At 42.6% G+C, this 144,179-nt stretch overlaps 3 protein-coding genes across 3 annotated transcripts; 2 read left to right on the forward strand and 1 right to left on the reverse strand.

Moving 5' to 3' along the window:
• Positions 1-13,051: 13,051 nt before the first annotated feature.
• CDS2 (CDP-diacylglycerol synthase 2) lies at positions 13,052-76,376 on the reverse strand. The gene is made up of 13 exons (XM_065893574.1): positions 76,050-76,376; positions 26,332-26,468; positions 24,952-25,048; positions 24,094-24,191; positions 21,894-22,033; positions 20,144-20,202; positions 19,418-19,500; positions 17,362-17,449; positions 16,784-16,852; positions 15,744-15,896; positions 14,142-14,261; positions 13,601-13,704; positions 13,052-13,347 (listed from the first exon to the last, which is right to left on the reverse strand). Exons 1-13 carry the CDS (start codon positions 76,104-76,106, stop codon positions 13,215-13,217), a joined length of 1,338 nt encoding a protein of 445 aa, XP_065749646.1. The 5' UTR covers positions 76,107-76,376; the 3' UTR covers positions 13,052-13,214.
• PCNA (proliferating cell nuclear antigen) lies at positions 70,055-89,495 on the forward strand. Its single transcript, XM_065893575.1, has 8 exons — positions 70,055-70,066; positions 84,138-84,141; positions 84,259-84,571; positions 85,425-85,522; positions 85,688-85,755; positions 87,311-87,505; positions 88,856-88,979; positions 89,067-89,495. Exons 3-8 carry the CDS (start codon positions 84,351-84,353, stop codon positions 89,144-89,146), a joined length of 786 nt encoding a protein of 261 aa, XP_065749647.1. The 5' UTR covers positions 70,055-70,066; positions 84,138-84,141; positions 84,259-84,350; the 3' UTR covers positions 89,147-89,495.
• Positions 89,496-91,061: 1,566 nt separating this feature from the next.
• On the forward strand, positions 91,062-98,439 carry TMEM230 (transmembrane protein 230). The gene is made up of 4 exons (XM_065892834.1): positions 91,062-91,167; positions 92,937-93,050; positions 94,607-94,729; positions 97,350-98,439. Exons 2-4 carry the CDS (start codon positions 92,952-92,954, stop codon positions 97,488-97,490), a joined length of 363 nt encoding a protein of 120 aa, XP_065748906.1. The 5' UTR covers positions 91,062-91,167; positions 92,937-92,951; the 3' UTR covers positions 97,491-98,439.
• Positions 98,440-144,179: the final 45,740 nt, after the last annotated feature.

The following is a 144,179-nucleotide window of genomic DNA, read 5'->3' on the forward strand; positions in this document are numbered from 1 at the left end:
ATGCACACTTAGGTTGTTTCCATCTCCGGGTATTCTAAATAGAGCCGCAATTAACATTTTGTTACATGACTATTTTTGAACTACGGTTTTCTAATTCTATTGATTTGAGTCTTCTCCCTTTTTTTCTTGATGAGTCTGGTTAACAGTTTATCAATTTTGTTTATCTTCTCAAAGAACCAGGTTTTGCTTTTGTTGATCTTTGCTATCGTTTCCTTCATGTCTTTTTCATTTATTTCTGATCTGATCTTTATGATTTCTTTCCTTCTGCTAACTGTGGGGTTTTTTGTTCTTCTTTCTCTAATTGCTTTAGGTGCAAGTTTAGGTTGTTTATTCGAGATGTTTCCTGTTTCTTAACGTAGTATTGTGTTGCTATAAACTTTCCTCTTAGAACTGCTTTTGCTGCATCCCATAGGTTTTGGGTCGTCGTGTCTCCATTCTCCTTTGTTTCTAGGTGTTTTTTGATTTCCTCTTTGATTTCTTCAGTGATCACTTCGTTATTAAGTAGTGTATTGTTTAGCCTCCATGTGTTTGTATTTTTTACAGATCTTTTCCTGTAATTGATATCTAGTCTCATAGCATTGTGGTAGGAAAAGGTACTTCATACAATTTCAATTTTCTTAAATTTACCAAGGCTTGATTTGTGACCCAAGATATGATCCATCTTGGAGAATGTTCCATGAGCACTTGAGAAAAATGTGTATTCTGTTGTTTTTGGATGGAATGTCCTATAAATATCAATGAAGTCCATCTTGTTTCATGTGTCATTTAAATCTTGTGTTTCCTTATTTATTTTCATTTTGGATGACCTGTCCATGGTGAAAATGAGATATTAAAGTCCTCTACTATGAATGTGTTATTGTTGATTTCCCCTTTTATGGCTGTATTTGCCTTATATATTGAGGTGCTCCTATGTTGGGTGCATAAATATTTACAATTGTTATATTTTCTTCTTGGATCGATCCCTTGATCATTATGTAGTTTCCTTCTTTGTCTCTTCTAATAGTCTTTATTTTAAAGCCTATTTTGCCTGATATGAGAATTGCTACTCCAGTTTTCTTTTGGTTTCCATTTGCATGGAATATCTTTTTCCATCCCCTCACTTTCAGTCTGTATGTGTCTCTAGGTTTGAAATGGGTCTCTTGTAGACAGCATATATATGGGTCTTGTTTTTGTATCCATTCAGCCAGTCTGTGTCTTTTGGTGGGAGCATTTAATCCATTTACATTTAAGGTAATTATCAATATGTATGTTCCTATTCCCATTTTTCTTCTCATTTTGCTTATCTTACGGTGTTTGGGGTCTCCTTTTTGCAGGCTACAGGTTCGTAGTTCCCATTGTTTTGGGTGTCTGTCTCCAGTGGCTAAGGTTGGTTCCAAGGGTTGTGTAGTCTTCCTGGTAGAGGGGACTAGTGCCTGTGTTCTGGTGGATGAGGCTGGATCTTGTCTTTCTGGTGGGCAGGTCCACATCTGGTGGTATGTTTTGGGGTGTCTGTGGACTTATTATGATTTTATGCAGCCTCTCTGCTAATGGGTGGGGTTGTGTTCCTGTCTTGCTAGTTGTTTGGCATAACATGCCCTGAACTGTAGCTTGCTGGTCATTGAGTGAAGCTGGGTGCTGGTGTTGAGACTGAGATCTCTGGGAGATTTTCACCGTTTGATATTATGTGGAGCTGGGAGGTCTCTTGTGGACCAGTGTCCTGAAGTTTGCTCTCCCACCTCAGAGGCACAGCACTGACTCCTGGCTGCAGCACCAAGAGCCTTTCATCCACATGGCTCAGAATAAAAGGGAGAAAAAGTAGAAAGAAATAAAGAGGATAAAAGAAAATAAAATAAAGTAAGGTAAAATAAAATAAAGTTTTTAAAATAAAAAAATAATTATTAAGAAAAAAAATTTTTTTTTAATGTAAACAAAAAAAAAAAAAAGAAGAAGAAACGGATGGGTAGAACCCTAGGACAAATTTTGAAAGCAATGTTATACAGACAAAATCTCACACAGAAGCATACACATACACACTCAGAAAAAGAGAAGAAGGGGAGAAAATAATAAATCTTGCTCTCAAAGTCCACCTCCAAATTTGGGATGATTCGTTGTCTATTCAGGTATTCCACAAATGCAGGGTACATTAAGTTGATTGTGGAGATTTAATCTGCTGCTCCTGAGGCTGCTGGGAGAGATTTCCCTTTCTCTTCTTTATTTGCACAACTCCCAGAGTTCAGCTTTGGATATGGCCGCGCCTCTGTGTGTTGGTCTCCGGAGGGCATCTGTTCTTCGCTCAGACGGGACGGGGTTAAAGAAGCCACTGATACGGGGGCTCTGGCTCACTCAAGCCGGGGGGAGGGAGGGGGACGGAGTGTGGGGCGAGCCTGCGGCGGCAAAGGCCAGCGTGACGTTACACCAGCCTGAGGTGCACCGTGCGTTCTACCGGGGAAGTTGTCCCTGGATCCCGGGACCCTGGCAGTGCCGGGCTGCACAGTCTTCCCGGAAGGGGGTTGTGGATAGTCACCTCTGTTTGCACACAGGCTTATTGGTGGCGGCAGCAGCAGCCTTAGCATCTCATGCCCATCTCTGGGATCCGCACTGTTAGTCGCGGCTCGCGCCCATCTCTGGAGCTCCTTTAAGCAGCGCCCTTAATCCCCTCTCCTCGTGCACCAGGAAACAAAGAGGGAAGAAAAAGTCTCTTGCCTCTTCGGCAGGTCCAGACTTTTTCCCGGACTCCCTCCCAGCTAGCCGTGGTGCACTAACTCCCTGCAGGCTGTTTTCATGTTGCCAACCCCAGTCCTCTCCCTGTGCTCCAACCGAAGCCCAAGCCTCAGCTCCCGGCCCTGCCCGCCCCGGCGGGTGAGCAGACAAGCCTCTCGGGCTGCTGAGTGCTCGTTGGCACCGATCCTCTGTGTGGGAATCTCTCTGCTTTGCCCTCTGCACCCCTGTGGCCGCGCTCTCCTCCGCAGCTCTGAAGCTCCCCGCCTCCGCCACCCGCAGTCTCCGCCCACGAAGGAGCTTCTAGTGTGTGGAAACCTTTCCTCCTTCACGGCTCCCTCCCACTGGTGCAGGTCCCGTCCCTATTCTTTTGTCTCCGTTTATTCTTTTTTCTTTCGCCCTACCCAGGTACGTGGGGAGTTCCTTGCCTTTTGGGAGGTCTGAGGTCTTCTGCCAGCGTTCAGTAGGTGTTCTGTAGGAGTTGTTCCACCTGTAGATGTATTTCTGATGTATCTGTGGGGAGGAAGGTGATGTCCACGTCTTACTCTTCTGCCCAAGATTTTTTTTTTTTAATCTGGACCTTTTTCTTTTTAAGTCCTTATTGAATTTGTTACAATATTGCTTCTGTTTTATATTTTGGTTTTTTTGGCCGCAAGGCATGTGGGATCTTATCTCCCCGATCAGGGATTGAACCTACACCCCCTGCACTGGAAGGCAAAATCTTAATCACTAGGCCATCAGGGAAGTCCCTAGACCTCAACTCTTCAGCAGTGATCTCATCCAGTATCCCGGCTCTTGCAGAATAATATCCACATTATGACCACCCCCCTGGACTAGACATCCCCAAATGGATATTTCACAGGCATGTCAGACCTACTGCGTCCAAATCAAAATCCTGATCTTCCTTCTCTGTTCCACCTCCCACCCCAATTCTGTCTTCCCACCACAGCCTTTTTCAGGTCAGAAAAACAGCAATGCCGTTCTTGCAGTTGCCAAGGCCAACAACGTCACAGCCATCCTTGACTCCTCTTCTCTCCCAGGCCACATAGAATCCTTCAACACATCCTGATGATCTGATCATTTCTCACTGCATCAACGGAGCTCAGCCACCATCCTCTCTTGCCCAGATTGCTGCTGCACCCTCCTCCCGCCCTTGCCCCCTCTGAAATCAAGTCTGAGTGCAGCAGCCAAGCGATCCTTTGAAAACAAACAGATCAAGTCACTCATTGGCTCTTAACTCTCCAACAGCTTCTCATGTTGCTCATAGTAAAAGCCAGTGGCCTTGGCCCTGCTTAATTACCTAGTCTCTTTGGGACCTCATTACCTGCCACGGCTCCCTCCCAACTCACCCTGCTTCATCCATGACTGCTGTTCCTCGAAGGCACAGGAGTCTGCACTTGCTCTGCACCTGCCTGGAACACCCTCCCCCACCTCTCTCAGGTGTGTGTCCATTTGCCCAAACATCACTGTGGTAGCAAGCCCCTCCTTGAGGGCCCTATTTACAATTGCAAGCTCTCCTCACCAGCATTCCCTGTTCCCCTCTCCTGGCTACAGTTTCTCCATCTAACATGGCTTTTTCACATGTTTGCCACCCTCTCCAAAATGAGCACCTTGAGAACAAGGGACGGTGTCAGCTTTATTTTTTGCTGCATCGCCAGTGTCCAGCCAGGGCCTAGCACAGGACAGGCACTCCACAAGTGTTTGTTGAATGCACGGAGAGGGTCAAGGCCTGAGTGCGGGGGCCCTGAGGTGGCAGAATGTCAGATGCAGACGGCTGCAGGGGTGCCCAGGGAGGTGGGTGCTGACACACTGACTGGGGAGTGAGTGGATGAACCTCACAGGCCTGGATGAGGAAAGCCTTCAGTAGATGGACTGAAGACATGGGACCCCCCTGTCTCTGGCACCACACGAGCCCGTGGGAGCAAGGCAGTAAGGGAAGACAAGTAAAGTTGGGGTTCTCATCAATCGTGGAAACTGGTGGCTTGGAGTCACATTTTGTTGGATTTAGGAAAGTAAATGCAGTATCTTTTACACTTTGAGTGTTGGGAAGCAATTCATTCCAGAAGTCCCACCATTTAGGGTCCCTATAGGTGAGAAAGGCAGAGGCTCCTACCCAAAAGGCAAGTTTATCTAGAGGTCCCACTGGCCCGAGGCATTAGCCCCTGGACTTCAGAGCCAGGGCAGCCACCACCCTCCCACCAGGGCCCACAGTCCTACCAGGAAAGCAGTCCTGGGGTGGGGAGCACATAGGTCTCCCGGGTCGGGTGCTGCTGACGGTGGGATAGTAAGATGAGCAGGAGTTAGGCAGCCGAGGTGAGCCAGGGAGGGAGAGAGGAGGAATCAGGCAGAGGAAACAGCATGTGCAAAGACTAGGAGATGAGAGCACCTGGGACAAAGAGGGGACAGCAGGAATGTGGCTGTGAGAGGGCAGGACCTGAGCGTGGGGTCAGGTCTCAGCAACAAGCCTCAACTAAGGCCACAGGAAGGCGCCAAGCAGAGAAATCTCACCCCAACTATTGTGTAAGGAATGAATGAGCGGAGGCAACGAGGCTGCATGGAGCCAACTGGCAGTCAGGATGAATCTGAAGAATATTTAGAAAGTAGAATGGGCAGGCCTTGGATACTGATGAGATCACTCCTAGTAAAGAATTGATGGTGGTGAAAGAACACTGGATTGGGGCAGGTACAGGAGGAGGGCCTGGGTCTGGCCATGCAAAGTCCACACAAAGAGGCCTCACAGGCCCATGAGAGTTAGGAATGTGGACTTGGAAACCGCAGGATTATGGTGACTGAAGCCCTGAGAGTAGGCAAGAACACCCAGGAGAGCATTCAGTGGGGAGAAGTGTCTCGAGCAGAATGCTGCCAGCTAAGGGCAGGGCCAGCAGGAGGAGAGATGCCCAGAAAGGCAACTTAGAAGGAGCAGCCAAGGCAAAATGAGGAGAGGTGGAAAGCCAGAGAGCAGGTGAAGGCCAAGGGCAGAGGATGCCTCTAGAAGAAGGGAGTGGTCGGCAGCGCCCTGGGAAGTGATGCTGGTTCCATACAGACAACCCCCCACATCTCATACCAAGTCAGCACACCCCCTATCAGATACCACAGACGATGCAGAATTTAACAGATGTTTATTTGTGTAGTAGGAAGATTCAGGTATATAAATAAGGTGAATACTTTCCAATGTACAGTATATCATGATCCGACACTTCATTGAAAAAGAATCAGTTCAATACTGATCAGACAGTGCACAGAGAAAGGTCAGCTGGGGCAAAAACACATGGATTTAGTGAAATGCCAGAGGCAGAGCCAGGACAAACTCGGGGCCAAGCTTGGCAGCACAGACACTGCAGTGGGCTACATTTGACTACCTGGCACTCCTCAGTGGGGCCAGGGAAGCCATTTCTATGTTTTGGGGAACCTTCTCACTAAACAGGTCTTCAGAGTGAACAGAACTGAGGAAGTGCCTGACTCACCGAACACCACCAGGCTTCCCAACAATCTTGAACAGAGGGGCCGCTTGTCTCTAACACTTTGGTCTTCCCCTCCTGTTTTGGAAAGTATTAAACACCAATAAAACTTAAAACTTGGTATCAGCATCGACTCCAGAAGAAAATCCACAGTGCATGAGCGTTGAATCCAGGGAGACCTGGATGGGTTTCTGAGCCCAGTTTCTGTTCCCGCACCCACAAGACACTCAGGGCTGGCCTCCACCAGCTGCAGGACTCTTGGCCTCTCCTCTGCCTGCACTCCTCCTGCTGCTGCCCCCATGGCTTCTCAACAGTCCTCTGGCCGGACGACAATAAACCAGTGTATCCTGACACTGCCTTTTGTTCTCTTGGCTCCAAGTCCTTTGGTTATGTTGGCCCTGATATCTGCTCAGCTCTTTCCCTTTGTAATCAGCTCCCAGACACCCAGCCAATGTGACATAAGGCAGCAACACAGTGGTGTGTGGCAGCCACACAGTGCTGTGTGTATGGAGGATTCAAATGCAACAGAACACAAAGGACATCCTTATAAAAACAGGTAGGTACGTTCTCAACCCCCTTTCTATTCTGGCATTCCCTGGCACAAAGCCAGCAAAACCAGCACATGAAACTAACAGAGGTAAGAAATGGGTGCTCCAGCAGCCGAGGACAGGGACTGCGCTATGGATGATGTCAGCAGAGAATCTCACCTAGGACAGTCACCAGGTGGCTAAACCCAACTAGAGACTCTGAGCACTACATAAGGGTCTCCCGAGACCTGGGAGACCACTGCAGCAGCATCTTCAGCCCAGGGTGCAGAGGGCCCTTGCCCCTGGTTTGGAGCTGTTTTCTCTACAGATAAAAAGCTGCCTGGGTCCATTAGATGCAACGATGAGGGAGGAAGTGCCCGGCCTGGCAAGCATGGGTCCAGAGGAGCGGGAGGCAGACCCAGGATCAGTCCATCACAGCAGCTGCTCACTAACCCCCCACAACTGTGCTCCTGGCTCCTGTCATAAGCAACTAACTGAAGGGGAGAGACTACCATTTAAACACATGGGCCTTGGGTCTAGTCTTCATTTCCCTCACTCAGGAAACAGCCCACAGTCAAGCCAGTGGTCCTAGGTCATTATTATTCTACTGGCTTGAGAACTTCCGGGATACCCTGTCAACACCATTCCTTCCAAGTGAAGAATGAGCCACCTCAAACACACCCTCCCCAACTCCTCTGTCTGCATTCGGAAAACTAAAAGAAATAGTTTTCATTTTTCATTAATCCGGTGCCTACTCTCCTTTCATTCATGAATCACCGCTGAGATCCTCTGCTAACCTAGAATCCAAGAGAAACACCCTCTATCTATCCCCAAGTGGTCACCTGCGTCTACCCTGTTAACACTTTTAAGATAGCAAGAAACACAAAGCCCCTAACTTATTATGTGTAAGGACATGAGCAAGAGCTTTAGGCCTTCCCTCTGTACTATCATCTACTACAGAGCAGCTTTCTCTCTCTCCCACTCCTCTTGGGCCCCGTGGTGTCCGCTCACACGGAGGACTGCTGCAGGTCCCTGAGCTGTGTGCACAGAGCACAGTTCTTGGCAGAGGGGGACATGGGGTCCACAGCAATTCACAGATCAGCCCTTACTGCCCAGGAAGTGGAGGCACCACCAGGCAAGAGGAAAGGGCCTCCTTCCCCATGGCAAGTCCAGACCAGGGGCAGCAGGAGGTGAGCAAAACCTCAGGCAAACCATTCCTACCAGGAATGGAGAATTCTGGAACTTGTCCACATCCTCTTTCCTTTCGTCAGGCTGGCTTTCTAAATGAAGTGGGAAGTACCCAGTCGCTGTAGATGGGTAAGGTCTGGACTGATTCTCTCAGAAGGAGAGTGTGGTCACTTTCTAGACTTTGAACACCCAGGCTGTGTGCAGGGAAGGGGCAGTGTAGTGGCTGAGAAACAGTCTCCAGCATCACACAACCCTGGGTTCAAATTACCAGCTGGGTTCAATAAAAACAACTACCATTTATTGAGCTTACTATGTGCCAGGCACTGACAAATATTTACACGCATTACCTCATAAAATCCTCACAACAATCCCGTAAGGGAGCTGCTATTATCAGAGACAGCTGGGTTGGAATTGTACCTAGTAACCTGCCCAAACCTAGGGCTATTTGAGCCCAAAGTCTATCTTAACCACTGCACTTTGCCTGTCATGGTACCTCATTTTCCTCATGTATAACATGGAGATAATACCTGATCAAAGGTTGTTTTCTGGATTAAAAGGGATAATGCATCCTTAGCACTGTGCCTGGCACATATTAAGCACTATTATTGCAATTATTATTAATAAACACACTGCTGGTAACTTAATGACTCGAGAATAAAAAGGAGCCTCATCAGATAGGCATTTGGTAGAAGAGGGGAAGGGGGGCAGGGTTTTCAAAGAGCCAATGGATTTGAAAGCCACTGGCAATAAAATCCTAGACTTCAGATATTCTGGCATTCTGTTCTCATAAATCATCTACATATTCTAAAATCCCAACACTTCAGCACCCAAAGTATATCTCCCAAACCACCCTCCCAGCTGAGATCTCTTTGTCTTTGAAAACATGGCATACATACAGACAGGTGAAAGCCTTGCTCTATCAAGAGGCAGCCCCAGGTAAGAACAGCAGCCTCTACCCACCTGAGAGGCCAGGTGAATAAGGTTACTGCCGGTCAATCTGAAAGGGGGGGGCAGTGATGGGAGGACAGAAAGATGGGGCCACCTTCAAATGGAAATAGGCAGTCAGCAGCTGGGACTCCATTCCTCACTGAGAACAGGCCCACCTTCTGCAGGGAATGTGGGTGAACAGAGTTCAGGACCAAGAGGAGGTAGGCCTAGAAGAGCCCTTAAATTAGCCTCATTCATCACCACTTGGTCCAAGCCCAGCACCCTATGTAGGTCGTGCCACAAGGGCCCCCATCCAACAAGGGAAAACAAGTTAGGAAGTGGGAGCGGGTAATCTCTTTAAAAAGTGAAAGCTGGGTAATTGCGAGCATGGAAGGTGATCAAGGGAAAAGGAAGTTCGTTTCACCAAGACAAGGACAGAATAACGAGGCTCTGCCCAAGAACCAGACCCTCTCTTCAGGAAGCTGATGGTTTGTTCCAGCCACTCTTTCGGAGCCCCTGCTGACAAGCACAGTGAGAGTCGGCCCATGGTTTGTTGTCTTGCAATGTGTGTGTGACAGTCACCTGGACATCCTTCTGTGGAAGAACAGCACCCTGGGCCTAAGGGAAACTTCCCACCCTGACTGTGGAAAAACAGGAACCCTGGGCCTAAGGGAAACTGCTCCCTCCCCACTCCACCCCTTCCTCAGCACATAATCACAACGCACAAGAAAGGTGGGCACAGATGAGAGTTACTCCCAAAGACAAAAGGCGATGGTGCCTAAGATATCAGTGACACAAGAAGAAGTTTCAGAGGTGCCACATCTAGTACAGTAATGCAAATCTACTTCCTTGGAAGCTGACCTTGGGCAGGCTTCTTACTGAGCAAGGCCACTGCTGTCCAGTTTTCCAAGCAATGATGCTCTTTGCCCTGAGTCAGTCACACACACCCCTGCCCCTGGCAATGTCAGGGATGCTCCTGAGCCTGCCAGGGGCTCACTGACAGTCTGAAGATGTGAACTTAAGGATCCATTCGAATCAGCCTCCAGCTAACTCAGCAACTAGCTCATTCAAATCAAAGGGCCCGTTTAGTCTCCGTTAAAATATATTTTTGGAATCTTCTTATACAATATAAGTTACAGGATAAAAAGCACAGCGGGGAAAAAATAAATACCATAAAATGATTTCAGAGTCTACCTGTGTAAGGCTAAGTTACATTTTGCCCCTTCTGAAAGAGACATTAGTTTCAAACATACATTACAGAATTGTACAACACTAGAAGGAAATACATCTTAAATACAGTTAAACTATACCTACTAAAATGCTCAGAATATGAAACAGGCAAGAAGTAATAAACATAAATAAGGCCCAGGCCGCCTTAGAAGGTTTCACTTTCAGAAGCAAAACATAAATGTGTACTTTTTCGATGCTGAGAGCAACTGAGAGGGTGGCACATGCACACAAAGGGAAAAGGTGTGGGTGTCCTGCGAGCAGTCACGAGAACTCGCCAGGGAGGACGCCCAGGCCCAGCCCCTGCAGATGCTCCCTGGTTTCTTTTTCCATCAGCTCCTTATGTCACCAGGTAGAAGCTAACAGCAACTTAAGCTCTAAACATGGCACACAGGTCGGGCCTCCTGAGCTTGCCGGAAGGAATACTGTGCTTTCCCAAAGGTGAGGAGGCCCGGGGATGATAAGTCCTTGTCCTGCTGGTGAGCACAACCACCACGTGACCCTGGGGAAGCACCCCCCGGCCCTCGGCTTCCTCATCAGCAAAGGGCTCATGCCTCTGACCTAAGGTACCTCAGAAGGCTGCTGTGAGAATGTATAGGATTCAAATTGGAAAACAAAACAAAAATCTCTAAAACAGGACTGCACAATATGTATGAACACAAAATCAAATGGGAAACATAAAACCATGCATGGGAGTTAGAAACTAAATCCACGACAAGGGAGGGCACACAATTTGTCACATTTTATTTCTCACAAAAAAAAAATGGATCTGAAGCAAGTTATGCCACTCATTAATATCTGCACAGCTGTGTGTTACAAGTCTCTAGAAATTTGTCTATTTGGTGAAAGATTTGCAATAAATGGGAGAAAGAAAAACAATGTGCTATATAGACACAAGGTGGCATCAGTCTCCTGGCTACTGACTATGAAATTCCCCTATTTCACCAGAAAGCAAGAAGGGAATCAAAAGAAAACAAAATCCCAGCTGACCCTTGGGCTTTCTTGATGGCAGCTCTGTTGAGCTTCCCAGCTGCCGTCTCCCAGGACCCCCATCAGCAGCCATGTCCACAGGAATGTGCCAGGCTCCCTGATCCCAAAGGAAGACCTATTCAAAGGTGGCTCTCTGCTGCCGAGTCCCAGCTGAGACTCCCTGCACCCAAGGATCCACCATCTGCCCACAGTAGGGCACCACGAGACAAATGTGGCGCCATTCCATCTCTGGTTTGGGGAACCAAGTTCATTCTGCAATCAGAAAACTAGATTCGTTACTAATCACCTCCACTTTTTAAGATTTATTGCTGAGGACAAGCATTTTAAGGACAAGTATTTAGAAAAGGCCTGTAAGTACTTGCTTTTTGGGTGCCCAGGACATGACTCAATACCTGCAGCAGCCTCTGGTACATGTACTTGTTCAGCCAGAATCATGGAATATGGGAATTACAAGACAGCTCAGAAAATGAGGACCCACAGAGTGATGTGTCTGTCCTACCTAGAGTCACAGCCAGCACTAAAACCCCATGCAAAAACACATTTTGTTTTTAAGGGGGCCTTGGACCTGAAAAAGAAAAGCCATGTAATGAACTGGAAATAAAAGTTCAGAAGAAAGAAGCTGTTGCACGTGGAAGGTCACACAGCGACTGTGAGCTGAGACATCAAGAGGGGTCTGGTCCGTGCTGGCCGCTTTAGTGATCTGGGCTGGCTGTGAGCATCCACGGACGCAGTGAGGCTGAGATAAACAGAAATAAAGCAAAGCAGCACCAGCCCAAGGTGCTGAAGCAAGCTGTTACACCCCCATTTGGCAATGAGAACCAATATGGCACAGAATAATGGAACACACTTGGCCACCAAGCTCTCCCCTTGCTTATTGTCCTGACAAAGAACATATATTCCAAAAGTCAACCTCACTCCTCTACTTAAAAGGAAACAATAAATAAGTCACAGTTGAAAAGAAAAACGGTCCCCCTGTAAAATATAAACTACATTTAAACTGGTCACATTATACAACAAGTGTGCATTTAATCTTCAGAAGCTTCAAACCTCTAATTGGGTTGGGTTATGCAGAGTTGTAAGCAGGACTTTGTGGTTTCAGTGAAGAAGTCATGGTACAATTGAAATCACTGTAAGAAATAAGTGATTTTTAACACACACACAGATACACACTTGCCTTAAGAGTTATACATATATATATTATATATATAATATACACACACACACACACACACACACACACAAAACACAGCAGCTACGTGGGTGGTCAGCAAGGCCAAGGGCATGGGCATGTGAAAGAGAAGCCCTCTGCTCCCTGTCAAATGGGGAAACCCCCAGAAGGGATTCAGCAGCAACAAGTCTACAGCACAAACGTGAACGACATCATCCCTGAAAAGACCCAGTTAACCGACTGCCCTATAGGAGCCACTTGAGCCTAAACTCTGTGGGAAAAGGCCCAATTACAGTATATCCTACTGCATACACTTGAAATAGTACAGTGTGGCTTTTCTCCAGACTATTATAATTTTTCATGCTTTCTGAAAAAAATAAAAACTGAAACCTTCTTTCAGTCTGTGATGAAGCGAGGTGAACCCATATCATAAAGCAGAGCTCATACTCCACAGGATTTGTGAACAGAATGCCTATCTGATTAACAAGTCTTCATCCCTCCAGCCTCAGGAGGCAGCACTCCTGTAGCTCCAAGGCAGGGATTACTGAGAAGCCCAGGAAAAGCGCTCCAGTAGTAAAGACATCCAAGCTGTGCATCTCTTCCCTGCTGGGGGTCAGCTACAAACAGAGCTTGGGGTGGGGGGGGTGGCTAAACTGGACGAACACAGATGAATGACCACTCTGATCAAGCCCAGATATGGAAGCTCCAGCTTGGGAGCTAGAAGCACCAAGCAGGTGCTTCAGAGCTGGGCAACACTGTCTTCCAGGTTGTTAAAAACTTCGGTTTTAAAAACCCAAATGGTTTTACCACCATGACTTCTTTCCAACTCAAAGCTGTAGGTTACTTACAACCCAAATCATAAGCACATAGACTGTACACACAGATTTTTTTTTTAAATCCACAAATAAAAAACACTGTAAAAAAAAAAAAAAAAGATAGTGAGTTGAAGTCTTTTCTTTGTCCAGCTGGGCTTGCCCTGGAGCCCTGCCCCTCACTCAGCCCTGTTCCTGCTCTCCTGGCCCTCGGTGGTCCCTATTCGTCCTCTGTGGCAGCTGTTAGCATCCCCTTGTCAGTCAGGTGAGATTTGAGCATGTTGAAGATGTGGAGCTGCTGATCTGGCCTCAAGGTCAGGAACTGCTGAACCAGCTTACTCGGGTTAGGGCCCCTGGAAGAGGATGAAGAAACAGCACTGAGCAAAGCAGGGGCCAAGCAACTTCGAGGGCCTGATTATTTAAGTAGCTGTTCCCTCTCTGGATTCTCTACTAATGGAGGGTAAGGGTCCTCAGGGAATCCATAACTAATAGCAACTGAAAAATGCATTCACACTTGGTTTTTTTCACTCAAACTGAGTAGCTAGAATTCTAGAATTTCACCACTTAAAAATCCACTAAGTTGGTTCAGATGGAAAGGTACTATACCTGATAAAACTGGCAATATACACATTGACAAAGGTGGCCATCAGATACTGGCAGTCAAAGCGATCCATGATGCCTCCATGGCCAGGAATGGTATTGGCAAAGTCCTGTTAGAGGAGGGGAAGGATTGATGAGCCTGGCCTCAGCCAAGTCAAAGCCTGGTTTATGGTCCCACCTCAATGTCCAGCTACTGTACTGAATAGCTGAGGGCAACATAAAGTGAAAAGTATTGATTCAAATGCTGAAGCTATAATAGTACACAAACTTATTAAATTACAAAATGTTTCTTTTGAAGAAAGAATATATTAACAAATATACTGAAAATCCAACCACTGAATTTTCTTAGAAACAATGTATCTTCCTTTAACCTACTTAAATTCCATGCATGGGTGAAGAAGAGCACACATTAATAATCAGAGTTCATAGCTTGGTATTCTGAAGGGGGTGGTGGCTGATGAAGTGGGACAGGAGGAGGAAGGCAGAAGATGGGTGAAAAGGGGCCCAGCTAGGAGACAATGAGGGGAAAAGAAAAGCGTTTTCCTACTTTGATTTTAAAGGCTCGCTTGAATCCACTAGCGAAGAACCCTCCAAAGGGGCCAATGAGTGAAGCAAAAGTGGAGAGGGCAATGCTGTGAATCTGGAAGGGGTACATCCGGACTGTTTTCTGAAAAGAATAAATGAAGTCAGTTGAGATGCCTGCAAGCCCAGGCTTATTACTTGTTAACATTAAAAAACAAACAAACAACAACAAAACCACCTCTTTATGAAACTACTTCTCTCCCCCCACCCAAAATAATTTAGGAAAAAGACTGGTTTGGGGGTTTTTGTTTGTTTTTGGTAAATCTCTAATATATGGCTTAATAGAGGACATTAAGGTACTACGCATTCAGTCTACAGCAATATGATGTTTTGGTTGAAGTGTATGAAGAAAATGTAGCCCTACAAGGATACATTGTTGAAAAAAGGAAGAGTATTTTAGCACCGTCTTTTCAGATAATTATGGGTACTCTTCTCTGATACTACACCAAAACTTGAGTGGTAGTTTTCTAAAAATTTGGTGCAAAAAAAAAAAAAAAAATTTGGTGCAATGTGGAATCTGAAAGCCTATCAATGACCATTTGAATGGATCGTTTACCCGTGCATGACTGTGTAACACCATGCACTGGCCATTTCAAAAATACTGGTTCACTGAGTTACACAGATCTTTCAAATGTAGACAAATTTTGCCATACAATGTCAAAACGTCATATGTTAAAATCACCACAGATCCCTCAGAAAAGCCTTTAAGTATTAAGAAGCTGTCAAACTTACAGTGGCAGGTATACACTTTCCAAAACTCTAATTTGTACTTGAAAGCCAAATTTTATCATTGGTAACAACTACTGTCAGTTGTTTTCTTGAAGTGACAGACTCACTTTGTTTCTTTTCAAGAAAAATGTCTGCCAAAAATCCAAATCTGAAAAATTATAGTTTGCCGGTTCTTTTCAAGTAAAAATTATGTCCCCATAAAAAAGCCGCTAGTTCAGCTCATAACTCAAGCAGGTGCACACGCAGTCTTCCTTTAGGTAAGCACTGTCCTGCAGCATTTAGCAGGAGCATTTTATGTATAATTTCAATTTCGGTAACAGAGCATTAGAAAGGTGTGTATTCAAGGGTCAAGATTTAATAAAATTAATAATTTTACTATCTCATCAAAGACATTCTTAAAGTGAGCTGGCTGAGTCTTCCTGTGAGTATGTGGCATAATGAATTCAATGACAGTCCAGTTTAGTGCCACTGCCTTCACTCATGCTAAGGTGCCAGCACTGCTTTTGCACCATCATGGCAAATGTTGACAAAGTGAAAAAGTGAAACTTTCTTCATTATGTTATGAAGAAAGTACAGACCCCCTGAGAGGACCTCAGGGTGACCCAGGATCCAAAAGCACACTTTCAGAATCCTGGTCTTAATGATTTGAAGCGGGAGGAAATGTCTCCTCCTGTCTTCACCCTGAACTGACTTGAGCAATTCTCCAACCTGGGGCTTACAAGCTTTGGGGAGGGAGGAAGCTAGTTGTTTTTGAGGGAAGGCAGTGGTGGAGAGGGGGCTCTCTCTTTGTAGTCACTATCCAGCCAAGGATCATTCGCCCCATGTGAGTGGCACATACCCAGCCAATGACCGACTGGATCACCCCAGGAATGTTGTACTCCTGCAGACGAAACAGGTCCGAGGGCTCACAGTCCACAGTGAAGCTGTTGGTATCATTGTTGTACTCCACGGGGCAGACAAAGCATCTGTACCCGGACATCACATAGGACAGCTGAGGATGAGAACAGACAGACTAAGGAGACAAGTTCCAGCCATCTTGCCTGGGCAGCACGTGCCTGGTTCAGCCAAGTCCCTCACAGTGCCTAGCACCCTAAGTGCAAGCTATGCACTAAATCAGAGGTTCATATTTCACCATATGTGTATTTTACCTGTATCTGGAAAAAAAAAAATGGAAAAGAGGCTGATGGCCCACTGAGGCTTCAATGTACTTGCTCCAACAACCAGGCCCTGAATAAATCCAGGAAAGACCTGAGGGAATTTGGGCAAAGAACTACAAGAAGTTTCACCCATTTGGAGGAGCGACGGTCCATTTTTCTCAGGATCCCTTAATTCGAAATGGCAGGTGGTGAGGGGAGTGGTATAGTGAGAGGGAGACAACCAGGAGGAGAGAAGGCTGAAGAGCAGTAAGTAGGGGTCAGCCCTGAAGGGCAGCTGGACAACTCTGAAAAGGGGAGAGACAGGCCTGAGGGTCAGAAGCAGCGAATGGTGCTCTAGAAAGGGCTGGGAGATCATTCCTCTCCAGGAAAGACACGCACAGGAGAAAATCTGGGTTAGAATGGCATATCCCACCTCACCTCTTACTCTCAGGCAAAATATCAATTGCCTGGACAAGAATGCCATCTCCTGAGTGTTGCCAGGCCTCAGACTGAGAGGAGTACAAGGTGTGCACGGCCCCCACTCCTCTACTGCTTAAAGACTGGCAGATAAAGGACAGCTGGCATTGCCCATGCCATGTTCATGCCCCGCTACAGGGCAAAGTTGCCATTCAGCAGGACAGAGTCCTTGGCCTCGGGGGACATGCTCACTAGCTGTGGATGGGCTTTGAAGGTGGGTGGGAGGCCTCTGTCCATCCCCCACCCAACTGGGAGCACCACCTACCAGAAGGCCAAATACCACAGTAGCAAAGCAGCCCCCGATGAAGCCTTCCCAGGTCTTCTTCGGGGACAGCTGTGGACAGAGAGCAAGTTCTTAAAAAAAGGCATTTTGATAACTATAGCTTTGGGAATAATGATTAACTGTTAAAAGTCTTTCTACTATTAAAAAAACTCATTCAATTAAACCACCTCACCTTCTAAAGTACCCCATACTTGGTTTCCTTGTTCCCTGTCTGATAGCCCTCAGTTTCCTTTCTGTTTCAATTGGCCAAATAATTTAATTATATTATAAAACAGCAAACTATTTAAATGATAACACTCAAATTCAGATCAAAGCCACAAAAGTGTGCCTACACCGTCTATAAAAATATTTTCCCTATTAGCTCTTTTTTTTCCTATGAGTAGTTGTCAAGTCTTCCTCTGGCTTTTCTCTTGAAGCTAATTTATTACTAGCCTTTCATCAGGATGACATAAAGATGTACACACCAGCTAGATCTCTTCTGTCTCCCAAGCTGATCTACTCATATTGAAAGCACCACCCTCCCCTCACGGTGATGGTCCATGTTAGGGTGATCCACTTACCTTGATGAGTGGGGTTCGACCAAAGAAGAAGCCAAACATATAGGCCATGATGTCATTACAGATCACACAAGAAATGGGGACAATGAACCTAGGAAATAAACCAAAGTAAGAATCAACACTACCAACATGATAATACCTCAGAAGTCCACAAAACAATGCCATTCATAAATTTCAGTACCAGAATAACCCATATAGTACTTATTAACCATTAAGGAATAAGTTTAAAAGAAATAAAATGCCACATAAGCCATACCTAGTACCCAGCACATAGCAGCATTCAAATGTTTACTGAATGACTACTGAATAAATGGAGGTGGTATCCTATAAAATGTCATTTGTTCTTTTTTCATTATAAAGTAATATAAAAATTTAAAGTGTAAAGAAAAGAAAAAATAAAAAGTTGCCTTGTTTCCCCTATCCCTATCTCCATTCTCCAAAATAACTACTTTTAAACATTTCTGACTTTTCTTCTTCTAGTAGTTACCTCCATAATCCTAAGTAATACATTTATTATCTATTTCATAATTTACCTTTTTTTTTTTTTTTTTTTTTTTACTGTTTATTACTAGCTCTAGTGAGCCCAACTTTTCCCCAGGACTACACTGAGAGCAAGACCAAGTACATATAGCCAGATTTCTTCTCTGCCTCCCTCTGCTGGTCTGGTCATCCCCACCATGAAAAAAAAGGGACAGTTTCCAAACTTGTACCATCTCTCTCTTCTCACTTTCTGTTCTCTGACAGTCACTTTTTTCAAATTTCCTCTATTACAGCTTAACATAACATACAAAAATCCTAGCCCTTCAACTACAGGCAATATTTTCTGACTTCCTGCTTGTTAAGGTAGGGATTTAGAGCACCTGTATCCACCCAACCACCCATAGTATTTACTTTGTTGAGGCTTCTAGCAACATTCTCTGCTCTACACCTATAATTAAGTCTTGAAGGTTCAGTCTAAAAACCAATAACTAGAGATTTTAATATGATTCACTCTAGAGCCAAGTGGTATGTCTAGCCCTGAAGATGAGAACTTAGCATGAGCCCCTCTTTAGAATTACTTAACAATACTCTGAAAGAGAGGGAGAGTACATCTCCTCAGGCCATTATCATTATTTTAAACATAATAATGCCATAAGGAGAACATTTAGATGAGCTAGTCTCTGTTCTAAGCACTTTACATATTTTTACTAATTTATTCCTCAGGCAGTGGGTATTACTGTACCTTCACCCTGAGAACAAGAAACAGAGGCACAGTTTGGGATCTTAATCACAGTACTTTAGCTCCTCATATACATGAGGATATGCCTTCACATTTTCACTAAAAGCATAGCTTCTTCAGTCAGCCTACTGATTTCTATCAATGGTGATAGATTTCTTGCTGAAACCATTGCATTTGTGGAATAAAATCTACTAAGTATATCATTCTTTTGACACATTGCCAGATTCCATTCGCTAATAGTTTATTTAGAATAGTATATCTATAATCATAAAAGAAATCAGTTTATCATTCTTGTTTCTCCCTCCCTATGCTTTTATCAGCTTTAATATTAAGGGGTGGATAAAACTCAGCTGCTATCATTGGTCATTTTTTCCAGGTGTGGATTCTTATGCAATTTTCAAAGTTCTTTTATAGTTACTGATCTATTCAAGTTTTCTTCTTCGTGATTTTTACTCGGTGACCTCTTGTCAGGAAATCATGATTTTTTCTTCTAGATTTTCAAATTTGTTGCCATATAGTTGCATTGCCTTTGATTCTTTAAATATCCCTACACCTGTTAGTCTAGAACAGTGGTTCTCAAAGTGTAGGTCCCAACCAGCAGCATCAGCATCACCTGGGAATGTACCAGAAATTCAAGTTCTCAGGCCCCACCCCATAGCTACTGAAGCAGAAACTCAGGAGTGGGGGTGCCCAGCAACCTGTGTTGCAACTAGGCCTGCAAGGGATTCTGATGTAGCTCAGGTGAGAACCTCTGGTTTAGACAGTTCATCAGAGTTTCTCAGCCCACCTATATGGAAACATCCACAAAATAAAAGGAAACCCCCCCCCAACATCACTCACCAGATCATTCCTTCAAACAGGTTGTGGATAACAAGATGTGACTGGGTTACAACAATCAGTAATGTTACATGGGTCCAGCCAAACTGCAAAAGAAGATAATGGATAAACTTTACCTAACAGTTTAGCTTGAAAGGAACTTCAAATAACCGTTAATACCAAATAGAAAATTGCTTAGAAACAGGTAGGAAAGATATCTGCTTCTGTACCTGCCTTACGGGAAGTGAAAAAGGTATAGAACAGGCCTCTGGGAAGAACTATGTTCCCCAGCTACAGTTGCCATCAAAAGGAGGGCCCATATGGCCCATTAGTTAGTCCTTCTATGCTCCAAAAGCCTGGGTACTTCTCATTTTCTTAGTAAGTATTTATTGAGTGCTTAGGACACTCAGAGAGGGGATGTTTTTAGGTTAAGGGAGTGATATAGCAGGCAGGATATCTATGGGCAATGCCTAAAGCTTCACCTTGAGCCTTACCTGGAGGCCACCCTCAGGTCCAGAGGGCAAAGACTACTTAGGGTGTAAATTACATAACAGCGATTGGGTCTAGGTGGATAAAGAGCCACCAAACTTCACTAGGGATGCCTCCTTCATCCTCTAGGTTCCAGATGAATAAAAACAGACTGCATTCCAGGGTTTTGATTTATCACTGAAAGGATGAGAGGCCTGTGGAGTTTCCACAGAATTTCACTTATGCCAAGAATTTGGACACTGATGCGCATATTTCCCTTACCATGTAGAACTGCAGTCGATAATGCTTCTTGACCAGACTCAGCACAAACATGCAGAATCCTAGTTTGAGGAAGAGGAGGAGAAAGGGCAAAATGAATCACATTCTGCATCTATCTTTGTCCTAGTCATTTCCTTTAGCTGTGTTAAGCAGTCCTTTGCTAATTTCCTGGCAGCAGTTAACCAACCAGGGCACAAATTCATAGCCCAAGGGAATAAAACCAGATAAGCAGTCAGAAGGAAAAAATGACTCCTTCAAGACAATTAAAGGAAGGCAATATTTTAAAATCTTACAGACTACACTCAACTTAGGACACTGTTCACCAGATAGAAATGTTTTGATCCTAGAGCAGGGGCCGACAACAGTCAGGCCAGCTGCCTGTTTTTATAAACAAACTTTTATTAGAACACAACCATACCTATTTGCTTACATATTGTCCAGGGTTCCTTTTGTGCTACAATGGCAGAAATAAGGAGCTGCAACAGAGACCCTATAGCCCCCAAAGCCTATAGTATTTATTATCTGGACCTTTTAAGAAAAAGTTTGCCAACCTCTGTCCTAAACAACAGGCAGAAGGGGGATCCACCTGGTATGGGGCCAAGGCCATCCTTGCATCTCTCTCCTACTGACCCATATGACCGAACTCTCCAGGAAGAAAAGGGATTTTACCCACAAGTGTGCTGAGTCCCTCAAAAGCAGCCCTGCCCAGAAGAGAGCACATCACTATTCAAGACCCCTGGCCTCCCTTTGTGGGGCTGCTCCCAGGCTCTGAGGCATGCTCTCTATCCTCAACACAGCAAACCTCTCAGAGTGGACTTCATATTTTAATAGCCAGGTGTCTTTCACGGAGCCGAGTATTGCCATCAAGCTGATGAACAACAGGCAAGACTGAAACTTATTAGGTCAGAACAAATTTCTCATATGCCTCAAACTGGCTTTTAGGGTAACTATGAAGAACACATTACTAGCATTACTGTACAGTCTTAACTGAGTTTAGATTGACAGAGCACTTTACTGTTTGTCAAGTTGCAATGTATCTGTTCAAATCCTCACAGTAATGCTCCTGTTTTAGCTTTAGATTACAGAAGAGCTAACTGAGATTCAAAGAGTAAGCTCCTGGCTCCTTTGAAGTCACAGGTCTTTTTAAACCCAAATCAATAAAATTTCTAATATACTGCAATGTCCCTTTTTTCAAAATTAATTTTTATTGGAGTATAGTTGATTTACAATGTGTGTTAGTTTCTGCTGTACAGCAAAGTGAATCAGTTATACACATATCCACTCTTTTTTAGATGCTATTCCCATATAGGTCATTACAGAGAACTGAATAGAGTTCCCTGTGCTATATATACAGCAGGTTCTTGTTAGTTATCTATTTTATATATAGTAGTGTATATGTCAATGCAATGTCCCTTTTTATATACAAGTTCCTGGGTGGTTTTTGTTTCAGTCACGCTGCAGAATCTCTACCAAGAGGACAGTCAGGACAAGACCATGCTATGCAGTCCTCCAACAGAGGCTGGAACACAAGGACAGGTGGCATAAACTCAGCCTCCACAACCACACAAGCCCCTTGGTCTCATTTCTCTTAGTAAAGAGCTGCTACAGCTCACGTAAGGCAGAATCCTTAGCTCTGCTCCCCTAAGTGGTCAGAGTTAATGTCATCAAAACCTTACATTGACCAAGAAATGCCCCAACTCAGCAGACATGCAAAAACAAGACATACACAACTGGTGAGCTGCTTGACTCATACCTGTTAGATAGAGAGTAAAGGAAATGAACCGGTGGTATTTACTGAGAATCCGCAAAGGTTCCTCTCTCTGGACCAGAGTGAAGAAGTAATCTGTCACTGTTTCGCCATAGAAGAAATAATTTACACACAGTAGAAAGTACCTGTAAAAGAATACAGGTCACTGCCAAGGGGAGCACATGTGGCCTCTCCTTTAAAGCGAGGCTGTTAGAAAGCTTCGAGGACCAGAGGTCCACCTGACCCCCAAGACCCCCGGGGGCAGCTCACACAGGGACAAGTAGATCACCATTCCCTGTTCTCTGGTGACACTGCAGGTGAGACGTTTATCTAGAAATTTGTGGCTTTCATTCACTCTCCATTTATCATAAACTTGGGACTCAAGTTTTTGCCCCTTCTGTAGCATTACCAGGCCTAACTTAACACTCAAACTGTAAGACAACCCTCTGAAAGGCACCTCATCCTGCCTCCGCAGCCTTACATCCACTCTTCCTGACACAAATCTTGCACATCTATCAAAATGGACTTCTCTGGCTTTGCCACCTGCCTGCTTGGAACATCTTTTCCCTGCCTGGAACATCCTCTTCACTTACCCAGTTTACCACTCGTTGCTCAAATACCATTTTCTTCATAAAAACCTTGCATGACCTAACATGATATCTGCCTCCCCTGCATTTATTTCTATAGTACAAAGTATTTGCTCCTTCCACTAAGCAATTAATTATGCTTCAGACTGTCTTCCTCTCTGATGCCTGGCTTTGACACACAAACCTTTCACTAGCACTAACTCTTCATCTGTTTATAACCTCTCTCCTCTACTGGAAGGAGCTCTGAGGAGGGAGAAGACATGGCTCATATACCTTTGCGGCCTCACTGGTGTTTCTGAGTATGGGAACCAGCAGCCCCACTCTAAACACTCAACAAGGATCCAGACAAAGAAGAGAGGGGAGAGCTTCTCTCTTCCATTTTTTCTTTTTTTTTTTTTTTTTAATTGTGGAAGTTCAAGAACTCCCATACTGGGTTTGTTTTCTGTTATGTGAAAAACACTTCCTTTGTACAGTGACCACAGTCAGGGGTTAGACATCCTGAGTATGTTAACAAAATTCATAACATTGCTTTCCAGCTATAGAAGACCCACAAGAGAGACCTACGTCTTAACCCAGGTGGCAAGCACAGGCCCTGTGGAGACTGCGAGGCAGCTTGTGCTGCTGGATGACGAGGAAGCATCTCTCAGAGGATGTGTCCAGGCCAAGTCCGAGCACATCAACTCCCTTGGCCATAACCAAGTTGCCGGGGCCCAAAACACTACTCTCTGGCCTGGTAAGTAATGAAATCAATGCCCGAGACCCAGCACAGCAGGGTGAGAAGAATCTGTATTTGCCCGAAGTCTTCTCAGGACTACACAGTACTCTGCTCACATGTCACCACCTGAGAAGAGTGTGGTCAATACAGCAGCGAGTTTCAGATCAGGAAGGGGTCTCGGACATCATCTGTACTATAGGTTTTGATCCTGTTTTTGCTTCAAGACAGCCAAGCCCGGAATTCCCTGGTGGTCCAGCGGTTAGGACTCTGCCGAGGGCCCAGGTTCAATCCCTGGTCAGGGAACTAAGATCTTGCATGTAGCATGGCATGGCCAAAAAAAAATAAAAGCCAAGCCCCTTCCTAGGAGGAGAAAGCAGAGTTCCTCTGAGGAGCCCCGATCCCCTGCACTCAGTCTCACTCCTGCTCACTGGCACCCAAGGAGCCTCCGAGGAACTAGGGCTCCAAAACCACAGTTTGAAAAGCACTGACTAGGTCTCAACCATCTGTTTTAAGGATGAGGAAGTCAACTTCCAGAGATAGCAACACCAGCACTGACAACTCCCAGATGATTCTTGTGGGATGCTGAGATACTAGAGCATGAAAAATGTACTGATATAGAAAAGGGGGGCCATTGTGCAGAGTCTAAGGAATCCAAATACTGATGCAAACACAGTCACAGATGCAGCTGGTCTGGTTTCTTCTGAGGAAGAGTCCAGACTCTGGGTAACTACTCAAACGCTCCTCACAGGCCAACCATACAGTCAGGCCTATGCAATACTTGGGTCTCAAAGGCACTGTGAAGGTCCATGGCCATCACAGCCTCCCTCCCACCATGATTGTAAATACCTACCACAAAACACTTGTCCAAATCTGTTAAGGGTTTCTGTGGGGCTAAAGAGCTTACCAGCTGAGGGTTCTGAACCAGGGCAGGTCATAGGAGTGGTAGACATTGTAGCCAATAGTGATAATCTCATGGAAACACTTAATCTGAACACACATCACCTGCAGGACACAAAAGAATTAGAACACTTGTCAACTCCCCAATTCTTATGATCTTTGGAAACAGAAACCAACAGGTCATGGGCCTTCAAGAAAAACCACTATATTTAAGAACAATGTCGGTCCTTCAGTGATTCCACTCTCCTCCTTTCTCTCTCACACCACCCCACAGGGTAGTGAGGCCCTTTAAGTCACACAGAGTAGATGCAATTTCTCACAATAAATATATGCTTCTGAAACTTCAATTAACTTTTTATTGTAGAACACCCCCCCCCCCACCTCGGGACTCAATATCTTCCATTCTTGACTTTGAATAGAAATACATACTTGAAAAGTCCCAACTGCTCTGCTCAGCACTCATCTGTTAGTCATTTGACCCTGTCCATGACAGTGGGAAGACTAACAGCAAAGTACTGTGGACTGGGATTTCTTAACAAAAAAGTCCTAAAACCTAGGAGGGAGACTCCAGGAAAACAAGAAACAAAACCAAGAGTCACACAGAATCGTAGCCAGGGTCCCAGTTTGATCAAAGAGCTGAAGTAATAAAATCAAATTTTAAAGTGATCCTTAATTCACACACAAATGGCCCTCCAGTTGGCCGCTGGAAGGTGAGAAATCACAGCTATTCTAAGGCAGATGTGGTCTGAAGAGCCTGGACCCCAAGTGATTCCCAGAACCAACTCAACACCTGGCACTTAAAATGACCAGTCCTGTAGGGAAAAGTGAAGGCAAAACTATAAAACAGCATATAAATGGCACTTACAATCATCATTAAAACCATTGGTCCCAGGTAAATGATGATGAAGAAAAATGCAATCATGGCCAAAGTCAAGATGCCTCTCACCCACCAGTTCTTCCATCTAAGTTAGAGAGGAGGGGAAGGAGAAAACATGTCAGGGGCCCAGAAAGAACTGAGGCACAAACCCAAGGGGGATGGTTCTTCCTGGGTTGAGAGGGCCCTGAGGTCAATCCTTTCCAGGAGTATGTCCTTCACCTTGACAGAGGCAGTAGCCCAGTAGCCACATGCTGGGAGGAGCAGAGCCGCCAGAGCCATCACATCATCCACGCTAAACTCAGCAAGTCCTCCAAGGTCCACAGAAAAACACACCCAGCTTGTGTCTTAACGAAGGAATCAGGCAAAAAACCCGAGGGAACAATGCCCTCTACTTCTGTATCTACTTGGACAGCTTCTATGGGCTTCTCTATCTGAGTAAAAAACTATGAACATTTTTCCTGCAGCAGAATCCTACATTGCTCTGACCCTGCATTGCTATGGCGATAACAGTATCAAACACAGTGGTAATAATAGCTATCATATGTATGTACCTGGCACTTCTATAAGGACTTTACATGTATTAATTGATTCAACCCTCAACACTACTAGCTTTTACAACAGATGAAGAAAGGGATGCACAGTTCATACACCTGTGAAGTGTTTAAGCTGAGATTTGAATCCTGGGAGTCTGGCTCCAGAACCCATGCCCTTAACCACTGCACAATACAGCCTTTCAAAGGGACAAATGTGTGGGAGGCATGCCCAGGAACACTCTTAGATAATGTTTTGGGGTCTTATAGTTTGCCTTTTTAATCTGCCCATGCAGCTGGTATCGGAAGGACTAGAATCTCAAGGGACCAAAATTTTAACCCTGAATTCACCCAAGTTGAGATGTTTCTCAATTCTTATAGGAAAATTCAAGGAATGTCCACAATGTATGTGTGTGAGAGAGGGAAAACTGAACTCTTAACTAGAAACTTGGGCTCCTCAGTGTAAAGCAACCTGCCCATTAGTCACAAATTCCAAGGATCATTCATCTTCACATGCTGTGTCAGTGACCACCCCCATGTCCACTCGCTCCTCCTCCTTAAACAGCACCTCCCAGACAGCCTAGAGCACCCTTCAAGGCCAGATCCACCCAGGTGGCGCTCGTAGTCACTGTTAAACACTAGATGATACTCAATGGAGCCCTAGGCAAAGGCAGGGGAGACTGTGGCCAATGAAAGCGGGCAGGTCTGCAACCTCACATTCTAATAGATGTGGGCTCCTGCTACAACACTGTGGGCTCTCTACGGGCTTCGGGTCTTCCATGGCACTTGGAGACAGTGCAAGACCCCAGCAAGCACTTGCATCATTAAGCCAAGCTACCTTGAAGACAAGTTGGAAAGGGCCCTGTTGAGGACCTCTGGGGTATCGTCTACAGAGGTTGGTAGGGTGACAGCTTCCACTCGGCTCTCACTGTCCGATGCAGTCTCTCCATCTGCCTTTGCTTCTGCCTCCAACTCCTACATAGCAGAAAAACAGAAGAGGAAAAGGTCACAAGCGCTGAGTAGGATACTGGGTGTAGACATCCAAAAAGACCCATCCACCTTTGAGAACCCCTCTCCATCAACACCTATGTCACACAGGGAGCAGCCCCTGCTCTGCCACAAGCTATGGATGCTCAGAACCACCAAGACAGCCCAGACTCTCTCGGGGAAAGCTGCGTGTTCAGGCTATTGCCCCCCGCAACAGGGCTCCCCAAAGTCCATGGTGTTACTTCCAGACTTCACAAGAACACCCCATAAGGAGGCCAGCCCCACTCAGTGTGAAAGCCCTATGGGACCACTAACTCGAGTCACTGCTTCACCAGGACTGGTGTGTACCACTGCCCTCTCCCAGCCACCAGGCCTGGGCATCAGCAGACACTTTGATGTCACTCACAGAGTTGCCACCAGACCCCAGCCACATAAGGAAATGCTCACAGGAACTCACCCTGCTCCCCAGCCTGTGTGAAGGGACCAGAGCCATGCCAACAACAGGTTCTCCATCCAGAGTACCATGGAGCAGGCTACTCTACATCCTAGGGACCATCCTTCTACTCAGAGCTTTTATTTCTTAGGAGAATTTAGAATAGCTGCTGTGAGAAGAGGTGCAGGAGAAATCAAATCACTTGGAATCAGAGTAACAATACTACACAGTATTTGAATAGCCCTTCACAGTTTTGAGAGCATCTCCCACACCTGTGAACATCTGAGCAGCTCTGGAAGGAAGGGAAGGAAGACGGAAAGATCCCTGTTTACAAATGAAGAAACAGGGGCTCTGAGAAATTCGATGGCTGGCCCCAAATCTCCTACTAACCAGGTCTCTGACTTCAGTGTGTTCATCCCACTAGATTTCCTTTTATGTAAGCATCTCGGAATCCGTTTTATTCTTCAGTAAGAGATTCAGAATAAAGTAAACTGAAAATGGCAAAAGGTTGTTTCACCAAAGTGTCAAAGATTTCATTACATACATGTGCAAACAAAAAGACAGTTATATCTTTCTTCAAATTGGACAATTTGAATTTCCCTGATGACTAATAAATATATGAAACTGAGGATCCCTTCACATGTTTCTTGGCCATTTGGATATCGTCTTCTGTGAAGTGTCTGTCAAGTCATTGGCCAGTTTTCTACTGACTTTTCTTGCTTTCCTTTTTATTGATTTGTAGGAGTTTTTAAAAATATGTTCCAGATTTAAGTACTTTGTGTCACTAACCTGTTCCTCCAGCCTTCTCTAACCCCCACACCCCACCTCAGTCCTTCCCTTTCCTACAGTCAGACCTTCTCCCTCTGGCTCAGCACTGGCCACAACGGGGACTTGGTGGGAGATTTTATAACTGTCTTCTGCCCCAACTGACCATAAGGTCCCTAAAGACAAGGATTATAACAACTTTTTCTCAGGATATCCTCATGCCCGGCACAAAGATACTTACATAAAATACTTACAAATATATGTAAGGATGGTGGGAGGAAGAGAGGAATTAATTCCAGGTGTGGTAAAGCTGCCCCTGCCCTCATAGAGACAGCTGTTTCTAAATTAACTCACAACTGTGATAACACCACAAAACAGAGGCTTTAGTGCAGAACTGCTGATACACAGACAGCAGGCTTTGGTAAAGAACTTATGGAGGCACTTTGCTGTACAGCAGAAATTAACACAACATTGTAAATCAACTATACTTCAATTTAAAAAAGAAAGAACTTATGGAGGTGGCCTCCTCCGTAGGATCTGAGGGGGAAAGCCACAATTTCCGATGATGGGGGTGAGTGCTCCTTCCTCCGCCATGCTTAGCCAGTGGCTCTGGACAAGTCACCCAAGTGACTTGTACTGTGCTTCCTCACCTAATAAAAGAAGCCCAGAAAGGACCCTCCTTATCTGGTAGGGGTTCCCTAGAAAGATTTAACCAAACCCCCACCCAGAGCTGTGCCTATTCCACTGCCCCACAAGGTTCTGAAATGCATGGATAATGTGGGATTATCCCTCTCTGATGAGACTGCGTGAAGACTCAGGCATTTGGAACAGCTTTCCATTCTTCATGTTAACATTATCATCCTCTCCCCATCAGCTACCATCAGGAATATGAGGTAACGATGTTGTGGGATTATCTAGATCTGACCCCTCAGCCAAGGGGCTTCAAAATGCAAGTACCAGAGCCCCACCAAGGCTTCCCACAGATGTTCTCCAGGAGTATCTAGAAGCCACAGGGGCTGAGGTGAGCACAGCAGGCGAGAGGACACAGGCATGCATGCGTGCACACACACAAGCCCTAACACAGTTTATTTTTAACTTATCCATCCTGTTGTCAAGGAAACTCACAAAGGCTGCTGGTTCCCCAGGCTAGGAAGGGCAGGAAGGAACCCAGGCAGAGCCCCTGCAAGGCAGGGGCAGGGACCTCCGGCTCGGTACTAAGTCTATGGACTTTGCAGGCCCTTTTACGAACGTTAGCCCAGATATCGCCATATCCGACTCCTCTCCTTCCTTGCTAGGAGGAAGTGCAGTGAAGAGAGGTATCCTGAAGCAGAAAGTAGTAAAAGGACAGAGAGAAATGTTACAAAGACGCTGTGACTGTTGTTACTGTCAAGACATCAGGGGGCCTGGGATGAACAACTAAGAAATGAAGTAAACGCCCTAAAGAAACAAGCCTGAAGGAGATTAACTTTCCAGGTGTCACCTGCCTGTAAGCAAGTAGCTCACTCCAGGCTCCTGAATAAGCACCCTCAGAGCCCTTACCTGGAGGTCTCCTCAGAGCAGGAGACAAACACCTACACAGGCAGCCACTCTCCCACAAGCTGAAACACAGCCCAAAAAGGCAGAAGGGCAAATTCCTGTGTGGGAGGATAGAGCACAGCCTGGGAAGACATGGATCAGGGTGGGGCAAATCGGCCAGCTCTCTGGGCTCCAGGTGGAGATGTCTAGAAAGCAGGGCAATGAACAGAAACCTTGGAGAACCTGGAATCCTGCAGCGTTCTGGCTCCTCCCTATGCACGGGCAGGGCCTTCCACTTGGGCTGCTCATGCCCGAGTGAGGAGGCAAATGCTGGCGGCAGCTTCCATAGTGGGCCCAGAAGGAGGCAGAAACCTGGAGCCCAAGTTTTCACCCAGCAGAAAGTGGCACACGCAGGACCAAGAGTCAGAGATGTCAAGCACTTCACTGGTTTGCTCCTCCAGCGGATGGTGAGACAGGCAGACGCCACGGAAGACTTTCTGCAGGAGGTGGCGGCGGCAGCCAGTCAAATCCCAGCCCTGGTGCTCATGACACTCAGCACAGGCCTCCAGTCTCTGGTCTTACCACTGGGGAAAGGACCCCCCCCCCCCACCTCAGACGGTTGTTGGGATGATCAAATGCAACATCAGTGAAAGTCTATTAAAACTATAAAGGGACTGAATAGCAACAGGCACCTGCTGCACCCACACCCACACCCACCCCCCCAGTAGGCTGACCATGGCACACACGACAGGAGCCCAAGAACCCTAAACACCTACCCCAGGCAACCTGGGCACCCTTCCCAAGGAGGGTAGAGTGGTGAAAGAATGGTGGTTATCAGGCTTTGCTGGGGCCCTGGGCTAATCAATTCTGTGAGCTCAGCATCTGCCTGCCTTGCTTCCTGTTTCCTGTTTTCCATTCATCCAACAGGCGGCCCCAACTCAAAAATGATCCACTCCTCAAAGCTCCCATGAAAGGTGGAGGTCTGAGACACAGGCAGCAGTACATGGCAGTGCTCCCTGATGTGGGATGTATATAGCACAGTCCACTGAGGTGTGGGAGGAAATATTAGGACTTATTTCTATTTAGCTCATTCAGCTTTCCTTTCTTGTGCATGCTTTATAAGGGACCTATCAGCACAGGTATATAACTGAGTGAGTCTGTGCAAGCTGGGGCACATGGTAAAAGCATCACATATATGTTGGACACAGTGGTGTGTCAGTGACTGTGGTCTTCTTGATTCCCACGCACTGAGCAGTGCCTGGAACGTAGCAGGCGCCCAAAGATTTGTTGGACTAATGAGCTAATTAATTCTACTTAAACTACCATGGACCAAAGTGTCTGTTTGCACTGAGCATATGACAGAACCCACTTGGATTTCCAGCTCGTGTGGCCCTTGCAGCAGAGCCAGACTAGTGCCCACTCTCATCCCCTCTCCCTGCTGACTGGTGGGTCTGAGGACTCAGCTCAGTAGCTCTGGGGCCAGAACACAGTGGCAGGGAAAGGCTGCCTTGCTGCTTCAAGCTGTCTCAGCACGGCTCCCAGGCATCCCCTCCTCCTTCCTTTCTTTCTTTTCAACCCAAGGGCCCAGATCAGAGGCTGAGTAGGGCAGACCCTTGTCTCTCAGATTCTCTCTCAGTCACCGCCCATCCTCCAAAAGTCCAGCAGCCATTTCTCATGGGGGTTGTGGTGCTGGTGTAAACAGGAAACAAGAGCATTGCTTTAAAAAGAAAAAAAAAAAGTTATCTCTAAGGCCTCCTTCCTTCTGGTTCACTAAGACTCTATAGGGAAAGGCAGAAGCACTTCAGGTGAGGGACACATGGAGAGTCTTGGGTACCAAGGGCTCAGACCTGTCAACATTCTTAGAGAAACTCATGCCTGAAAGGCTTCCCCTACCAGCCTACCAGGGTTCCTCAACCTCCTACAGCTGCCCAGGCACCAATGAACTAGGGCTCAAAACAGCACAGAAGGCTTCCTTCAACACAAGCAAGAGAAGGCAGCGAGGCAGGGCCAGAAGGAGCTGTAATGGTGGGGAGAGGGGAGGTCCCTGTGGTCAAGGTCTGGCTTCCTGGCCTGAGAAGGGACCTGGCTTGGTCCGGAACAGCATCCGTAGGACTCATTTTCACTGTTATAATCTACTTAGAAAACCCTAGAGAGAACCCAAGCAGTTTAGAGAATACTAAGCTGCATTAAAACTCATAAGTTTCATTTAATGAGTGACTTCACAACTTACACAAACTATTTTTTGTACTGCTTTAGATGCAAATTACAAACCTTGTCCTGGAGGAAAATCATTCAGGCTGAGCCTAACCTTTCCACTAAGTATCATACCTGCCATCTTCTTAAACAAGCCCTGTCGCCAGATGCCAGCAAAATCGACTCCCCCACGTGTAAGCAAAGAAATTACCAGAGACAGGTTTATCCTTAATATGAGTGTAAGGGACCTATGTGTCCTTCTTACTGAAAAAGCCAAGTAGACTTTCATCTGAGTTCCTACTGGGGGAAAAAAAAGTGTGAGTGTGTGTGTGTGTGTGTGTGTGTGTGTGTGTGTGTGTGTGTTTAGTGTTTGGAACAGCAAAGAAAATATTTCTAGCTTTTTCTAACGCTAACCTCATTTGACAAGTTCAATTGTCTGAACAAAGGATCAAAGGGGAAAAGCCTGGCTCTGAAAGTTTAGAACCATCCCTGGCATGGCCATATCCTGCCTTCAAAAGCCTCATATCAGTAACGTGATCCACAGAAAATGCATTCAACTACTCCAGATGGACTGCTTCCTTAAAGTACCTCCACACCAAAGAGCTCTCCAGAGGACATGGAAAGACACACGTGCGGGAGGTTCAGCTTTTTGAAACCTAACTGGCTCTGAACCGTTTCACCCACAGACAATACTATTTACAATGAGCCACAGGGGTCTTTACAGAGAACACACCACCGCCAGCCTTGGGCCCAGATAGGGCTCCTGTGGGAGGACAACTGTTCCCAGGACACCAGCACTGGAGCCTCCCACGTGCTGCCATCCCCTTTCCTCCCCCTCCTCTGAGACCTTGCTCCACTGATCTCCCCTCCCTCCCCTCTGTCCTCCCGCCTCCCCCTCACCCCTGGCCCTCATTTACACCATTCAAACAGGCTCATCCAAGGAAAGCACCCTCTTCCCCTTTGGGGAAGGATGAACCTTTGGGAAGAGCTTTGAACATCCCAACCCCTCCCTTGACTGACCTTTACCCTTGACGGGCTTTCATTCCTCCCTCAACCGACCTTCATTCCTCAAGCCACACCAAGCCACCTTCATTCCCGGGCATTCCCAGTCCTCCACCACCGGCACAGCCTTGCAGCGGCTTCTGATGCTATTATCGAGACACACTCTTCCTTTGGCTTCCAAGCAGCACATCCTCCTGGTTTCCCACCTGCCTCTCTAGCCAGGCCTTCTTTAGCCAGCTCCTCCTTGGCAGCTTCCTCTTCTTCAGCCTGTCCCTTAATTGAGGGACTCCACGAGGTTCTGTGCTGGGCACTCCTCCTGTTCTACTGCCCACTCTCCCTGAGTAATCTCATTCACTCTGATGCCTCTAACTGCCTCTTCTTGAGCTTCAGACTCACATATCCAAACATACTGGATGTCCCCACCTTGGATGTCCCAAAGACACCTAAAATTTTCTGTGTGTTCAAAACCAAATTCATTCCCTTTCCCCTGAATTGGCAAGTGAGAAAGGTGGCCATCATCCTTGGTGCTTCCTGCCTTGGCTCCTATCACCAGGTCTGGGATCACTACCTCCAAAACAGCTTTTAGCTCCATCTATTCATTCCCCTTGCCTCTAGACCACCCTTAACTCAAGCCAACATTGTCCGCCCTGGATAACTGTGACAGCCCAACCAGCTACCTCATCTCTGGCCTTAGTCTATTCCTACCTCCACTCTACTCTTCACACTGCACCAAGAAGGACCTTCCAAAAAGAAAATCTGACCATGTCAACTCCCTGTGCAATACTCCTCCTGGAGCTCTCTGGGCTAAACTGAGGTGATTTTTCCACCTCTAGCAGTCTAAAGGATAGACTAAACTACAGGACAGATCTAAACTTTTTTTTAATGGTCTACAAGCCCCTTTGGGATCATGGTCTTGTATACCCTTCCAGCCTCGTCTCTCTCAGCCATTCTGAACTACAGTCAGTTCCTAGAACAGGCTGTACTTTCTTACCTTAGGCCTTTTGCTCATTCTGTTCCTACCTAGAACAGTCTCTGCAAATCACCCTCTTCAGAAACTCATCTCTCTTCTGGCCAACTATTATTTACTTCAGATCTCAGCTAAGAGATACCTTTCTCTCCAAACCTTCTGCCATGTGTCCCAGTGGCCCCCATCCTCCCTCAAGAATGCACCCCACACTGTATGGTCTCCTCCTGTAGACCACAATCTGGGTGGGGGCAAGGGGGAAATGTTGACTTCCTCACCACAGTACCCCCTACATCTGGCATGGTGCCTACAGGGAAGACAGTAAGTCTCACCACATCTGCCTAAGCAGCCACAGACAATCATTTGGAGAGGACCCAGGGTTTACTAGATTGGCAGATAGCCGAGAAACATACAGCAATTCAACATTTTCCACGCTCTTAAAAACACTATATGAGGCATTATAGGGTTGCAACCCATTGTCCCACTGTTCATCTCCTCTTCTTTCTTAGAACAGAAGCCTTGATTTTTAGCTGGGCTTAGAACCAAGACTGCATTTTCCAGTTCTGGTCAATGAGATGTTAGCAGAAGCACTGTGTGCAATTCTACCATTTTTCCTTTATGCTGACTGGAATGTGGAAAGGCTAGTTGGAGCTCCGGCAACCATCTTGGCCCATGATGTGAAAGCCACCTATTACCAATGACTAAGCAACAAGATAAAAGGAGGAGACCATCAAGGACAACTATGTAGCACGACAAAAATGGTATGGGTCCTGGACTGCTTATTACATGAGAAAGAAGGGCACTTCTATCTTGGTAAGCTAGTGATATTCTGAGCTTTCTGTCATTTGTGGCCAAATACATAAGTGATAGAGGGGACTCAAAGAAGCACAGGATTTGTGATAGAGGTATGTCTGAGAAGGAGTTCAGAAAAGGAAGACGCAGCCTGCTTGAATACAAGGTTTTCTAATTCAGACAGACACTGCTGGATTAGGTCCCAACCTCCTCAAAACTGCTCTCTCGGGCCTCCCTGGTGGCGCAGTCGTTGGGAGTCCGCCTGCCGATGCAGGGGACATGGGTTCGTGCCCCGGTCCGGGAGGATCCCACATGCCGCGGAGCGGCTGGGCCCGTGAGCCATGGCCGCTGAGCCTGCGCGTCCAGAGCCTGTGCTCCGCTACGGGAGAGGCCACAACAGTGAGAGGCCCGCATACCACAAAAAAAAAAAAAAAAAAAAAAACTGCTCTCGCATACATTAAACCGAGAGTTTGGATGACATAGGATAATTCCTGTTTGTTCTTTCTCCCAACACTCTCCTACCTCCCCCCATTAAAGCCTCCGTCTGGAGTAAATGTATTTGTTTACTAAAAGAACAAGCATACAACTCTAACCTAGTACCAATCTTCATCAAAAGACATTACTTAATTCAGGATAGAGACTACCAGAGCTGGAAAAATCACCTCTGTCTCCTGGGAGGCTCTGCCCACAGTTCTGTTCTAATGATACCACTTATTTTCCACTGTCCTCCAGAGTCAAAGCAAGACACCAAAAATTAGAAGCCCCGCTGGAGTCCAATAGGTCCTCTTATCATCAGTTACCTAGTCAGGCATCTCTATTAGTATTTAAGAAAAAATGAGTCCATCCTGGGGGAGAAAGTAATTTTTTTAAAGTTTCCTCTTTATTAGGATAAGGCTCTTGCAAAGAAGAAAGTTTATCAAATATTACCAAAAGATCTAATAAGATGGGAAAGAAAAATATATTTGCAATCTCAAAATTGGGCTCAAGTGTACTCCCTAGACCTCAGCCAGAAAATGAAACCAGGACCAGCTGCTGGATTCCACATCTGACGAACCCCTAAACTATAAACCGACATCCAGTACCCACCTCAGTGTCATGCATCTCCAACAGTTCTTACTACAAAGATTACTAGACAAGGTAAGTGGACATGAGAGCTAATGTCCCCAGTATCTCATGCCTCAAGCTCCCCTGCCCCTGTGGGTAGGCAAGCACCCTGAGCTGTTTACAGTATTGGAATAGTATAGTGTCACTTTATTTTAGTGTCACTATTCCTGATTCATAGCCAACAGTCATAGAAACAAGTGCCAATCAAATATACTGAGGACAAAAAATGAACAGTGTTCTCATCCCAAAATTTCCATATTAGTTGTAGAAGAAATTATGAGAGCAACAATGCAAAATAGTTTTTGATAAATGACTAAGATCCCTGGGAAAAGGTGAAATAGGAAAATGAGAAAGCCATTTAAGAAATATAATACTCCTAATGATCAAAGATGAGACAATTGGAGCATTAAAATAAATAATAAACCAAAAGTGATATAAACACAAAAATATGAAAATCTGAGTTCATAATGATAACTGTGCAAAGCCACAGAGACCACCTTTGAAGGTTGCTGGGACACCAGATCATCTTTTGAAAACCAATCATTAAAAGGAAAAGTGTGTTTATCGCACCCCTTCTGTACAATGGGTACAAAGAAATTGATTAAACTATTCTCTTTTGTCTTTGAAAAGTTCCTTTAATACAAAGGTTAAAAAAAAGAGTGCCTGGTCAGTTCAACTGCATATGACTTTCAGATATCCAGTACCTCAGCAGAGAAAAACCAATGTGCCCTCAAGTGTGATGTCCCAGACTCTGGGGACTAAAAATGAGTCTAAAATTTCTAACACATGAAGTAAATAAAACAACCTCAAAGATGCCAAATCGAATGGACATTCCAGTCTTCATCTTATGCAGGTCTTCTTCACCTCTTGGCAATATTACATCTAGCTGACCACTTCTCTCAGCTTCCACGATACATACTTTCCAGGTTCTCATTCTACCTGACTGGCTGCTCTCAGTCTCCTGTGCTATTTTCCCTCTACCTGTCCTCTAAATGTTGATTTGGACCTGGGCTCAATTCTGGACCCACAACACTCTCTCCCTTAAGTATTACCATCCAGCCCCTTGCCTTTAATTACCAATACCACGCCAACAACTCTGATGATTGTATCACCAACCCCAACCTCTCCTCCAGCGCCAGACCCAACTACTATATTTCCAACTACTTACTGACATCTCCACTAGAAAGTTCTCACAGGCATCTCAAACATATCTGAAAAGAACTGCTGACATTACCCACGAAACTGTTGATCCTTAAGTGCCTAGCTAGCCAGTTGATGGCGCCACAATCTATATCCTGCCTAAGCCAGAAACCCGGGAGTCATGCTTAATTCCTCTCTCCTCATTTTTCCCCAGGTAACTGGACACTGCAGCCGACTCCCTCCTAAAATCCATTCTACTCCCCTTGCATGGTGTGTAGTAGCCTGTGCAAAATAATCATTTTAATCCCATGCCCTTTTCCACAGCGACAGGTTCACGAACAGGCATTTAACCCCAGCATAACCCAATGGGGAACATGACTGTTCTGGAGTAGGCACTTGGCCTAAGATAGTATAATCAAATTAGAACTCTAGAATCAGTTAGATGACTGTGGGGAGAGACACTTGAGCTCTCTTTCCCCCACCAGCCTGAGAAAAAGGGGAACAGGTGGAGAGGCAGAGCCCCAGGTGCTACCAGCACTAGCCTGCATCTTCATGGGGGTCTTCAGATGATGCCAACACCTGAAAGCCACAGTGGAGTGAGGACCAAGAATGGCTTAAGCCAATGAATTGCATGATCTGCATGATCTATCATCTGCAACTGAAAAACAATTCAAGTTCTGTTGGTTCTACAGCCAAAATATATATTGAACATATCCTTTCTATCTCCTCGGTCACTAGGCTCATCCCAGCCCCCATTATCTCTCACCTGCAACAGTCTCCTAATTGCTCCTTCCACCCTCCACTCTCCTCACAAATAGCCAATGATCTTCCCAAAATACCTACCAGTGCATGCGTCTCCCCCATTTAAAACCCCTTTAATGACCTCTCACTATCTTGGCTTAACTTACCAGATCCCAACCTACCTCTCCTAGCCCTTCCCTGCACCAGTGATCTCCAGGGAGGATGGACCCACAGCCACAGTGGCCTTTCTGCTGTCTCTCAATACACTGACCTAACTCCTGACTCAGAGCCTTCACCCCGACTCTGGAATGTTCTCACTGCTCAATCAGCCACCTCACTCAGTCTCCATTCAGACAGTCCCTCCTCAAAGAGGGCTTTTCTGACCACCCTACTCATAAAAGAATGGCTCAACTCCACCTCCATCATTTTCTATCTCCTTACAATGCTTTCTTTTCTTTATAGCACTTACTAATGCCTGAAATTTATTATCAATAAATTTGAAGGCACTAGGGAATGCACACCGCTTCAACCCTTATCTGGTCTTGATAAACATTTTTCTTAAAGTAATACATATTCCTTAAAGATAACTGGGATATGCATCTTTAGAACCTCCAAATTATCCAAAATAATTAACGTTCTGATGTATTTCATGCTAGTCTTTTTATACGTACACATGTTTTTGGGGGGATAATAGCTGTAATCACACTGCACACCCAAGTCCTGTTTGCTTCCTAGTCACCTCTGTCATCAATGACTTAGGTGAAACCACTGATGGCAGACTGATAAAACATGCAGGCAACACAAAGCTCAGAAAGATAGACAAACACTTAAAAATATCAATGTGCTAGAAAGACGGGCCAATTATACAAATATAAAATTAGACTGCAATTAACAGAAGACTTCAACCACCAGTTCAGAAGCACAAATTGAGGGAGATATAGCTTAACAGTAACATATACACCCGAAGACTTAAGGACTTTGTTTGACAATCACAGATTAGTTTGAATAACAAAAACAAAAACGGATCCAATCTGTTCAAAACAAGACAACAGGCCCAAAATGGAGTTAAGTTCCCATCACCAAACCGAGACAACCTACAGCTTTGGCTCTCCTAGAAATGGAATCTTAAACCAGTCAGTCAGGAGTTACCTAATCAGCACTATTTTGGGTAATGTGCCCAAAATCCCTGCCATATCCTAAAGAAACGTAACTTTGCAGTAACTAATCTACTTTTTTGCCTAGTGTTAAGTCCCTTGTTCCCACTCTCTCCTGCCTATAAGTCTTTCATTCTGTACTGGCTCTGGGAGTTCATTTCTGTCTGCTACACTGGATGCTGCCTGATTCATGATCATTGAATGAAGCCAATAATATCTTCAAATTTTACTCAGTTGAACTTTGTTATTTTAAAAAAACAAACCTGGGCTTCCCTGGTGGTGCAGTGGTTGAGAGTCCACCTGCCAATGCAGGGGACACGGGTTCGTGCCCCGGTCTGGGAGGATCCCACATGCTGCGGAGCGGCTAGGCCCGTGAGCCATGGCCGCTGAGCCTGCGCGTCCGGAGCCTGTGCTCCGCAACGGGAGAGGCCACAACAGTGAGAGGCCCGCGTACCGAAAAAAAAAAAAAACCTTACGTTGTATTAACACAGGCATGGTCCTGCTCTACTTAGCGTTGGTCAGCCCTTGCCTAGGGGCAAATATGTCCAGTACAAAGGTTAAAACAGTAAGGAGATACAAAAGGAACAAGACTGTAATAGAAATAGATGAAGAAACCAGAGAGGCTGAGCCTGGGGACCACTGAGAAATGAACATGGCATCACTGCATTGATAAAAAAGCAAAAACAGGTTTTATGTCCCTTGCCAAGGAAAATTACTAGGTAAATTATGGTAAACCAACTTTCTGTGCAGCTATTAACAATACAACTATAAACACCATGCAGCAACACGAAAAAGGCAGAATGCAAAATTATGTCTATATGGGGTTTTAACTACATAAAGCTTGAAAACAGTTGACATATGTATCAGTTATCAATCTATTACCTCTCAGACTGGATCTTTGGTGATACTGCTGGGCTTGGATCAATCCTGGTATACTGCACATGTAGTGTTTTAATACCCAGCTTTGGTTCTCCCTTTTGTGATAACAGTTCTTTAATTTTGTTTTGGGGTAATCCTCTCTCCACCCCCACCCAGTGTAAGCAGGTAATTTATAACTAATTAGAGCACTGTGCTCCCTAGACCACAACCACTGGGTCAGAGGTAAACACATGACCCAATCATAGCAATTCCTTGTACTTCTTCTGGAGCCCCGAAAAAGAAGTCATAACCTTGTCAATGGGACCTTCCACCTGCTGGAAAATCCTGTAACCATGTGAAACCTAGAAATGAAGCCAACGTGAAGGAGAGCCAAGAGATGGAGGCAGACTGGGGCTTGATGACATTGAGGCACTAGAGTAAACTAGGCCTGAAGCTAGAACCTCCTTGGTCTTTAAATTACATGAGCTAATAGAGTCCTTTTTCCCTTTTAATCAAGTTTGAGAAGCTTCTTGCATTTATAACTGAAACAGTCTTATTTTATTCCTCTCCTCACACTTCTGTTCTTCTTCCCCACACTTCCTAAATGCCAGTGTTCCCCAAGCTTGTATTTCTGTAGTGCAGTGTACTGCACCCTTAGTACCATCAGTCTCTCTTCTATGGACCTACCTTCCGTAACACTAGATATATCCTCTCTCCCAAGCTACAGCACTACATTTCAACCCGTCAACAAGACACCTCTATGTCCAACCAGCACCTCAAAACTCAACAGGTCCAAAACGAACCACCTCCTTTACCACCCACACTAGCTCTTCCTCCTGTTTCTATCAGAATCGAATCTACCTGAGATGTGCTCCATAGGGAACAGTGACCTCATCACCACCTCCAAATCCCCCTCCCTATACCCCATCTTGTCCTCAAACTGTGTGATCCTAACACTCCAGGGTTTCTCTTTATTCCCACTCTCACCCCTAGTATGCTTGCTAAAGTTTGCATGTCAGCCCTTCTCTACTACACTGGCCTCCCAATTGATTTCTCCACTAATTCCTCCCTTCTCTAACTTATTCTCCACACACTCCCAAATCAATCTTCATAAAGCACAGCTCTGATTACACGCCTCATCCACTCATTTTTGCCTAGTGAACTAATGACAAATGGCCTCTCACCTCAGGTCCTCCAAGATCCGTCCACTACACCCAGCACAAGCCACATGCTCCAACCAAGCACAGCTACTCATTGAACCTGATTACCTCCCACCCTGTTCTCTTCTCCAGCTTTGTTCCCAGCCTTTTTTCCTCCTTGCTCATCCTTCAGGTCCCATCTTAGGAGTACTAAGACTCCTCAAAGAACGTCTTCCCTGATTTCCACCTACAGTAAACAGGAAAAAAAAAAAAAACACCCCTCCCCAAAATAAATTGACTTCCTAGAAATCTGTGAATATTACATTACATGGCAAAAGAGTAAATATTACCTTATATGGCAAAAGGTGTGCTAATTAAGTTAAGGATCTTGAACAGAGGTGCTTATCCTGATTATCCAGTTGGGCCCTAATGGAATCACATGTATCCTTATAAGAGAGAGGCAGAGGGAGATCTGATGCAGAAACAAAGGAGAAGACAATGTGAAGAAAGACCAGAAAGAGAGAGTGAGAGAGAGAGAGAGATGTGGCCACAAGCCAAGGGATGCCAAGATGTCACCAGAAGCTGGAAAGGGGCCTGGCATGGATTCGCCCCTAGAGCCTCTGAAAGGAGTATGGTCCTGCCAATACTTTGATTTCAGGCTTCCAGCCTCCAAAACTTGTGAGAGAATAATTTCCTATTGTTTTAAGCCACCGGGTTTGTGGCAATTTGTTAGAACAGCTCCAGGAAACTAATACTCGACCCTGCTCACCAGTTTCCTCTTTTAATAAAGTTCCCACAGCATATTATGTGTCCTTCCTCCCACTAATTTTTGCACTCTGTAGTCATGTTCAGAGGGCATAATCTTAACATAATCTAATTTAGATTTCAAGCTCATCAAAAGTAAGGACTGGGCTTCCCTGGTGGCGCAGTGGTTGAGAATCCACCTGCCGATGCAGGGGACACGGGTTCATGCCCCGGTCCGGAAAGATCCCACATGCCGCAGAGCGGCTGGGCCCGTGAGCCATGGCCGCTGAGCCTGCGCGTCCGGAGCCTGTGCTCCGCAACGGGAGAGGCCACATCAGTGAGAGGCCCGCGTACCGCAAAAAAAAAAAAGTAAGGACTGCCCTATTCATCTTTCTTTACCTTGAGTGCTCCTGGCCTAGAAGCTGGTTAAAGCTCAATGAGTGTTTTTTTAAACTCACTGAATTTTAATCAAATTCATCAACCTTTATCTACAAAACCTAGAATAATGGCTGCCACCATTTGGGTAGGAAAGACAACTTTAGAGCTACAGTTACACAGTTACAACTAATGACTAAGAGGACTAAATTTTCAGCCCTTCCCAAAGATTAAAATTATTTGGGGAGGGACACCCATAAAACCCAGGTGATAATGAGCTGTATTTCTGGACAGCAACTAATGTGTTGTCAGGAATAAAGAATAAGTTGGCAGAGTGAAACCTTTTAAGCCCAAAATGGTTCAATGCTGCAAGAACATATAGGTACACTCATTTCCCTTGAATAATGGGAAATACTCCAGGCAGAATCAGAACACATCTGTCGTTTAAGCCAACTGGACTGCATGCTGGAAGGTCCCTTCCAATGCTCACACTTTGAAATGCTACCTTCATGTTAAGAAACACCTGCTTTATTCTTCTTTGTAAGATCATTACTACCTGAAATTATTACACATTTTTCTGTCTCCTCCACTAGAACATAAACTCCATGTGGAAGGGACTTTTATTTACTGCTATATCCCCATGGCCTACGACACTGCCTGGTACATAGAAGGTCCTCAATAAATGTCTCTGTACAAAGGGAGGAAGGGAAGAAAGAAGACAGCTTAAGGAATGACTAAGGAGTTATCCACTTCTGAGTCTGTAGGTTAAAATGGCAGGCATAAATATCACACCACAATAGCCAACCACTTTGCACAAAATGTCTCCATCTCATGTCTGCAGGTTCTATGTGGAAGGAATGTGAAAGTCTTAAGAATGTCATAAGGATGAGCCATCAAACAGGAGAACAGAGGTGGGTAGCAGAACTGAGAAGACAATCTCAAGCAGCTGCTGACTGCCTTTCCCTCCATGCATTCGTGCAAAAAAGGAATACATGCCTCCTGCAGCTTGGGCTTCCAACAGCTGAGTTCTCCACCAAGCTAGTTTCTGCTCCAAGCACAGACAGACAGATGCATCAACCAAAAAAGAAATTACTCGCCACCTTAATAACATAGGCAACAGTGACTGGCGGCCACTTATTCTTCACACTGAACCGGCAGGCTGTCACCTCTACCCAACTCGATCTCAGCTGAGGGTTGAAGGTTTGATGAACAGAATAAATTCTAACATCTCTGTTATCTAGTATTAAGGAAAAACCTGCTAATCCATAGTGAAATTTCTAGATAACCAAAACGTACCTGCTTCATCAATAAAAAATGGTTTTCTTTTAAAGCTATTTAAAAGCAAATCTTCTACCCAAAAATGATTAACCACCTCTGCAAAAAGGATGCTTAACCTATTATTCTACGTTTCCTTTGTTAAAAAATAAAATTCAACAAAGTATATTTTAAAGATCTTTTTGGTTGTATTCAATCATGATCAGGCAGCATCCAACTCAGCAGAAAGAAATAAGCTCCCAGGAACTGCACAAAATGAAAGGCTTTTATAGGAAGAAGGGAGTGTGAACAAGGAAACTATACTAGCAAAAAAGTAGATTGGGGGAATTCCCTGGCAGTCCAGTGGTTAGGACTCTGCGCTTCCACTGCAGGGGGAGAGGTTCAATCCCTGGTCAGGGAAATAAGATCCCGAATGCTGTGCGCAGTGAGGCAAAAAAAAAAAAAATCTAGATTGGTTATTGCAATATCACTTTCCTTCAGGGAATGGCAGGGGTCTATCAGGAGATTACCCTAAATAGTGCTGATTAGGTAACTCCTGAGTGAATGGTCTAAGGTTCCATTTCTGGGAGAGCCAAAACAGTAACTAGGTCTCTGGTGATGTGGAGCTTAGCGTAAGTGACTCCATTTTGGGCCTATTGTCTTGTTTTTAACACCCTGAATTACCATTGCTCTTCCACCTGTGCAGATCTCAGGAGCTAATGAATGAAGAGGCTGTCTTCCCCAGTAATACAGACCCTGTGCTTTAGTGCTCAGGTTTGAATCCTAGAGTTTATCCTCCCTCAGTATCAGGCTACTGACATACTTGCCTTGAGAGCACTTCCAAGCTGCCTCTCTCCCAGAGAACTCTATCAGGGGTACAGCCTCTATCCAAGGCTCTGAGAACTAGGCCTGAGCATTTAATTAGGGACAGAGCCAGTGAACTGTTCACAGCCTGAGAGAGTGCTCAGGCTCAGTGCCCAGTCAAGGATTTCTGGGCATAGACTGTGGATATCAGCCCCAGCTGTTCTCAGAGCATTTACTCCGAGAGGTCCTGGCTGGGAGCAACAATCTCTTAACCAGAAAGGCTTGAGGACAGCTCAGTACTTAGGCCTTACAGGTAGGTGAACCTGAGAAAGACACAGGCAGGAAGAAATCTACCCATAGGCTTCCACAGGCAGGGAGGGAAATCCAAGTCACCACAGTGCTCTGCTGCACGGTGAGAGTGGAAGCTGTGTTCATGCAGTCCAAGTTGCTTGTCACACCTGCATGCCATCATTGAGACTCAGGACAGGCCACCCCAAAATATGTCACAATGGTATATTGATTATTTTGAATTAGTTATTTAAGAAACAGCCAATGCAAGAAGGACACTTTGACCCTCCTTGCTGTCCCCTGAAAGCAGGAAATCTCTCATGTGTAAGGTGCACTCCCTGCATCTGGAGCTTTAGGAGGACACCCTTATAGCCAAGTGATAGGGAATTCAGCCAAGAAGCCTATATAAACAAACCTTGTTAACTTCTTTAATTTACTACCCCAAGCCCAAACGCTGTTTACATTCTTCACTAATTGGGCACAGAAAACCTAAGCTTCTTCATCCTGTCAATTCTTCACAAACTGTCTAAAAAGTATAAAAGCTGCCTGCTGTGGCCACTTCTTAGGTCCCATTCCTATGGGACCTCCACGCGCATGAATTAAAATTTCTTTTTCTCCTGTTAATCTGTCTTGTGTCAATTTATTATTAGTCCAGCCACAGAACCTAAGGGGGGTAGAGGGGGAAATTTCCTCCTCCCCGACAACAGTAATTTTTAGTTTAGCCTTTTTATGCATTTAAATTTTTACTTGATATTCTGTAGTGTGTCCAAATTTTGTGCATCTGAACCATTTAGTTTTACTGTCTTTTTATTTTCATAAATTCTAAACACTTTTCAACAAATGTTGGGATTGATACTAAGCACATCATGTATTAATGCAGCATGGTACTTCAATACTAAAAATAAACACTGACCTGCCAATGTTTTCTTTTTGCTCCACTACTCTAGTCACTAAGCTCAACAACTTCCTCCTGAAACCAGAGGCCTGGTTCAGACCACCCAGCCAGTTGCTAATCTTCACAGCTGACTTAACACCACTCAACCTCCCCACTTTACGTCTAGGAACAGCCAAGTCTGACAGCAACTGGGAGTTTATATGACCAAGAGGTCATAAAGGAAAGCTGTGCCTTTGGGCTCTGCTTGCTTTGTTACCCCAGTTTTGCCAGCCTGCCAGGAACCCCCATGACGGATCAACCTGCCTTTACTGCAGCTCATGGGAACTACAGAAATTCAAGACAAGGAGCCCAACTCCAGAGACTTCATCTGCTGAGGAGATAGCACCTAACCAGGATTTGAACAGTCAATTTCCACAGAAGCATGGAGAAGGGAGGAGGATGAAGAAATGGGGTGCAGGAGTCAAGAGGGCTCCACAGAGGAGGCTGGGGCTGAGCCGGGCCTCAGGGGACAACGGATCCATGCCACACAGGCCTCATACCAGTGTAGCTTCCAGCCTGCTTGCAGCCTGCAGGGCCTGCACTGGCTGAGATGTCCCTGCTTCCAGTTTGCAGGCCCCAAGGAACTCAGTGGCCACTGTCACCAGCTCCTTTCTCACAGACTGGTGCAGAGTGTGGTAAAGGCTTCCCCACTGCCCTCCCAACAGCCCTGTTGGCTAACCCTGAGACATTCATAGGTCCTCCTGTGTTAGGGACTCTCTGGCCACACTGTGACTGAGGAAACGAGGAGGCCAAGGAGGCAGAAGGCTAAGGCAAAGAGCACGGAACTCAGATTCAGCCCACCTGGGTTCAGAATATAGCTTGAATTTCAAGCCTTTTTGCTCATCCCTATAAAATAGGAGCCAAAGCTTCTGATAATGCAGCGAGCCCACTTCTAGACATGTATACAAGTGGCCGGCTAGTCACTGCATGGTCAGGCCTTGTAATAATATCACAGGCCTACTGAGCACCCCACTGCCCAAATTCCTGCTAGGCTGTCACAGTGGCATGTCTGTGAAAAATGGATAATCATTTCCAAAAATCCTTTAAGAACAATACCAGTTTAGATCTTTCAACTTCTTTACTAAAAAAAACAAACCTTATAATTAGTAAGAAAAATGTGAACATACCAATAGAAAATTAAGCAAAAGAGAAAGACAATTTGCCAAATACAAATAAATATTTACAAATATTTGTAAATGATGCAAAAAAAATGGCCATGAGAAACCATTTTCCTCACATCAGATTGAAAGAATAAAAAGAATATTCACTGTAGACGGGGGTGGGGGCAAAAACCAGTGCACTCATGCAGTACTCATGGAAATGTAAATTAGGACCACCTTTCCGAAAGGCAATTTGGAAATAGGTACAAAGAGCCTTTAAATGGTTCACATCTCCTCTGATCTAGTCATTCCATACTGAGACACTACCCTAAGTGAATGTCTAGAGAAACACAATTTATGAGGATGTTCATCACAGCATTATTTATAGGAAGAAACAAGCTATATGTCCAACAACAGAAGATTCTGCCATGATCTATTCAACAAAGATAGGGAGGAATGCCAGGCAGCCATTTTAAAACCACAGGAAAAAGATTAGCAGGACATGATGAAAATGTTAACAGCAGTTATATTCTGGGTAGTGAAATTAATGTAGTTTATATTCATTTATACTTTCCTGTCACCTCCACATTTTCCACAAAACAAGTATTGCTTCCATAATTTAAAAAGTACAAAATGGATATATCTAAGCCTCTCACTCCTCTGTGCTGACACTTTACTGGCTTCCCCTAAACTCTGTGGCAGGGCACTCAAGGCTTCCCCATTGTACTTTGGGACCCTTGACTCATTCTCTGTCCATCCTTCCCAGCAGATTCCTGCTCCTACAACTCAAATGTCACCACCCCTGTACCAAGCCCTTTCCTCTCCCCCTACCCAAGCGGTGCTAAACACTTCAGAATGATGAGTGAGTGAGCCCTGGAGTCACACACAGATGAACACACGAGGCAATATGAGATTCTTCGAAGCAACCAGAAAAACCAGCCCTAAGATCAGCTTCCACAACCACATTACCTGTGGTGAACTCATCAAAGCCAAGAGAGATTAGTGGACAACAAAGTCTGGAAATCCTGAGCCAGTTTCCCTGAAAAGGAAGGACCCTGAAAAATCCCAAACCAACTAATCTCAAACCATTCTATCCCCTTTTGGATCCCCAGGACACTAAAAATCTTTGTTTCTTCAATTTCAAATGATGGTTCATTCTAGTGTTTTGGATATATTAAGACCAATGAGAAATGTAAGAGTCATGTTAGAACACCAAACTGAATAATCAGAATAACTCTTCCCTGAGATCTAGGAAACAAGATGTCTAACCAAATCTCCCAGGACTCAGCAGGACCCTACAGAATGATGAGATGTCACTTGTCTGATGGAAAGTCCCTAGGAGAGGCTATATCTACAGAAGAAATGGTTTCTTTGTCAGAAGTTCTCAAAAAAACTACTCCCCAGGGGCACCTTTTCGATAGACCACTATGTGCGAAGTGAAAAGTGTCTGTACAGAGAATTCTGTGGAACAGACAGGAGATAGAAATGGCAACTGTTCAAGAGAAGACTGGGTGTTTGGCTGACATCCCTGTAAGAAAACAAAGCTCGTGTGGCCCTTGGTCTCCCAAAACTACAGGAGGGGAAAGACATCAACCCAAACATAGCACAGACAGGAACCTAGTGGGAGATTCTATTCAAAGTAGCCAAAGATCAGCAATGAAGGGGCTTCTACAAACACCTTCACACTCAGCACAGGATGAGACACTATAAACCACAATGGAAGGGAACAGAGAAGATTTATACCTTTGGAGTTACACCCATGGCAAAAAAAATGGCCAGAGGCAATAAGAACTCCAGCCAGCCAGTCTCCACATGTAACATAATGAGACTATTTCTCAATCTTATGCTTCAGTTATTTTTCTACCAAGGACCTCTTATTTTGAAGACTGCATTTATTAATAACTGATTTGTTTCTCCAAAGATAACTGCCACATTGCACATCCTCGTTAGGCTCTCTCAGGTTTCAATGCCAGCCCTGCCACCTCCAGCAAGTTACTGCTCCAACACACAGGAAACACATTTCTGATGCAATAGCGGGAAGGGAGTGCACGTGCAATGATAACTTTTATCCAAAGGCATCTTGTTAAAGCCACACCATTTCTGGCTATTCCCACACAATTTTGTAAGAATTCAAGATCATCATTTTGAACAACAATTATTGCTCCATCCTACAGAGAGATCAAAAGATATAAATTAGATGATGACAGACAGGAAACCGAGGGCCTGGTTCTTCCTCTAGTTTTAGAAAAGTGGTGCTGGACATCCATCTTGGGAGATACTAGTATGCAGTGACTTTTCTACATATTACTCCTTTGTTTACCAAACATTCAAGTACTACACCGTCCAAAAGATGCCTATGCCTCGAGGGTTCTCCCACTGAGGAGCAGGCAGCTGCCTGTGCTTGACCCTCAGCCCCTTCCTTCCTATCCCCAAACCTGCAAAACAGTTCCCCTTTTCTTGTTTCCTCACTTCCCATGAATCAGCTGCCTGCCACCACTGGAGAAGACCCTCAGCCACCCCTGTTCTCCCCTCCTCTCTGCCCTCATTTTCCCCAGCTTTTCTTTTTCATTGCTTAGGAGATCTGCTGCCAATTTTTGATAGGCATCTTCAGGCCTTTGGAAGTGCTCAGAGGTCACTGGTTGCCCCAACATCCATTCTCCCTTTTTTCCCATTGTAATAGAACCCCAATGCTTAGCCAAGTGCATGACCATTTCCCAGCTTCCCTTGCAACCAGGCGAGGACAAGTGACACAGTGTGGCCAATAAGCTATAAGCAGAAACAGTGAGTGCATTTTCTAGGAAATATCCTTACAGGAAAGGAGCAGGTCTCTTCTTCTCCTGCCCTTCTTCCTGCTTTCTGAAACATGGATGTGATGGCTAGAACTGCAGCAGCCATACTGTACTAGAGGCAAAAGTCACATACTCAGGGTGGTGGAACAGCAAAAGAAGAAACCTGAATCCTTGACACTATGAAGCTGCTGGAATGCTGACCTCTAGACTTCTTTCTTTTGTGAGAGAAATACACTTCCATCTTGTTTAATCCTCTATCATTTTTGGTTTTCAGTCACTTGGAGTTAAACAGGGCAAGAAGCCTGAGATTTTGCTAGAATGTTTAAAGAAATAGGTTATAAACACACAGTGCTAGTCATTTCGAAAAGCTACATAGAGACTAAAAAATATCATTAAAAAGAGCTTAGCAAAGTCCATAAAATGGCAAATGTATGTATAAAGATTTACTGTTCAAAAAACTTAGGTCCCATAACCTTGTGAGATACCATCTTCCATAAAATGATTTTTGGGTCACTGAGAGAAAATATAGAGGCAGAGGATAAACCACATTTACTCCTTATTCTACTTGACATCTCCATGGCACTCTCAGGCTTTAGTAGCACACCACACTCTCCTTCATTGGCCTCCTACCCTGTCTCATCTCCTCTCCTCCATCAGACAACTCCAACCAAACGCAGGCACTTCCCAGGGTCAGTTATCAGCTCTTTTGCCTTTCTTGCTTGTCAGAAGCAGAAGCCCAGAATTCAGTGTTCACCAATCAAGAGGAACCTATTTTATTTTCGCCACACACATAAAACAACAACAAAAACAGTGTTGCAACTACCTGCTTCTAATGTTGTAAGATGAACTTGGTCTCTCAAAACTCAAAACTCCCTGTTGAAGAGGGCAGACAGAGCCCAAGCCCTTTGACCTCAACATCCAACTGAAATCAATGTCAATGGGTACAGTACGTAATAAAACCATGGCCTTAGACGAAATATTAGGGGACAGAGATCATCAGTGGATGAGATTTCAACAAATTTCTGGATGACAAAGTAGACTGAAGAGCTAAGATGGATGGAATAAAACAGAAAAAAAAAAAAAAATGCAGCCAAGAGATTATATAGAAGAAAGGCTCCAGGCAAAGTAGGAGCCCTCTGCCCTCTGAAACCCTAGAGGAGCTCTGGACTGAGGTCTGACAGATAAGATGGTGGATGACATTTAGGGGGCTCTGCTCCCCACCCACTCAACCTAAATTGAAGCCTATCAGGCAACAGGCCCCATTTAAGCACACAGAGGTCAGGCAATTCCCGTTCAGGACACAGGTGAGCCAAGACACTGCTGTGTCTCTCCCATTCTCTCCATGTCTGAATGGGGTTGTCCTGCCCACCTTCATCCTGTCCCTCTTCCACAACTGTAATTGAAGGGGCAAGAGATGACAGATAGATAATAACCCTTTCACGTACAGTCGCCAGACCCAATGAGGAGACTGCCGGATATCAAACTGCATGCGAACTATGAGCCAAACACAATGACTAGTAACTGAACGGAGCTTTGAGCTGCCAGCTTTGAGAGGAAGTAATTGAGTTCTGCAAGCCAGAAGAGAAGAATGGATCAAGCAAGCACACCCTGCAAACCCTCCCCAGCTAATGTTTCCCTGGGAAGACATACATGAATTAATATACACTTCACAGACTGCACATGACCCTCAACATGATGTTTTCAGTCAGTGTTTACAGAGGGAAAAAAATGTGTATTAACGTCCCGAAGATCCATTCAGAAGAATGCATTGGGGAAATTTTTTAGTTACGTTTCAAACAACACTGGGAGAACATCAGAATCATTACACATTTTGAATAGTATATTAAATTTCAAGAGATGTGTGATCTCCAAAGGTACTGATATTTTGAGAGTCATACTGGCAACACATGCCTTGTGAAGATCCGATGAGAAGCCTCCTTTTATTTTTTTATATTAATGATTCTTTTTTTTATTGCTTTACAATGGTGTGTTAGTTTCTGCTTTATAACAAAGTGAATCAGTTATACATACACATATGTTCCCATATCTCTTCCCTCTTGCGTCTCCCTCCCTCCCACCCTCCCTATCCCACCCCTCCAGGCGGTCACAAAGCACCAAGCTGATCTCCCTGTGCTACGCAGCTGCTTCCCACTAGCTATCTACCTTACATTTGGTAGTGTATATATGTCCATGCCTCTCTCTCGCTTTGTCACAGCTTACCCTTCCCCCTCCCCATATCCTCAACTCCATTCTCTAGTAGGTCTGTGTCTTTATTCCTGTCTTACCCCTAGGTTCTTCATGACATTTTTTTTCTTAAATTCCATATATATGTGTTAGAATACGGTATTTGTTTTTCTCTTTCTGACTTACTTCACTCTGTATAACACACTCTAGGTCTATCCACTTCATTACAAATAGCTAAATTTCGTTTCTTTTTATGGCTGAGTAATATTCCATTGCATATATGTGCCACATCTTCTTTATCCATTCATCCGATGATGGACACTTAGGTTGTTTCCATCTCCGGGTTATTGTAAATAGAGCTGCAATGAACATTTTGGTACATGACTCTTTTTGAATTATGGTTTTCTCACGGTATATGCCCAGCAGTGGGATTGCTGGGTCATATGGTAGTTCTATTTGTAGTTTTTTAAGGAACCTCCACACTGTTCTCCACAGTGGCTGTATCAATTTACATTCCCACCAACAGTGCAAGAGGGTTCCCTTTTCTCCACACGCTCTCCAGCATTTATTGTTTCTAGATTTTTTGATGATGGCCATTCTGACTGGTGTGAGATAATATTTCATTGTAGTTTTGATTTGCATTTCTCTAATGATGAATGATGTTGAGCATTCTTTCATGTGTTTGTTGGTAGTCTATATATCTTCTTTGGAGAAATGTCTATTTAGGTCTTCTGCCCATTTTTGGATTGGGTTGTTTGTTTGTTACTGAGCTGCATGAGCTGCTTATAAATTTAGGAGATTAATCCTTTGTCAGCTGCTTCATTCGCAAATATTTTCTCCCATTCTGAGGGTTGTCTTTTGGTCTTGTTTATGGTTTCCTTTGCTGTGCAAAAGCTTTGAAGCTTCATTAGGTCCCATTTGTTTATTTTTGGTTTTATTTCCATTTATCTGGGAGTTGGGTCAAAAAGAACCTTGCTGTGATTTATGTCATAGAGTGTCCTACCTATGTTTTCCTCTAAGAGTTTGATAGTTTCTGGCCTTATATTTAGGTCTTTAATCCATTTTGAGCTTATTTTTGTGTATGGTGTTAGGGAGTGATCTAATCTCATACTTTTACATATACCTGTCCAGTTTTCCCAGCACCACTTATTGAAGAGGCTGTCCATTCTCCACTGTACATTCCTGCCTCCTTTATCAAAGATAAGGTGACCATATTGCATGGGTTTATCTCTGGGCTTTCTATCCTCTTCCATTGATCTATCTTTCTGTTTTTGTGCCAGTACCATAGTGTCTTAATTACTGTAGATTTATAGTATACTCTGAAGTCAGGAAGCCTGATTCCTCCAGCTCCGTTTTTCATTCTCAAGATTGCGTTGGCTATTCAGGGTCTTTTGTGTTTCCAAATTGTGAAATTTTTGGTTCTAGTTCTGTGAAAAATGCCAGTGGTAGTTTGATAGGGATTGCATTGAATCTGTACATTGCTTTGGGTAGTAGAGTCATTTTCACAATGTTGATTCTTCCAATCCAAGAACATGGTATATCTCTCCATCTATTTCTACCATCTTTAATTTCTTTCATCAGTGTCTTATACTTTTCTGCATATAGGTCTTTTGTCTCCTTAGGTAGGTTTATTGCTAGATACTTTATTCTTTTTGTTGCAGTGGTAAATGGGAGTGTTTTCTTGATTTCACTTTCAGATTTTTCATCATTAGTGTATAGGAATGCCAGAGATTTCTGTGCATTAATTTTGTATCCTGCTACTTTACCAAATTCATTGATTAGCTCTAGTAGTTTTCTGGTAGCATCTTTAGGATTCTCTATGTATTGTATCATGTCATCTGCAAACAGTGACAGCTTTACTTCTTCTTTTCCCATTTGGATTCCTTTTATTTCCTTTTCTTCTCTGATTGCTGTGGCTAAAACTTCCAAAACTATGTTGAATAAGAGTGGTGAGAGTGGGCAACCTTGTCTTGTTCCTGATATTAGTGGAAATGCTTTCAGTTTTTCACCATTGAAGACGATGTTGGCTGTGGGTTTGTCATATGTGGCCTTTACTATGTTGAGGGAAGTTCCCTCTATGCCTCCTTTCTGCAGGGCTTTTATCATAAATGGGTGTTGAATTTTGTTGAAAGCTTTCTCTGCATCTATTGAGATGATCATATGGTTTTTCTCCTTCAATTTGTTAATATGGTGTATCACACTGATTGTTTTCCGTATATTGAAGAATGCTTGTATTCCTGGAATAAACCCCACTTGATCATGGTGTATGATCCTTTTAATGTGCTGTTGGATTCTGTTTGCTAGTATTTTGTTGAGGATTTTTGCATCTATGTTCATCAGTGATACTGGCCTGTAATTTTCTTTCTTTGTGACATCCTTGTCTGGTTTTGGTATCAAGGTGATGGTGGCCTCATAGAATGAGTTTGGGAGTGTTCCTCCCTCTGCTGTATTTTGGAAGAGTTTGAGAAGGATAGGTGTTAGCTCTTCTCTAAATGTTTGATAGAAATCACCTGTGAAGCCATCTGGTCCTGGGCTTTTGTTTGTTGGAAGATTTTTAATCACAGTTTCAATTTCAGTGCTTGTGATTGGTCTGTTCATAGTTTCTATTTCTTCCTGATTCAGTCTTGGCAGGTTGTGCATATCTAAGAATTTGTCCATTTCTTCCAGGTTGTCCATTTTATTGGCATAGAGTTGCTTGTAGTATTCTCTCATGATCTTTTGTATTTCTGCAGTATCAGTTGTTATTTCTCCTTTTTCATTTCTAATTCTATTGATGGGTCTTCTCCCTTTTTCTCTTGATGAGTGTGGCTAATGATTTATCAATTTTGTTTATCTTCTCAAAGAACCAGCTTTTAGTTTTATTGATCTTTGCTATCGTTTCCTTCATTTCTTTTTCATTTATTTCTGATCTGATCTTTATGATTTCTTTCCTTCTGCTAACTTTGGGGTATTTTTGTTCTTCTTTCTCTAATTACTTTAGATGCAAGGTTAGGTTGTTTATTCGAGATGTTTCCTGTTTCTTAAGGTAGGATTGTATTGCTATAAACTTCCATCTTAGAACTGCTTTTGCTGCATCCCATAGATTTTAGGTCGTCGTGTGATCATTGTCATTTGTTTCTAGGTATTTTTTTTATTTCCTCTTTGATTTCTTCAGTGATCACTTCGTTATTAAGTAGTGTATTGTTTAGCCTCCATGTGTTTGTATTTTTTACAGATCTTTTCCTGTAATTGATATCTAGTCTCATAGCGTTGTGGTCGGAAAAGATACTTGAAACAATTTCAATTTTCTTAAATTTACCAAGGCTTGACTTGTGACCCAAGATATGGTCTATCCTGGAGAATGTTCCATGAGCACTTGAGAAAAATGTGTAGTCTGTTGTTCTTGGATGGAATGTCCTATAAATATCAATTAAGTCCATCTTGTTTCATGTATCATTCAAAGCTTGTGTTTCCTTATTTATTTTCATTTTGGATGATCTATCCATTGGTGAAAGTAGGGTGTTAAAGTTCCCTACTATGAATGTGTTACTGTCGATTTCCCCTTTTATGACTGTTAGTATTTGCCTTATGTATTGAGGTCCTGCTATGTTGGGTTCATAAATATTTACAATTGTATCTTCTTCTTGGATCGATCCCTTGATCATTATGTAGTGTCCTTCTTTGTCTCTTCTAATAGTCTTTATTTTAAAGTTTATTTTGTCTGATATGAGAATTGCTACTCCTGCTTTCTTTTGGTTTCCATTTGCATGAAATATCTTTTTCCATCCCCTTACTTTCAGTCCGTATGTGTCTCTAGGTCTGAAGTGGGTCTCTTGTAGACAGCAAATATATGGGTCTTGTTTTTGTATCCATTCAGCCAATCTGTGTCTTTTGGTGGGAGCATTTAGTCCAATTACATTTAAGGTAATTATCGATATGCATGTTCCTATTCCCATTTTCTTAATTGTTTTGGGTTCGTTATTGTAGGTCTTTTCCTTCTCTTGTGTTTCTTGCCTAGAGAAGATCCTTTAGCATTTGTTGTAAAGCTGGTTTGGTGGTGCTGAACTCTTTCAGCTTTTGCTTCTCTGTAAAGGTTTTAATTTCTCCATTAAATCTGAATGAGATCCTTGCTGGGTAGAGTAATCTTGGTTGTAGCTTTTTCTCCTTCATCACTTTAAATATGTCCTGCCAGTCCCTTTTGGCTTGCAGAGTTTCTGCTGAAAGATCAGCTGTTAAGTTTATGGGGGTTCTCTTGCATGTTATTTGTTGTTTTTCCCTTGCTGCTTTTGTTTTCTTTGTATTTAATTTTTGACAGTTTGATAAATGTGTCTTGGCGTGTTTCTCTTTGGATTTATACTGTATGGGACTCTCTGTGCTTCCTGGACTTGATTAACTATTTCCTTTCCCATATTAGGGAAGTTTTCAACTATAATCTCTTCAAATATTTTCTCAGTCTCTCTCTTTTTCTCTTCTTCTTCTGGAACCCCTATAATTCAATGTTGGTGCATTTAATGTTGTCCCAGAGGTCTCAGAGACTGTCCTCAGTTCTTTTCATTCTTTTTTCTTTATTCTGCTCTGCAGTAGTTATTTCCACTATTTTATCTTCCAGGTCACCTATCCGTTCTTCTGCCTCAGGTATTCTGCTATTGATCCCATCTAGAGTCTTATTTTTTTTTTTTTGCGGTACGTGGGCCTCTCACTGCTGTGGCCTCTCCCGTTGCAGAGCACAGGCTCCGGACGCGCAGGCTCAGCGGCCTAGCCACTCCGTGGCATATGGGATCTTCCCGGACCGGGACACGAACCCGTGTCCCCTGCATCGGCTGGTGGACTCTCAACCACTGCACCACCAGGGAAGCCCTAGAGTATTTTTAGTTTCATTTATTGTATTGTTCATCGTTGCTTGTTTCATCTTTAGTTCTTCTAGGTCCTTGTTAAATGTTTCTTGCATTTTGTCCATTTTATTTCCAAGATTTTGGATCTTTACTATCATTATTCTGAATTCTTTTTCAGGTAGACTGCCTATTTCCTTTTCATTTGTTAGGTCTGGTGGGTTTTTATCTTGCTCCTTCATCTGCTGTGTGTTTTTCTGTCTTGCCTGAGGCACGCCGTGCGTTCTCCAGGGGAAGTTGTCCCTGAATCCCGGGACCCTGGCAGTGGCGGGCTGCACTGGCTCCCCAGAAAGGGGGTGTGGATAGTAACCTGTGCTCGCACACAGGCTTCTTGGTGGCAGCAGCAGCAGCCTTAGCGTCTCATGCCCATCTCTGGGGTCCACGCTTTTAGCCGTGGCTCGCGCCCATCTCTGGAGCTCCTTCAAGCAGCGCTCTTAATCCCCTCTCCTCGCGCACCAGGAAACAAAGAGGGAAGAAAGAGTCTCTTGCCTCTTCGTCAGGTCCAGACTTTTTCCCGGACTCCCTTCCGGCTAGCCATGGCACACTACCCCCTTCAGGCTGTGTTCACACCGCCAACCCGTCCTCTCCCTGGGATCCGACCGAAGCCCAAGCCTCAACTCCCAGCCCCGCCCACCCCAGCGGGTGAGCAAACAAGCCTCTCGGCCTGCTAAATGCCAGTTGGCCCTGATCCTCTGTGCAGGAATCTCTCCACTTTGCCCTCCACACCCCTGTTGCTGTGCTCTCCTTCACGGGCACAGCTCCGAAGCTTCCCCCTCCGCCACCTGGAGTCTCTGCCCGCGAAGGGGCTTCCTTGTGTGTGGAAACCTCCGCCCACGAAGGGGCTTCCTAGTGTGTGGAAACCTTTCCTCTTTCACAGCTCCCTCCCACTGGTGCAGGTCCCTTCCCTATCCTTTTGTCTCTGTTTATTCTTTTTTCTTTTGCCCTATCCAGGTACGTGGGGAATTTCTTGCCTTTTGGGAGGTCTGAGGTCTTCTGCCAGCGTTCAGTAGGTGTTCTGTAGGAGTTGTTCCACGTGTAGATGTATTTCTGGTGTATCTGTGGGGAGGAAGGTGATCTCCGCGTCTTACTCTTCCGCCATCTTCCCTGAAGCCCCCGCCTCCTTTTATTTTACCTTTTCTGGCCGTGCTGCACAGCTTGCGGGATCTTAGTTCCCTGACCAAGGATTGAACCTCAGCCTTCAGCAGTGAGAACACGAAGTCCTAACCTCTGGACTGCCAGAGAATTCTCTAACCACTAGACTGCCAGGGAATTCCCGAGAAGCTTTCTTTTGAAAAAAGGTCCTGACATACATCATATAGCACCATACAAAGAAAAATTTAATGTAACCACCAAGAGTATAACAAAGCTTCATTCTGCAGTTTTTCCATCCTAAAGCATGGTCCACCATGGTTCATAGGAAGATGAAAGCCTGCCAGCTCAGGAAGATCTACAGCAGCACCAAAACAAAGATAACTTGATTGCTGAGTCTGACAATTCACCTCATGTGAGGTGAATCGTCAGAACCATCATTAGGGTGACCTATAACGTATCCTCCAAACTGAGACACTTGAAGGCAAAAGGGCACCTCTTTTTCCCTCAAGTGTGTCACCCTATTCATTGCCCAACTCATCCACACCCATCAACAATGACTGTTTCAACCTTTCCCTTCCTTGTTAAGTAATACAGTTCATTAAAGCAGCAGTTCTTGAATTTTTTCATCTTAGGACTTCTTTACACTCTTAATTATTGAGAACTTCAATAGCTGTTTATGTAGTTCATATCTATCAATACGTGCAATATTAGATATTAAAACAGGTTTCTAAAATATAAGAATACATAAATATGGCAGTTCCTCAAAAATTAAACATTGAAGTACTTATGACCCAGCAATTCCACTTCAGGATATATTGCCCAAGAATTAAAAGCAGAGACTCCAACAGATATTTGCAGACCCATGTTTATAGCAGCATATTCACAATTTGGGTTGTTTGCAAATTGGGGCTACTACAAAGCACACTGCTTTTAATCTTCTAGAACTTGTCTTTTAGTGAACATGTGTACAGATTTCTGTTGGGTAATCACCTAGGAGTGGCACTACCAGATTGTAAGGTTTGTATGTATTTAGCTTTAGAAAATATTGGTGGGACTTCCCTGGTGGTGCAGTGGTTAAGAATTCGCCTGCCAATGCAGGGGACACAGCTTTGAGCCCTGGTCTGGGAAGATCCCACATGCCATGTAGCCACTAAGCCCGGGCGCCACAACTACTGAGCCCACGTGCCACAACTACTGAAGCCTGTGTGCCTAGAGCCTGTGCTCTGCAACAAGAAGCCACTGCAATGAGAAGTCCATGCACTGCAATGAAGAGTAGCCCCCACTCGCCACAACTAGAGAAAGTCCGCATGCAGCAACGAAGACCCAATGCAGCCAAAACTTAATTTTAAAAAGTAGTTTTAAAAAAAAGTAAAGAAAATATTGCCAATTTTCCAGAGTGATTGTACCAATTTATACTCCCACAAACAGTATATAAAAGTTCCATTTGCCCCCCACACTTGTCAAACCTTAGTATTTTCAGTCTTTTAAATTTTAGCCATTCTGGTGGGTGTGTAGTGGTATCTTATTGTGAGTTTTGCTTTGATTTTCCTGATGACTAATGACATTGGATATATTTACTGACCATTTGAAGTACCCATTTTTCTACTGAGTTTCCTTTTTTAAATTCATTTTGTAGGAATTATTTATAGATTCTGGATATGAGTCCTGTGTCAGATATATTTTTTTATAAATATCTTCTCATTGTCTGTGGCCTTCCTTTTCACTCTCTTAATAGCACAGTAAATAGAATTTCTTAATTTTTTTTTTTTTTGAATTTCTTAATTTTAATGTAGCTCGAATTGTCAATTGTTTCCTTTATAGTTAGTGCTTTTTGATAGGGACTTAACATCACAATACCATTATATCACATCTGAAAAGTTAACAATTCCTTTATATTAAGTATCCAATATTTGAATTTACCCAATAATTTCATTTTTTCTCTTTATAGCAGTTTGATTGAATCAGGATCCAAATAAGGTCCAGAAATCATTAATCTGTCTTAAGTCTTCTAATTTGTAGGTTTTATCCTCCATATATCTGTATCTATTGCTTCCCCCCCCCCTTTTTTTTTTTTTTTTAAGTGGGGGAGGTGGGTCTTCTTGCCATTTATTTTCTACAGCTACCAGGTCATTTGTCCAGTGCTGTTTCTCATTGTTCCCTGAATCTCCTGTAAACTAGCAGTTAGAACTAGAGTCTTGAAGAGTTTGGGGTATGATTTTTTTGACAAGATTCCTCCATCAGTAGTATTGTACATATACTTCCATCAGGAAATACACAATAACTGGTTGTCTGTGATGGTAGTAGCACTGATGGTTATTGCCTCATTTCAATTAATCCAATGGGGTGTGGAAATATTAATATTTTATCACTCCTTTTCCAATTATTCTATAAAGAGAAATTTTTAATCAACTATTTGGTTACTCGAAGGTACAGTTCATACAAGAAAGGCATAATGCCTCAGAAAAACCCCACTCTAAGCCCTATTGTTCAGATGAGAAAACTTAAGCACATTAGTGGTAGAGTCAAGTTATAAACCAAGCAGTCCAACTTGAGGATTTGTGCTTGTAACCACTAGGCCAAAATTCCTCTCCTAAAATCAAGAAACGAGTGAATACTCAGTATTCCTTTCTGGGGGGAGACCACAAGGTCAAATACTCTCATGCAGTTACGGTGACTACAAATTTACTGCAGAAGAAAATATATTATTTGTAACAAAAGCTTAAATAATGTACATCCTTTTTGAGTTGGTAGTTCTAAACATAGAACTTATCTAAGAATATGCATGTGCAGAAAGTTGTGTGTGTATGTGTGTTAAATCGAGGGTATTTGCTACACCTTGCTTAAAACAGCAAAAAACTTAAAACAACTTAAACGCCTGATTGGTTCAATAAGTTAAGGTACAGCCTCAGCAAAATGACACAAAACCACTAAAAATGATAGCAGGTCAAAATGTTTAAAGACCTGAACTATATTTAGGGCATATTCTTCTGTTAAAAGTGAGTTACAATAGTACACATAGTGCAAGAATGTGCAGTGTGTATAAAAATAAATATTAACAGTGGTTATCTCTGAGTGGCAGGATTACAGTGATTTCTTTTTTGTGCTTTTACAATGATTATCTTTTGTTTTCACCTATGCCTTTCATAATTTTAAAAAAAAGTTTGAAATACTGTTTGAAAAGAACCTTTATGAACCTTAACAATGTGGGAAAAAGTTCCTGACAGCATAAAAAGGCAAGCTATCATCTACGAGCTCTATGATGTCATCTTATATTTAAGTCCTTTTTCCCCCAACAGATTTTTTTTTTTTTTTGGCTGCATTGGGTCTTCGTTGCTGTGCGCAGACTTTCTCTAGTTGCAGCAAGTGGGGGCTACTCTTCGTTGCGGTGCACAGGCTTCTCATTGTAATGGCTTCTTTTGTTGTGGAGCATGGGATCTAGGCACACAGGCTTCAGTAGTTGTGGCATGCAGGCTCAGTAGTTGGGGCTCACGGGCTTAGGTCCTCCACAGCATGTGGGATCTTCCCGGACCAGGGCTCAAACCCACGTCCCCTGCATTGGCAGGCAGGTTCCTAACCACTGAACCACGAGGGAAGTCCCTATATTTAAGTCTTTAAGCCATTTTGAGTTTATTTGTGTGTATGGTGTGAGGGAGTGTTCTAATTTCACTGATTTACATATAGCTGTCCAGGTTTCCCAACACTACTTGAAGAGACTGTCTTTTCTCCATTGTATGTGCTTGCCTCTTTTGTTGAAGATTAATTGACTGTAGGTGCGTGGGTTTATTTCTGGGCTCTCTATTCTGTTCCATTGATCTATATATCTGTTTTTGTGCCAATACCACACTGTTTTGGTTACAGTAGCTTTGTAGTATTGTCTGAATTCTGGGAGGGTTATGCCTCCAACTTTGTTCTGTTTCTCTAGGATTGCTTTGGCAATTCTGGGTCCTGTACGGTTCCATACGAATTTTAGGATTATTCTGTTCTAGTTCCGTAAAAACGTCATGGGATCACTCCCTCTTGAGAGGGCACCAGAATCACAACTAACTGCTGAACAATCAAAGACAAGAAGACACTGGAACTCACCAAAAAAGATACCCCACATCCAAAGATGAAGGAGAAGCCATAATGAGATGGTAGGAGGGATGCAATCACAATAAAATCAAATCCTATAACTGCTGGGTGGGTGACTCACAAACTGGAGAACACTTACACCACAAAAGACCACCCACTGGAGTGAAGGTTCTGAGCCCCATGTCAGGCTACCCAACCTGGGAGTCCGGCAATGGGAGGAGGAATTCCTAGAGAATCAGACTTTGAAAGCTAGTGGGATTTGACTGCAGGACTTCGAGAGGACTGGGGTAAACAGAGACTCCACTCTTGGAAGGCACACACAAAGTAGTGTGCGCACTGGGACCCAAGAGAAGGAGCAGTGACCCCACAGCAAACAGAACTGGACCCACCTGCTAGTGTTGGAGGGTCTCCTGCAGAGGCAGGGGGTGGCTGTGGCTCACTATGGGGACAAGGACACTGGAAGCAGAAGTTCTGGGAAGTACTCCTTCACATGAGCCCTCCCAGTAGTCCCACCAAAGAGCCAAGTAGGCTCCAGTGTTGGGTCACCTCAGGCCAAACAACCATCAGCAGACAAGCAGATTAAAGTTTTACTGAGCTCTGGGAACCAGAGCAACATCCAGCTCTACTCACCACCAGTCCCTCCCATCAGGAAGCCTGCACAAGCCTCTTAGTTAGCCTCATCCACCAGAGAGCAGACAACAGATTCAAGAAGAACTACAATTCTGCAGCCTGGGGAAGGAAAACCATATTCACAGAAAGACAGACAAAATGAAAATGCAGAAGACTTTGTACCAGATGAAGGAACAAGATAAACCCCAAGAAAAACAACTAAATGAAGTGGAAATAGGCAACCTTCCAGAAAAAGAATTCGGAATAATGACAGTGAAGATGATCCAGGACCTTGGGAAAAGAATGGAGGCAAAGATCAAGAAGATGCAAGAAATGTTTAACAAAGACCTAGAAGAATTAAAGAACAAACACAGAGACAACAAAAGCAAGAAAAACTACAATCCTGCAGCCTGTGGAACAAAAACCACATTCACAGAAAGACAGACAAGATGAAAAGGCAGAGGGCTATGTACCAGATGAAGGAACAAGATAAAACCCCAGAAAAAAACTAAATGAAGTTGAGATAGGCAATCTTCCAGAAAAAGAATTCAGAATAATGACAGTGAAGATGATCCAGGACCTCGGAAAAAGAATGGAGGCAAAAATCAAGAAGATGCAAGAAATGCTTAATAAAGACCTAGAAGAATTAAAGAGCAAACAAACAGAGATGAACAATACAATAACTGAAAACTACACTAGAAGGAATCAATAGCAGAATAACTGAGGCAGAAGAACAGATAAGTGACCTGGAAGACAGAAAGGTGGAATTCACTGCTGCGGAACAAAATAAAGAAAAAAGAATGAAAAGAAATGAAGACAGCCTAAGAGATCACTGGGACAACATTAAATGCAACAACATTTGCATTATAGGGGTCCCAGAAGGAGAAGAGAGAGAGAAAGGACCAGAGAAAATATCTGAAGAGATTATAGTTGAAAACTTCCCTAACATGGGAAAGAAAACAGCCACCCAAGTCCAGGAAGCTCAGCGAGTCCCATACAGGATAAACCCAAGGAGAAACACTCCAAAACACATAGTAATCAAACTGGCAAAAATTAAAGACAAAGAAAAATTATTAAAAGCAGCAAGGGAAAAACGACAAATAACATACAAGGGAACTCCCATAAAGTTAACAGCTGATTTCTCAGCAGAAACTCTACAAGCCAGAAGGGAGTGGCATGATATACTTAAAGTGATGAAAGGGAAGAACCTACAACCAAGATTACTCTACCCAGCAAGGATCTCATTCAGATTCGATGGAGAAATCAAAAGCTTTACAGAGAAGCAAAAGCTAAGAGAATTCAGCACCACCAAACCAGCTCTACAACAAATGCTAAAGGAACTTCTCTAAGTGGGAAACACAAAAGAAGAAAAGGACCTACAAAAACAAACTCAAAACAATTAAGAAAATGGTCAGAGGAAAATACATATCGATAATTACCTTTAACGTGAATGGATTAAATGCTCCAACCAAAAGACACAGGATTGATGAATGAATACAAAAACAAGACCCATCTATATGCTGTCTACAAGAGACCCACTTCAGACCTTAGCAACACATACAGACTGAAAGTGAGGGAATGGAAGAAGATATTCCATGCAAATGGAAATCAAAAGGAAGCAAGAGTAGCAATACTCATATGAGATAAAATAGACTTTAAAATAAAGAATGTTATAAGAGACAAGGAAGCACACTACATAATGATCAAGGGATCAATCCAAGAAAAAAGATGTAACAATTATAAATATATATGCACCCAACATAGAAGCACCTCAATAAATAAGGCAACTGCTAACAGCTATAAAAGAGGAAATCAACAGTAACACAGTAGTAGTGGGGGACTTTTCACCTCACTTACACCAATGGACAAGTCATACAGACAGAAAAATAATGAAACACAAGCTTTAAATGACACAATAGGGCTTCCCTGGTGGTGCAGTGGTTAAGAATCCACCTGCCAATACAGGGAACATGGGTTGGAGGCCTGGTCCAGGAAGATCCCACATGCCACGGAGCAACTAAGCTTGTGTGCCACAAATACTGAGCCTGTGCTCTAGAGCCTGAGAGCCACAACTACTGAAGCCCGCGCAGCTAGAGCTCACGCTCTGCAACAAGAGAAGCCACCTCAATGAGAAGCCCACGCACCACAACGAAGAGTAGCCCCCCTCACCACAACTAGAAAAAGCTTGCACGCAGCAACAAAGACCCAATGCAGCCAAAAATAAATAAAATTAAATAAAAATAAATAAAATTAATTACACAATAGACCAGATAAATTTATTTGATATTTCTAAGACATTCCATCCAAAAACAGCAGATTACACTTTCTTCTCAAGTGCACACAGAACATTCTGTAGGATAGATCACATCTAGAGTCACAAATCAAGCCTCTGTACATTTAAGAAAATTGAAATCATAACGAGCATCTTTTCCAACCACAACGCTATGAGATTAGAAATCAATTACAGGGAAAAAAACATAAAGAACACAAACATATGGAGGCTAAACAATACGTTACTAAATAACCAAGAAATCACCGAAGAAATCAAAGAGCAAATCAAAAAATACCTAGAGACAAATTACAATGAAAACACGACGATCCATAACCTATGGGATGCAGCAAAAACAGTTCTAAGAAGGAAGTTTATAGCAAAACAAGACTACCTCAACAAACAAGAAAAATCTCAAATAAACAATCTAAGCTTACACCTAAAGGAACTAGGGAAAGAAAAACCAAAAAAACCCCAATGTTAGTAGAAGGAAAGAAATCATAAAGATCAAAGCAGAAAAAATGAGATAGAAACAGAGAACACAACAGGAAAGATCAATAAAACTAAAAACTGGTTCTCCAAGTAGATAAAATTGATAAACCTTTAGCCAAACTCATCAAGAAAAAGAGGGAGAGGACTCAAATCAATAAAATTAGAAATGAAAGAGGAGAAGTTACAACAGACACCGCAGAAATACAAAGCATCCTAAAAGACGACTACAAGCAACTCTATGTCAATAAAATGGACAACCTGGAAGAAACGGACAAATTCTTAGAAAGGTATAACCTGCCAAGACTGAACCAGGAAGAAACAGAAAACATGAACAGACCAATCACAAGTAATGAAATTGAAACTGTGATTAAAAATCTTCCAACAAACAAAAGTCCAGAAGCAGATGGCTTCACAGGTGAATTCTATCACACATTCAGAGAAGAGCTAACACCCATCCTTCTCAAACTCTTCAAAAAATTGCAGAGGGAGGAACACTCCCAAACTCATTCTATGAGGCCACCATCACCCTGATACCAAAATCAGACAAATATACTACAGAAAAAGGAAATTACAGACCAATATCACTGATGAATACAGATGAAAAATTCTCAACAAAATACTAGCAAACAGAATCTAACAACACATTAAAAGGATCATACATCATGATCAAGTGGGATTTATCCCAGGGATGCAAGGATTCTTCAATATACACAAATAAATCAATGTGATACACCATATTAACAAATTGAATAAAAAGGATATAGTCATCTCAATACATGCAGAAAAAGCTTTTGACAAAATTCAACACCCATTTATGATAAAAACTCTCCAGAAAGTGGGCACAGAAGGAACCTACCTCAACATAGACCATATATGACAAACCCACAGCAAACCTCATTCTCAATGGTGAAAAACTGAAAGCATTTCCTCTAAGATCAGGAACAAGACAAAGATGTCCACTCTCGCCACTATTATTCAACATAATTTTGGAAGTCCTAGCCACGGCAATCAGAGAAGAAAAAGAAATAAAAGGAATACAAATTGGAAAAGAAGAAGTAAAGCTGTCACTGTTTGCAGATGACATGATACTATACATAGAGAATCCTAAAGATGCTACCAGAAGACTACTAGAGCTAATCAATGAATTTGGTAAAGTTGCAGGATACAAAATTAATGTACAGAAATCTCTTGCATTCCTATACACTAACAACGACTGATCAGAAAGAGAAATTAAGGAAACAATCCCACTCACCATTTCAACAAAAAGAATAAAATACCTAGGAAAAAAAATTACCTAAGGAGTTAAAAGACCTGTACTCAGAAAACTGTAAGACACTGATGAAAGAAATCAAAGATGACACAAACCTATGGAGAGACATACGATGTTCTTGGACTGGAAGAATCAATATGGTGAAAATGACTATACTTCACAAAGCAACCTACAGATTCAATGCAATCCCTATCAAATTACCAGTGGCATTTTTGTTTTCTTACAGAAGTAGAACAAAAAATCTTAAAAGTTGTATGGAGACACAAAAGACCCCAAATATTCAAAGTGGTCTTGAGGAAAAAAATACGGAGTTGGAGGAATCAGACTCCCTGACTTCAAACTATACTACAAAGCTACAGTAATCAAGACAATATGGTACTGGCACAAAAACATAAATATAGATCAACGGAACAGGATAGAAAGCCCAGAGATAAACCCACGCACCTATGGTCAACTAATCTATGACAAAAGAGGCAAGGATATACAACAGAGAAAAGACAGTCTCTTCAATAAGTGGTGCTGGGAAAACTGGACAGCTACATGTTAAAGAATGAAATTAGAACACTCCCTAACACCATACAGAAAAATAAACTCAAAATGGTTTAAAGACCTAAATGTAAGACCGGACACTATAAAACTCTTGCATGAAAACATAGGAAGAACACTCTTTGACATAAATCACAGCAAGATCTTTTTTGATCCACTTCCTAGAGTGATGGAAATAAAAACAAAAATAAACAAATGGGACCTAGTGAAACTTAAAAGCTTTTGCAAAGCAAAGGAAACTACAAACAAGATTAAAATACAACCCTCAGAATGGGAGAATATATTTGCAAATAAATCAACGGACAAAGGATTAATCTCCAAAATATATAAACAGCTCATACAGCTCAATATTAAATAAGCAACCCAATCAAAAAATGGGCAGAAGACCTAAATAGACATTTCTCCAAAGAAGACACACAGATGGCCAAGAAGCACATGAAAAGCTGCTCAACGTCACTAATTATTAGAGAAATGCAAATCAAAACTACAATGAGGTATCACTTTACAGCAATTAGAATGGGCATCATCAGAAAATCTACAAACAACAAATGCTGGAGAGAGTGTGGAAAAAAGGGAATCCTCCTGCACTGTTGGTGGGAATGTAAATTGATACAGTCACTATGGAGAACAGTATGGAGGTTCCTTAAAAAACTAAAAATAGAATTACCATATGACCCAGCAATCCCACTACTGGGCATATACCCAGAGAACACCATAATTCAAAAAGACACATGCACCCCAATGTTCACTGCAGCAGTATTTACAATAGCCAGGTCATGGAAGCAATGCCATCGACAGACGAATGGATAAAGATGTGGTACGTATATACAATGGAATATTACTCAGCCATAAAAAGGAACGAAACTGGGTCATTTGTAGAGATGTGGATGGATCTAGAGACTATCATACAAAGTAAGTCAGAGAAACAAATATCGTATATTAACGCATAAATGTAGAACCTTGAAAAATGGTACAGATGAACCGGTTTGCAGGGCAGGAATAGAGACACAGATGTAGAGAACAAACGTATGGACACCAAGGGGGGAAAGTGCCGGGGAGGGGGGTGTGTGGGGGTGGTGTGATGACTTTGATTGACATGTATACACTAATATGTATAAAATAGATACCTAGGGCTTCCCTGGTGGCGCAGTGGTTGAGAGTCTGCCTGCAGATGCAGGAGACACGGGTTCGTGCCCCGGTCTGGGAAGATTCCACATGCCACGGAGCGGCTAGGCCCGTGAGCCATGGCCGCTGAGCCTGTGCGTCTGGAGCCTGTGCTCTGCAACGGGAGAGGCCACAACAGTGAGAGGCCCGTGTACCGCAAAAAAATAAAAATTAAAAATAAAATAAAATAGAGAACTAATAAGAACCTGCTGTATAATAAATAAATAAAATAAAATTCAAAAAAAAATGTCATGGGTAATTTGATAGAGACCAAAGGCAAAAATTCTGACATAAATCCCAGCAATACTTTCTTCGATCAGTCTCTCAAGGCAAGAAATAAATGCAAAAATAAACAAATGGAACCTAGTCAAAGGTATAAGCTTTTGCACAGCAAAGGAAACCATAAACAAAATGAAAAAAACAACCTACAGAATGAGAGAAAATATTTGCAAACCATGCAACTGACAAGGGCTTCATTTCCAAAATATACAAACAGCTCAATATCAAAAAAAAACCCAATCAAAAAATGGGCAGAAGACCTAAATAGACATTTCTCCAAAAAACACATACAGATGGCCAACAGGCACATGAAAAGATGCTCAACATTGCTAATTATTAGAGAAATGCAAATCAAAACTACAATGAGGTATCACCTCACACCATTCAGAATGGCCATCATCAAAAAGTCTAAAAATAATAAATGCTGGAGAGGGTATGGAGAAAAGGGAACCTTCCTACACTGTTGGTGGGAATGTAAACTGGTGCAGCCACTATGGAGAACAGTATAGAGGTTCCTTAAAAAACTAAAAACAGAGTTACCGTATTATCCAGCAATCCCACTCCTGGGCATTTATCTGGAAAAGACAAAAACTCTAATTCGAAAAGATACATGCACCCAATGTTCACTGCAGCTTTACAATAGCCAAGACGTGGAAGCAACCTAAATGTCCGTTGGCAGATGAATGGATAAAGAAGATGTGGTACATATATACAATGGAATATTAATCATCCATAAAAAAGAATGAAATAATGCCATTTCAGCAACATGGATGGACCGAGAGATTATCATACTAAGTGAAATGAGTCAGAAAAAGAAAGACAAATATCATACGATATCACTTATATGTGGAATCTAAAAAAATAATATAAATAATATTAATGAACTTATTTACAAAGCAGAAACTGACTCACAGATACAGAAAACAAACTTATGGTTACCATAGGGGAAGGGAGGAGAGGAGGGATAAATTAGGAGTTTGGGATTAACAGATACACACTACCATATATAAAATAAACAACAAGGACCTACTGTATAGCACAGGGAACTCTATTTCACATTTTCTAATAACCTATAATGGAAAGGAATGTAAAAAATTCATAGGGACTTCCCTGGTGGCACAGTGGCTAAGAATCCGCCTGCCAATGCAGGGGACACGGGTTCGAGCCCTGGTCCGGGAAGATCCCACATGCCGCGGAGCAACTAAGCCTGTGCGCCACAACTACTGAGCCTGCACTCTAGAGCCCACAAACCACAACTACTGAGCCTGTGCGCTACAGCTACTGAAGCCCGTGTACCTAGAGTCCGTGCTCCGCAACAAGAGAAGCCACCGCAATTGGAAGCCCACGCACCGCAACAAAGAATAGCCCCCGCTCATCACAACTAGAGAAAGCCCACATACAGCAACAAAGACCCAACGCAACCAAATAATAAAAATAAATTAATTTAAAAAAAACAGTATAGATTTATGAATCACTTTGCTGTATACCTGAAACTAACAGAACATTGTAAATCAACTATATTTCAATTAATAAAAAAAAGGCAAGCTATCAGACCACGCATGGTAGCATTACAGCCACGTAGCAATCTGCACAGGAGGGATATGCATTTGAACAATGGTTGTTTCTCTGAATGATGGGATTGTAGGTGGATTTCATTCTCATTTGCACACATTCCTATGATTTCTACAATACATACATGCCTGATGAAGTATTGAAATGCGGAAGATCTAAAATGGACTTTGAGAAAATAGGACTTAAATAGGTAGAGGTGGAAAGAGGGGTGACAGAAAATGAACACATTTCCTACGGTTGGAAATAGCAAGAGCCAAGATCCATGTCACAGAGGCTCCAAGCAGGAAAAGGGGCTGGTTAAGAAACAAGGCCATGAAGGACCAAATTTAAGAGATCTGAAACAGGGGCTAAAAATTTTTTCCCTTCTGTAACTCATAGGGAAGTTTCAGAATTGTACAAAGAAAGGTCAGGTGGACTAGAAGGGGCTGAGAACAAACCCTGAAGGGAGGGAGCTCAATTAGAAGGATTTATAACAGTTCAGGCATCAAGTCCTGAACTATCTGAAATACACCAAAGCAACAGATAAGGAATCCAGGTGTTATCTGATGAGAACCTGTGACCTGGACTGGATGAGGGAGCAAAGACACAGGGACTAACCGATTTCAAGCTGGAGCAGAGCAGACGGGAGGAGGAAGGTCAACGTCTAAAACGAGAAAAGTCAAATTTCAGACAAACTAAGTTTGCGTTGACTGAGGAACGTATACCTAGGAATTTCCTGCAGATCACCGAAACCACAGGACTAGCAGGACACAGACTGTGCGGACAAGGCTCTGAGAGTCATCCACTGAGGGATCCAGGTCAGTGACAGATATCCTCTCAAAATCTCACCCAAGGACAGAGAATGTTGCCAGTAAATCCCAGGTCTCAAGAGCTCTTTCAAAAACGCAGCAAAGTCTTCACAGAGAAGCCCCAGGCTGGCCCTGTGGTGACTCTAATATAAAAGAGCTGCTGCCAAAGGGCAACAAATCCAAAGGACAGTTCAGGTCCTTTCGCACCAGCAGCAGGTGCTCGTGAGCACCCTGGCAGGGGTGTGCTGCTGCTGGGGAGGAGAACCAGGGAGGCAGCAAGGAGGCGTTCACAGTGTACGCTCTGCACCTTTCAAATTCTGAACCACGCATGCACTGTCTAGTCAAGATAACATAAAGTTTAACTTTCTTTAAAAGGTCACTCAACTGAGTGGGCCCTATGCCATCCCCACTGAGGAGGCAAACAGCACAAGAACAAAGATCATGGACTGGCAGGGCAAGCTGCCTAATGGGGACCAGGTCTGCCCTGGTTGGCACCACATCACTGCCCCAACCAAGCAACCACTGCGTGGCAAGGCCTGGAAGGCAGGAACTCAGCCCAACCCCAGGAACAAATCAGTATTCTTCCAAGAAGAGCCTGGCAAAATTAACAGTCAAGCGTCTCTTTTCCAAACCAGAGGCAGTCTGTAAGTGAAAGGCTGTGCTCTGTCACCCCCAGCAGCCTCCAGCACCAGTCAGGAAGGCTGGGGAGGCTGTCACAGCACAGGGAGCAGGTTAAGAAGCTGTGTGCAGCAGAATTACTCAGCAAGCTCTCTGCAAAACTAACGAATTCAATACACTTCACCTGTGTGGATCCCAGGAAAGACAGCAGAGTGCACAAATCAGAAATAGTGATGCACATTTTTTTCAAACAGTTTAAAGGGTGATTATTTGCACTGTGAAATTAGTTAGGAGAGTCATTTCAAAAGTTTCCTAGATGCATTCAAAGTCTCCTGAAATGCCAACCCAATCATAAATTTTATGATGGCAATCTTTTGGCCCACATTTCATTCTTGTCTTTCCTAAGCACCACTGGAAAAACATGGATCGGTGGGAGGAAGACCACTTCCAAAGCTTAAATTCCAAGTTTGGCAACAATACTGTGCTTTTGGAATTTAAAATTATAAGCACGGTTCCCAGAGGAAAACGTTTCCTTTATTAGCAACTGGCTTTGACAATTCCATTCTAGGATGCTAAATGTAACAAAATACCTCTGACTTTTATAATAAACACATTCCCCAGATTATTTTGTCTGCTTATTTATAAGACACTTTGCCACAACAGTTAAGCAACTGAAACATTTTTTTAAATCTTTCAAATTTGTTCCAGTTCTTTTAATGAATTGACCTAATACTGTTTTCTGAATTCTTCTACTATAAAATAAGAAAGTTCCCATTTCACCATTTATTTCCCTAAAAAGATATCCTTGTTTTATTATTTCTAATTTTCTTAAATTTTAACCTAAGAATATCAGCAAAGCCAGAATTATGGAAGTTTGAAATCCCATGCATGATAATCAGAAATATTGAGCAATGGAGGAACTGTCCTGCTCTGGGCTAATGGACTACATTAGGCTTTTAACAGAAGGCAAGTAGGTGCTGTGTTTCTGGAGCAACAAACACTTAGTGAACCTCTAAGCCCCAGGCATTCTGTCATCATAGAAGCAGTTTAAGTGCAGTTGTAAAAAATTAAGGTAACTTTAGCTGGAAAGTTCCTCATATCCTCCCTACCTACAACAACGGATGGGAAAGTACTTAAGAATCAACCGCCCAAGACCAGATGGCTACACAGGCAAATTCTATCAAACATTTAGAGAAGAGCTAACACCTATCCTTCTCAAACTCTTCCAAAATATAGCAGAGGGAGGAACACTCCCAAACTCATTCTACGAGGCCACCATCACCTTGATATCAAAACCAGACAAAGATGTCACAAAGAAAGAAAACTACAGGCCTATATCACTGATGAACAGAGATGCAAAAATCCTCAACAAAATACTAGCAAACAGAATCCAACAGCACATTAAAAGGATCATACACCATGATCAAGTGGGGTTTATTCCAGGAATGCAAGGATTCTTCAATATATGTAAAACAATTAATGTGATAAACCATATTAACAAATTGAAGAAGAAAAACCATATGATCACCTCAACAGACGCAGAGAAAGCTTTTGACAAAATTCAACACCCATTTCTGATAAAAACCCTCCAGAAAGTAGGCATAGAGGGAACTTTCCTCAACATAATAAAGGCCATATATGACAAACCCACAGCCAACATCATCCTCAATGGTGAAAAACTGAAAGCATTTCCACTAAGATCAGGAACAAGACAAGGTTGCCCACTCTCACCACTCTTGTTCAACATAGTTTTGGAAGTTTTAGCCACAGCAATCACGGAAGAAAAGGAAATAAAAGAAATCCAAATCAGAAAAGAAGAAGTAAAGCTGTCACTGTTTACAGATGACATGATACTACACGTAGAGTATCCTAAAGATGCTACCAGAAAACTCAGAGCTAATCAATGAATTTGGTAAAGTAGCAAGATACAAAATTAATGCACAGAAATCTCTGGCATTCCTATACACTAATGATGAAAAATCTGTAAGTGAAATCAAGAAAACACTCCCATTTACCATTGCAACAAAAAGAATAAAATATCTAGGAATAAACCTACCTAAGGAGACAAAAGACCTGTATGCAGAAAATTATAAGACACTGATGAAAGAAATTAAAGATGATACAAATAGATGGAGAGATATACCATGTTCTTGGATTGGAAGAATCAACATTGTGAAAATGACTCTACTACCCAAAGCAATCTACAGATTCAATGCAATCCCTATCAAACTACCACTGGCATTTTTCACAGAACTAGAACCAAAAATTTCACAATTTGTATGGAAACATAAAAGACCCCGAAAAACCAAAGCAATCTTGAGAACGAAAAGCGGATCTGGAGGAATCGGGCTCCCTGACTTCAGACTATACTGCAAAGCTACAGTAATCAAGACAGTATGGTACTGGCACAAAAACAGAAAGATAGATCAATGGAACAGGATAGAAAGTCCAGAGATAAACCCACACACATATGGTCACCTTATCTTTTATAAAGGAGGTAGGAACGTACAGTGGAGAGAGGACAGCCTCTTCAAAAAGTGGTGCTGGGAAAACTGGATAGGTACATGTAAAAGTATGAGATTATATCACTCCCTAACACCATACACAAAAATAAGCTCAAAATGGATTAAAGGCCTAAATGTAAGGCCAGAAACTATCAAACTCTCAGAGGAAAACATAGGCAGGACACTCTATGACATAAATCACAGCAAGATCCTTTTTGACCCACCTCCTAGAGAAATGGAAATAAAAATAAACAAATGGGACCTAATGAAACTTCAAAGCTTTTGCACAGCAAAGGAAAGCATAAACAAGACCAAAAGACAACCCTCAGAATGGGAGAAAATATTTGCAAGCGAAGCAACTGACAAAGGATTAATCTCCTAAATTTATAAGCAGCTCATGCAGCTCAATAACAAAAAAACAAACAACCCAATCCAAAAATGGGCAGAAGACCTAAATAGACATTTCTCCAAAGATATACAGACTGCCAACAAACACATGAAAGAATGCTCAACATCATTATTCATTAGAGAAATGCAAATCAAAACTACAATGAGATATTATCTCACAGCAGTCAGAATGGCCATCATCAAAAAATCTAGAAACAATAACTGCTGGAGAGGGTGTGGAGAAAAGGGAACACTCTTGCACTGCTGGTGGGAATGTGAATTGGTACAGCCACTATGGAGAACAGTATGGAGGTTCCTTAAAAACCTACAAATAGAACTACCATACGACCCAGCAATCCCACTACTGAGCATATACCCTGAGAAAACCATAATTCAAAAAGAGTCACGTACCAAAATGTTCATTGCAGCTCTATTTACAGTAGCCCAGAGATGGAAACAACCTACGTGCCCATCATCAGATGAACGGAGAAAGAAGATGTGGCACATATATACAATGGAATATTACTCAGCCATAGAAAGAAACGAAATTGAGCTATTTGTAATGAGGTGGATAGACCTAGAGTCTGTCATGCAGAGTGAAGTAAGTCAGAAAGTGAAAGACAAATACCGTATGCTAACACATATATATAGAATTTAAGGGAAAAAAATGTCATGAAGAACCTAGGGGTAAGACAGGAATAAAGACACAGACCTACTAGAGAATGGACTTGAGGATATGGGGAGGGAGAAGGGTAAGCTGTGACAAAGCGAAAGAGAGGCATGGACATATATACACTACCAAATGTAAGGTAGATAGCTAGTGGGAAGCAGCCTCGTAGCACAGGGAGATCAGCCTGGTGCTTTGTGACCGCCTGGAGGGGTGGGATAGGGAGGGTGGGAGGGAGGGAGACGCAAGAGGGAAGAGATATGGGAACATATGTATATGTATAACTGATTCACTTTGTTATAAAGCAGAAACTAACACACCATTGTAAAGCAATTATACTCTAATAAAGAAGTAAAAAAAAAAAAGAATCTACTGGCACTTTTGTCTGGGAGATGGATCCAAGTAGTTAGGTGGGGAGGGTAAAAACTGTTTCACCTCTTAATCTCATGGTTTTTGGGTATGTGGCTTTGCTTGTTTTTACCACTAAGTCTAATTATTACAAATAGCTTTTCAAAAGTACAGTCCATTAGGTATCATGCCTTCTTTTTTTCTACCTCTTCTCACACCTTCTAAAACCACAAAGTCCCATTAACATCAAGTCTGATCTCTCACCCTTAAACAGGGCTACACAGCCTCCAAATACCTGTAAACTCCCCCAACAGGCATATGCAGTGTGGCAACAGAACTCTTCCAGGCCCAGCTAGGGTATTTAATGGGAAGATTAGAAACTTCAAAGTACCTTGTCTCTGTAAGCGACTCCTAAACTTGCACCCAAGCCCTAAATTTTCTCCAAAACATATTGTAAAAATCAGTATGGAGAATTCTCCTTGGGTGATCCACTGTCATAACCAAAAAAGTTGTTTAAAATCCCATTATCTTTCACCCAAAATATTCCTTCCAGTATAACTGCTGTTGACACCCTGACACCTAATCTTGTGCCTTCCTCCTTCCTGATATCTCCCTAATGTTCCTTTCCTCCAGTTACCAAAAACGGAAAGCTACATAAATGCGTGCTGTGGACCTGGTGTAGAGCAACAGGGATTGGTGGGAACAGCTGTTCCTCAGTTCCAGCCAAACGTTAATCAGATGGGAATGTGATGGCAGATCTTCCAATGATCCAAAATAGGCAATAAATTCAGACTGCTGGGAGAAATATTCTGGTTTTTAAAGCAACACAGGGACCAAAAAAAACAACTGCAGGTCACCTGTTGGCAACCCGCGAGTCAGCCAATCTGTTTCATTCTGGTCCATGCTCCCTCAGTCCAGTCTACACATCACTGTCAGATCAATTTACCAAATAACACTGCTCCTGACCACTAACTCCAGGCTCGAAATACTACCACTAAATTTATGCTGTCATTCAACGTCCACAGTAACATAATGACTCCTCACCTTCCTCAACTCCCTTACCTTTCACTTCAACCAATTAAGTCCGCTGCCCTCGTATCTCAACCCCAACCAGCTACGTCCCTGCCAAGATGGCCTCTGTTCTACCCTCCTCCTCTACCCTATCAACGCCCACATCTGAAGCAGGAAACAAGCCCATCTTTGGGGAATATACCTTCCAACACCTGCTGACTACATGAATTAAGAGACTTCTCTGCTTAAAGCCAACAGATTTAACTTTCGAGAAGGAGTTTAAATCTCCTAACAGGCAAATCACATGGCCTTGTCTTGTTACACCTCCAGCCCCCAAATACATTTTAAATAAGTTCAGAGAGGCGAAGTCACGCTCTGAGGAGTCTTTCCGGGGTCTCGACGTCTTCACACCCAGGAAGGCCTCGGGGAGATGGATTGGCGTAGGACCCCGCAACCAGCCCTGCGAGGGCTGCGGACGTGCGCAACCCCCGCGCTCTCCTTCCTGGGCCCCGGAGATACCACCCCCAACTAGACCCCAGAGCCATGTCCCCGGGACCCCGACCTGCTGAACCCTGCCGCGAGCTTCGCGGGGCCCAGCACCCGAGGACCCTTCCCGCAGACCAGGCCCGGGGCCGCCGACGGCCGCGCAGAAGATGGCAAGACGACCCCTCTGCGCGCGCCCCCGCACGGACCTCCGGGGGACTCCGCTGCCCTGGCCGCGCCCAACCGATGCTGCCGCTACCTTGTCCTCGGGCGGTGCGTCCGGCTCGCGGGCCATCCTTTGCCTTAGCTCCGTCATGCTGGAAACACCAGCGCTTCGTCGCTGCGGCCGAGTGGCGCAGCCGCCGAGGCCGGCAGCTCAGCGCGGGCGCGCGCGGACTCTGCTCGGCCAGCCCCCCGTCGCCTAAGCAGCGCGCAGCTTCGCAGCGGCTCCTGGCGCCAACACAGCCCGGCCGCCAGCCCTGAAACTTGGCCCCGCCCGGTGCAGCCACCGCCCTTTCACCCGGGCAGAGCGCGACCAGCCTCCTCCAGCCCAGCCCCACCAACTCCTTTTCTCTAGAGGGCCTCGAGCAAGCGCGCACGCGCACCGCTGCCATCACAGCCACGGAGCTACACCAATGGCGCGAATCCGTCAGGGAGGCGGGGCGGGGGCGGGGCAAGCGGAGAGGATCGGAGAGGCGTGCATTGGATAGCAGCCTGAGAGGTCTGGAAAAGGCGTGCTTTTCTGAGGGAGACTACTAGATGGGAGCTCGGGAACTGGAGCCCGTGGTCCTAGCGATAACAGGTTGCTGGGGGCCATGGGCTGCAGCCCCGAGCCTCCAGCCGGCCTAGTGCTTGCTGCCTTCGGCTTTTTGTCTTTAATAGCCAGGGCTCTTCCCTCTCACTGATAAGTAGACGCTTGTTAGGCCCTGAGCGGAAAGGCCTGGGGAACGCACCTGTGTAAAAGGAGGAGCTTACGTGATAAGGAAGTGAAAGCCAAACTTAAGTCTGCGTTGCTTTGCCAAGTTATCTTCTATTTGGTGAGCGTTAATTATGTGCTGGGCACTGAACTATGTACTCTCTTTAATGCATCTCATTTAATCTGTACAACGCTTGGAAGTGGATATGATTTTCATTTTGCAGCTAGGGTCTTCCACAGTTATTCAGCTTTCTTTTCTCTCTTCTGGACTATTGAAGGATATTTTTGGACAGGAATGCTGCCTGCTTTGTTCACAGCCCAATCTCCTATGTACCTGATGCATCCCAAGTACCTATTTAATAGATTTAAAGTTTCTCCTGAAAGAAAATGATTTAACCAAGGTCTCACGGCTAGAAAGTGCCCACTAAGAATATGAACACAGATCTGTTACCAACGCACTCTTTAACATACTCCTGGCCTTCCTAAATTCATTGTTAATATCTGTGTTGTTCAGCATTGCCTTCAACAGTTCCTGTTCACTGCCTTTAAGTGATGTAAAACAAGTATAAAACAGGGCCCCTTCTCTTAAGCATATTGTAATTTAACAAGGAGAGAAATTTGCACACATAGGAGTTGCAATTTTGTGTTAGCAATTTTGACCTGAACTGTAAGGTTTGGGGAAAGTAGTGAGAATTCTGAAAAGGGTGTTATATTTTCTTGATTTCTATAAAAGTATATTCCCAAGTGCCTATAACACTCCTTCAAAGTGACAGTAAAATAGGTATAGAGGAACACTGAACTCAGGGTATGCTTTGTTCCCTATTAACGCACAAATACTTGTTTTTTTTAGAGAAACAGACCACTCCCTTCAGGCCATAATTTATTTAGAGAAAGTTGTGCTCTTTTGTTTTATTTGTCTTTTGTTTTAATCATATTTATAAAAGTAAATAACATGGGACTTCCCTGGTGGTCCAGTGGTTAAGACTCCAGCTCCCAATGCAGGGGACCTGGGTTCCATCCCTAGTGGGGAACTAGATCCCGCATGTATGCCGCAACTAAGAAGTCCACACGCCGCAACTATGAGCCTGCATGCCACAATGAAGACCCCACGTGCCGCAACACAGCCAAAATAAATAAATAAATATTTTTTAAAAGTAAAAAATAACTTATTTTTAAAAAGTAAATAACATGCTAATGGTAATTTTAAAACTCTTTTAATCTGTTGGAGACTGTGTGACCACCATTTTGACTAATGTCAGTGATCACTTCTTGAAATAAAGACCAGACACTTCTTGGGTAAATTAAGCAAGGTTTATTATCTAAAGGATCTAGAAGGATGTCAACACCTTTAAGACAGGTGGAAGTGTTAGTAACCAGATTCTCACCTTTATGGAACATAATTGTGAAAGGTCACATCCAAGTAAGCATCACATCAGTCCTCCTGGAACCTCCGCTGTTTGCTTTGAAACACAGCCTAACTGGAGAACCAGTGCACGTAGATCAGAGTTTCAGAACGCACAGTATAATTACTAGGGTAGATAACTCCCTACAGTTTGGCCCGAACAAACTTCTTATCTGTCATACTCAGCCCTCCCAAGCTAATGGAGCTCAGACCAGGTACAATTCTGAAGTTGGTACTGTGGTAAACAGGGATCAGATATTCAGACCTCTGGAAGTCATGTTAACAGGTATTTAGGCAAGCTTTAGAGCCTCTCCCTCAACTGTAGGAAGAAATTAAAAGTAAAAAATTTCCCTCACCTCCAGCCCAAAGAAGAATTTTGTTCTTTTACATTACGTTACACCTCCTCCTCTACCCCTGATTTTGCCCTTCAATAGAAATACCTCATAATAATAGAATACTTCATAATAGCTCTTTCCTCTAGGGTCATTTCTTCCAGGCTTGTGACATATCTTGTATATGGTGATTCTTTTCATTGCACTCCTTCTATTGCACTCCTATACATATACTTAGTATATGTATAGGATTAGTATAGGTAACTAGCATGAGATTTTTAGTCCCCCAGAGTGTGTAGGCTGACTGCAAGCTCAGCATAAGTGGGCAGGTATTGCTATAATTATTATCATTCTATAATAAAAACACTTCCCACCTTCTTGATAATTTGAAAACTGCATTGGTACAAGTGACAAGAAAATTCTTCAGCTCCCCGAATAGTGTTTTTCCTCTCTTAGAGGGGAAGAACTGTCAATAAATGAATTATTTAAACAATACATTTAAAAAAAAATTGTCCATAAACAAAAACAGACTTGATCTGCTCTTTTTCTTGTCCTTCATATTGCCTTTCTAGATCTTATCTTGACAAGTGTTCTCAGAAAGCTAAAACTTCTTATTCAGTTTAATGAGATGACATGCAAAATGGAATTGAGAATGGGCTAGGCAGAACTGTATAACATCTTAAAGTTTCAAAAATACAAATCCTGCATTCCCACAAACTTGTAGACCTATTAGATTATTAGACAGTCCATCTAAACTATAATTTCAGTCTTCTCTCTGACAAAGCATAGGTCTTACTTTTTCAAACCAACAGTCTATATGGAGGTGCAGGTGGCTTTAAGCATAAATATTCATCAATTGATCACACATGCTGAAACAGTACTTTTCGGTCCTAATTATTTATTAGAATTACCTGGGGAGCTTCTAAAAATGCCAATGGATGGCCCATCCTAGACCAACTAAATAAGAATCTCTAGAGATGGAACCTAGAGGAAATAGGCTTGTTTCTTTCATTTTGTTAAGCTCTCCAGATGAGTCTAATGTGCAGCCAGGAATGAGACTCAGTTTAATATGTGATATCACCTTGTAAAGAAATTTGCCAGAAATTATATTAAATAGTTCACAGCATTTTTCTCTCCCAGCATGCATTAACATTTTCAGACCAACAATACATGTTTGATGAAGAAATTGTGGGAAATGCAGAAAAGCATAACGAAAAATATTAAGATCATTTGTGGTAGCATCAGCCATAGATAATTACTGTTAACATCCATATTATTGCCTTTTTATTCTATTTTCTGTGCACTTACACTCAGATATAATAATTTTAGAAAGTTGGGATACTATTGTTTATACTGTTTCATAACTCGACGTTTTAACATCAAATGCCTTTTGAGAATGGTAATTTTTTTTTTTTTTTTTTTTTTTCGGTACGCGGGCCTCTCACTGTTCTGGCCTCTCCCGTTGTGGAGCACAGGCTCTGGACGCGCAGGCTCAGCGCCCATCGCTCACGGGTCTAGCCGCTCTGCGGCATGTGGGATCTTCCCGGACCAGGACACCCGTGTCCCCTGCATCAGCAGGCGGAGTCTCAACCACTGTGCCACCAGGGAAGCCCGAGAATGGTACTTGAAAGGCTTTATAGTATTCCATCTTACAGATTTACCATAATTTACCTAACAAAGACCATATTATTAGACCTCAAAATTATTTCCAATTTCTGGGGAATTGTTAATAATTCTATAAGAAACATTCTTAAACATGCCTCATCGTGGTAAGTAACTCTGATTACTTCTTTGGGAAAAAAAAATCCTATAGATTGAATTTCTGTGTCAAAGACTAAATAAAAAATTCCAAGGATTTTCATACATATTTCCAAATTCCCACTGGAAAACTTATACCAATTTATACTTTCATCTTCAAGTCATGAAAGTACTCACTTCCTTATATCCTTCCTAAGAAATGGGTGTTAACACAATTTTTATTAATTTGGTAGATTAAAATTTTATCTCCCTTTAATTTATGTTTCTTTGCTTATTAATATGCTAACCATTTTTCATACATTTACTAAGACTGGACCTTAGGCACTAGAAGCCAGGGACCTCTGGATTTTGTTTAGATACATAAAGTGCCCTTTTATTCAGTTTGAATTGGGTTCTCTGTTGTGGGAACAAAGTATATTAACCAACGCAAGTTTTTAGGCACACTGAAGTTTTAAAACTTATGTAGTCATTCTTATGTTTTATGGGTTTTTTTTTCCTTTTATGTTTAGAAGCCCACAGCAAGATCTCTTAAATATTTACCAAAATATTTTTCCATTTCTTATTGGGTTTATATTTATTTGAATTTTAATTATTTAATCTATCTGGAAATTATTTCAGTAAACAGTTATTAGGAAGAGTCTATAGCTTTACTTTTTCCTAGAAGTTTAACGAATTGTTTGGTCATAATTTAATTAATTCTTTTTCTCACTGATTGAAATAGCACCTTTACTAGTTGTTAGAGTAATCCTCTTAAAACAGAAATTGGGGACTTCCCTGGTGGCGCAGTGGTTAAGAATCCACCTGCCAATGCAGGGGACACGGGTTCGATCTCTGGCGGGGGAAGATCCCACATGCCGCGGAGCAACTAAGCCCGCGCGCCACAACTACTGAGCCTGCATGCCACAACTAATGAAGCCTGCTTGCCTAGAGCCCGTGCTCCGCAACAAGAGAAGCCACTGTGATGAGAAGGCCACGCACGGCAATGAAGAGTAGCCCCCCTCTCCGCAACTAGAGAAAGTCCGTGAGCAGCAACAAAGACCCAACACAGCCATTAATTAATTAATTTTTAAAAAAACAAAACAGAAATTGTCTCATGCCAAAGACCTTTTGATAACTTTCCTTTTCACTTATAGAGGGCTTGTAAAGGGCTATAAGATCTCAGCCCTGACTCTCTTTGCAACCTCACCTTGCACCACTCTCCCCATTGTTCAGTGTGTTCCGGACACATCAATCTTTGAGTCCTATTGTATGTCAATTACATCTCAATAAAACTGGGGGAAAATACTTATAAAAAAAGCTTTGAATTTTAAAACAAACTACTATCTGAACACTTTCTAAGCATGCTGTCCTTTTTAAACATGTTATTCTTTCAGCCTAGAATACTTTCTCCCACTCTCCAAACAGCTAGTTTCTCTGGTAATCTGCTACCTCCACAGAAGGCCTTCCCTGACCACAGGTCATAGCCATTCTTAAGTCATGGGTGCAGTTTAATTGCCATTTAAAATACCTTCAAATCAACACTTCGATTTGGCATTAAACCAAAATGTTATTATGTAGGCAGAAAGCACAGAAACAGAGTAGTAGAATATACATTCGTTATTAGTGAAGCAAATGTTTCTCACTGGAGGAATGAATACATTCCACATTTTGCAAAGGAACTGAGACACTAAAAGGACCTGGAGGGACTTCCCTGGTGGTGCAGTGGTTAAGAATCTGCCTGCCAATGCAGGGGACATGGGTTCGACCCCTGGTCTGGGATGATCCCACATGCTGCAGAGCAGCTAAGCCCGTGTGCCACAACTACTGAGCCTGTGCGTCACAACTACTGAAGCCCGCATGCCTAGAGCCCATGCTCTGCAACAAGAGAAGCCACTGCAATGAGAAGCCTGAGCACCGCAATGAAGAGTAGCCCAGCTCACCACAACTAGAGAAAGCCCGTGAGCGGCAACGAAGACCCAACGCAGCCATAAATAAATGAATAAATAAATATTTTAAAAAATATATAAATAAAAGGACCTGGAAAGGAAAATACCTACAAATAGATGAAACCGTTGTGTTTTGATATAAAGATGTATGCAAAAGGATAGTTGATTATACATAAAGGAAGTGCTAGTATCAAAATTTACGAATGGGTGGCAGAGACTTGGAAGAAATTCCAGAGACAATAGAGGAGCACTCTTAAGAATGCTGCATCATCCACACCCTTGACGACAGAGTATGATATATGGAAAAACAGCAGTATCAGTAACTGAGTGAGAAACTGAATGTGAAGATATATTACAAGTGCTTTAACCAATATATATAGTGTGTACATATTATGCACATGAGTGATATATGATACAAATGTTTTTAAAAGTCTAAAAGTTCTTTTGATAATTACAAAATAGACATTCTAAATGATAAATCATATGATAGTTTGACATTTTATTTTCTTGTGCTACATAATATGGGGCATCTTACAATTGAAGGTACCTTAAATTCAGTGCATATATACACCTAATAAAAGTGGTAGAGGGAGGGGCTTCCCTGGTGGCGCACTGGTTGAGAGTCCGCCTGCCGATGCAGGGGACATGGGTTCGTGCCCCGGTCCGCGAAGATCGCACATGCTGCGGAGCGGCTCGGCCCGTGAGCCATGGCTGCTGGGCCTGCGCGCCCAGAGCCTGTGTTTTGCAAAGGGAGAGGCCACAACGGTGAGAAGCCCGCGTACTGCAAAAAAAAAAAAAATTAAAAAAAAAAAAGTGCTAGAGGGAGAGAATAGAGTAGAGAAAGGCAATTTTTGAAGCCATAATGGTTGACAATATTCTAGACTTGATGAAATACATGAATCTTCTGAGTGAGGAATACAAAATTTTCTTAACAGGAAAAATAAAACTAAATCCACACCAAGATACACGGTAGAAAAACTAAAGAATTCTACAGACCAAGGTAAAATATTAGAAGCAACTAAAGAGAAATGCTGTAAACAAAGCAAAAAAGAAACAAAGGAGGGATATTTATAATAATAAGATTATTAATATATGAAGTGCTCCTTTTAATCAATAAGACAGTGGTCAAGAACTATATGAACGATATCCAACTTGCACCAATCTTTTAATACACAAACTGAAATTTCCACATGAGCACAGATTTAAAAACGAGATTGCTAATATCTATAGAAAGAAAAATTAGGCGAAATGAGCATGCTCGTAGTTTTGGCTGAAATGTAAATTGCAATCTTTTAGAAGTCAATTTAGTAACATCAATCAAAATTTTAATGTGTATGCTCTTCGATCCAGCAATAATTCAAGGAGTTGCCCAAATTACAAGCACTTTTTAAGTTGGTTACATACGTAGGATATTATGCCATCTTTTTAAGAGGTGCTGATATAGAAAACATGTACCTGGCATAAAATTACACATGCTTTATTAAGTACTTTGCAGAAGGGTCTACGGTATAAATTCATTTGTTTTTTTAAAAAAAGTATATTTGTAGAGAAAATAAAAAAGCTTAGAAAGTTGCCTACGGTAAATGATACGAGTTTGGTGTGTATGTGGCGGAGGAGGTTTAAGAGCTGGTGGTCAAGACAACTCTTTAGGCAACAAGGCGGCTCTTTCTCCTAGCAGGCTGGATTTGCGTTTCACTTTCGAGGCCGGAAATTCCCTACCCCTCAAAAGGAAGATGAAGCACCAAGAAGACGCAGTTCAACGACCCCACCCCCACCCCCACTATAGGCCTGACCTTCACACTCGGCCGGACTTTTCTAACGTCCGGTTCCGGAACGTGACAAAAAGGCGGGGATTCCCGCCGGTCGCCTATCAGCCGGCCCTCAGAAGGCGCAGCGCTCACGCCCCGTCCCCAGTCCGCACCCTCCAATAGATGTTAGGGGTGGGGCGGACTTCGTGCGGAGCGGGTACACGATTGGCTCTGCAGTCTCTCCGCCCAGGCAGCAGGCGGGGCAGCGTGGTGACGTCTCCGCGAGGGGCGCGGGGTCGTAGCGCGCGCTCGCAGACGCGGCAGTATTAAACTGCTGCAGGCGCGGCGGGCTCGTTGTGGGCTTCCTCCGTCTCAACCGTTCGTTAGTTCCGTCGTTCGCTCTCATCTTCTGAAGCCTAAGCCGGCTATACCTTCCTCCTTCCTTCCGCCAGCAGCCGTGTCGTTGCGACTCCGCCACCATGTTCGAGGCGCGCCTGGTCCAGGGCTCCATCTTGAAGAAGGTGCTTGAGGCGCTTAAGGACCTCATCAACGAGGCCTGCTGGGACATCAGCTCGAGCGGCGTGAACCTGCAGAGCATGGACTCGTCCCATGTCTCTTTGGTGCAGCTCACCCTGCGCTCCGAGGGCTTCGACACGTACCGCTGCGACCGCAACTTGGCCATGGGCGTGAACCTCACCAGGTGAGCCCCTAAGCAGCGGATAGCCGGGCCCTGATCCACCTCCTCTGGCTCTTGGCGGGAGCGCCTCCGGGCCGGGCCCTCATTGGCTGGAGTGGGCCATCTGCGCCTTCTCATTGGCTTGCGGCACTAGTGGGGCGGGACCCAGCGGAACGCGCGGTTCGGAAAGCCCGCGCTAGCTGCAGCGCGAACCGGCTCTTTCCGCGCCAAAGTCACAAAGCGGGTGGTGGCGGGAAAATGACGGACTTCTTTGCGGTGCCAGGAAAAGACTGTTGCAGAGATCTTTGGTCATTAAGGGCAGGCGGCCTCGGATGAGAAACCTTGGTCCTGATTGACTTTAACTGCTTTATAATGTGTCCTAGTTCATTCGCCCTAACGAGCGACAAGAGACAAGAGTATTTCTTTTACTACAGAGTTGCGCTGAGCACCCCAAGATCCCGGTTTGAGGAAAGTATATCCCAGGGCAGTGCTTTCAACTTTTGACCACTACCTGTCTAGTACATACACATGTTTAAATCTTAAGGCTTGTGAGAAATATTTACCCCTACTACATGCAGTGTGTTTTAACTGGTTTATTAAATCGTTTTTAAAGATCGTTGTCCCAATAATTAACTTCACCCACCAAAGGGATTTGCAGTTCATAAAATACTGCTGTTTTATTTATATCCAGAAGTGAAATTGCTCTTGGTGGGGGGGCTGTTTAGTTTAAGTATAAATACTACCAGATTGCATTCCAAATGGCTGGACCGGCTTACACATCCTAACTCACCAATTCGGCAGATGGTCTAATGGTTAAAAGTGGTACCTCCTGGTTTTAATTTGTTGATTTTAAACGCTTTGTTCTTCTGTGTTCTAGCATGTCCAAAATACTGAAATGTGCTGGCAATGAAGACATCATTACACTAAGGGCTGAAGATAATGCGGACACCTTGGCACTTGTATTTGAAGCTCCAAGTAAGTCTCACCCTTCTACTGACTTATGCTAGAAGAAATTAAAATGTAGTGTCAGTATTTCCCAAGGCTGAGAGAAATTTAAGATAATGTTTGTGATGGCTGTAAAATATACCTGACATTTGTAAACTTATATGTTCTTCTTCAACATTTGGTTTCTTTTGGTAGATCAAGAAAAGGTTTCAGACTATGAAATGAAGTTAATGGATTTAGATGTTGAACAACTTGGAATTCCAGTGAGTATCCAAGTTTCTGATTGAGCATACTGTACAGTCTTGAAAGTTACATAAGATATATTAATATAATAATTTAAAGCCTATTTCCTAACAGAACTTTTTCTGTATATCTGCTCATGCATGTTCCAGAGTGGGGTGTTTAACACTGACATATTTGTCATTTTATTAAGTTATGGTGTTCTACAGTGGCTCATTGGTTTGAATTTATTTCTGCTGAGTGAATATTTACATTAACCTCTGCATCTTTTTTTTTAATTATTATTCCTAGAGTGCTTTTTTTTTTGGTTTTCTGTAGATCTTTATTTTTTTAATTTATTTTTGGCTGTGTTGGGTCTTCATTGCTGCATGTGGGCTTTTCTCTAGCTGGGGAGGGGGGTGCTACTCTTCATTGCGGTGCGCAGGCTTCTCATTGAGGCGGCTTCTCTTGTGGAGCATGGGCTCTAGGTGTGCAGGCGTCAGTAGTTGTGGCTCATGGGCTCTAGAGTGCAGGCTCAGTAGTTGTGGCACACGGGCTTAGTTGCTCCACGGCATGTGGGATCTTCCCGGACCAGGGCTTGAACCTGTGTCCCCTGCATTGGCAGGCAGATCTTAACCACTGCGCCACCAGGGAAACCCGAGTGCTTGATATTTATTGAGAGACAATCTTAAAGCCATTTTAGCAGAAATTCATTATGGTTAGGTTTATCAACATCAAAAGTGAGAAGAGGTGTTCTGATGTTTAAAATGCCTAACATCATATTCTCTTGTTTTGGAAAGCAGACCTGTTTGCGCCATCATCACTGAATGCCATACCCTAATGGCCTCTTGATTTAGCCCTACTGTAGGGTGATTAGGTGGAGGCTCTTGTTCCCGGGATAGTGCATTTACTGTTAAAAGTTTAAGCTCTAATTTGTTTTCTTTTTTTTTTTTTTTTTTTTTTTTTTTATGCGTTACGCGGGCCTCTCACTGTCGTGGCCTCTCCCGTTGCGGAGGACAGGCTCCGGACGCGCAGGCTCAGCGGCCATGGCTCACGGGCCCAGCCGCTCCGCGGCATGTGGGATCTTCCCAGACCGGGGCACGAACCCGTGTCCCCTGCATCGGCAGGCGGACTCTCAACCACTGCGCCACCAGGGAAGCCCAATTTGTTTTCTTAGTGTGGTTATTCTTACAGCATACTTGTTTTATATCTGCATTTATTTTTTGAGTGGTTAGAGTGTTAAGAAATTACACAATGAGTGATATTTCAAAGTAATCAGAAAATCTTGAATTCTGAGTTCTTGTTTAGATGCTGAATCTTCAGAAAGTGAGGGTGCCAAATCTTTTATTTCTATGACATTTAAATTTCTTTGTTTTGGGGCTTCCCTGGTGGCGCAGTGGTTTAGAGTCCGCCTGCCGATGCAGGGGATGTGGGTTCGTGCCCCGGTCCAGGAGGATCCTGCGTGCCGCGGAGCGGCTGGGCCTGTGAGCCACAGCCGCTGAGCCTGCACATCTGGAGCCTGTGCTCCGCAGCGGGAGAGGCCACAGCAGTGAGAGGCCCGCATACCACAAAAAAAAAAAAAAATTCTTTGTTTTACAGGAACAAGAGTACAGCTGTGTAGTAAAGATGCCTTCTGGTGAATTTGCACGTATATGCCGAGATCTCAGTCATATTGGAGATGCTGTTGTAATTTCCTGTGCAAAAGATGGAGTGAAATTTTCTGCAAGTGGAGAACTTGGAAATGGAAATATTAAGTTGTCACAAACGAGTAATGTTGATAAAGAAGAGGAGGCTGTAAGTAGTTTTTAAGTAAACAAAATACCTTGAAGAAGAATATTAGGTTATATCTTAGTCTGCTAAGGCTTCTATAACAAAATACCATAGACTGAGTGGCTTCTAAACAACGAAAGTTTATTATTCACAGTTTTGGAGACTCGGAAGCTGGCAGGTTTGGTGTCTGACGAGGGCCTGCTTCTTGGTTCACAGAGAGCAGCCTTCTTACCTGGTGGAAGGGGCAAGGGAGTTCTCTGGGGTCTCTTTTTTAAGGGCATTAATCCCATTCATGAGGGCTCTGCCTTCCTAACACTAAGCACCTCCCAAAGGCCCCACCTCCGATACCACCATATTGTGAATTTGGTTTTAACGTGAATTGGGGTGGTGGGGGGGCCACAAACTTTCAGTCTTTAGCAAGGTAATTGCTAAAATTAAAGAAAGCTCTAAAGAAAAACAGACAGAATTTGCATTTCCAAGTAACTAATATGTGAGAATTGAAACTTCTGAAATCAGCAAGTGATCTTATAGATGCCATCTAACTTAAATTTGTGAGAAGGGAATGCAAATTTAGTGCAACCTTTATAAACTGTAGAACAATGGGTTTGTGTATCAAACCCACACATACTCTTAAGGATAGGCTTGGCTTTAGCCTAGCTTTAGCTTTAGCTTTCTGGAGGTACTATGTTTTTACCAAATAATTGAGCAACCCAGTAGGATCTAGTTGGGGGTAAAATCTAGCTGTTGTGTAATCCTTATATTAACTTTTAAATAAAGAGTTTAAAAATACATATATTAGTAACAAATATATATTAGTAACAAAACTCCAGGGGCTGATTCTTTTCTCCTAAATTACATTTCACTCTTCTGCCAATCTTGATTTTTGTTCTTCTCTCAAATGTTACTTAACCCATAGGGAATTCTCTGGCGGTCCAGTGGTTAGGACTCCGCACTTTCACTGACAAGGGCGTGGGTTCGATCCCTCATCAGGGAACTAACATCCCTAAAGCCGTGCAGCTAGAAATTTTTAAAAAAAGAAAAAAATCACTCATAAATATTTTAATTTATTCGTAGTGTAAACATTTTATGACATCTAAGAAAATTATATTAAGGAATTTTTCAGTGTTTCTACTTCCTTGGTTATTTCAGTTTGTTTGAATCAAGATTTTAATAAGGTCCGTACATTACAGTTCATTGAGATACACTCCTTAAATTTCTTTTAGTCCATTGGTTCTCTCTTCAATTTCATTTTCCCTCTATTACAATTTTATTTGTCGAAGAAACTAAGTCATTTGTCAATGTATATTAGAAATGAATGGGTTGCAGCTTTCTTGATGTTTTTCAGTATGATGAATCTTTTGTTTTCTCCCTAAGGTTACCATAGACATGAATGAACCAGTTCAGCTAACTTTTGCACTGAGGTACCTGAACTTCTTTACAAAAGCCACTCCACTCTCTCCTACAGTAACACTCAGTATGTCTGCAGATGTACCCCTTGGTAAGATAATAAACTTGTTGAATCTTGTTTTGTAGGTAGTGTATGTGGTACTTCTCAGTAATTAATTATATTCCTGTTTTCTTTCAGTCGTAGAGTATAAAATTGCTGATATGGGACATTTAAAGTACTATTTGGCTCCCAAGATCGAGGATGAAGAAGGATCTTAGACATTCTTAAAATTCAAGGAAATAAAACTAAGCTCTTTGAGAACTGCTTCTGAGATGCTAGCACATACTTAAGTCTGTTTTGTCTTTGTACCTCTGAGTACATATGTAGATATTGTTTTCTGTAAATAACTTTTTTTCTCCATTCTCTACAGTTTGTTCAAAAAGTAAAGTCCAAAGTCAAATCTGGTCTTGTTAACTGAGTAATAACTTTGCCTTACCTAGGAATACTCCTTATAATTTTTATAAACAAAAGGGTTTTGACTCTAAATGCAGTTTTAAGTATTGTTTTCAATTTAAATAAAAGTCATTTGAATTTCAAACATCACAGGACAGTGCCTTCATTTGGACCACGATGGTTGCAAGTATCCTAGAGAATTCACAATTCAAGCAGCTCATGTAAATGAGCTTATTGTTTCAGTCTAGAGCAGGTTGATATGACATTAGATACAGTGATAAAAAGTATTCCAGGTACAGCAGGTGACAAAGTATAGGGGGATTTATTTGCCAAACTTGGTATTCTGACTTCAGCTCAAGAAATGAAAAGGGGAGAGTAGAACAAATATATAGTATTTTGTCATTTTTGCTTGCAGAAACTAACACTTTACAGAAGCTTAATGTACCCAAAGTTCTGTCAGCTTTATAAGACTAGCATTGTTACAGGCCAGTGTTTCATTAGCCTAGGGAGCCTTGTACAGGAGTCTTGGAAGTTTTAGTAGATCTCATAGGTCCCAAGGAGTATGTTTGTGCAAAAATAATTTCTCTAGCATAAGTAGCCTTTTGTGGGGACTTATTCCCTTAAAGGATGAAGGTGGCTTAATTCCATGGATGTTGGATTCAACCAAGAAAGTGAAAAAGGCCCAGCAGTAATTGTGCTACACGGTCACAAGTTGGCGTGCTGCATATTGAGAATTCCTTTATTGTAGTCCTCTTTTTCCGGTGTATTTTGTGTTTGGTGGATTAAATGACAGATTTCTTTCGTACTTGCAGTGACGGTAGAACTCACTGTATCCAGTAGGTAACTATTCATTACCTTTCTGTGCCTGGGGTTGGGGAAGGATATTGGCTGCAAAGGGGCCTGATGGAAATTTCTGGAGTGATGAAAATATTTTATCTACGTTGTGATGATGGCTCCAAGACTATATGTATCTGTCAAAACTAATCCATTTGTACTTTATCATATGTAAATTATACTTAATAAAGCTCGACATTTTAAAAAGTTTCACGTGTTGCAAAATGTCCCTTGTGGCCAGACCTCTTGCCGGGGTAAGGCCTGAAGACGAGGAGCGGGGAAACTGAAGCGCAAGAATGTGGGGCTACTCGAGAGTTGCGGGTAGGGTATAGGGTGGCAGAGACTGCGGCGCGGCCCGGGAAGGCAGCCTTCCCTGGGCATAGGGAGACCTGACAGCCCCGGCCTTCAGGGAGCTTCGCCGGCTCGGCTTCCGCCTCTCGAGGCGCCACTGAGCTCCCTACACTACCCTAGGGGCCGGAAAGAAACACGCAGCCGGCTAGCCCTGGACCTGTGACCCACGCGGCCCGGTTAGCTAGGCACTCGCCCGCCGCGGCGGAGGTGGTCGGCAGCCAGCCCAGCCCACGGCGCCTCCCGAAACCCCACGGGTCCCTAGCACACCGGGCACACGCCCGAAACCGGACGGAGAGTGGAACGAGGAGGCGTCGCTCCCGGTGACGCCACGTCCGGCGCGCTGCCTTGCGACACGCCATTTCCGGCTCCCAGCTGGTCTGGGGCGGGGACGCAGTGGTCTGGGGGCGTACTGTGAGGTCTCCGGCTCACCTGCTGCGAACCGTGAGCTAGCTTTCTGCGCGCGGGCTGCCGGGCCCGGGCTCCGGTAAGGCGTTCGTGCGGCGGGGCGGGAGCGGAAGAGCTCGACTCAGGTTCGCGGCGCGGCCCAGACTGCGCTCCCTGCCGAAATCAAGCCCCGAGTCCTCGGTGTGGAGCGTTCGTCCTCCCGGGGCACGGCTGGCCCTTTTCCAGAAACTGGATTTTGTTTTCCTTCTAAAATCATGTTGGTCCTTATTTCTCTTGTTGTCTCGCTCTGGAGGCGGGCAGGGAAGTAGTGTGTAGAGGCTCGTAGTGCAAGGCACTGTGCTAAGTGCTTTGCTGATGCTTTCAAAATTATTGCAACATTCAAGTGCTGAGGATATTTGGGGGTTGCGGTGAGGCTGGTAAAAAAAGCCTGTTGGGAACTTGGGCTGGTACCCGGAAAACATTGATTTACGTTTTTCCTTTCCCCTCTTTCAGAATTATTACTCTTTGCTACCAATAAGCATTCGTCTCCCCTCTCCTTCACGCCGTGCGCTTTTTTATGTTTTGATGCGGTGTATGAAGTTAATGTCAGAGTATGTAAACTATTTTTTTAAGACTAATACAAATCAGAGGTGATTAAATGCTCTCAAACCACCCACTTATTGGTAGTTTGGACTTTAAGTTTTATAGAATTAAATTTAGATTATCGTGTAGTCGGGATCGCAACACCTGAAAACATAGTATTTGACGGAATTTGATCTAACCCTTTTAGAAAAGCATGTAAGTAAGCATACTCTTATTTTTTTAATACTTGATTTCTGCTCCAGTATATAATTACTAAAAAGGGACATGAACATTTAGCACCAATTCCTTTATAATGCTAGTTAGTTTAGGTTGACAGTGGGCCACTTAAAACAGCTCATTAATATTCAGTATTAAGTATATATAAAGCACTTAAAACAGTACCCGTCACTTAATACTAGGTAATGGTTAACTGCCATTATAATGATGATGATTATTTGCAAAATGTCATACCAGAGGAAGGCCAGTCTTTATGTTTTTTTTTTATGTTGCCCTTATTGAAATACTTAATTTTCTTTTTTTAAAGATATGTTTCACTTTTAGAAATCAAATATCTTCATGATTAAAATAGATTTACTTGTTTCATTCGCATAACTTTATGATTTTCTGGAGGAAAAGTACACAAATTACAAATGTTTTTTCAATTTAAATGTCATTGTTTTTAAATCTTATCTTCTGTGTTTAAACTGGTGGCATAATAACTGTGATCTCATTACTATAGTCAGCTTTGACTATTTTGAACAAAAACCAGGTATTTATTCAGGGTTTTTTGTTTATTTGTTTTTAATGTAGCTGTAGAAGTAACCTGGAAAGTGCAATCGCTGCTTTCAGTGCTTGGGGTGGAGCAGAGAGGCAGGCAAATCAGAGGACCCTGGTACAACACTGGTAGCCAGTAGCTTATCCAAATTTACAACAAGAAGTTTTACAGATCTTTTGTATTAAAAGGATGATATCTATCAGAGGGAAATAGGCAAAATGCTGATGTGAATGTATTCCATTTCCCACCGTCTCTCCTCTCTCCCTGACAAATAAGAGAATCACTTGAGTATATGCTCCTGTTGCTTTTTCTGGAAGCAGGGACGGGGGACAGGCAATACTATAGCAGAATGGTTGAAATATCAAATGGACTTGGATTTAAGTCACCACCCTTTAACCTACTCGCCGTGTGACTTTGGAAAAATTAGGAAGCAGAGAAACATTGGTGGCAACATAAACATGAGATCTGGTTCTTGGCAAATGTCTTGATTCTTATTTTACCAGGACAAACCAGAGTAGATGCATAATGAGAATGCTTTCACTTGTCAAAGGAATATCAGGTTCTAAGAGCAATGGAGCCTAAATTGCCAGTTGCTAGTATGACATTGCAGCCCAGAACTCCAATACGTATAACAAACACATTGTTGTAGCCTGCAGACAATAATGCTTTTCTTTGTTTTCAGACTGTAGCTGTGTCAGCGTGTTATGATGCCATCTCGTACCAACCTGGCTACTGGAATCCCCAGTAGTAAAGTGAAATACTCAAGGCTCTCCAGTACAGACGATGGCTACATTGACCTTCAGGTAAATGCAGAAGGGACCTGATGAGATTGGCTGGCTCTGTTTCTGCTGAGTTAGCAGGGAAACCTTCCAGGTAGAGGTTTTGCTCACTGTCCCTAGATATTAGAGGGAGCAGCAGGAAAGAAACTCTGCTCTGAGATTTTCAGCCATAGCCTGCAGAAGGAAGGACCTTGGCAGAGCAGTTTCGAACCAATATAAATATTGTCTAAGAAATTTTAGTTGTAATGCCAGAGTTCAGTAGTTGCAAATTCTATTTAGTTAATCTGGAAATAATCAGATTGTCTTTTGTTAAGTAGAATTTTTTAAAGACTGTGTCATCAGTTTGTTTACACTTCAGTCAAGACCAGTTCATCTTTTAAGGGAGAAACTAACTGCTAAAGCCAACAGATTGTGGGAATCTTCCTTCTTTCCTGATGTCATGAGATCCAATTTATTAAAGGTATTCTTTGTGACAAACAATAAGTAAAACAGAGAATATTTATTAAGTTTGTGTCCTACCCAGATCATCGTTTATAAAATAGTTAATGGTGTAGCATCTCCTTTTACCCACTTCCCTTTAGAATAGAATATTTTAGGTGGAACCAGGACCGAAGAGGAAGTGGCAGGAACCCATCCTTTTAAATATAAACAAATCAATTATTCTCTGTACTTTTTGGACCCACACTTGAAGGAGAGAGTTTTGGGGGTTTTTTCGTTTTGTTTTTAAGTGCGTCTGGAAAGCTTCCAGTCAGTTAGGTCAGACACAACCATGAGCCAAACCTTAGGAATTTGTTTCTGAATCTTAACCTTGAATTGAACTTGTTAATAAGGCAGGTTATTTGCCTTGTGGGGCAGGCAACTAATGCTTTAGGAAAAGTTTTTGTTGTTTTTTTTTTAATTTTTTGCAGTACGCGGGCCTCTCACTGTTGTGGCCTCTCCTCTTGCGGAGCACAGGCTCTGGACACGCAGGCTCAGCGGCCATGGCTCACGGGCCCAGCCGCTCTGCGGCATGTGGGATCTTACCGGACAGGGGCATGAACCCGTGTCCCCTGCATTGGCAGGCGGACGCTCAACCACTGCACCACCAGGGAAGCCCGAAAAAGTTTTTTTTTAAAACCTTTGACTATATGCCAGCTTAACTTTGAATGCCAGAAATCACTTATTTTCTTTCTTATTTTCCAGAGCATGATGTACACTCTTAATCCCTGTAGATTAGTACAGCCTTCCATGTGCCAAGACATGTTTATTAAAAACATGTCTAATCAATGAATGACCATAAAGTATCTTTTGTTTTTGTAAGAAAATAATTTTTTTACGGTACAGTGAATGGTCTGTGGAATGAGACTAAAACGAGAAAGAATAACATTCTGGGACTCCCTCCCTCAAGTTATTGTTAGAGCAATAACTAGACCTTCGTCTCCTGCCAGTCCTTTTTCCTTTCTCTCCCAGAGCTGCATTGGGTAGTAGGACTTACGTCAAGACACACCAAGATTGTTTCCTCTTATCCTCTCTGCTTTAAAGTGTCTGAGCCCTGGTGTATTCATAATGCTCTTCCTTGTCTTTTTTTGTTTCTCTTTCAGTTTAAGAAAAGCCCTCCTAAGATTCCATATAAGGCCATTGCGCTTGCTACGGTGCTGTTTTTGATTGGCGCCTTCCTCATTATCATAGGCTCCCTCCTGCTGGCAGGCTATATCAGCAAAGGGGTAAGCTGAGAGGCTTGTGGGATTGCCATGAGATGTTTAAAATGTGAACCAGGACTCACATTTTTATATTCAGTATATTCCAGCAGAAAGGAGAAAAGGGTTTCTTTTTTTAGATTTTGTTCTCAGATAACAAGACATATTTCTTCCTTTGAGCTTCAACAAACTTCTCCCACAGTTCCTATGAGGTGAGTGTAGCAGGTAGGCAAATTTTCCCTCTGAGATGTTGGGCAGTTTTCCCACCATCTTAGTTTGGAACAGCAAAACTGAGCCTAGCGTTGAGGATTTCTGACTGATAAAGGCTATAACTGGAGTAGAATGCTGTTATTATAACTTTGCAGTTATACTGCTGTACTTAGTGTTTGGGGAGAAGCAGCGAGGCTTATATAGGTCTGGGGCCACTGACCAAGCCAGGACTTTTGGCTCATGGATCAGATCTTTCTTAAATTAGATTTGGTTGGAGTTCCTATTGAGCTTCAGTGTGATACCTTAGTAACCTAAAGTACTTTTTGGTTGTTCTTTCGTTTGGATTGTATACAGATGCTTATACACAGCGTCTAAATTGTTCTAAAGTAATACTGACAATAGTTCACATCTGTTCTTCAACACACACCAGGCCAGGGGATGATGGTCACATTGGTCTACAGAAGGAACAAAGCCAAGAGCTAAAACTGTGGGCATTATCCTTGGAACTGGGAATATTAAACACTGTCACAATAAAATGGCTACGTTTGGCTTTTGAGACCTGTCTCCAAGTTGCCTCAGGTCCTAAACTATTATGTGGCCACCAGAGGCATACTTGGTGCCATCTAAATTTGAACATCTAACTTCAGGACTGTGCCTTCAGTTAACTTTCATTGCAGCATGCATTGTTAATCCCAGGGGTATAGTCAAGATTCTATTAATGATGTGAAAATTTAGAGTGGAGGTGAGATCCACATGCAACAAATATCACTTCACCTTGTGTGGTTTGTAAAAGACTACTTTATAAATAAGGATAAAGGTGTTAATTAAGAAAATCACCTATAGCTTGTTTTGGTTTTTAGTTTGGGGTTTTTTTCACTATTATTGCAGACATTTCAAGCAAAACAGAAGTAGATGGAATAATATGAACCCCCACCACAACTAGGCATCAACATTTATGAATGTTTTGTTTCATCTATCCCCAACTTTTTTTCCTGTATACTAAAGCAAATACCAGATTTACATTTGCTGGTAAATCTGTAAATGTGCATCTCTAACAGTTTTTACATTAATCTAGGAGTGTTGTCTTGATACCATTTACCTGTTTTTCTATTCCTCATATTTCTTGCATACTGTTAGATTTAGGGACTTGCTTAGATTTAGTTGTACTTTAGCTTTGTTTTAGAAAGAATATTTCATAGGGGTGCTGTGTATTTGCTATTGCACATGGGTTCTCAAACTTCAGCATCTATCAGAATCACTTGGCAGACTTGTTAACACACAGGTTCCTTGACCCTGCTCCCAGAGATTCCAGTTTTGTAGGTCTAGGGTGAGGCGTGAGAATTTGCATTTCTAATAAGTTCCCCGGCAATGCTGGTGTTCCATGGACCACATTTTGAGAACCATTGCTATAGCATTACATTAGGAGGCACAAAATGGTTGTCCTAATTTTTAGTTGATATTAAGATTGATTACTGGGTTCAAGTGTCTTCAGCCTAATTCATTTATTATAAAATGAATTACCCTTTTCACTAAGGAATCCAGCTCTATCATTTTCCACGTTTATCAGCGAAAATTCTTCTGGAACTTTCTCAAAATCATTATTTGGTTACCCTGAAATACAATGTGTATAGTGAAGGTAGGAAAAATGTTTGATTATTTCTCTTTAATTATCAAATTTTTATAAAAATACACCTAGCAACCTCAAAAGGTAACCAAAGAATTGTTAGTATCACTGTAAGCTTATCATCGTTTTACATATTTGTGCTTCAGTCAACTGTAGTCTATATTCTTTTTAACATATAAATTGTCCCATATTTGGTCAATAGGAGCCTCTGCAGGTTACTCCTGTCTTTTTTTCTTTTTTTAAAAAAAATCTTTCTTTCTTTATTTGGTTGTGCTGGGTCTTAGTTGTGGCAGGTGGGCTCCTTAGTTGTGGCAGTTCGTTGCATCATGCATGTGGGATCTAGTTCCCTGACCAGGGATCAAACCCAGGTCCCCTGCATTAGGATCGTGGAGTGTTAACCACTCTGCCACCAGGGAAGCCCCCTACTCCTGTCTTTTAAAGCTGACCTAGGTTAGCCTTTGATAGCTTTCTTGTTTTCTGGCTCAGCAAGTTATCCCAGGCCCATCTGTACATTCCCTGCCCCCTCAACTCATAAACAGCAATTTCTCTAAGGAGCTCTGGTTTCTTTATGGGAAGTAGATATCTATGGTTGAACATGGATAATTTCTTTATAATTTTTAGTACTTTGTAGTTTTTCTGCAATTGATAAGGAGGCAAAGAGATGTAAATCTTTTGCCTTGGTAGTGTATTACCAAAATAAAGTGCTCTGAAAAGTATATGATAACTGATCCATGGATTGGACCCATGGCTTTATTTTATTTTAAAATTTATAACTTGCATGGTACTGATGTGTTTGCCTCCTTCTGCCACCAGGGGGCAGACCGGGCCGTTCCCGTCCTGATCATTGGCATCCTGGTGTTCCTGCCAGGATTTTACCACCTGCGCATCGCCTACTACGCATCCAAAGGCTACCGGGGATACTCCTACGATGACATTCCAGACTTTGATGACTAGCACACACCTCAGCCCTGAAGAAAAGAGTGATAGATGGGACTGAGCCCAGCTTTAAGACACTGAGCAGATACTATGGCTAAGGGCTAAGGAGTTCTCCAATTTGCAGATGTTTAACAAAACAGTGGCCAGATTTTATGGGTCCATCCTAAAGATGTTAACTGAGCTTACAGCTATCCATGTCATCAGGACAGTCTCTATTTTTCATCTCCCGGCCCTGGCAAAAGCTCCTGACAAGTTTTTCCACATGAATATGTATCATGAAAAGTAGCAATGTTAATCGTATGGGAAAGTGGGAGGTTATTCTGTACTGGAATGTGTTGCTGCCACCACCCTTTTTAGAGTTGAGCATTCTTTTAAATAGTCCTCATTGTTAATATGTTCTTGTGGCAAATGGAAGAACGCAGTATGTCAGATTTCTTATTACTAAGTAATTTATTTTGAAAATATGTAAGTATCTTATCCCTATATTCTAACTTTGTGTTCTAGTGGAAAACCGTGGTAAAATCAAATATCAGTGTGGTGCACCTCTAATATTTTTTACTTGCTTTCTTATTAACAGCAACTAGGAATTTTTTAAACCTCAGCAAATTTTCAAACTGTAAACACCTTCTCTGTTCACCAGTCCTTGGCCAGCTCTGATCTGGTTCACTGACAGGTTGGCCAGCATATAATTTGGATCATTCTGTCCTTTGTAAATCTAGATGTTCTGTATATCATACCTTTAAGGACGAGACTTTTGGCTGTTTCCTAAGGAAAAAATGTAGATAAGTGGTTATTATTTATAGTTTTTAACCCTGTTGTTAGCACCTCGTATTATGATGTCATTCTGCTGAAGATTGTAAGAACTGGCCTGGATCTGTAGAGGACAAGACTGCCTTAGTTTGATTCTGTTTCCTAACTTGCAAAAAGTGGCTTGTATTCAAAAGAAATTAAAATGTCAAAATCTAAATCCTAGACTTAAAAGATAACTTTAAACCTATTTTAGAAAACATTTTAGTGATTATATGATATCTTTGATCCCAATACCTAGGACTACCTTCATTTTTAGATAACTGGCATTGTGCATTAGACTGTTTTCCAGTCATTCTTTTACTCTGAAGTTATGGACTTGGATGATTAGAAGCCTGCAAGTGCCATTAGCTGAGATTTGGAGGGCCGTGGGTAGAGCATTGTTATTGGGGAAGATGACTTCAACTTTGGATGTATTAAATTTAGATGTCTACTTAACATCCAAGTGGAGATGTTGAGTAGGCGATTGCAATGTGCAGTTTGGAGTTCAGGAAGGGAGTCTATGCTATAGTTAGAAATTTGGGAGTCAGTGTTGGGGCAATATCTAAGGGCTGTGGGGCTGGATGAGATTACGCACGGAGTGAGTACAAATGGGAAAAAAAGCTAGGCTAGGACTCAGGAAGTGAGAGACAAAGAGAGGGTGATCGGAAGCAGCCTTCAAGGATAGGTACATTTGGTAATGGGAGGGTTGGCTGGGGAGTCCAGTAGTCTAATTAAAGTTCTTGGGCCTTGACAGTGTAGATGTGAGGAAATATATAAAACTTTATCCTGGACAGTGTTTGCAAAGCAAAGCTAAGACCAGAAGGTTTTGGCCAAACTAAATTATTTGGTCCTTTTCTTTTTTTTTTTTTTTTTTTTGCGGTACGCGGGTCCCTCACTGTTGTGGCCTCTCATGTTACGGAGCCCAGGCTCCGGACGCGCAGCCTCTGCAGCCAAGGCTCACAGGCCCAGCCGCTCCGCGGCACATAGGATCCTCCCGGACCGGGGCACGAACCCGTGTCCCCTGCATCAGCAGGTGGACTCTCAACCACTGCACCACCAGGGAAGCTCTCCTCTATTTCATTTTAATACTTGGAAAAACCCTGAGTTGGGTAAGATTCTTAGGTAATAAGTTGATATTTGGGACTCACATTTAAGCAAAGCCTGAATTTCCCTTACCGAGTATGAAAGCCAGATGCCTTTAGGGGCTGGACAAGTAAAGGAATGGAGGGCAGAGGGATGGGTAGGATCAACGGGAACCAAGGTCAATTGTCAAATGTATATTTTATCTAAAAGCAGCCTTCCTGCTCCTTCTAAAGCGTTGGCCAAACCATGTGCCCTAGCTTTATAAAGATTTTCTATTTATTTATTTATTTATTGGCTGCACTGGGTCTTCGTTGCTGTGCGCGGGCTTTCTTTAGTTATGTCGAGCAGGGGCTACTCTTCATTGCGGTGCATGGACTTCTCATTGTGGCAGCTTCTCTTCATTGCATAGCATGGGCTCTAGGCACACGGGCTTCAGTAGTTGTGGCACAGGGGCTCAGCAGTTGTGGCTCGCGGGCTCTAGAGCACAGACTCTAGTTGTGGCGTATGGGTTCAGTTGCTCTGCAGCATGTGGGATCTTCCTGGACCAAGGCTCAAACCCGTGTCCCCTGCATTGATTCTTAATCACTGTGCCACCAGGGAAGTCCAATATAAGGATTTTCTTATTTGCAACAATAATTATGTCTCTCATTAGTCATTTCCAAAGCTAAGTCCTCCCCAGTTGCATCAGCTATTCTACATATGATGGCAGTTTCAGACCCATTTCTTCTGGATAAGCTTCACCTGGTCAGTGTGCCAGAAGCATATTGATTGCTTCCTTTCTGCCCAGAATTTTAGGTGCTGAGGGTACAATAGGAAAGGATAAGACTTGGTCGGTGAGGAGCAGAGGTTGCAAACTAGTGGCCACAGATGTTGGCCAGAATTGTTTTAAAAATGGTAAAGTTCACCTGATCTTGATTTGGGGCTTTTTCTGGAAAATCAATAGATTTTTCTTGCTGAGAGGCAACCAACTGGAGCAAAGTAGTAGTGAAGCAGCTTTGAGCAGAGTTCTCTAGTTCACTGCAGGCCCCACCACTGCTTGGTTACTTTTGTACCAGACCTTCTAGTTTTCTTCATTAAGGGCAAAGAGTGGGTCTTACATTCCCACAAAGTCTAGCACAGTGCTTGTGGGGATTTAGGTTTATTGAATGAAGGATCAAAGTCAAGAGTGTGTTTCTGTCCCAGGACACAGTGTTCCTTTGAGGTACCGACAGATGGGCTGGTACCATTTGATTCAGACTTTCCTAAATGACCCTCTGTCAGCTGCCTGGGAGGGCAGCTACTCTGTAGACAGATTTGGTGCTCCCTGGTGAGACAACTCTCTTCGTGGCACCCTCTGCTCAGGCCATTGAGCCCAGTTCACAACCACCTGCAAGTCCCCTCCTCCAGGGTCATGCAGTGTCCCTGCTGGCTGGCACAGAGGAACATCCGTTACTGGTGCAGTGAGGGAAGCTGGTAAAGGGACAAGAACAGCCTTGATTTTCTGCTGAGTTTCAAAGGGCAATAAACCAAATCAACTCACCTTATTTGCCTTGCTCTGTCATCTAATTTCCCATCCCGAGGCTCCTGGCCTCACATGTATGGTCAGTTATGGCTTAGTGCCAGGGTAGGAAGGGCATAGACTGAGTCTTATTTGTCACAAGGTATTGCACAAATTACTTCTGGAGCCTCAGTTACCTTGTAATGTGGGGATAAACCAGTTCCTACCCGTAGGGTAATTGTGAGGAGTAAATAAAACAACGTGGGAAGGTGCTTCGCACAGAGCCTAGCACTCAGTAAGTGGAAGCTGCTGTTTGAGAGTGAAGAAGTTCACTCCTTTGGCTTCAGGGAGTAGTGCCTGGGGTGAAGCTGAGGAGGGGAGGAGAGAGCCCATCTGTTATCCCTGATGCCAACCTGAAGAACCTGCTATTCCATGGCGGAGCGACCCCAGAGCCAGGGGCCAGAGCCAGCACAGCAGTCAGTCCCACCAAGGCAGGGCTCCCTTCCCTGACAACTGCCTGTGGGAGGGGGTGAGGAGGTCTCCAGACCCTGCCCTTCTCCAGCGTGCAGCTTCTCCAGTCCTTCTCTGGTTGAACAAGAGAGGAAGGGGAGGACCAAAGCATCCCACTGTAGCCAACACGTGGGCCACCGGAGGCCCTGCAGGGAAGGCTGTGCAGATGAGATGATGCAGCTGGAGTATGGTCAGACCACCTCTCCCTGGAGCTTGTTCTTCCCTCCCCTTTCTCCCATGGACCCTGTTTGCACCTCTTCTCTTCCTGCACTTCCCCTTCTCAGTCTTGCCCCTTGCTATTCAAAGTGTGGTCTGCGGACCAGCAGCATCAACAGCATCCTGGAGCTCGTTGGGTAGGCAGAATCTTGGGCCTGCCCCAGACTGCTAAACCAGAACCTGCATTCCAACAAAACCTCTGGGGGAACATTACCTGTCAGTGTCTGAGAAGCACTGATCTGGGGTATCCCGTGCCTCAGTCCATTCCCTCCCTTTAGGACTGGACCTCCTCTGATAGTGCCAATGGCTAGGAGTAGGGGCACCTAGAAGGTTAGTCCCTCCTCCTCCATCCACCATTATTCTCCAGCTAAAACAGTAACCCCCAGTGTCTTGGGGAAGCTTCATAGAAATGGCACAGAAACAATGCAGGAAAGCTTTGTGAAGATCCATTTTTGTGAGCAATGAGAAATCAAAAGAGAAGTCCCACAGATGGGGAAGGTCTGTGGCAGGAGTGGAAGCATGCTTTGGTGCTCTGAAGGCCAGGGGAAGGGACAAAGTATACTTTATGACCCAATGAGAGACAGGATGTTTTGTCTCGGTTTCTGGGGGAGGCAGACCTGGTGGCTCAGGAATTTACCCTGAACACTGAAGTGCTGGCTTTCCTCCCTGTCTCCATGGGTCTCTAATGCCTCCAGTATTTCATTCCTCTCACTAACTTGGGAAGAGCCACTAGAAAATGCTCCAGTCTGGGAGATAAATGTTCTTGGCCAAGATGCTAATCCTTTGAAAGGGTTTTCTCTCGGATTGATGGCCGCCGAGTTTGCTCTGAGATCACCACCCACAGGACCACTATCCCCCTACAACTGAAAAGATGGCAGCAGCAGAATCACCAACACAGCCTCGGAGGGTTTGTGGCCTGGCAGAGTTGAGAAGATGACTTGTCGCAGGTGGGAGGAATGACCTTGAGGAGCTGGGGAAAGTCAGATCTCTGGACATAGCTCCCGGCTCCTGCCCCTGGACTGTGATCTGAACATTTTAACTTAAGAGGTTACTGACAGGAGACTTGCTGAGAGCTCCAAGTTTCTGCTTCTTGGGGATGTCAGAAATTGCCAAGTTTTTTCCCCATTTAATGGAGTCTGAAACCACAGTGAGACCAAAAGAGCCATGGAATGATGCTGGCCCCAGATCAAGGACTCCTGCTCATTTTGAGCATTGACTCAAGGTGGTATTCCATTGTGTTGCTCTCTCAGCTGTTTGCATCCTGCCTCCAGCAAGGAGCCAGGGAGTCTTCTCTCTCCTCCAGTCTCATCTCATATTAATGGAAGTAAAAGAAGTTAACTTCTCAAGTTGCAGAGATTCAGATTTTGCAGTCTAGAAAAGCAAGGTAGGCACAAAGTCTATGAAGTCACATGCAGTGTTGGCAGAGTGGATCCACATTTACCTACCAAGCCTCAGGTCACCAAAACTTGAACCTTGAGAGGACTTTGGGGGCAAAATATCTCTTTATTAAAACATCTCAAACATTAACCAAAAAAGTAGATCACAAGCTTTGAAAACAAGTCTATCTTTTTGTTTGTTTGTTTGTTTTTGGTTGTACCATGCGGCTTGTAGGATCTTAGTTCCCCAACCAGGGATTGAACCTGGGCCACAGCAGTGAAAGTGCCATGGCCTAACCACTGGACCGCCAGGGTATTCCCAAGTCTATCTTGATACAGTTAGATCTTCTATGTGTCTTATTGGTCACAGCTTTAACCTTTGTTTTATCTCCAGACTTTGATTAAAATTTACCTATTAATTCACCTTGAATTCTACTTTTAAGTTTATCCATGGAATATTGGGGGCACCCACTATGAACATTTGCTAGGCCTCAAAAAGGAATGTCCACTTCCTCCAGAAGTTCGCAACATACTTAGAGAGAAAGAGGTCCATACGTGAACTAGCTAAACAAATGCAGTAAGTAATATTAATAAATGAGTAATTTAGAAAGTTTTTTCTCTGCTAAGTGGATTGGAGAGGAAAGGAGGCTTAGCAGGCTCTGAAAAGCATCTGGCTGAGACAAAGCTCAAGCTAGACCACAGGCAGGTGGGAGGGAAACTTGGCCTGGTCCCAAACTGGTAATGGGTACTGTGGTCTGGGTGCCCAGGCTGGGCATTGGGAGAGCTGGGGATTAAGGTTGCCAGAGTGACACAGAACTAGGTTGTGACCATCTAAGGAATGAGAAACTTTGATAGCTTTCTTTTTAAATTTCGTTTTATTTTTCTCAAAATTATCAATGGACATACTTTAAAAAGTCAAATGATTCCACCAGGCTTGTCATGAAAATCAGTAGTCCTCTGCAACCCCTCTTCCCTTGCTCCCCAAGAAATAATCACCTTCAATTCTTCCAGCTGAAACTTTTTGTATTGACTTCACTATCTCCACATGAAATATATTACCCCTTAACAATATTTCAGTATTAGGCCTAATCAATTGATTTTATCCAGTGGGAGGTGGAGATTTTACTCTGTTCCCTCATCGTCTCCCATGATACATACTTCCAGGCCCTCCATTTTCTCCATATAATTATGTCATTTTGGTTGGATCAATATTAAATGTTGACATTACCAAGAATACATAGACCTTATTTGCAGCTAAGCCAGGACAGATACTTATGACTTACTTCTCCTTTCTGACACAACTTTAGTTTTTCCTGGAATTAACAATCTTGCTTTGTTTGTTTGCATAATTTTCGATGTATCTATCACTAATTCAAATTGTTGCCATTTGTATATATCTCCTAGTATTTCGTCTATTTCATCTTGAAGAGCTCTGTCCAGAGCCTGCTGCCCTGTTCTCCACCTGCTCATGCTACTTCACAGGTGAGGATGTGACTACAGTTCCTTTGGGCATCCTGTGTGACATATGTGGAGATGTCTGGTAACGCTCTGATTCTAGGTTCTTTATTTTGCTATTATTTTTCTTTCTAGATGCTTATAGGATTGTTTTCACTGTACTGAAATCTCACGATGATGTGTCTTATTGTTGGTCCATTTTTTATCCAGCACCCATTATCCATTACACCAGGTGTTCCAGATACTTTCAGTCTAGGATCTCCTGTCTTTCAGTGTAAAGGAGTTTTCTGAAATCAATTCGTTCTATAATTTCATTCACTCAGATGTCTCTGTTTCCTATTTCTGGAATTGTTTCCTTAAATGTTAGTCTTTATTTTTTCTCTCCTATTTTCCATATTTTTGTCTTTTTTCCATATTTTATCTTTTTGATCTCCTTTATGGAAGATTTCCTCAGCTTTATGTTCCAGCTCATCTGCTATACTTTTTATTTTTTTGCTATCATGGTTTTGAGGTCTAAGGACTCTTTTACATTCTGGGTGTTATTTTTGTAGCAAGCAATTTTTATTTTGTGGCTGTAACATCTTTTCTTATCTCAATATGTTCTCCTATCAACATAAAGTCTTCACTTATCAGCACAGTAGTCAGAGTGACCCTTTTAAAATATGTCACATCATGTCATTTCTCTTAAAATCCCACAGCAGCTCCACATCTGACTCACAGGAAAAGCCTGCATCCCTGCAATGCGATGGGGCCCAACACAGTCTCCCCCTCACCTCCCTGTCATCAGCTGCTCTACCTCTTGTTCACTCTGCTTCAGCCACACCAGCCTTCTCAGTGCTCCTTGACTTCTCTGAGCCTGCTCCCAACTTAGAGCCTTGGCTTTAGCTGTTCCTTCTGCCTAGAATGCAGAAAAAAGTAACAGTGAGTTAGAAAGTGACAATTGCTACAGAAGAAGAGTTGAGCAGAAGGGAGACGAGGAATGCTGATGCTAGGGATGGATGTAATGGAAATGTGAGTAGGCTGCAGTATTAAACAGAGAGGCCAGGGAAGGTCTTACTGAGAATATGCAATTTGAGCAAAGTCTTGAAGGAACCAGCTCCATGTTAAAATCTCTCTGGACACAGTCAAGACTGTGGTAGTATTTCTGGTCACCAGGGTTCAGCCCAGGGTTTTCCTACTACCTGGCCAATTTTCAGGCTTCGAAAATTAATAACTTAATTTATTTAAATGTGGAATTATATTAAATAAAAGAGTAAAGACCTCCTTTATAGACAGTATGCCCTTGTATTCTTCCCAAAAAAATTCAAATATAAAACTATATACAGATACTTTTTAAACTCTTTTCATTGTGAAATATAATACATATACAGAAAAGTGGGGTGGGAGAGAGATGCAAGAGGGAAGCCATATGGGGATATATGTGTATGTATATCTGATTAACTTTGTTATACAGCAGAAACTTAACACAACACTGTAAAGCAATTATACTCCAATAAAGATGTTAAAAAATAATGATAATTAAATTAAATTTTAAAAAAGAAAAGTGCACAAAACATAAATGTATGGCTTAAATTTTTATCATAAAAGTGAAAACTCAAGGAAGTACCTTCCAGGTCAAGAAGCACGACATGGGCATCCGAGACAGATGGAGCAGCACAGGCAGCATGGTAAGAAGCAACAAAGCAGTCATGGCCTGAGAACTACCAGGCTTCCTTATGGCTGGTAGGTTGTAGTAGGAGAGGCCTTGGGAGAGGATTCAGGCAGGTGAGATCTTGGAGAGCTCTCTGTGCCATGGGAGAGAGTCTAGCCTACTGTCCCCTATCCCAGCTGGGGATCCAGCCCTTCTCTTCACTCTCAGGTCATCCTCTAAATCTGGTAAATAAACCTAGAGAAAGTATGACTTTTCTTCTGTGTCTGAGACTAGAAGATTAGAACAGGAAACCTCATTTTTTGATCAAGCTCATCAAACTCCTCTGACACTGGACAAAAACAGACTCCTTTGGGTAAAAGATGAGAAGAGGCACTTGGCTCATGAAAAGATTCAGGAACACAAAAGAAAATGGATCAGAAGTGGAGGAGAGAGGCTTCCAGTAACAGGGGAAACTTGTACAAAAGGAAGATTCATAATTGTACTTTCAGGTGAAACTCAGGATTCAGAGGTAGACACTCAGAGAAGAGAATATTAGGTACGATTTTATGTGAGAGTTTATAAATGGAAATGAAATGTATTATTAAAAATATAAATTACTAAAATTGACTCAGGAAGAAATAGAAAATCTGAATAGACCCACTAACTCTAGAAGATAGGAAAAGGGTCCTCAAGGTTTTAGCTGCCCAAATTTTCAGGTTGGACAATAGTATGGAAAATTTTTGGCAAAATCTTCAAGAAAGGTAATTAAAAAAATTTTTTCCCCAGGCATATTTTATTATTTTTCCCTTTTAGTTACAATTTTTATCATGAAAGTGATTTCTTGTTCCTCCTTTTTTTTTTTGGCCACCCCATGTGGCATGAGGGATCTTAGTTCCCTGACCAGGGATTGAACCCATGGCCCCTGCAGTGGAAGCGCAGAGTCCTAATCACTGGACCACCAGGGAAGTCCCCCTCATTCTTTTTTTTTTTTTTTTTTTTTTTTTTAAATTTTTTTTTTTTCTTTTTATGCTGTACGCGGGCCTCTCACTGTTGTGGCCTCTCCCGTTGCGGAGCACAGGCTCTGGACGCGCAGGCTCAGCGGCCATGGCTCACGGGCCCAGCCGCTCCACGGCATGTGGGATCCTCCCGGACCGGGGCACGAACCCGCGTCCCCTGCATCAGCAGGTGGACTCTCAACCACTGCGCCACCAGGGAAGCCCTCATTCTTTTTTTAAAATTTATTTTATTGAAATATAGTTGATTTACAAGGTTGTGTTAATTTCTGCTGTACAGCAAAGTGATTCAGTTATACACATATATACATTCTTTTTCATATTCTTTTTCATTATGGTTTATCACAGGATACTGAATATAGTTCCCTGTGCTAATCAGTAGGACCTTATTGTTTACTCATTCTATATATACTAGTTTGCATCGGCAAACCCCAAACTCCCACTCCATCCCTTCCCCCACCCCACTCCCCCTTGGCAACCACAAATCTGTTCTCTATGTCTATGAGTCTGTTTCTCTTTCATGGACAGGTTCACTTGTGTCATATTTTAGATTCCACATATAAGTGGTATCATATGGTATTTGTCTCTCTGACTTACTTCACTAGATATGATAATCTCTAGGTCCACCCATGTTGCTACAAACGGCGTTATTTCATTCTTTTTTATGGCTGAGTAGTATTCCATTGTATACATGTACTGCATCTTCTCTATCCACTCAAGAAAGATAAATTTTACGTTATAGAATCTACAGCATGAGAAAAATTTGGAAGCATCACTATTCATTTTATAACCCTAGTATAACTCCAATATCAAAGCTTGTCCAAATGAATTTTTTTTTTTTTGGTAGTACGTGGGCCTCTCACTGTTGTGGCCTCTCCCATTGCAGAGCACAGGCTCCGGACTCGCAGCTTCAGCAGCCATGGCTCACGGGCCTAGCCGCTCCACGGCACGTGGGATCTTCCCAGACCAGGGCACGAACCCGTGTCCCCTGCATCGGCAGGCAGACTCTCAACCACTGTGCCACCAGGGAAGCCCCAAATGAATATTTTTAAAAAGTATACATCAATCTCACTTATGAATATTGATTTTTAAATTGTAAATAAATTATAAGACCAAATCCAGCTGTGGATTAAAACAAATAAGCAAAGTCAAATTTATATTAACAAAATCCGAGGGGCAGCTTCAAGATGGCGGAAGAGTAAGACGCGGAGATCACCTTCCTCCCCACAGATACATCAGAAATACATCTACATGTGGAAAATGCTCCCATAGAACACCCACTGAACGCTGGCAGAAGACCTCAGACCTCCCAAAAGGCAAGAAGCTCCCCACGTACCTGGGTAGGGCAAAAGTAAAATGAAAAAACAGAGACAAAGAATAGGGACGGGACCTGCACCAGTGGGAGGGAGCTGTGAAGGAGGAAAGGTTTCCACACACTAGGAAGCCCCTTCATGGGCAGAGACTGCGGGTGGCGGAGAGGGGAGCTGCAGAGCCACGGAGGAGAGCGCAGCAACATGGGTGCGGAGGGCAAAGCGGTGAGATTCCCGCACAGAGGACCGGTGCCGACCAGAACTCACCAGCCCGAGAGGCTTGTCTGCTCACCCGCCAGGGCAGAGGGGGGCTGGGAGCTGAGGCTCGGGCTTCGGTCGGATCCCAGGGAGAGGACTGGGGTTGGCAGCGTGAACACAGTCTGAAGGGGGCTAGTGTGCCACAGCTAGCTGGGAGGGAGTCCGGGAAAAGGTCTGGAACTGCCGAAGAGGCAAGGGACTTTTTCTTCCCTCTTTGTTTCCTGGTGCCTGAGGAGAGGGTATTAAGAGCGCTGCTTGAAGGAGCTCCAGAGACAGGCACAAGCCGCAGCTATCAGCGTGGACCCCAGAGACAGGCATGAGACGCTAAGGCTGCTGCTGCCGCCACCAATAAGCCTGTATGCAAGCACAGGTCACTATCCACATCTCCCCTCCCGGGAGCCTGTGCAGCTCGCCACTGCAAGGGTCCAGTGATCCAGGGACAACTTTCCCAGGAGAACGCATGGTGCTCTTCAGGCTGATGCAACGTCATGCCGGCCTCTGCAGCCGCAGGCTCACCCTGTTTCCGTACCCCTCTCTCCCCATGGCTTGAGTGAGCCAGAGCCCCCAAATCAGCTACTCCTTTAAACCCATCCTATCTGAGTGAAGAACAGAGGCCCTCAGGCGACCTACATGCAGAGGCAGGTCCAAATCCAAAGCTGAACCCCGGAAGCTGTGTGAATAAAGAAGAGAAAGGGAAATTTCTCCCAGCAGCCTCAGGAGCAGTGGATTAAATCTCCACAATCAACTTGATGTACCCTGCATCTTTGGAATACCTGAATAGATAACAAATCATCCCAAATCGAGGAGGTGAACTTTGGGAGCAAAGATATATATATTTTTTTCTCTTTTTGTGAGTGTGTATGTGTATGCTTCTGTGTGTGATTTTGTCTGTATAGCTTTGCTTTTACCATTTATCCTAGGGTTCTATCTGTCCGGTTTTTTTTATTACTTAAATTTTTTTTTCTTAATAATTTTTTAATTTTAATAACTATTTTACTTTACTTTACATTATTTTATTTTACCTTCTTCTTTCTGTTTTTTCCTCCCTTTTATTCTGAGCCATATGGAGGACAGGCTCTTGGTGCTCTAGCCAGGCGTCAGGGCTGTGCCACTGAGGTGGGAGAGCCAAGTTCAGAACACTGGTCCACAAGAGACCTCCCAACTCCACGTCATAACAAATGGTGAAAATTGCCCAGAGATCTCCATCTCAATGCCCAGACCCAGCTCCACTCAATGACCAGCAAGCTACAGTGCAGGACACCATATGCCAAACAACTAGCAAGACAGGAACATAACCCCATCCATTAGCACAGAGGCTGCCTAAGCAGTAATAAGGCCACAGACACACAAAAACACACAACCAGACATGGACCTGCCCAACAGAAGGACAAGATTCAGGCTCATCCACCAGAACACAGGCAATAGTCCCCTCCATCAGCAAGCCTACACAACCCACTGAACCAACCTTAGACACTGGGGACAGACACCAAAAACAATGGGAACTGCGACCCTGCAGCCTGCGAAACGGAGACCCCAAACAGTGAGTTAAGCAAAATGAAAGACAGAAAAACACAGAGCAGATGAAGGAGCAAGGTAAAAACCCACAAGACCTAATAAATGAAGAGGAAATAGTCAGTCTACCTGAAAAAGCATTCAGAATAATGATAGTAAAGATGATCCCAAATCTTGGAAATAGAATAGAGAAAATACAGGAAAAGTTGAACAGTGATCTAGAAGAACTAAAGAGCAAACAAACAATGATGAACAACAAAACAAATGAAATTAAAAATTCTATAGAAGGGATCAATAACAGAATAACTGAGGCACAAGAACGGATAAGTGACCTGGAAGATAAAATAGTGGAAATAACTACTATAGAACAGAATAAAGAAAAAAGAATGAAAAGAACTGAGGACAGTCTCAGAGACCTCTGGGACAACATTAAACACACCAGCATTCGAATTATAGGGGTCCCAGAAGAAGAAGAGAAAAAGAAAGGGACTGAGAAAATATTTGAAGAGATTATAGTTGAAAACTTCCCTAATATGGGAAAGGAAATAGTTAATCAAGTCCAGAAGCACAAACAGTCCCATACAGGGTAAATCCAAAGAGAAACACACCAAGACACATATTAATCAAACTATCAAATATTAAATACAAAGAAAACATATTAAAACAGCAAGGGAAAAACAACAAATAACACACAAGTGAATCCCCATAAGGTTAACAGCTGATCTTTCAGCAGAAACTCTGCAAGCAAAAAGGGACTGGCAGGACATATTTAAAGTGATGAAGGAGAAAAAACTACAACAAAGATTACTCTACCCAGCAAGGATCTCATTTAATGGAGAAATTAAAACCTTTACAGACAAGCAAAAGCTGAGAGAGTTCAGCACCACCAAACCAGCTTTACAACAAATGGTAAAGGATCTTCTCTAGGTAAGAAACACAAGATAAGGAAAAGACCTACAATAACAAACCCAAAACAATTAAGAAAATGGGAATAGGAACATACATATGAATAATTACCTTAAATGTAAAGGGATTAAATACTCACACCAATGATTAAATACTCACACTGAATGGATACAAAAACAAGACCCATATATATGCTGTCTTCAAGAGACTCACTTCAGACCTAGGGACACATACAGACCGAAAGTGAGGGGGTGGAAAAAGATATTTCATGCAAATGGAAATCAGAAGAAAGCTGGAGTAGCAATTCTCATATCAGACAAAATAGACTTTAAAATAAAGACTATTACAAGGGACAAAGAAGGACACTACATAATGATCAAGGGATCGATCCAAGAAGAAGATACAACAATTGTAAATATTTATGGACCCAACACAGAGGAGCACCTCACTACATAAGGCAAATACTAACAGCCATAAAAGGGGAAATCGAGAGTACCACAATCATAGTAGGGGACTTTAACACCCCACTTTCACCAATGGACAGATTATCCAAAATGAAAATAAATAAGGAAACAAAAGCTTTAAATGATACATTCAACAAGATGGAGTTAATTGATATTTATAGGACATTCCATCCAAAAACAACAGAATACACATTCTTCTCAAATACTCATGGAACATTCTCCAGGATAGATCATATCTTGGGTCACAAATGAAGCCTTGGTAAATTTAAGAAAACTGAAATTGTATCAAGTATCTTTTCTGACCACAACGCTATGAGACTAGATATCAATTACAGGAAAAGATCTGTAAAAAATACAAACACATGTAGGCTAAACAATACACTACTTAATAACGAACTGATCACTGAAGAAATCAAAGTGGAAATCAACAAATACCTAGAAACAAATGACAATGGAGACACAACGACCCAAAACCTATGGAATGCACCATAAGCAGTTCTAAGAGGAAAGTTTATAGCAACACAATACTACGTTAAGAAACAGGAAACATCTCGAATAAACAACCTAAACTTGCACCTAAAGCAATTAGAGAAAGAAGAACAAAAAAACCCCAGAGCAAACAGAATCCAACAGCACATTAAAAGGATCATACACCATGATCATGTGGAGTTTATTACATGAATGCAAGGAGTCTTCAATATATGCAAATCAATCAATGTGATACACCATATAAACAAATTGAAGGAAAACAACCATATGATCATCTGAATAGATGCAGAGAAAGCTTTCAATAAAATTCAACATCCATTTATGATAAAAACCCTCCAGAAAGTAGGCATAGAGGGAACTTTCCTCAACATAATAAAGGCCATATATGACAAACCCACAGTCAACATTGTTCTCAATGATGAAAAATTTAAAGCATTTCCACTAAGATCAGGAACAAGACAAGGTTGCCCACTCTCATCATTATTATTCAACATAGTTTTGGAAGTTTTAGCCACAGCAATCAGAGAGGAAAAAGAAATAAAAGGAATCCAAATTGCAAAAGAAGAAATAAACCTTTCACTGTTTGCAGATGACATGATACTATACATAGAGAATCCTAAAGATGCTACCAGAAAACTATTAGAGCTAATCAATGAATTTGGTATAGTAGCAGGATACAAAATTAATGCAGAGAAATCTCTTGCATTCCTATACACTAGTGATGAAAAATCTGAAAGTGAAATTAAAAAACACTCCCATTTACCACTGCAACAAGAAGAATAAAATATCTAGGAATAAACCTACCTAAGGAGACAAAAGACCTGTATGCAGAAAATTATAAAACACTGATGAAAAAATTAAAGATGATACAAATAGATGGAGAGATATACCATGTTCTTGGATTGGAAGAATCAACACTGTGAAAATGACTCTAGTACCCAAAGCAATCTACAGATTTAATGCAATCCCTATCAAACTACCACTGGCATTTTTCACAGAAGTAGAACAAAATAATTTCACAATTTGTATAGAAACACAAAAGACCCCGAATAGCCAACGCAATCTTGAGAAAGAAAAATGGAGCTGGAGGAATCAGGCTCCCTGACTTCAGACTATACTACAAAGCTACAGTAATCAAGTCAGTATGGTACTGGCACAAAAACAGAAGATAGCTCAATGGAACAGGATAGAAAGCCCAGAGATAAACCCATGCACATCTGGTCACCTTACCTTTGATAAAGGAGGCAAGAATATACAGTGGAGAAAAGACAGCCTCTTTAGTAAGTGGTTCTGGGAAAACTGGACAGGTACATGTAAAAGTATGAGATTAGATCACTCCCTAACACCATACACAAAAATAAGCTCAAAATGGATTAAAGACCTAAATGTAAGGCCAGACACTATCAAACTCTTAGAGGAAAACATAGACAGAACACTGTATGACATAAATCACAGCAAGATCCTTTTTGGCCCACCTCCTAGAGAAATGGAAATAAAAACAAAAATAAACAAATGGGACCTAATGAAACTTCAAACCTTTTGCACAGCAAAGGAAACCATAAACAAGACCAAAAGACAACCCTCAGAATGGGAGAAAATATTTGCTAATGAAACAACTGACAAAAGATTGATCTCCAAAATATACAAGCAGCTCATGCAGCTCAGTATCAGGAAAAACAAACAACCCAATTCAAAACTGGACAGAAGACCTAAATAGACATTTCTACAAAGAAGATATACAGATTTCCAACAAACACATGAAAAAATGCTCAGCATCATTAATCATTAGAGAAATGCAAATCAAAACTACAATGAGATATCATCTCACACCGGTCAGAATGGCCATCATCAAAAAATCTAGAAACAATAACTACTGGAGAGTGTGTGGTGAAAAGGGAACACTCTTGCACTTTTGGTGGGAATGTAAATTGATACAGCCACTATGGAGAACAGTATGGAGTTTCCTTAAAAAACTACAAATAGAACTACCGTATGACCCAGCAATCCCACTTCTGGGCATATACCCTGAGTAAACCATAATTCAAAAAGAGTTATGTTCCAAAATGTTCATTGCAGCTCTATTTACAATAGCCAGGAGATGGAAGCAACCTGAGTGTCCATCAACAGATGAATGGATAAAGAAGATGTGGCACATATATACAATAGACTATTACTCAGCCATAAAAAGAAGCAAAATTGAGTTTTTTGCAGTGAGGTGGATGGACCTAGAATCTGTCATACAGAGTGAATTAAGTCAGAAAGAGAAAAACAAATACCGCATGCTAACACATATATATGGAATCTAAGAAAAAAAATAAAGTTCATGAAGAACCTAGTGGCAAGCCAGGAATAAAGACACAGACCTACTAGGGAAGGGACTTCATATGGGGAGGGGAAAGGGTAAGCTCTGACAAAGTGAGAGAGTAGCGAGGACATATATACACTAGCAAATGTAAAATAGCTAGTGGGAAGCAGCCGCATAGCACAGGGAGATTAGCTGGGTGGTTTGTGACCACCTAGAGGGGTGGGATAAATAGGGTGAGAGAGAGGGAGACGCAAGAGGGAAGAGATATGGGAACATATGTATATGTATAACTGATTCACTTTGTTATAAAGCAGAAACTAACACACTATTTTAAAGCAGTTATACTCTAATAAAGATGTTTTAAAAAATCTATGATGTACTTCATTACATTAAAGGAAAAAAATCATATAACCCTGTTGATAGATGCCAAAAGGCATTAGGTAAAATTCAACATGTATTCCTGATTTAGTAACAAAAGGAATTAAAACTCTCTGCTCAGCTTCAAAGAGATAGACCTTAGCATCATAAAGAATATGAAGAATCAACAGCAAATGCTGTAGAGTAAAATACCAGGTGCATTCTAATTAAAATCAGAAATAAGGTCAAGGTGCTCACTAACACCTGTTATTCTGGTTAAAGCAAAAGCAGGCATAAATCTCAGCTCATAGACTCAAGTTTGCAAGAAGTTAGGTGTTCCAGTTTTATTTTTTTCTGCTTTTTAAATAATTTCATTGAATTTCAATCATGAGTCACTGTTATATATACCAGATGATCGAAATTTACTCTTGGTCATTATGAGAGTTCCCCTTCCTGTCAGATTTGCCATCTCAGTTGGAGTGGGGATGTATCCAATACCAGGGAAGGGAAACATCTGGCCCATGTGTATCCACAGTGGCATTTGCTGTGATGTACTTTGTCTTGTCTAAACCTCAGATGTTGGTCCACACATGTAGCTGTGGTGTTGTTGCTTGTTCTCAGCTGCACAGTTTCTTAAGTTCTGTCTCTCAGCTCCTTCTGCACCCCATTTGGGCACCTGAGAACGGTAGGTGACCCTTGTGCCTACATTGTGGGAGTGTCCCAGGTTCGTCACTGCCTTTGGGCTCCTTCTGGACACATGTCAAATTATTCTGCTGCCCCCACCCCCATGCTGGGGTGCATGGGAATTGTGTGGGCTTTCTCCAGTCCAGTTGTCCAGCTCTGCCCATAGCCTTTTCATTTCTCAAAGAAATGATACAGATATGCTGCTTTCCAGGCTCTACCTAGAGAAAGGGCATGGATCCCTTCTGATTCCAATTTCCCAGTCTATCAAGGATACCTCTTGTTCTCCTGCTGGCAGCTCTTCCCTTCCACCCCCCACCCTCCATTTATGTCAATGCTTGGGCTTCTGGGGGAGGGGGACAGGTTGGATGCAGGGACACATTGAAGTTTTGAACCCAGTTGCTTCCCTCTAACTCTCCTCTTTTTTCTGAATCCAGAGCCTTTTATTTAATCTAAAGAAACACTAAACTAAAGCACATTCATCTAAACATCAAATAATTTGTAGTGAATAACCTTTAGTTTAACTTCCAATTGTCGTGAGTTAATAATTTTGGTTTATACCACTGTTCAATGAGTCTGCCAATCATGCATTTGGATGTTGTGGCAGCAACAAATTGCTGTAAAGGGTTATAAATGCTTGCTCTTGATATCTGCACTTAACTCATCATGGGCCAGTGACAAACAACTCATGGACCAGCCATGGTCCAGAGGCCACATTGAGTAACGTGATACAAAGTCTTGGTCACCTCCACATATGCTTTCCTAAATCTGGTAGACATTTGAAATTAAAAATTCCAAGGACCTGGGGACTTCCCTGGTGGCACAATGGTTAAGAATCCGCCTGCCACTGCAGGGGGCACGGGTTTGATCCCTGGTCCGGGAAGATCCCACATGCTGTGGAGCAACTAAGCCTGGGCACCACAACTACTGAGCCTGTGCTCTAGAGCCCGGGAGCCACAACTACTGAGCCCATGTGCCACAACTTCTGAAGCCCGTGTGCCTAGAGCCCACGCTCTGCAACAAGAGAAGCCACCGCAATGAGAAGCCCACGCACTGCAACGAAGAGCAGCCCCTGCTCACCGCAACTAGAGAAAGTCCACGCAGCCAGGAAGACCCAACTCAGGCCAAAATAAATAAATAAATATTTTTAAAAAAGAATGTAGTTGTGGAACGGAGAAGAGCAAAATGTGGTGTCGAGAGGGACAGTCAAGAGCAAGGGGGACGAGGGAGCCCTTTTCCAGTTTCCCTCACCTTGGTGCATCAACCCCACAAGGAGGCTGGAAATGTGCAACTCAGATTGGGGCTTGAACCCATGGTCTTTTGATTGAGACCACACACCTGGTCTCAGGACTTAATGAAGCTCAGGTTCTTGATGTCTAGTTGCAGAAAGAATTCAGTGAGAGACAAAATGATAGGTAAGAAGTGGATTTATTTAGAGAGACACACACTCCATAGAGTGTGGGCCATCTCAGAAAGTGAGAGAGGCACTAGGGTATGGGTTGTCAGTTTTTATAGCGGTGGGTAATTTCATAGGCTAATGAGTGGGAGGAGTATTCCAGCTATTTTGGGGAAGGGATGGGGATTTCCAGAAATTGGGCCACCGCCCATTTGTTGACATTTTATGGTCGGCCTTGGAACAGTCATGGCGCCTGTGGGTGTGTCATTTAGCATGCTGATGTGTTACAAAGAGTGTTTACTGAGGCTTAAGTTCTAGTGGAAGTCTCGTCCGCCATCTTGGACCTAGTTGGTTCTAACCATTTATGTCATGTCCCAAGGCTATGTCATTCTTTTAAAGGTTGTTCCCTGACCTCTTCGCTCCTGTTTCAGAACTAGATCTTTAGGAAGCTCCAGCTCATGCTCTTACAGCCTCATGACCAGCAAAGTAAAAGGCTCTTCCCTGCCAGCTTCAGGTAGAAAAATCCCAGAGAGTGTTCTGCTTGGCCAGTGTGGATCATGTCTCCATCCCTGCAACCATCACCATGGACAGGAAAATGGGGTTTTGCAAACTCCCCAAGAACTACATAGTTAGAAAGTAGGGAAGCATTTCCAAAATGACAGTGGAGCTGCTCTGGCCAGACAAAACAATAAATGGTAACTGCACCTGTGAGAATATAGGCTTGGCTGCAAGTGACAGACCAAAAATAATACCACCTTAAACAGATAGAAATGTTTTTTTTTCTCTCATAAAAAGGTCCAAGATGGTATAACATCTCAGCTTTATCATGTTGCCAGAAGCTCTGGCTCCTTCTCACTTCTTGCTCTGCCCTTCCTGCTCTGTGTTGCTTTTGACCACATGATTCAATATGGCTCCCCAGCCCTCTGCATTCCATCACTATAGTGGAGGAAGGGGGAAAGAAGAGGAGGAGAGTATACTCCTCTTTATGAGCACAATCCAGCACTGAGTCCCATGGCCACATCTAGCTGCAAAGGAAGTTGGGCAGAGCTGACTTTATTCTTGGCAGCCATGTGCCCAACTAAAAATTGTTATTCTGGAAGAAATATTGGGAGACAACTCGTCTCCAAGACTATTTCCAAATATTATATTTATGGGCATTTAGGGAAAAGACTACTGGGATTCAAAAAAATTGGTTGATAGGCCACAGTGAAAAAGGACCAACTTAAAGTAATATTTCTCAGTCACATCTTACAAAATGCTTCTTCTAAGGCATGCTAATAGGTGTGACAGGGAATCAGAGTTCCATGATCAAATTCATTTGGGAAATGCTGGGCTAAATGCTAGGGGTTTTTGTTGTTGTTGTTGTTTTAATCACATGACTTCTGTGATGCCCTCATGGACACTATGACACACCCGGGAGGACACAGATTGCATTCACACTTACTGACATCTCCAGGAGGAGTGTTTTCAGGAAACCAGTTGGAAAATATTATCTTCAAAAAGGGTCATCTTTTTCTCCAGCTCTCTAATTGATATTTTTCCATTGTAACTCCTACATTAACAAAGATAACTACTATACGTATGGTCATTTTTCAGTTTGTTTCTACTAAAACTTTTGTGTAGGCCCCAAACTGGGTCAGCTTTGGAGAGGTGGAGAGATCTGTGCACACAGTCCCAAAGGTAGGGAGGAAAGAGCATCTACCTCAATGGGGTGCTGACCAGATTGATTTGACTGAAGTCAAGTACATGCAGAGTTGGTTAGTGTCAGATGATGACAGACTAGGAAAATAATTAGACTATCCAGCAGGCACTGAGGAGTCCTTGAAGGTTTTTGATCAGGGAAGTGGTATAAGTATATTTGTATTTTAGCAAGATTATTTCATGGTAGTAGGTGTGACAAACTGGAGATGGAAAGAGGATGTACAAAGTAAATGAAAGTCACTTTTGTAGCCAACCAAGTTCACATGGTACCAGGCCCAAATGTTTCTCTGTACCCTCTAGCAGATTTGGCAGGTTAGGAGGGACCTTGAAGACAGGGCAGTGCAATTCAGCGGGTAGAGCCACAGTCCCTTAAGAATGTCCTCAGATGATAAGCTTCTATCTTCTGGAATTAAGGTGACCCCAGGTGTGCAGTTCGGCATGTCTAGGTACTGTTTCTCCCACTGTTTCTTAGCCTCAGCTCCATTCACAGCTCTGTCTCTGTGGACATCCCTATTATTGACATCCCTGACCCTGATTCCTGGGCCCTGGGAGAGGTTAAGCTGCCCTTGAGAGTATCACAAAGGTCCACAAGGATGGGTGTCCAAGGGCTATTCTCGGCATGTAGATGGTCCCAACACAGACCACAGAAGGCCAAGGTCTGCTGGCTTTGTGCAGCCCAAATGTAGGCCAGTCAAACCCCCTAAAATGGGGGAACAAGAGCATGAATGAGTCAAAGCTTTCTTGTGTTTACTTTTTGGCATGGTTTCCTCCAGAAGGACTCAGAAAACCTTCATGTGGCCAGAGTCTGCCCATCACCATGCTAAAGTTGCTCCAGTGAACTTAGAGGCCAAACTTAGTGAATCCTGGGTCTTGAGACACATAAGACGCAGCATCAAGGCAGGCCACGGCTCCTTCTTAGGTGAGCCAGATTTTTAAATTTCAATGTTTAATTTTCTTTCTTATTTTTCCCTTTTGCTTTTAAATTGTTATTGAAGAATAATGTAACATTAAAAATTATGCATAAAAATAATTACCCTCAGGGAATTCCCCGGCAGTCCAGTGATTAGGACTCAGTGCTTTCACTGCCAAGGGCTCAGATTCAATCCCTGGTTGGGAAACTAAGATTCTGCAAGCCGCGCAGTGCAGCTGAAAAAAAAAAAAGAAAAATTACCCTCAGCCCTTTCCCTTAACACAATCCCACATGTTTCGTATTTGATTCCAGTTTTTGTCACTGGAACATATTTTTGTACATAATTGTATTCATAGCACACATGCTATTCTGTACCATTTTTTAAACTTAGCATTAATTAATTTTCAGGTTGCTTGAAAAGATAACCTAACAACAGTAAAAAGAAAAAAAAAACTTTTAGAAATACTTTTAAAATTACCAGCCCTCTTAACCTTCTATCCCAGTCTTGTTTCCAGTTCCCAATCTGGAGAACCGTTAAAATACAGAGGTTGTCTGGGTAGGCCTGATCAAATCCCACAGGCCCTTTAAAAAGCAGCAGAAGAAGGCAGAAGAAAAAAAGATTCTTCTCATAAGAATGACTTTACATGTCATTCCTGGTTTGAAGACTGTGGGGACCACATGAGAAAAATGTGAGTGACATTAAAGAACTGAGAGTCAGCAGCTAGTGAGGAACAAGTCCTCAACCCTCTAACAACAAGAAATTGAATTCTGCCCACACCCAAAGGAGCTTGGAAGTAGATTCTGCCCCAGTAGAACCTCCAGAGAGGAATGTAGACCTGCCCACACTTCAATTTCAACCTTGTGAGACCCTGAGCTGAAGAACCAGCCAAATCTGCCCAGATGCCTGATCTATAGAGAAGTGTAAGATAATAAAGAGGTGTTGTTTTAAGCTGTTAAGTTTATGGTAATTTTTATGCAGCAACAGGCAACTAACACAATGCCTCTTCTCAACCATCTTAGTTCTCATATATGGTTAGTAATAATTTTTGATGCTTCATATTTCAAATCCTTCTGCAAAGGATGAGAATTGTTTACAATAAGGTGAATCCATTTTATCATGGACCTATTTGTGTGTTATCATTAATTAAACTATGTGCCACAGATTCTGAAAGCAATGCATATGTAAAAAAAGCCTTTTTGGATCAGGAATACCCACAAAGAATCACTACTACTCCTGAAACAGCTTGGTTGAAAACTGGATATTTATCATAGACAGTCATTTTTCAGTAGAAAAATTTCACAGAAATAAAACATAACTAGGTACATTATTAGCTTACATAATTAGGACATAGCTTTAAAAATTTCCCCTTTTTCCTGATGCTGGAAGCCCTCTATTTGCCTCGACACCTTAACTAGATGGGAGATAACTAAATGTGTCTGCTAGTCGGAAGACTTTCCTACAAAGTGTTTTATACTTTTTCTGTATCTTTAGTCTTTTCTTAAAAAAAAAACTTTCTTTTTGGATAAATGATGCAAGTTCATTTTACAAAAAACAGAATATATTAGATGAGCAAAAGGGAAAAACATTTACCTGCAATTTCACCATATGTAGGGAAATAAACTCTCATATATATAACACTTCTTAATACTTTTCTGTGTATCTCTCTCTCTATATGCACATATTGGTATCTATATTCATCTTGATATATATGTATATATATATATATATATATATATACACACATATATATATAATTGCTATAATTATGAATCTATACATTCTTACATGTATATTCAGGTCCCAGTCTTTCTCCAGCTCCCCATCTCCACACCAGTTTCTGCATCTGTCTGTGTACTTGTGTGTTCTTGACTTGCTCCTGCCCTGCATTAACCCACACATAGTCTAGTGATCCATACTTCCTGAGCTGAGACATTCCCTAATGACTGGAGTCAAATATATTCCCACTTCCAAATTTTACCATCCAAGTTTTACCGGGCATCTACAGATGTGATCTTCTGATTTTTGAGTACCTCCTGACAACCACTCCATTGCCATTCACCTGGAAACAAGACATTGTCAGCTCCTAACAAATAAGAAAGAACAAAAAAACAAACAAAAAATCCCATACATCTTCTGAGAAGTCTATTTCTTTTCCTCTGCCACACTTGCTCCAGAGCAACCAGCAACAATAGTAAAAAACAAACGAAACCTGCCAGGTATTTGCCCAAGAGGAGTAAAATCCTTTTATGCAAATATTTGTTAAGTCTTCTCCCACTCAATAATTAAATACTGCTTTCCACTTCTACCTGTATGAATGGAGCCAATGTGGTGGAAGAGTACCACCTGTCACCTGCCACAGCCCTTAGCGCTAGGGCACCTGGAACAGGGGTATGGCAGAGTAGGTGCTGGGCTGTGCTTTCTCACCAGTCAGATGCCTGGGTAATCAAGACAACTTCTTCAGGGTTCTCTTCCTTAGATTTCCTTCTTTCCCTGTATCACTTCCCCACTTCTTCCTGGAATCACTTCCAGACAAACTACACATACCCAGAACCTACTTTTGTAGGAACTCAAACTAAGACTGGCTGGAGGTCAATGGGAGCACCTAGAAGCTTTAAACAGGGGCTCAGATATGTGTGAGTTGGCAGCTGGGGACCCTAGCAATCAGGAGATGGTAAACAAAGAGGTCAGTCAGGAGATGAGGACGCTCATGTCCGAGAGGGGTGACGAAAGCCAACCCAAGTCAGTGATGTTCTGTCTGATCCCAGAAACACTCAAGGTGTAAATTTCATGAATCACAGGTGTGTGTAACTCTGGAAGGAGGTTCTTTGGTTATGTTTGGGGTTTTGACATATTTGTTTTTGAACACATGCTCTTTTCCTCTGCTTCCCAGTCCTGCCTTTTCTGGAATGCTCCAGAACTCTAGAAGGACAGAGCAGCATTTCACATCCTCCATCAGGAAAGGCAGCATCCTCCAAGGAAGAATGACTCCACCCTGACTGGTCAGCATAGTGACCCAAGGGCAGTCCCAGCCCAGTCCATAAGGAGGCCTGCCACGTTGGCAATGATGTGTCACCTACTTGGTTTACTGGCCATAACTAGCCTGACCATGACTTAGCAAAGCTGTGAAGTTTCCCTGTCTGGGCCAGTGTGGGTGTGTAGGCAGAATAGAGCAAGGGGTGAGGGCAGAGGCCTGGGCAGAATGCCAAACCTGGGAAATTTTGTGGGCTACAACATGGCGGCCTCTTGCTACCCTTACTCAGTTTTGCTCTTGCTTCTCTGATCCTCACAGGGATGGGGTTTCCAGTGCAGCCCAGCCTCCATCATGGTATTGCCTATCCCCAGTGCAACTCCAAGCTGACCTACAGTTGTAGTGTCGGCATACCTGCACCTGAACAACCAGTGAGTCACAGCCTATGTGGTCCAGTCTGTGGGCTGGTCACTTCCTGTCCTACATTCTGGAGCCCTGCCCCAGAGTTCAGTTATTACGCCCTGGTTTTAACCCAGTTATTCCAAAAGTATCCCCGTGTGAGTCCAGGGAGCCTGAGAAGCTGGTGGCAGTAAGGGGTCTCTGCTCTGGCCGCCTGGCCTCCTCTAGGCCCAGTCAAACAGGCCATACCAACTGCCTGTCCCCAGCCTGCTAGTCTCTAGGAGATCATCAGAGCAACTTTGCTGCCCGTAACAATAAGGGCTGTTGGTAAAAACAACACACTGCTAAGGGAGGTGGATCAGGGACATCAAAGAAACAGAGAATTCTCTCTTCCAGTCTCCACCAACACGAAGCATCAGCCTCATTGCTCCTTGTCAGGAGCAATGTCTGGTCCACCTCTCAGGCATCTGAGCCTGAGATGTTCCTTTCTTTAGCAACATAGGTCACGCCATTCATGAATAATTCCACTTTGTTAAGAAGTTATTCCTTACAATGAAGCCAAACCTGCTTTCCTATATTTTCCATCATTTCATATGTTTATTGTATATTTGTATTTCATTCACAAAATATCATAACTTTTGTTCAAATTTTTAAAGTTATTGCTATAAAGTTGTGCCAATTTTTTTTAATTTATTTTTTTATTATTATTTTTTTTATCTATTCATACCCGACCAGGGATTGAACCCATGCCCCCTGCAGAGGGAGCACAGCGCCAAGTCTTAACCACTGGACTGCCAGGGAAGTCCCAATAATTTGTTCTTAATTAACATTTTTCAAATGTTATTTTTGTTTTTTCCTTTTTTCTTGGATAATACTTTTCAAACATGTCTATTTTATTGTTTTTCTTCCAAATAATTAGTATTTAGTTTTATTTAGGGGTTTCATTTGTCTTCATTGTATTCATTTCTGCTTTTTAAAAACATCTTTTTTTTCCCCTGCTGTGTTTACAGTTTTCTTTTTTTTCTTAAATTTTTGGCTGTGTTAGGTCTTTGTTGCTGTGTGTGGGATTTCTCTACTTGCAGTGAATGGGAGCTACTCTTTTTCTTGGGGGGGGGGCTTTATTTTATTTTATTATTTTTAACATCTTTATTGGGGTATAATTGCTTTACAATGGTGTGTTAGTTTCTGCTTTATAACAAAGTGAATCAAAGTTATACATATACATATGTTCCCATATCTAGTCCCTCTTGTGTCTCCCTCCCTCCCACCCTCCCTATCCCACCCCTCCAGGTGGTCACAAAGCACCGAGCTGATCTCCCTGTGCTATGCGGCTTCTTCCCACTAGCTATCTACCTTACGTTTGGTGGTGTATATATGTCCATGCCTCTCTCTCGCTTTGTCACAGCTTACCCTTCCCCCTCCCCATATCCTCAAGTCCGTTCTTTAGTAGGTCTGTGTCTTTATTCCTGTCTTACCCCTAGGTTCTTCATGACATTTTTTTTCCCTTAAATTCCATATATATGTGTTAGCATACGGCATTTGTCTTTCTCTTTCTCACTTACTTCACTTTGCATGAGAGACTCTAGGTCTATCCACCTCATTACAAATAGCTCAATTTCATTTCTTTTTATGGCTGAGTAATATTCCATAGTATATATGTGCCACATCTTCTTTATCCATTCATCTGATGATGGGCACTTAGGTTGTTTCCATCTCCTGGCTATTGTAAATAGAGCTGCAATGAACATTTTGGTACATGACTCTTTTTGAATTATGGTTTTCTCAGGGTATATGACCAGTAGTGGGATTGCTGGGTCCTATGGTAGTTCTATTTGTAGTTTTTTTTAAGGAACCTCCATACTGTTCTCCATAGTGGCTGTACCAATTCACATTTCCACCAGCAGTGCTCCCTTTTCTCCACACCCTCTCCAGCATTTATTGTTTCTAGATTTTTTGATGATGGCCATTCTGACTGTGAGATGATATTTCATTGTAGATGATATTTCATTGTAGTTTTGATTTGCATTTCTCTAATGACTAACGATGTTGAGCATTCTTTCATGTGTTTGTTGGCAGTCTGAATATCTTCTTTGGAGAAATGTCTATTTAGGTCTTCTGCCCATTTTTGGATTGGGTTGTTTGATTTTTTGTTATTGAGCTGCATATAAATTTAGGAGATTAGTCCTTTGTCAGTTGCTTCATTTGCAAATATTTTCTCCCATTCTGAGGGTTGTCTTTTGGTCTTGTTTATGGTTTCCTTGGCTGTGCAAAAGCTTTGAAGTTTCATTAGGTCCCATTTGTTTATTTTTGTTTTTATTTCCATTTCTATAGGAGGTGGGTTAAAAAGGATCTTGCTGTGATTTATGTCATACAGTGTTCTGCCTATGTTTTCCTCTGAGAGTTTGATAGCTTCTGGTCTTACATTTAGGTCTTTAATCCATTTTGAGCTTATTTTTGTGTATGGTGTTAGGGAGTGATCTAATCTCATACTTTTTTTTTTTTAATCTCATACTTTTACATGTACCTGCCCAGTTTTCCCAGCACCACTTATTGAAGAGGCTGTCCTTTCTACACTGTACATTCCCCACTTTTATCAAAGATAAGGTGACCGTATGTGTGTGGGTTTATCTCTGGGCTTTCTATCCTGTTCCATTGATCTATCTTTCTGTTTTTGTGCCAGTACCATACTGTCTTGATTACTGTAGATTTATAGTATAGTCTGTAGTCAGGGAGCCTGATTCCTCCAGCTCCGTTTTTCGTTCTCAAGATTGCTTTGGCTATTCTGGATCTTTTGTGTTTCCACGCATATTGTGAAAACATTTGTTCTAGTTCTGTGAAAAATGCCAGTGGTCGTTTGATAGGGATTGCATTGAATCTGTAGATTGCTTTGGGTAGTAGAGTCATTTTCACAATGTTGATTCTTCCAATCCAAGAACATGGTATATCTCTCCATCTGTTTGTATCATCTTTAATTTCTTTCATCAGTGTCTTATAGTTTTCTGCATACAGGTCTTTTGTCTCCTTAGGTAGGTTTATTCCTAGATATTTTATTCTTTTTGTTGCAATGGTAAACGGGAGTGTTTTCTTGATTTTACTTTCAGATTTTTCATCATTAGTGTACAGGAATGCCAGAGATTTCTGTGCATTAACTTTGTATCCTGCTACTTTACCAAATTCATTGATTAGCTCTGAGTTTTCTGGTAGCATCTTTAGGATACTCTACGTATAGTATCATGTCATCTGTAAACAGTGACAGCTTTACTTCTTCTTTTCTGATTTGGATTCCTTTTATTTCCTTTTCTTCCGTGATTGCTGTGGCTAAAACTTCCAAAACTATGTTGAATAAGAGTGGTGAGAGTGGGCAACCTTGTCTTATTCCTGATCTTAGTGGAAATGGTTTCAGTTTTTCACCATTGAGGATTATATTGGCTGTGGGTTTGTCATATATGGCCTTTATTATGTTCAGGAAAGTTCCCTCTATGCCTACTTTCTGGAGGGTTTTTATCATAAATGGGCGTTGAATTTTGTTGAAAGCTTTCTCTGCATCTATTCAGATGATCATATGGTTGTTCTCCTTCAATTTGTTAATATGGTGTATCACACTGATTGATTTGCATATATTGAAGAATCCTTGCGTTCATGTAATAAACCCCACTTGATCATGGTGTATGATCCTTTTAATGTGCTGTTGGATTCTGTTTGCTAGTATTTTATTGAGAATTTTTGCATCTATGTTCATCAGTGATATTGGCCTGTAGTTTTCTTTCTTTGTGACATCTTTGTCTGGTTTTGTAGAATGAGTAGAATGAGTTTGGGAGTGTTCCTCCCTCTGCTAAATTTTGGAAGAGTTTGAGAAGGATAAGTGTTAGCTCTTCTCTAAATGTTTGATAGAATTCGACTGTGAAGCCTGCTGGTCCTGGGCTTTTGTTTTTTGGAAGACTTTTAATCACAGTTTCAATTTCAGTGCTTGTGATCGGTCTGTTTATATTTTCTATTTCTTCCTGATTCAGTCTCGTCAAGTTGTGCATTTCTAAGAGTTTGTCCATTTCTTCCAGGTTGTCCATTTTATTGGCATAGAGTTGCTTGTAGTAATCTCTCATGATCTTTTGTATTTCTGCAGTGTCAGTTGTTACTTCTCCTTTTTCATTTTTAATTCTATTGATTTGAGTCTTCTCCCTTTTTTTCTTGATGAGTCTGGCTAATGGTTTATCAATTTTGTTTATCTTCTCAAAGAACCAGCTTTTAGTTTTATTGATCTTTGCTATTGTTTCCTTCATTTCTTTTTCATTTGTTTCTGATCTGATCTTTATGATTTCTCTCTTTCTGCTAACTTTGGGTTTTTTTGTTCTTCTTTCTCTAGTTGCTTTAGGTGCAAGGTTAGGTTGTTTATTCAAGATGTTTCCTGTTTCTTAAGGTAGGATTGTATTGCTATAAACTTCCCTCTTAGAATTGATTTTTCTGCATCCCATAGGTTTTGGGTCATCGTGTCTCCTTTGTCATTTGTTTCTAGGTATATGTTTATTTCCTCTTTGATTTCTTCAGTGATTACTTCATTATTAAGTAGTGAATTGTTTAGCTTCCCTGTGTTTGTATTTTTTACAGATCTTTTCCTGTAATTGATATCTAGTCTCATAGCGTTGTTGTCGGAAAGGATACTTGATACAAATTCAATTTTCTTAAATTTACCAAAGCTTGATTTGTGACCCGTTATATGATCTATCCTGGAGAATGTTCCATGAGCACTTGAGAAAAATGTGTATTCTGTTGTTTTTGGATGGAATGTCCTATAAACATCAATTAAGTCCATCTTGTTTCATGTAACATTTAAAGCTTGTGTTTCCTTATTTATTTTCATTTTGGATGATCTATCCATTGGTGAAAGTGGGGTGTTAAAGTCCTCTACTATGAATGTGTTACTGTCGATTTCCCCTTTTATGGCTCTTAGTATTTGTATTGAGGTGCCCGTATGTTGGGTGCATAAATATTTAGAATTGTTATATCTTCTTCTTGGATCAATCCCTTCATCATGATGTAGTGTCCTTCTTTGTCTCTTCTTTATTTTAAAGTCTATTTTGTCTGATATGAGAATTGCTACTCCAGCTTTCTTTTGGTTTCCGTTTACATGGAATATTTTTTCCATCTCCTCACTTTCAGTCTGTATGTGTCTCTAGGTCTGAAGTGGGTCTCTGGTAGACAGCATATATATGGGTCTTGTTTTTGCATTCATTCAGCCAGTCTGTGTCTTTTGTTGGGAGCATTTAATCCATTTACATTTAAGGTAATTATTGATATGTATGTTGCTGTTCCCAGTTTCTAAATTGTTTTGGGTTTGTTATTGTAGGTCTTTTCCTTCTCTTGTGTTTCTTGCCTATAGAAGATCCTTTAGCATTTGTTGTAAAGCTAGTTTGGAGGTGCTGAACTCTCTCAGCTTTTGCTTGTCTGTAAAGGATTTCATTTCTCCATCAAATCTGAATGAGATCCTTGCTGGGTAGAGTAATTTTTGTTGTAGCTTTTTCTCCTTCATCACTTTAAATATGTCCTGCCAGTCCCTTCTGCTTGCAGAGTTTCTGCTGAAAGATCAGCTGTTAACTTTATGGGGATTCCCTTGTGTGTTATTTGTTGTTTTTCCCTTGCTGTTTTAATATGTTTTCTTTGTATTTAATTTATGACAGTTTGATTAATATATGTCTTGGTGTGTTTCTCCTCAGATTTATCCTGTATGGGACTCTCTGTGCTTCCTGGACTTGATTAACTATTTCTTTTCCCATATTAGGGAAGTTTTCAACTATAATCTCTTCAAATATTTTCTCAGTCCCTTTCTTTTTCTCTTCTTCTTCTGGAACCCCTATAATTCGAATGTTGGTGCATTTAATGTTGTCCCAGAGGTCTCTGAGACTGTTCTCAGTTCTTTTCATTCTTTTTTCTTTATTCTTCTCTGCAGTAGTTATTTCCACTATTTTATCTTCTAGGTCACTTATATGTTCTTCTGCCTCAGTTATTCTGCTATTGATCTCTTCTAGAGTATTTTTAATTTCATTTATTGTGTTTTTCATCATATGCTTGTTTTATCTTTAGTTCTTCTAGGTCCTAGTTAAATGTTTCTTGCATTTTCTCTATTCTATTTCTGAGCTTTTGTATCATCTTTGCTATCATTACTCTGAATTCTTTTTCAGGTAGACTGCCTATTTCCTCTTCATTTGTTAGGTCTGGAGGGTTTTTAACTTGCTCCTTCTTCTGCTGTGTGTTTTTTGTCTTCTCATTTTGCTTATCTTACTGTGTTTGGGGTCTCCTTTTTGCAGGCTGCAGGTTCGTAGTTCCCGTTGTTTTGGGTGTCTGTTCCCAGTGGCTAAAGTTGGTTTAGTGGGTTGTGTAGTCTTCCTGGTAGAGGGGACTAGTGCCTGTGTTCTGGTGGATGAGGCTGGATCTTGTCTTTCTGGTGGGCAGGTCCACGTCTGGTGCTGTGTTTTGGAGTGTCTGTGGACTTATTATGATTTTATGCAGCCTCTCTGCTAATGGGTGGGGTTGTGTTCCTGTCTTTCTAGTTGTTTGGCATAGGGTGTCCTGCACTGTAGCTTGCTGGTCGTTGAGTGAAGCTGGGTGTTGGTGTTGAGATCGAGATCTCTGGGAGATTTTCGCTGTTTGACTTTACATGGAGCTGGGAGGTCTCTTGTGGACCAGTGTCCTGAAGTTGGCTCTCCCACCTCAGAGGCACAGCACTGACTCCTGGCTGCAGCACGAAGAGGTTTTCATCCACACAGCTCAGAATAAAAGGGAGAAAAAGTAGAAAGAAAGAGGATAAAATAAAGTAAGGTAAAATAAATTTATTAAAATAAAAAATAATTAAGAAAAAAAATTTTTAAGTAAAAAAACGGATGGATAGAACCCTAGGACAAATGGTGAAAGCAAAGCTATACAGACAAAATCTCCCACAGAAGCATACACATACACACTCACAAAAAGAGGAGAAGGGGAGAAAATAATAAATCTTGCTCTCAACGTCCACCTCCTCAATTTGGGATGATTCGTTGTCTATTCAGGTATTCCACAGATGCAGGGTACATCAAGTTGATTGTGGAGATTTAATCCGATGTTCCTGAGGCTGCTGGGAGAGATTTCCTTTGTCTTCTTTGTTCGCACAGCTCCCGGGTTTCACCTTTGGATTTGGCCCCGCCTCTGCGTGTAGGTCGCCGGAGGGTGTCTGTTCTTCGCTCAGACAGGACGGGGTTAAAGGAGCCGCTGATTCGGGGACTCTCGCTCACTCAGGCCGGGGGCGTGAGGGGTACGGAATGCGGGGCGAGCCTGCGGCAGCAGAGACCAACATGACGTTACACCAGCCTGAGGCGCGCCGTGCGTTCTACCGGGGAAGTTGTCCCTGGATCCCGGGACCCTGGCAGTGGCGGGCTGCACAGGCTCCCCGGAACGGGGGTGGGGATAGTGGCCTGTGCTCGCACACAGGCTTCTTGGTGCCGGCAGCAGCAGCCTTAGCGTTCTATGCCCGTCTCTGGGATCCGCGCTTTTAGCCGCGGCTCGCGCTCGTCTCTGGAGCTCCTTTAAGCAGCGCTCTTAATCCCCTCTCCTCGCCCACCAGGAAACAAAGAGGGAAGAAAAAGTCTCTTGCCTCTTCGGCAGGTCCGGACTTTCCCCCGGACTCCCTCCCTGCTAGCCGTGCACTAACCCCTTCAGGCTGTGTTCACGCCGCCAGTCCTCTCCCTGCGCTTCGACCGAGGCCCAAGCCTCAGCTCGCAGCCCCGCCCGCCCCGGTGGGTGAGCAGACAAGCCTCTCTGGCTGGTGAGTGCTGGTCGGCACCGATCCTCTGTGCGGGAATCTCTCCTTTTTGGCCTCCACACCCCGGTTGCTGCGTTCTCCTCCGCGGCTCCGAAGCTCCCCCCTCAGCTACCTGCAGTCTCTGCCCGCGAAGGGGCTTCTAGTGTGTGCAAACTTTCTTCCTTCACGGCTCCCTACCGCTGGTGCAGGTCCCGTCCCTATTATTTTGTCTCTGTTTATTCTTTTTTCTTTTGCCCTACCCAGGTACGTGGGGAGTTTCTTGCCTTTTGGGAGGTCTGAGGTCTTCCGCCAGCGTTCAGTAGATGTTCTGTAGGAGTTGTTCCATGTGTAGATGTATTTCTGATGTATCTGTGGGGAGGAAGGTGATCTCCGCGTGTTACTCTTCCGCCATCTTTCCCCTCTTCCTAGCTATGTCTTTTTCATGGCCCAGACCGTAAACTAAAACCCCAAGCCAGTGTTTCCCACACTGTGTTCCATAGCATCAGTCCTGTAGATATTAATAGGTGATATACAGAAAGGGTTCTGTTTGGGGACTGCTGAATTAAACAAAGAGAACTGACTACAATGGGTTCCTCAGAGCCTCTGTATTTTCTAGTGCATTAATTGACTTAATATAAGCAGGGGAGAGCATGGTTTTGTGTCCCAACCTAATCTGGAACCCAGCCTTTCTGTGTGACATCAAGGGTAATGTTTCATAACAGACACTGCATGCCACTGCTATTCTCTTTTTTGTTGTTGTTATTAGATGTTTATTTTTATTTTTAAAAATTTAAGCACAGTTAACTTACAGTGTTGTGTTAGTTTCAAGTGTACAGCAAAATGATTATTATACATACATGTGTTTTTTTTGTGTGTGTGTGTGTATGTGTGTGTGTGTTTGCGGTACGCGGGCCTCTCACTGTTGTGGCCTCTCTCGTTGTGGAGCACAGGCTCCGGACGCGCAGGCCCATGGGCCATGGCTCACGGGCCTAGCCACTCCACAGCATGTGGGAGCTTCCCGGACTGGGGCACGAACCCGTGTCCCCTGCATCGGCAGGTGGACTCTCAACCACTGTGCCACCAGGGAAGTCCCATACATGTATGTTTATATGCCACTGCTATTTTCAGATATGCTCCTATGAAGTCTTTTGCTTGTCTTGGTCAAATTTTATTTAGCTCAATGATTAGAGCCTGTACTTCACTCCACCCTCTCGGTGTGCTTTTATCATGATTCTGCAATCCAGTGTTTCTGCTACCCCTCTAGAATTCTTACTGTAGGCACATCAGATCAGCTTGCCACCTATGTTCTCATGAAATGCACAGATAAACGCTTTGGAAGAACAGGACCAAGGACAGAGGCTTGCAGTGTGCCTCTGGAATAGGGAGGACACACACATTTCACTGGTATTTTGTAGATGCTGCCTAAGCCAGCACTTCTTATACTTCTTTATGCAGGTGAATTACCTGGGAATATTTCTTAAATGCAGACTCTGATTCAGTAAGTTTGGAGTAGGGTCTGAGATTCTGCATTGCCAACAAGCCCCCAGGTGATGCTAATGCTGCAAGCCCTGGGACTACATTTTGAGTAGTAAGGTATTAGAGCACTGAATTGAGAAGGATTCTAAGGCTACATTTGTGCTCAGTGGGAAAGAGTGCCATGATCAATTAGTAATGTGTGCCATGAACAGGAATGAGTTGTGAATACATGCCATCTTTGTCCTACAGCTCTCTCTCTATGTTGAAAATGATTTATTATTTAAGATAGTAGAGAAAATAAAAGTCATAACTAAGAACATTAAGCAAGCATGAAAATGGATGTCTATATATTCTAGATGGCATACATTCCAAGATGTATTTTTATATTTTTAAAAAGGCAAAGTTGGACTTTTCTCTGCCATATTTGCTAGGAAGGCCCATCTCTATCTTTTCTGAAGTCAGTCATTAGGTTTTATCATAGGGATTTTTATCAACTGTTACTATCCAATCAAAGAATTCAAAATAAAATGATGCTGCTATATTACCAAAAAAAAAAAAAAAAGACAAGGTTGGAGAATGAACTTTACATTACTTTCCTATTTGTGTAAAATAATAATATATTCTGACAGTACCAAGAGTTGATAAAGCTATAGAAATTTCTTATACTGCTAGCGAGAATATAAGCAGGTATAACCACTTTGGAGAACTAGCTGGCATTATTATTAAAGTTGAAGGCATTTGTACTCTATAACCCGGTAATTTCCCTTCTGGGTACACACATGAGAGAAATTCATGCACCTATGCACCAAGACCCATAGACAAGGATGTTCACAGCAGCATTGCATTTAACAGCCCCAACTGCAGACAACTCAAATGTCTATCAAGAGGACATTAATATGGAAAAATTAGAAAATTTTTAAATGGAGAAATTGTGATGTTTCTTTTTTGTTGTTTTATTGTTTTGTTTTGTGGTAAATTTCTAACGAAATACTACATGGTAATAAAAATGACAAAACTACAGCTATGTGAGGATGAATATCACAAACAAAATGTTGATTGAAAGAAACAAGACTCAAAATACAAGGCAAGACTCAAAGGATTATACAGACTCCATTTTGTAAATTTTGAAAACAGGAAAAATTAAATTATATCACTTAGGGATATATATGAAGGTGCTAAATTTTTTTTTTTAAGACAAGGAAATAACTATCACAAAAGTCAGAATCATGGGCACCTAAAAGGATGAGTCAGTTATGACCAGGGAGGGGCACACAGGGAGCTTTGGGAAGGGAACTTCTCATTTCTATTCCTTCACCTGGGTGTTGATGAGTTGTTTTTTTTTTTTTTTTTTTTTTTTTGTGGTACGCGGGCCTCTGTTGTGGCCTCTCCCTTTGCGGAGCACAGGCACCGGACGCGCAGGCTCAGCGGCCATGGCTCACGGGCCAAGCCGCTCTGCGGCATGTGGGATCCTCCCGGACCGGGGCAGTGTCCCCTGCAACGGCAGGCAGACTCTCAACCACTGCGCCACCAGGGAAGCCCCAATGAGTTTTTTTTTTTTTTGTTAAACTCTACATGCAAGTTTTTTTGTTTCTTGTTTTGCATTTTTCTTTATGCTATATACAACACATGCTATATATAACAAACTCATATTTTTATAAACATGTGTGATTATTTGTAGATAATTTGGAGGGAAGGAGACACAGAAAACTGGTAATCATGATTGCCCTGTAGAGGAGAACTGGGGGTTGGAGTATCCAAGTGACAGGTTGACTTTTCATTTTATTTCTTTAGTTCAGATTGAGGGATTCTTTCTATTAAAAATAGTTAATTAGAAACCAGTATCTCCCATTGCCTACCTCTCCCCCAGCTCCACAAATTAAAAAATAGCACCATTCTACTTGTACATAGAGCCTGTGACTGACATTATTCCATTTGCCAATCTCTAATCTCCCTCATATCTGGACATAGGGGAGGATTCCAATTCCCTGTCCCCTTAAAGTTAGGTATGACCATCAACTTGCTCTTGCTAATGAAATAAGGACAAAAGTAACATGTGCCACATCTAGGAAAAAGCAACTATCAGTACGTGTCCTCCATCTTCCTTTCTCTCTGTGGTGGTGACCAGTGATGTTTCAGATGGGGCAGCCCTGTTAACTTGTTTCCTGAATTGCAATGTACATGTAATGTGAGTGAAAAATAAACTCTAGTTTTGAACCACTTAGATTGTTGTTTGATACTGCAGCTTTACCTAACCTATACTGACTAAAACAGAGCCCTCATTTTTCCAAGCACACAGTTTCATGAAGGCTTGAGCTCTAAGTACTTATTTTCCCTTTGATGACCATACTCAAACATCCATCTTTTAACCTATTCCCTCTAGGAAAAGATTAATGACCATGAGCGATCATGGTGGTTTCTTTAGATGTCCAAAAGATGAAAGTCAGATCCTGTGAAGTTTAAAGAAAAATCCAAAAGGATGGTCATCTATGGAAAGGACTGTCTTACACATTTCCACATAGGTAGACTCAGGTGAGGGATAGTGTGGTTCCTTATGGGGAGGAGAAGAATGGAGGTTAGAAGAGGGACAAAGGATGCTGATGAGGCCTACTCAGTCATGAAGGGATTTTTCTAACCCAGTTCCTCTGCATTTATTTCCCCATAACCCTGAAGACCCTCTTAGTCTGGCCCTGGAGAAAGGATGCAGAACCTGGAGGAGGGTCTACTTGTCAGAATGGGGTGTCAGAAATAGGGAAGAGGGGGCATTTCCCAAGAGTGAATGGGCCATGCGTGCTCTCTAATGGAAGGGACATGTGAGTTGAGGACTTAGAAGACTTAAATAACTAAGTGGATCTGAATATCAGCCTCTTCATATATCCCTGTTAAGTTTGCTTTTACTTGTTCAGTCCATCATTCTAGCCCATGGGAATTGCCCTAAAACCTGGTATTATCATCTCATGTAGTAACTATTCCTTCAAGTTTGAGTCATTTACAATTTGATAAACATTTTTTCATTCCAAACCACTGATTAATACGTTAAACAGACAAGGACAGTACAGGCTTCCATGGGGCACTTTTAAAGAGTACTAAGGTAAGACTCCTTTAACAAAGGATCCACACAATTTCTTGATTATGTGCACAAAGGTATCTCAAATTCAGATAGCATATTGCCATACAAAAGTATCGGGAAGTATTGGGATTTGGCTTGTAGCAGGGGATACTATGTAAGGCTATGGGATTTTATCTTTGAGATCCATGAGCATCTTGAAGTATTGTCAAATAAATGAGAGTATTGATTAAGCTATAATTACTGCTGGTGACGTGTCTGAAATTCTCTCTTCCTTCTGGGCATGCATACAATTTTTTCCAGCCCTCAGGATTTTAAGAACAACATTTGGAATGTATCACATAAGGTCTACTAATCACTTGGTACCTTGTGTTCTTTATTTCTTTTATCATGTAGTTATATAATAAGATACATCTTATCTTTCAGTCTAGTTGTAGTCATCAGCTTTCAGGAGGGTCCTCATGATAATCACCTCATGGTATTCTTGCCCTTGTGTAGTCTCCTCCCATCTTGAAGCAAGGCTGGCCTGTGTGATCAATAGAATATGACAGAAGTGATGGTGGGTGTCTCCAAAGCCAGATCAGAAAAGGCAACACAGCTTCTGCCTTGGCCTCTTACATTGCTTGCTCTGGGAGAAGCCAGCCTCCATGCCACAAGACCATTCAGCAACTTCATGGAGAAACCCATAAGGAGAGGAACCAACTTGCCAGCCATGAGAGAGCCCTGGCCAAGCCTCCAGGTCACTGCAGTCCTGGCTGACATCTGTGACCTCAAAAGAGATCCTGAGTCAGGAATACTAAGCCAAACAACTCCCAAATCCCTGCATGGCAGAAACCATGGGAGATGAAATTTATCACTTCAGCCACTAAATTTAGAGTATTTGTTACACAGTGATAGTAACTAATGTACAAGTCCTTGAGCTCATGGCATTAATCAATATCCTTAAGGTTGAAGATTTGGCAGGGGATAGTGTAGCAAACAGGTGGAAAGTTAGGTTAGGGACAAGCCCTGCTTACCAGACTTACCAAAAAAATTCTCCCAGAAGCTTTTCTGGCTAAATCCCAGGACTTCCTACTATATGTGTGGGGGAAATCAGGCTCTTTCTGCCCCTAAAACATGTTTACTTCAATTCATGAGAAATTTAGTGAACACCTGCTATGTGGCAGGTCCTGTGCGAGATTCTGGGGGTCCAAGAACAAGTCATACTGCTTTTCCTCCAAAAGTCCACATTTTAGCTGAAAAGGCAGCCTCGCATACAACTAATAAGTGGGTAGTGAAACAGCAGTTCCTGCCATGCTGTGATAATGGGGCTGGAGGGCTTGGACCAGAATGGGGGCACACAGGTGATGAGGTCTTGAGAAAAAGCAATCTCTTCCCAGATGAAGTGGGAATGCAAGGGGAGGAAACAAGCATTCATTCTAGGCAGAGAGGGCAGGCAATGTGAATTAACAACCATCTGATGAGTCCAGGGGACTGGAAGGTTGAGAAGGAGCCAGTCTGGGAAGGGCCTTGAAAGCCATGCTAAGGAATATGGACTGTCTCCTGAAAGCAAAGAAGGGTAAGTGATGCAGGATGGTATTAGGAGCAATCTGGGTGAGTATTAAAAGGTTTCAAGCTGGACCAAAGTCAATCCTAATAGTTTTACAAAAAGGCACCATACACTTCTGTACTTTAATTGAAGCCAAGAAGAATTAATAGGGACTCCCCTGGTGGCTCAATGGTTAAGAATCCCCCTACCAAAGCAGGGGACACAGGTACAAGCCCTGGTCCAGGAAGATCCCACATGCCCCAGAGCAACTAAGCCCATGTGCCACAACTACTGAGCCTGCACTCTAGAGCCCGGAGGCATAACTACTGAGGCTGCGTGACACAACTACTGAATCCTGCACACCTAGAGCCCATGCTCCGGAACAAGAGAAGCCACTGCAATGAGAAGCCCATGCACTGTAACGAAGAGTAGCCCCAGCTCGCCGCAACTAGAGAAAGCACTTGAGCAGCAATGAAGACCCAACACAGCCAAAAATAAGATTAATTAATTAATTTTTAAAAAGAAGAATTAATAAAGAGAAAAATTTATTCAAAAGCTAAGTTTAAAAAATTTATAGATTAATATCAACAAGACATATGAACAGTAAATTTTGCTGTTATAAACAAGTACTACACATACTGTATAGCACTTTGGGTCAAACATGTTTAGGAATATTTGCACCTTGGGTGGCTATAACTCTATATATTAATGATATAAATATATTATCTTTGTCACTGCATTCTAATAAAAATGTGACATACATTTGAGCGCATAAACACCAAGTATTAATTATTAATCTTAAGCTGGTTTGGGTTCAGCAAATTGTTCCTAGTAAAGTGTAAATTTTTTTTTTAAAGGAAGCATTTATTATAAGGATATGAGGTACATCTTTACAATACAGAAATGCACTAGGCTGCAGAGGGACTGGAACTAAGAAGTTGAACAAGTCAGGAATCCAGGCCATAGTACCCCTAACCTCTCTTACCTTTACCTTTCTTTGCATTCTTGTTCTTCTCATTCTCTTTTACTTTGTCTTCCTTCTCTTCCTCCTCCTCCCCCTCTTTCTTCTCTCTTTCTCTTCTCTGCAGATTGGCTTTCTCTGCTTCTTAGGCCTTACTGCTGATGGCTACAGTGGTATGCTGGAACTAGCTCTTACAGACTCTTGAAAGAAGATTGTTATTTTTAGGAATTTTGTAGTCTAGCTCTTAAACACACCCATTATTAAAAATTAAATTATAGGGCTTCCCTGGTGGCACAGTGGGTAAGAATCCACTTGCCCATGCAGGGGACATGGGTTCGAGCTCTGGTGCGGGAAGATCCCACATGCTGCAGAGCAACAAAGCCTGTGCGCTACAACTACTGAGTCTGCGCTCTAGAGCCCACAAGCCACAACTACTGAAGCACACGTGCCACAACTACTGAAGCCCATGTGCATAGAGCCCATGCTCCACAACAAGAGAAGCCACCACAATGAAAAGCCCGCACACCACAATGAAGAGTAACCCCGCTCTCCACAACTAGAGAAAACCCAGCACGCAGCAACAAAGGCCCACTGCAGCGAAAAATAAATAAATAAACTAAATGCATATTAAAAAAATTAAATTATATAGGGACTACCCCGGTGGTGCAGTGGTTAAAAATCCATCAGCCAAGGATTCTTCAATATACACAAATCAATCAATGTGATACACCATATTAACAAATTGAAGGATAAAAGCCATATGGTCATCTTAATAGATGCAGAAAAAGCTTTCAACAAAATTCAACACCCATTTATGAAAAAAACCCTTCAGAAAGTAGGCAGAGGGAACGTACCTCAACATAATAAAGGCCATATATGACAAACCCACAGCCAACATCATTCTCCATGGTGAAAAACTGAAACGATTTCCACTAAGATCAGGAACAAGACAAGGTTGCCCACTCTCACAACTCTTATTCAACATAGTTTTGGAAGTTTTAGCCACAGCAATCAGAGAAGAAAAAGAAATAACAGGAATCCAAATCAGAAAAGAAGAGGTAAAGCTGTCACTGTTTGCAGATGACATAGAGAACCCTAAGGACACTACCAGAAAACTACTAGAGCTAATCAATGAATTTGGTAAAGTAGCAGGATACAAAATTAATGCACAGAAATCTCTTGCATTCCTATATACTAATGATGAACAATCAGAAAGAGAAATTAAGGAAACACTGCCATTTTCCATTGCAACAAAAAGAATAAAATACCTAGGAATAAACCTACCTAAGGAAATAAAAGACCTATATGCAGAAAACTATAAGACACTGATGAAAGAAATTAAAGATGATACAAACAGATGGAGAGATATACCACGTTCTTGGATTGGAAGAATCAATATTGTGAAAATGACTATACTACCCAAAGCAATCTACAGAGTCAATGCAATCCCTATTAAGTTACCAATGGCATTTTTCACAGAACTAGAATGAAAATTTTCACAATTTGTATGGAAACACAAAAGACCCTGAATAGCCAAAGCAATATTGAGAAAGAAATACAGAGCTGGAGTAATCAGGCTGCCTGACTTCAGACTATACTGCAAAGCTACAGTAATCAAGACAATATGATACTGGAACAAAAACAGAAATATAGATCAATGGAACAGGATAGAAAGCCCAGAGATAAACCCACACACATATGGTCACCTTATTTTTGATAAAGGAGGCAAGAATATTCAATGAAGAAAAGACGGCCTCTTCAATAAGTGGTGCTGGGAAAACTGGACAGCTACATGTAAAAGAATGAAACTAGAACACTCCCTAACACCATACACAAAGATAAACTCAAAATGGGTTAAAGACCTAAAGGTAAGGCCAGACACTATCAAACTCTTAGAGGAAAACATAGGCAGAACACTCTATGATATAAATCACAGCAAGATCCTTGTTGACCCACCTCCTAGACAAATGGAAAAAAAGCAAAAATAAACAAATGGGACCTAATGAAACTTCAAAGCTTTTGCACAGCAAAGGAAACCATAAACAAAACCAAAAGACAACCCTCAGAATGGGAGAAAATATTTGCAAATGAAGCAACTGACAAAGGATTAATCTCCAAAATTTACAAGCAGCTCATGCAGCTCAATATCAGGAAAAACAAACAACCCAATCCAAAAATGGGCAGAAGACCTAAATAGACATTTCTCCAAAGAAGATAGACAGATTTCCAATAAACACATGAAAGAATGCTCAACATCGCTAATTATTAGAGAAATGTAAATGAAAACTACAATGGGGTATCACCTCACACCAGTCATAATGGCCATCATCAAAAAATCTACAAACAATAAATATTGGAGAGGGTGTGGAGCAAAGGGAACCCTCTTGCACTGTTGGTGGGAATGTAAATTGATACAGCCACTATGGAGAACAGTATGGAGGTTTCTTAAAAAACTAAAAATAGAACTACCATACAACGCAGCAATCCCACTCCTGGGCATATACCCTGAGAAAACCATAATTCAAAAAGAGTCATGCACCACAATGTTCATTGCAGCTGTATTTACAATAGCCAGGACATGGAAATAACCTAAGTGTCCATTAACAGATGAAAGGATAAAGAAGTTGTGGCACATATATACAATGGAATATTACTCAGCCATAAAAAGAAACGAAATTGAGTTATTTGTAGTGAAGTGGATGGACATAAAGTCTGTCACACAGAGTGAAGTAAGTCAGAAAGAGAAAAACAAATACCGTATGCTAACATATATGGAATCTAAAAAACAAACAAACAAACAAAAAACGGTTATGAAGAACCTAGGGGTAGGACAGGAATAAAGACACAGACGTAGAGAATGGACTTGAGGACACAGGGAGGGTGAAAAGTAAGCTGGCACAAAGTGAGAGAGTGGTATGGACTCTCTCCATGAGAGTATATATATATATGGCCTTATATATACTACTAAATGTAAAATATATAGCTAGTGGGAAGCAGCCACATAGCACAGGGAGATCAGCTCTGTTCTTTGTGACCACCTAGAGGGGTGGGAAGGGAGGGTGGGAGGGAGACGCAAGAGGGAGGAGATATGGGGATATATGTATATGTGTAGCTGATTCACTTTGTTATAAAGCAGAAACTAACACACCATTGTAAAGCAATTATACTCCAATAAAGATGTTAAAAAAAAAAATAAAAGAATCCACCTGCCAATGCAGGGGACACGGTTGGAGCCCTGGTCCAGGAAGATCCCACATGCTGCAGAGCAACTAAGCCCATGCACCAGAACTACTGAGCCTGCACTCTAGAGCCTGCGAGCCACAACTACTGAGCTCGTGTACCACAACTACTGAAGACTGTGCAGTTAGAGCCCGTGCTCCCCAACCAGAGAAGCCACCACAATGAGAAGCCCGTGCACCACAACAAAGAGAAGCTCCCACTCGCTGCAACTAGAGAAAGCCCACACACAGCAACAAAGACCCAGTGCAGCCAAAATAATTAAATTTTAAAAATTAAATTATACAAATTAAAAATACATACATTTGGGCTTCCCTGGTGGTGCAGTGGTTGAGAGTCCGCCTGCCAATGCAGGGCACTCGGGTTCGTGCCCCTGTCCGGGAAGATCCCACATAATGCGGAGCAGCTGGGCCCGTGAGCCATGGCCGCTGAGCCTGCGTGTCCGGAGCCTGTGCTCCGCAACGGGAGAGGCCACAACAGTGAAAGGCCCAAGTACCACAAACAAACAAACAAACAAAATATATATATACATTTTATTAAAACTGAAAGTAATAAATACTTGAAAGCCATCAATTGCTAATTATGTATTTTACTACATTTTCTATTGTCTATGCTCTGGAGGCTATTTGTATCTATTTTATCTGTATGTTGGAAATATGATATAATGGTATAGCATTGTGCATCTATTTCCAAGTCTGTATTTGGTTTATCTTCATGTCTGTAGCTTGAAATTGGCCATGATAGGAATATTTACACCACAGAAACTGGCAAAAATTATCATCAAGACTTGATTCATTGTTTTGTTGATTGTCAAAACTTAAGAAAGTAATAGTAAAATGTTAATAATGCAGAGTAGACCACATGAAAGTATTACCCATTCAAAAATTAAACTTAATGGGACTTCCGTGGTGGTCCAGTGGTCCATCTGTCTCGCAATGCAAGGCACATAAGTTTGATCCCTGGTCGAGGAACTAAGATTCCACATGCTGCTGGGCAACTAAGCCCACATGCCACAACTACAGAGCCCACGTGCTCTGGAACCTGCATGCCACAACTAGAGTGAAGCCCACACACCACAACAAAGAGCATGTGTGCTGCAACAAAAGATCCTGCATGCTGCAACTAAGACCTGATGCAGCCAAAAAATAAATAAATAAAAATTTAAAAAAATTAAACTTAAAATAGTGTATTTTGAACTCCAAAATAGTATACAATTTACCTTTTTTATATATGTAGGCTTTGCATTGGGAATAGCACAAAAATTCGAGGAAATATTCTTACAGTGTTCAAAAACCATCATATTGTTCAGCAAAGAAGTCCTCATGTCACTGATAAATATATAAAGTTTTTTTGTAAAGTTTTTTTTTTTTTTTTTTTTTTTTGCGGTACGTGGAGCTCTCATTGTTGTGGCCTCTCCCGTTGCGGAGCACAGGCTCTGGACGCGCAGGCTTAGCGGCCATGGCTCACGGGCCTGCTCCATGGCCTTCTCCATGGCATGTGGGATATTCCCAGACCAAGGCAAGAACCCGTGTCCCCTGCATTGGCAGGCAGACTCTCAACTACTGTGCCACCAGGGAAGCCCCCGTTTGTAAAGTTTTGAAATATGTTTTTGTTGTTTTACTTTTGCCTTCCTTGGTAACATAAATAAAAATTCCTGTTCGTAAACATTCATGTTGGAGCTATACTCACTCATCAACTGCAACTATAATTTTGCTACGGATACAAGGGTTCAGCAAAAATCAATGAAAGTTTTCTGTTAGAATTAATTGGCTAAGTGGAATTTGCAATAAACAGTATTGTATATTTTATTATCTATAAATTTTAAGCCATACATCCTTTATTTTATTTTACTTTTTTTTTTTTGGTTGCATTGGCTCTTCTTTGCTATGCACAGGCTTTCTCTAGTTGTGGCGAGCGGGGCTACTCTTTGTTGTGGTGCAAAGGCTTCTCCTTGTGGTGGCTTCCCTTGTTGCAGAGCACGGGCTCTAGGCATGCGGGCTTCAGTAGTTGTGGCTTGTGGGCTCTAGAGTGCATGCGCAGTAGTTGTGGCACAGGGGCTTTGTTGCTCCTCAGCATGTGCAATCTTCCCAGACCAGGGCTCAAATCCGTGTCTCCTGCATTGGCAGGCAGATTCTTAACCACTATGCCACCAGGGGAGTCCCAAGTTATATTATTAAAAACAATGATTTGCAGATTGGGACACAAAATCATAACCATATGCTGGTTTACAAGCCACATCTATAATGAAGTAACCAAAAAAGTATAAAATGGAAGACAAGTAAAAATTCTATCAGGGAGGAGGGAAGATGGCAGTGTAAAAGGACATGCATTCACTCCCTCTTGTGAGAGCACTGGAATCACACCTAACTGCTGAACAATCATTGACAGGAAGACACAGGAGCTCACCAAAAAATATACCCCACATCCAAAGACAAAGGAGAAGCCATGATGAGATTGTACGCGGGGCGCAATCACAAAAAACTCAAATCCCATAACTGCTGGGTGGGTAACTCACACAATGGAGAACACTTATACCACAGAAGTCCACCCACTGGAATGAAGGTTCTGAGCCCCATGTCAGGTTTCCCAACCTGGGGGACCAGCAATTGGAGGAGGAATTCCTAGAGAATCAGACTTTGAAGGCTAGAGGGATTTGATTGTAGGACTTTGACAGGACTGGAGGAAACAGAGACTCCACTCTTGGATGGCACACACAAAGTAGTGTGTGCATCAGGACCCAGGGGGAGGAGCAGTGACCCCATAGGAGACTGGACCAGAACTACCTGCTAGTGTTGGAGGGTCTCCTGCAGAGGCGGGGGGTGGATGTGGCTCACCATGGGGACAAGGACAGTGAAAGCAGAAGTTCTGTGAAGTACTCCTTGGCATGAGCCCTCCCAGAGCCCACCATTAGCCCCACCAAAGAGCCAGGTAGGCTCCAGTGTTGGGTCACTTCAGGCCAAACAACCATCAGCAGACAAGTGGATTAAAGTTTTACTGAGCTCTGCCCACCAGAGCAACACACAGCTCTACCAACCACCAGTCCCTCCCATCAGGAAACTTGCACAAACCTCTTAGATATCTTCATCTACCAGAGGGCAGACAGCAGAGGCAAGAAGAACTACAATTCTGCTGCTGTGGAAGGAAAACCACGTTCACAGAAAGATACACAAAATGAAAAGGCAGAGGACTTTGTACCAGATAAAGGAACAAGATAAAACCCCAGAAAAACAACTAAATGTGGAGATAGGCAACCTTCCAGAAAAACAATTCAGAATAATGTTAGTGAAGATGATCCAGGACCTTGGAAAAAGAATGGAGGCAAAGATTGAGAGGATGCAAGAAATTTTTAACAAAAACCTAGAAGAGTTAAAGAACAAACACCTAGAAAAATTAAAGAATAAACAAAGAGAGATAAACAATACAATAACTGAAATGAAAAATACACTAGAAGGAATCAATAGCAGAATAAC

The sequence above is a fragment of the Phocoena phocoena genome, chromosome 15 (assembly GCF_963924675.1).
Source record: "Phocoena phocoena chromosome 15, mPhoPho1.1, whole genome shotgun sequence".
NCBI classification, from domain to species: Eukaryota; Metazoa; Chordata; class Mammalia; order Artiodactyla; family Phocoenidae; genus Phocoena; species Phocoena phocoena.

Coding starts and splice junctions, on each gene's coding strand:
- CDS2 (XM_065893574.1), bottom strand. CDS start 76,106: ATGACGGAGCTAAGGCAAAGGATGGCCCGCGAGCCGGACGCACCGCCC. Junction 22,034..24,093: donor TGGTTCAGAACCCTCAGCTG/GTAAGCTCTTTA, acceptor ATTCTTTTACAG/GTACTTTCTACTGTGTGTAA. Junction 17,450..19,417: donor CTGTTTGAAGGAATGATCTG/GTGAGTGATGTT, acceptor TTTATTTCCTAG/GTTCATTGTCCCCATTTCTT.
- PCNA (XM_065893575.1), top strand. CDS start 84,351: ATGTTCGAGGCGCGCCTGGTCCAGGGCTCCATCTTGAAGAAGGTGCTT. Junction 84,572..85,424: donor ATGGGCGTGAACCTCACCAG/GTGAGCCCCTAA, acceptor TCTGTGTTCTAG/CATGTCCAAAATACTGAAAT. Junction 87,506..88,855: donor TTGATAAAGAAGAGGAGGCT/GTAAGTAGTTTT, acceptor TTTCTCCCTAAG/GTTACCATAGACATGAATGA.
- TMEM230 (XM_065892834.1), top strand. CDS start 92,952: ATGATGCCATCTCGTACCAACCTGGCTACTGGAATCCCCAGTAGTAAA. Junction 93,051..94,606: donor ATGGCTACATTGACCTTCAG/GTAAATGCAGAA, acceptor TTTCTCTTTCAG/TTTAAGAAAAGCCCTCCTAA. Junction 94,730..97,349: donor CAGGCTATATCAGCAAAGGG/GTAAGCTGAGAG, acceptor TTCTGCCACCAG/GGGGCAGACCGGGCCGTTCC.